Genomic DNA, 115,660 nt, shown 5'->3' on the forward strand with positions numbered 1-115,660 from the left:
CTGTGTTATTTTTCCCCTGCCCCTTCTGATTCTCCCCAAACTCTGAAGATTATTTGAATACCCTCATTCGGGCTTTAGATTGAAGAATCTAGATCCGACATAGACCAGCTGGGGCAGCAACAAACTATAGACATGAACATCAGGGCAAGCGGTTACTCGGGTTTCACTCCGGGTGCAGAAGACGGGACCTATAGGATGTGACACAAATCTAGGACATTACTTGGTAGACTCAGAGAGAAGGACTAAAGGCCAATGACTCGTCAGAATTGTAACACACAGTGTAAGGATTTAAAATTGGACACACCCCAGCATTTTCTATTCCCTTTCCCTGGCCTTGTCCAAAAGACCGATTATCTGACTTGTTCTATTTTTGTTCATCTCTTCCCCCTAGAATGTAAGTTCCAAACAGACAGGAATTGTCTGTTTTTGTTCACTACTACACCCCCAGTGCCTCAGCAGTGCCAGGCAGATAGTAAAAGCTCAAATATTTTTAAACGGATGAATAAAGAAGGAATAGGTTACAACTAATGCTGCTCACTCACTTTCTTGTTCCTCAAATATTAAATATCCACTTTTGCATTGGAACAAACACCCCATTCTATTTTAAGGACCACCATCAGATACCCGTGCAAAGCCATCCTGTCCGGACGTGACCACCGAATACTAATGTGACACCCATCCCAATATAACTTAATCAAGGAGAGTGTTAGCCAGTATCAGCCTTTCCCATACGTTGTGGAAGTTTGGGGCATTCGAAATAACACGGTACAAATTATAGGCAGCCTTGAACGAGGAACATGTTTCGTTATTGCCATTTCCTTCTCAACTTGCCAGGGCCATCAAAACAGTGGCCATTCCAAATGGTAAATACGGTAACACTGATTATAGCCTGCCTTCAGCTCTCTCCCCCTGAACTGAGTCACGGTGTGACCAGAGGCTGAGCTTCGCTTGTGGCTTTCCATAAGTAGGTGACATGTAGACATGTTTGGATGGCTAAGGCCAGTGGCTTTAAATTCTGACCCTGATGCTCAGCAGCTGCCCAAACTTGAGTGAGATACTTAACTTTTTTCAACTCATTTCATCATCTATCAAATGATTTTGACTACTCACAGAGTTGTCAATTAAGTGAGATATGTTTGGTAATTACGACTGATGCCTGGTTAGTGCTCAAAAATTGGTTATCCTCATTCATTCCGAGAAAGCCAAACAAAGCCATTAATATTTGGGATACTCAAGTATTATTATGAAGCACAAAAATAGCAAAATTGTTTTCTGCAATTATATCTGCTGTGACTCAGGTTACAAAGCTTTCAGAAATAGGGCATTTGTGATGTACCAAGCACAGTGCTAGACAGTAATGCTGCAGCAATGCATAAAACACATTCCTGTCCCGCAGAGACTCACGGTCTTGTGGGGTAAATAGCCAAGGTAGTCACCCTCTGTGACTGTGTCCTGGCACAGTTCCGCCTTCTCTCCTACCACTCCCTTGCAAAACCCATGTTTGAGCAATAGTACGGGCACTCAGAAGGGACAGACTGGACTACTGGCATCCCGAGGTGTTACCTAAATACAAATTCTTACTTCATCATGTGAAAAATGAGGTAATGTCTTGGTGTCCTAGTTTATAAAAAGAAAATAGTCAACCCCAACTCACAGAGTGTTACAAAGCTGAATGTCAGTCCCTCAACATGGTGACACAGTAAAAGCTCAAGACCTTTCCGCTGCTTCATTACTATTATTTCAGCCAACAGAAAAGCTGTCTAACATTTCAGAAAGAGGCCAGGAGAGATCCCTAGAATTTACTCTTAAAGAAGCAAGATTGACTAATGATGTGTATAGCACACTATCGTTTGTATTAAAAAGGGTGGATGAAAATGTAGATTTGCTTTACGCCCCTTGCATTTACCACAAAAAGCTCCAAACAGTTGTTACCATGTGTATATGGAGGGAGAGACTGGTGGGTGAGAGGAGTTAGTATAGAAGAAACTTTATAGTACACCGTATATGCTCCTGAAAAATATGTGTGTATGAATATCTATATATGATGTGAATATGCATATACCTATTTTGCAATATCTGTTTTTATTCAAATATCATTTTGACCACTTCAAGATTGGTCTTCAGACATTATAGCCAACGATGCCACACTTGCCTATGATCTCACCGACACAGAACCACATCCACACCTCAGTGGCCGCCAAACCATTCAGCAGAGCTTTCTTAACTGCAAGCTGTTTGAAGCTACCAGTTTGAGCACTACTGACTATTTTTTCAAGCTCTAAATAGCTGTTGGGATCTCAGCAGGGGCCGGAGGAATCAGCTCAAGCCTGGCACAGTGCCAGAATGTGGCCAATCAAGATTTCCAGTCAGTCACAGCAGCATTCGCCAGCACTGGGGCCTTCTCCGTGAGGTTACAGACAAACTGGGCCACAGGTGCTGGATGGAAATTCTGTGGCCCCATTGGCCAGCTGAATGTCAGACAGATGGGGTTTGGCTGTTCAAACAGCCTGAGGTTGGACCCACACTGGATGGCTGAGGTTTCTTTTGTCTTTTTAGATTTTACTTATTTATATTTAGAGAGGGGAAAGGAGGGAGAAAGAAAGGGAGAGAAACATTGATGTGTGACAGATACATGAATCGGTTGCCTCTCGAACCCCCCGAGCTGGGAGGCCTGGCCCACAACCCAGGCATGTGCCCTGACTGGGAATTGAACCTGAGACCTTTCGGTTCACAGGCCAACAATCAATCCACTGAGCCACACCAACCAGTGCTATATTTTAAAATGTTTAATTAAAGTACACGATATTTTGTAAAAGTCAAGAAAAATATGGGGTAATGAGATGGCCTAAAAGCTAAAATGAGGTGGGAAATTAGCTATGTAAATACCAATCCCATAAGGATAGGGCCAAGGAAGAAGAGGCCCCGCCCAGTACCTCAGCATTAAAAACGACTCAATATCCTTGGTGGGTTTGGCTCAGTGGATTGAGCCTTAGCCTGTGAACCAAAAGGTTGCTAGTTTGATTCCCGGTCAGGACAGGTACCTGGTTGGGGGCATGCAAGAAGAAGCAGTCCATGGTTTCTCTTACATATTGATGTTTCTCTCCTTCTCTTTTTCCTTCCTTCACTCTCTCTAAAAATAAATAAATAAATAAATACTTTTTTTAAAAATTGCTCACTAGAAGCCCTGAGCAGTGGCTACACTCCTGGGAGCGCTTTACAAATCCCATAGGGGCCCTTCCCTGCCTGAAAATTACCACTGAATCCTCATTAGCCTTAAGACAAAGCCTCAATACTTTGGTCCTATAATTCTGCTTCTCCAAACTCTGGCTCCAACACACTTCCTCATTTTATCTTCCCTTTGTCCCAGTTGAAGCCCTTGGCTCTAGCCAACCTCGGTTAACCACACCCAAGACACCTTATACACAGACACATTTCTGAGCCTCCAGCCACCACAGATGGCCTAGGTATTGCATACACTAAGGCAGCCTGTGGAGGGAAGGAGCAAAAAGTGATCAAACCTGGCCTCCTTCTGCTAGATAAGTCAGCACTGCAGTGCACCATAGTCTGGGCTGGGAGGAAGGGGTGCATTTTTACGATTGGTCTGCTCAGAAGGTCTTACTGTGTATCTGCTTCACTCCATTCTCCCCCTCCCTTTGATGACCTCTTTACCACTCCAAATTCCTATTTTTGGGCATCTTCATAAAACCTCCCAAAGGCACTACAACTTCACAGTGATACCCTACCCTCGTAAATTCATACAATTCATTTGCCATCTAATTATAGCATTAGAGGTTTGTGTTGTTTGGGATTGTTTTTGGTTGCTATTTAATTTGTGTTTTTTAACATCATGTGAATTATATGACCTAAGTCTCAACTAGCTTGTAAACTCATTGAAGACAGGATAAACATTTTTCGAATACCTCCAGATTTTCCAGGATAGTGTCACACACACACACACACACACACACAGCAGGTGATCAGTAAACATCTGGAGACTAAATCACATTTACAAATAACATCCCAAACAAGAGTCAGTTTCGCTCACTGGGAAGTTTCCCTGTAAAACAAGAGAGAGCAGGAAGGAAAGGGAGCTTCAAGTGTGGACCTAGCACAAAGGTCTCATATAAAAATCTGAAGGGCCTGAAAAGACCACCCAGACCACATCTGTGTCTTGACTTTTAGCTCCTTCTAGATGTCACGGAAATGGGTTTCCTTTCCAGCCAGGGTCTCCAGATCCCAGCAGTTGCTGTCAGGGTTAAGGACTAGCATCATTCACTTCCTTATCCAGCATCTACTAGCATAATTTTTTTAAATCTGTGCATGTACCAGAACGGGCTTAGTCATCCATTCGGCTTGCATTTCCCCTCACCATCTAAAGGACAGATTGCTGCATTACCAACTGATGCTGTAAGTGCCAGAGTAAGATATTTGCCACAAAGTTATTTCGGGCAATATCCTTCTGTGCCTCTTTTCAGAGTGTTGCGATAGCCAAGAGTTTTTGTCCTGCGTGGGCTTTACCTGACCTTAAAAACTGTCAAGGGCAGGTGTAGACCACTGTCTGTTCTAGAAGATTTCCACTGGTCAGATTGTTTTTCCTTACGCTGGCTGCCTGGCTGAGTACCTCATCCTTCATGATGCAGCATCTTTACAGGATCTGCTGATGCTGCAGTTGCTCTTTGGGTCATCGATTGTGGCTTTAGCAATAACAAAGCCTACAGCCTTGATTTTTATTATTTCCAGTCTGTGTTCCCCTTTGTAAAAGAATTATGCCCATTTCAAATATTTTGACCAAATGTAGAGAGAAGGCTTTGAATGTTGCAAACCAAATGAAGAGAAGCCAAAAAAAAAAAGAGCTAGATATCTGGTTTCAAATACATTTTCTGATAAGGACCCCTTTTAGGCTATGATAAAATTCAGTCATGAATTCTGTGCCTTACTCTCAATTTTTAGTACCTCATTTACCACCCCCCCCTAAGCGTAGCCAGGATGCTATCTCTAGGCTCTCCTTTTTTCAGTAGCTCAGGTTTTTATTCTTCGAAATTGGTCTTCTCTACTTGATCACCTATTCGTAGGAAACGTCGACCTTAAGACCCAAAGTGGACCAGTCACCTCTTTGGGAAGAGCAGTAACGAGATACGAATTTGAAGCAGGTTTTGCGGCTGCAATGCAATGTGATTGGAATGAGTAATCGTTTTTCAGTCTGCACAGCATCCTTTTCCACCTACCAAATGGGAGACCGTGCCACCTCTGCCTCATGGTTACAAGATATTATGACATATCCAGGAAAATTCATAAAGTACCTGGTGGAGTGGGCCTACTCCACACTGTGGTTTTCACTTTTCATTGGAGTCACAGGTGGGAACCCATCGAACAAAAGACAACCCCTCTGGAATTGATGGGAAAGGTATTCTCCCCTAACTGAAAACAAAAGAAAACGTCTATTGTTAAAACACGTAATCTACCCAACCTAAAAACATTCATAATTATGAAGGAACCCTAATCCACACGACCCCCTCCTACTTCGGTTGCAGTGGTGGGCGGGGCTTGATGTTTGGTCACGCCCCTTGCGTCGGCTTCTGGAGGGGCGCGGCGGGAAGCCGGGTCTGCCCCTCCTTCCCTGCGGAAACGCCGAGGGACCGTTCTTGCGCCTGCGTCCTGCGTCGCCGGTCGCCTGCACGCGGCCGCCGCCCGCCCCCGCCGCCCCCCCCCAGGGCCTTTTGTGCGCCTGCGCGCTCGCGCTCCCGCCCTCTCGCTGTCCTCGGCTGAGTCAGTCAGTCTGTCGGAGTCTGTCCTCGGAACAGGAGGAGCGAAGCGATTTCCAAGAGACCCCTGTCCTATTACTTTCTTTCCCCTCCCTCTCTCCCGCCCCACATCTCTCTTCACCCCTCTTTCGCCCTTGCGCAGCCATGGCGGAGCTGTCGGCGGCCACTCAGTCCCCGTCCGTCTCCTCTTCGTCCTCCGGAGCCGAGCCCTCCGCGCCCGGCAGCGGGAGCCCGGGATCCTGCCCCGCCCAGGGGGCGAAGAGCTGCGGCTCCTCCTGTGCGGGTGAGGCGCGCCGGGGGAGCCCGCCCTCTAGTAGGGGCGTGGGGTGGGGGTCGAGGGGACGGCAGATCACCCTCCCTCCTGGAGGCTGCGGCCCCGGGGACGGACGTCTGGCAACGGGCTAAAGGGGGAGGGGAGCATAAGGTCGTTCAGGCGGTGTGGAAATAACGGGGTGTGAAGAAAACAGGTTAGGGGCGGGGAGATATTCTAGAGAGTGGGCGTTAACGCCAGGACCAGTTGGGGAAAAACACCAGATCGGGGGAGCCGTCCACCGAACCGGGGTGATTTAGGAGAAGGATTAGAGAGATTGAGAGGATTGGGCAGGTTGGTCGTAGGAGAAATGATTAGTTAACCATTTTAAGGGGATGGTGGCGAAAGGGTTGCATTGCAGGTTTGCACACAGGTGTTGACATAATCAGACATTCCTGGTAATCGTCCAAAAATTTTGGGGGGTTGCCGGTGGGGAGGACGAAGACGTTTAGTGGAAACATTGGAGCCGTTCTCTATACCGTTTTTTATCTGCCTTTAGTTCTCTGTAGCTCGACTCCCGAAATGCCCAGTTTTCCTGAGGCTGCGAGGTGGAAGGAGGCGTGATGAGAATAGCTCAGGGAAGATTTGGGGGGTGTGGGGGGGAGCTGCTGATGGTCCAAGATGGATCCGTGGCTGCATCTGCAACACAGCCTGCTCTTCCCTGGCGCGGCGTGGGGGTGGGGACGTGCAATCAGTCGCATATATTCTAGAAGATAATAAACAAGAGTCAGGTCCAGCCATCACCATATTTTGATTTCATGCTCTCTGTGGGCTGCCATTGATCGCGGTATAACAAAAGGAGGTGTTTACCGCAGATAGCGGGGAGGGGGAGATATTCAGACAAAGCAGGGGCTGGGGGAACCCCCTTCTTCCCTCTCTGTGAAAGACGAGGAGGGGATCTGCAGGCCGTTTTTAGTTTCCATTGTATACGCGTCTGCCTGTTGGTGGGAGCTGGCTGGCAAGCTCCCCCGGGCCGAGATCTGCAGTGCAGATGCCTTCTCGAGGAAGGAAAAAAAAAAAAAAAAAAGGCACCCTGAGCAGGTGGTGGTTTTTAAAGGAACTCAGTCTTCGAAGGAAAAAAAAGGGAGGGGGGGATTTTTTGTCAAAGGAAGGGCCATAATCTTGGGAGAGTATAGATAATGTCGCTGTCTGTTCAGTTACCTTAAAAGATTTTGAGAGATTTTTAAATGTTTCGTTGTCTCCTTTGCCAGAATCTTGGGTTGGTTGTTATGAGGAACTTAAAATTTCTGATCTTAGCTTTAAATATATTCTCTGCGTGGTTTTTGAACGGTGGATTCCCACGTAAGAACTTTGGTTCTTACCCAGATGGATTTTCCAATGTGGTTATGGCCATTTCGGTAGAAACAAGCAGGGGAAGCTTCTGCAAGGTCAAGATTACCTGTCCAGATCAAGGCATGAGGCAGCAAATTAAGAACCCTTGTTCTCTTTAAACCACCAGTGTTTCTCTTTCCAATTTTTGTGCTCTGGGCAAAGGTCCAGGTGAACAGCAGCTTCCTTATAGCTCGGCACCTTGGTGTTTTGGCTTTAATCACTTGTCATTGCTTACTGTTCAGTTGTTGGCCCTTTTGTGCATATCTTTGGATTTTTCTCGATTTAAAATTTCTCATCCACCTGAAAAATAAACTAGATAGATTCCCTGCCTTAAACTCTTATCCACTGAAAGTATGTATTAATGTTGCATAAAAAATTATTAGTACATTTTGGTGGGCCCAACGTAAGATCCTCATTTGTGGGGTCACTACTTCAATGTAGCTTAAGTCATTGTCATGCAGAGTCGTCATTTCGCTGCAGAAGCTTTTATCCCTTGAAAAATGTTTTCTCAGTCCCTCAAAGGAAACGTCACAGGTTTCTTCTGCACCAGGAAAATGAGACGGGCTTTGTTATTCCAAAATTTAACACATTTCAAATGGATGCTAAGAAAACCCCCCCTTGTTTAAAAATCTCTCAGTGCATTGAGGTCAGCCTTCAGCTTCCCCTGTTTCTCCAAGCGGGTAACAATTTTAGAAATATTCTAGAAATATTCGGGGCAGCGCATGCCTGGGTTGCAGGCCAGGTCCCCAGTGGGGAGTGCGCAAGAGGCAACCACGCATTGGTGTTTCTCTCCCTCTCTTTCTCCCTCCCTTCCCCGCTCTCTAAAAATAAATAAATAAAGTCTTTTTTTTTTTTAATTGTTTCTACCAAAGGTAGCGAGAATGCGTGACAATACTCTTTGGTCCAGTGCCTCAGATAGCAGTGCAGCTGGTGTGCTTGGAGAAGGCGGGCAGGGGCCAGGGTTGGCTTCCCAGATTTCTGTCTCTAAAGGAAACGGAAGACTTCCAGGCAGAAATTTGAGGTTAAGGTAAAAGAGACTGAAATGTTTAGTGTTTGTTCTTTTTGGGGTGCAAGTTGCCTTTATCAGACCCTCAAGTATAGATAACATGTCTTTTGTCTAAATTTAAAAGTGTTGTAGTTCACTCTGTGTAACTTGCTGGAAACTTCTGTATCCTCGCTACTACGAATAAAGTTGCATTTCTTGTATCTGTCCTTGGAAATTAGCTCAAAGCAAAAGCAACTTGGACAATTTTTTTTAGGTTTATGTTTTAAATAGTTCTTGCATCAACTCATGAAGTTTAGTTGTTATGTATACTTTGTTTTTAATCCTCACCCAAGGACATGTTTATTGATTTTAGAGAGGGGAAGGGAGGGAGGAAGAGATGGAGAGAAACATGATGTGAGAGAGAAACATCGATTGGTTGCCTCTCATTCCTGCCCCAACCAGAACTGAACCTGCCACCCAGGTGTGTACCCTGACCGGGAATCAAACCCGCAACCTTTGGATGTACTGGGCGATGCTCCAACCAACTGAGCCACACCAGTCAGGGCATTGTTCTGGGTTCTTTTTATGGCATACTTTCACGCTTTGTTCTAACAAAATCAAATGTATGTAATTTTGAATTTTTAGTCTTAACTAAGAAGGAATCTGACCACCTGTTCCTCACTGACCTCATGTGTGTACCTATCCATGTCGGATCACCAGGGGCACTGGAACAGGGTGGTAAACACAGGCTTGAGCTGCGGACACATCTAGATTCGAGTTCTGACTCTTACTAATTGTACGACCTAGTGTGCACCCTGAGCCTCAGCAGTGGGACCTAGCCACATGCACCTTGCACCCTTAGCTCCTAGTCTTTATTGAGTTACAATACCTAATATTTGGTGCATCTGTTTGCAGATTATAAACTTCTGCACATAGGTACAAAATAAATTACAAGTGAGAAATCCTAACCATCTTCATAATAAAGGAAGATCTTAATACCTTTTTTCTTTCTTGAGTTCGTTGTTTCAGCTTTTGACCCTTCACGTTAATGTCTTAAAGCTGCTGCCTCTTTCACCCATCTGGTCTGTTAAAGAAGTGGTGGTTGAGGGCAGGGAAAGTCTTGGCATGACATTTATATGCTTATATGTCATCTGCAGCATTCCGACCATAGTAAGTGTAGTGAGGATACATTGTGAAACTCGCATCACTGAAGGCAAGAGCACAGGAGACAGCAGAAATGGTTACGTCAATGTAGTTTACAAATGCCTGTTGCTTTGGATGATTTTTATTCCCCAGGAATAAAGGGTTTCTTATAATGCTGCTTTCTCTTAGGGTCGAATTCACACGTAATTTAACCACTTTGACCAGACAAACCGGTCTGTGTATATTTGACAGGCATACCTTAACCAGAAATTGAAATCTCTAGGGGACTGTTTATTAAGTTGTGGTAAGAGTATCCATGTTTTTATTTTTCATTATTTCAGAGATGGTCTAAAAACAAAAGAAAACTAATGTAATTGCTTTTATTGTATTTTTTGGTGAGGAAATTATATATATTCTTCTTGTTGAATCCCGTGTGTTTCAAGCACTTGTAATTTAAGTTTGGTAGTGGAGGACCCGGTGGCACGCCCTTGAAGGGGAAAGGGAAGGTGAGGTTTCCAGTTCTGTGTGAGCCCGGGGGTGGTGTGTTCTGCAGAAAGGTACTTGTCTTCAGACTGCCCGTTGTCCTAGGGCTGACTGACTTTGCATATTCGTCATGTGTATTCAGCTTACATTTTGTGATCAAACGTAGCTTACAGTTTATTGTTAATGATGAATTTATAATTACTTAAACTGTACAGACTTGTGACCACTATATAAATTTCATAGTGTAACTTTTTAAATAAAAATTGCCAAGTTGATGTTATGTTTAGATAAGTAACTCATTCAGAAGTTCCCCGGGAAACAGATTTACCTGTTCTTCTGTTTGTATATAATAGCTATTCTAGAACTATTTTAATCATTGGGTATGTTATTAGATGTTTTAGAAAAAGTGTGCATACTAAATAACTTAGCCATCGTCAGTATTGCTTGCGATTGCATCATTGGAGTCTTTTACTACACATTTGTGACTTATGTGAGACAATGTTACTCTGTGTTACTGCAATTTCAGAGAGAATCCCTTTAAATACTGTGTGGGATTTGCATTTGTATTTTATATTATTGGGATGGGAGCTTGTCAGCAGGTAACCCACTCTGGCGGCCTTTGTAAATTTCAAAGAAATACCCTTTAAAAAATTTTTTTATGTATTTATTTTTAGAGAGAGGGGAAGGGAAGGAAAAAGAGAGGGAGAGAAACATCAATCTGTTGTCTGTCAAATGCCCCCAACTGGGGACCTGGCCTGCAACCCAGGCATGTGCCCTGGCTGGGAGTTGATCCAGTGACCTTTCGGTTCACAGGCCAGTGCTCAATCTACTGAACCACATCAGCCAGGGCCCAAAGAAATATTCTTAATCTGTTTTCTCCCTGTAAAAATTAACTCATTCTTTTTTTCTCTCTGTAAGCACGTTATCACGTTATCATAACCTAAGCAACAGAGGACATGTGAGCTTTTTGACATGTTTCTCATAGGCAGCTTGCTCTTGAGGGTATATTGAAGGGTAAACTAAAACAGAGCTTTTCTTGTCCTGTTACTTGAAAGCATTTCAACAGTGAGCATTGCCTTTATTTTACGTAGAAAGTAGAAACATTTAACTTTTATATCTTTAGATTTATGTATTGCTTATGGTTTAAGTTGTGACCATACATTAACTTAATTTAACAAATATTCAAGCATACATTAAATCTCTTTGTTAGGTGCTGTGGGAGAGAGGAAGGTAAATAAAACACAGATCATATCATCCCTCCAAAGGCAGTACTCAATAGCGGAAAGTCATGCGTTGTCCTCATCTGTGAGGTAGCCAGGTAGCGATACAGACCTCATTTACAGACAGGCAATCTGGTGCAGAGACTGAGCGACCCGCCCAGCGTTCTGTGGCTGTGATGCTGAGGGTAGGATGGACCTAAGGGGTCGAGGGCCCGGCTCAGTTGTCTTTTAGTTAGACACACTCTCTCTCTGTAAGGTTTGAAATGTGATTGAAATGGTTCACTTGCCCCTTAAGTTACCAGTTTTAACTTTGAGTTAACTTCTGGTTCCATGGTTTGTAAGCCAGGTGGCTTTTTGCTCCACTGCTCTGCAGCAGCTTCTCTTGTCAGGTTCCCCAGTTGTTCTCCTTGTTGTTAAACCCAGTGGTCACTTCTCAGTTCTCATCTTAAATGCTCTTTCAGCAGCTTTTGGTAACACTGATCAGTCCCTCCTCTTTGACACACCTTTGTCATCGAGTCGTAATTCACATAACATAAAAAGCACCATTTAAAAGTGGTTTTTAGTGTATGTGCAAGGTTGTGCAACCATCATCACTATCTAATTCCAGAAAACGTTATCACCCCCAAAAAAGCCCTGTACCTGTCACTCTCCATTCCTCCCCCCATCCCTGGGCACAAACACTAATCTACTTTCTGAGTCTATGGATTTTCTGTTATTGGGATTTTATATTGCTAATTTTTTATCTTCACCCAGTGCTCTAGTACTCACTTCTCAGAACTTTTCTCTGTCTGCTTTCATTGGTCTCATGACATCCGTCTCGTGGTTTGAAGTACCATTGATGACTTCTCGGTCTTCATCTTAGGCCTCCACATCTTAATAGCCATCTCAAGCTTACTGTGTCTGAGCTGAACCTTACTGTGTCTGATCTTTCTTATAAATCTCTTGCTCTCACAGTCTTGTCCATCTCCATAAAAGGCCATTCCATCCATCTTTTTGCCCAAATCAAAAAGTTTGGAGTCATCCTTAACTTACTTTCCTTCATACAACTAGCAGCAAACCCTACTGATTCTACCTTCAGAGTATATCTAGTGTCTGACCAATTTTCTCACCTCCATTGCTGCCACTCTAGACAGCCAGGCTGCTGCAGCTCCTCTGAAGGTTGCACTCGCCTCCTCACACCTCCGCACTTCCTCCCTTGCCTCTCTCCAGTCTGTTCTCCGCACAGCAGCTGGTGCAAATCTGTGAAAAATTTCAGTAGGATCATGTAGCTCCCGGGCACGTGCTCCAGCGGCTGTCCGTCACGGAGTGCATGCCAGGGTGCTTAGAGGGCGAATGAAACCCCGTGGTGTCTGGCCCCAGCCGCCTCCTTGGTCACCCAGCTTCAGTCACGCTGACCTCCTTGCTGTTCTTCACACCAAGAATTCCCCTCGCCCCGAGACTGACTTGCTGTTGCCTGGAAGGCTCTTCTCCCGCATCTTCTTTAGGTCTTTGCCTGGCCAGCTTATTTAAATTGTGTAAGGGGAAAAAACTCCTTATAGCCCTCTCTTGCATTATTTTTCTTAACCACTTGTCATTATCTTACTATATTTCACTTACTGTTGTCTTCTGTACCAGAATATAAGTCCCATCAGAGTGGAGATTGTTGCTGTTTTCCTCACTGTTTTATACCTAATGCCTGACCAGAACCTGGCACAAAGCAGGCCCTTGGATATTTTTGAATGAGAGCAGAAACCTTACCACTTTTGTTCTGCAACTAAAACTAGTTCTTGTTTCATAACAGGTGTTCAGTAAATGTTTATGGAATAAATGAATGGACACAGAAACTTCCTGGGATTGCATAAACTTCCACAGGTTCATGAACTAATATAAACTCCTGTCATTGAGACACCTCAGGTCCAGAGCAGTCGTACTATAAGCTTTACAAAAACTTACCCCTGTGGAAACTGATATCTCCATTAGGTGCTGAGAAGAGAGTTTTTATGTAAGTCCTTAAAACTATGCCTGTAATAAGTATAACTTATGTTTAAGTTTGGCTTCTTTCACTATTATCATTACTTGTGAACTCTTAAATAACCTATTTTCCACTAGTGGCATCACCCCAGTAAAGTACCTTTTCCTAACCACTTGAATGCCAAATTTTGGTCCATTAGAAAGACTCACTTCCAGGTACTTCCAGTCAAGATGGAGGTGGAGGTAGACACAGCTGGCCTCCTCGCACAACCACAGCAAAAATCACAACCGAACTACAAAACAGCTGTCACCAAGAACTGTCAGAAAATTGAGCTGTATGGAATTCCAGCAACCAAGGAATTAAAGAAGTCACACTCATTCAGATGGGTAGGAGGGGCAAAGACCTGGAACAGGAGTCCCACACCTACGTGTGGTGGATAAAAACTGGAAGTGAGGGATCCCAGCCCCACACCAGATCACCCAACCCAGGGTTCCAGTGCCAGGAAGATAAGTCCCCATAACTTCTGGCTGTAACAACCAGTGGGTATTGGAGCAGCAGAAGAACCCGCAGGATTCTCGGGCGTCTCCTCTCAAAGGATCAGCAGTAGGCTCAGGATTTATGCAGGCTCACTCCCTCTGGGCTCCAGTACCAGGGCAGCAGCTTGAAGGGCACTGTTGGCATACGGGGAGAAACTGAAGTGTCTGGCATCAGGACAAGTGCTGGGGGACAGCTCCCTCCAGACAAAACTCCAGGGGCCGAGCAGCAGCCATTGTCCTTTCTCTGAGCCCTCCCCCACACAGAGCCACAGAGCGTGACCGCCGTATCTGAGACTCCATCTGCCTGGCTCACAGGGGTTGCAGCACCCAGGCGCTATTACCTAAGGCTCTGCCCTGTCCAACTTACAGGTGCACTTTTCCACATTAGACCATGCTGGTAAGACAGAGTCAAAGCAGCTCTACCTGATATGTAGAAATAAACACAGGGAGGCTGCCAAAATGAGGAGACAAAAAAAAATGGTTCAAATGAAAGAATAGAACAAAACTCAAAAGAAAAAAAAACAATGGAGAGAAGCAGTCAGAGTTCAAAACACTGGTTATTAAGATGCTCAAGGAACTCATTGGGCACTTCAATGGCATAAAAAAGACCCAGGCAGAAAGAAAGGTTACACTAAGTGAAATAAAGGAAATTTTACAGGGAGTCAGTAATGTCGTGGATGAAGGTGAAAATCAAATCAATGATTTGGAACACAAGGATGAGTGGATAAAACAGCTATGGGGCATTTACGCAATGGATTATTACTCAACCACAAAAAAAAGAAAAATTTACCCTTTGCGACAGTATGGAGGGACCTGAAGAACATTATGCTAAGTGAAATAAGCCACTCAGAGAAAGACAAATACCATATGATTTCACTCACATGTGGAATCTAATGAACAAACCGAATTGACAAGGAAAATGGGGCCAGACTCATAGATGGAGAGCAGGATGACAGCTGGGCTGGGGGGAGGTTAGGGGTGGCGGGGTTGAGTAAAAAGGAAAAGGACTCATGGACATGGACACCAGTGTGGTGACTGCTGGGGGGAGTGGGGCATGAGGGGACTAAATGGTAATGCCATTAATTTCCCTCTTACACCTAACAAAATCTGAGATTTTGATTCAATACATTTTGTACAACTTTTGGAAATGGGTAAGACATTTCTAAAAGTAACCACAGTGCTCTCTGAAAGTGGGGATATTAAAATATTTATAATCAGTGTCCTATGTACACATTCCATTTTGTTTCTGTTAGACTTTCTCATTTTGTTTCTTTTGCAACAAGAATTCTGCTTGTCCTTCCTCTTAGATTGCACATACATTCACTCCGTAAACGTACAAAAGACAGCTCTCCAACTAGTGCTGCAGCAGACGCGTGAGCGTCTTCATAACGAGCACTGTTTTGGTTTGCACTAAAGGGAACTGCTAACTAAAAATCTCCTGCAGTTTGGTTTCAGCAGACATTCGTTAAGCCTCTGATGTTCGGCCCCCGTACTCTGGGCCTTCTGTTAGTGCTGTGCGCGCGCTGTAATACTCTGTGCCTTGTGTGAGATGGTCCTAACCCTAGGGTCAGCTTAGGTCAGCTTGGAGTTTATTTCTAGTGGCAAATAAATTGAATTTTTCAAAACTAGATCCTAGTGCAAACTCGATCACTAACTCTGCATGATGTTGCAGAAGTGAAGGGAACCAGGTTTGCTAAAGTAATTGTGGTGATAGAAATGTATTGGCCTCAGAAGCTACTGAGGTGGTCCATTCTATCCTAGGACAGTGTAAAAAGAAAAAAAAAAAAACAACTAGATACTAGATTTTATCTAGTTTATTGGTTCCAGAGGACCAAAACATTATTGCAATTGATTTGTTTTTAAGATGGATGGATGGATGGATGGATTTGCGAGAGAAGTATTAACTTGTTATTCCACTTATTTATGCATTCATTAGTTGATTCTTATATGGGCCCTGACTAGGGATTGAACCTGCAACCTTGGTATATCTGAAGAATGCTCTAACCAACCAAGCTACCCGACTAAGGCCATAACTGGTCTCTTTTTATAATAGTTATGTTAGCTCTAAATAAATAAATAAATGAAAAGTAACCTGCCAGTTTATGCAGTGTGGGGAAGTGCTTAGTGACTTGCTTCCAATGAGTACAGTATGGAAGGGCAGGAAGCAGTGGCACCATGGAGAAACGTGGCGGAATTTCTCAGCCAGGGGATCAAGGTTAACATCATCAGTGATGAGTCATATCGCTAGCATGTACTTTATTTATGTGTTTATTTGTTTATTTTTAAGACAGAAGGGAAGAGAGGGAGAAAAAAGGGAGAGAATATCCATGTGAGAGAGAAACATGGATTGACTGCCTTCTACACGCGCCCTGGCCAGGACCTACCCGCACCCCAGGCATGGGCCCCGTGGGTAATCCAACAGCGTCTGACAGTGCCCAGCCGGCTGAGCTGCAGGGGTCGGGCGATGGCATGTACTTGGATGTGATACAACAAGAATGGCCCTTTACCTAAGTAGTGTTCCTCCCCCGCAACCACCACCAGTCTAACTATGAGAGAAACTTAAGACAAACGCAAATTGAGGAACATTCTGTGAAATATCTTTAAAAGTATTTCTTAAAACTGCCAGGATCACCAAAAGCACAAGAAATCTGTCGTAGCCCAAAGAAGACTAAGGAAACAAGACTGCAAAATGGGATATGGGCCCTGGCCGGTGTGGCTCAGTCGGTTGGAGTGTGTCCTGTGACGGAAGGGTTGTGGGTGGGATCCTCAGTCCGGGCAGTACCTGAGTTGTGGGTTCGGTCCTGGCACCAGGTGATCCACGGTCGTGTGCATGCAGGAGGCGGCCAATGGATGCTTCTCTCTCGCATCATGTTTCTCTTGAGAGCGATGAAAAAATGTCCTCAGGTGAGGATTAAAAAAAAGTTCAGTGGTATCCTGGATGGAACTCAGGAACAGACAAGGGCACTAGGGAAAAAAAGAATGAAATCTGAATGAAGTATGGGGCCTAGTTATTAACGATGTATCAGTATTAGTTGTGACAAATGTACCAGCATACTAAGAAACACTGGGAGAAACTGAGTGCTGGGTATAAAGCAAGATTGTACTTTCTTTGGGCCTTTTCTGTAAATCTAAAAGTTTTTTTTAGAAAGAAAGAAAGCCTTAATCATGAAATAGATAAAATGTTGGGAGAGGCAAAGAGAGGTCTACTCTCACTGCTTCTGTTTACTAATACGGTGGAGGTCCTAGTGAGCACAGAAAGGTAAGAAATGGCATCAAGTTTGGGGGGGAATCAGTCTGCCTATCCCCGAGATCTGTTGGAGGAGGAGGCACTAACTGGCTCAGTGCGGCAGCTTCTGAGATGACGTAAGTTGCTGTCACCAAGAGCTGTGATCCTGAGAAAGACTGGAGAGACTGCCCGTTGTCATGGCCCAGCTATAAAGCAGAAAGGGAAACTGTAAATGGTAAAAATAGTTTGTTTAAATATTAGAATATTAATATTATGTCTAAAAGAGCTGTTGAATTTCTCATTATTCATGTTAATTTTAGGTAAAGTTTTAAACACTTTTCCTTATGTCTTGGAAGATGCTTCAATACTCTGTAGAAACTAAGACACACAAAAAAGCTTTAGGCTCAGGTGTACAAGTCATTCCACAGGGTTGTTCCTGAAAGTGTCTTGCTTCTCTGCCTAAAATATATAGCCTGTTGAAACCTACATAATTTTATTAACCAACATCACCCCAATAAATTCAGTATAAATTTTTAAAATGGCCACCAGGAGCAATGGGTGAAAATAGAATGGAAAAAAAAATACTAATGAGTTTGCTTCCATTAAAGCCAAGAAAGTAAAATTTTAAAAAATAATAATATCCCTGGCTGGTGTGGCTCTGTGAATTGAGTGCAAACCAAAGGGTCGCAGGTTCCGTTCCCAGTCAGGGCACACGCCTGGACTGCAGGCCAGGTCCCCAGTGGGGGGCACGTGAAAGGCAACCACACATCGATGTGTCTCTCCCTCTGTTCCTTCCCTTCCTCCCCTCTCTCTAAAAATAAATAAATTAAAAAAATCTTTTTAAAGATATGTTTAAGACATTTTCATTCCTAAAAATCTTCCCTTCCATTCTGCCACTCCTGCTAACTAACCACTGCCCTGTATTTAGTCCCTTCCTTTACCACCCATCCTGCTGTTGGGCTTTTAAAGGTTTTATTCACACCTCAGTCTTCAGTGGTTGGCCTGACCCCCTCCACCACCCTAACTACAGAGTTGTCGGTGCTAAATCATTTGATGACTTAATGTCATTGACCCATTTCAAAATCTTGACCATTGGTTTTTGACTTTTTTTAAAAGATTTTATTTATTTATTTTTAGAGAGGGGGGAAAGGAAAAGAGACAGAGAGGGAGAGAAACATCAGTGTGGGGTTGCATCTCGCACGCCCACCTACTGGGGACCTGGCCCAGAACCCAGGCATGTGTCCTGGCTGGGAACTGAACCTGCGACTCTTTAGTTTGCAGGCCGGCACTCAGTCCACTGAACCACACCAGCCAAGGCAGCTTTTGACTCTGTTAATCCTTCTCTAAAGTGTTCTCTCTCCAAGTTATACCATTTTCCCCTGAATTGACTGGTTCTTCTTTCTTGTGCTTCTTTAAATATTGGTATATCTCAAGATCCCATTGTAAAATCTCCTATTCTCCCTGGACACGTTCATTCACTCCAGTGGTGTCAATTTATGCTAAATGTTAACTCGCAGGAATTAATCTCTAGCCCTTTCCACTCTCCCGAGCCTGTCATAGTGGCACAGTTTCCACTTAGAAGTGCCTTAGACTTGTTTTTTAGTGAAAGCTAATCTGAGGAATTCCTTCTTTGTTCTGTGCCCCAATCGGTGGCACTTCATTTCATCCTTGAGTCCTTTGACTTTTACTTACCCAGTCTCCAGCATCCACACGACTCCAGGTTCTGTGTTCTGTCTCATCAGACCTGTCCCCTCACCCCCATCCACGCCGCCTTACCTCACGCCCTCGTGTCTTGCCAGGGTCATGCAGTAGCTTTTCCATTAGGTCTGCGCTCTACACTACTGCCCGAGTTCTTTTTAAAATACGTGTCCTGTTGTCACTCCCTTAAAACTTGCAGTGATTCCTCATTTCACATAGGCTCTACTCCAGATTTCATTACATGACTTGTGAAGCCATTTGGAATCTGGCTGGCGGTTCCTTCCCTCCAGAGTGCCTTCTGCCTCCTTGTTACCCTTTACCACCGGGTTTGCCATCTCTCCTGTTTTTTACCCCAGTGACTGTTGCTGGGCCTGGCTACTGGTAGATAATCTTTGGTTTGATTAATAGCATTTGAGAATTAAGGTCACTCTTCTTGGGTTTAGTTCCGTGTAGCATAAATGTGGAGTATGAGTACATTGGGGTTTTGTAAGTTAGAAGACGTCATGCAGTATTGTTGCAAATTATTAACTGGTTATCTGTGTTCTGTATCAGAACAGATGCTATGCATAAAAATGTGTGTGTTGAAATTTTCCATCAGGAGGAGGTGTTAGGTGGAGGCGAAAAGGCATGTTCATAGGATGTCTTTTTTTGGCATTGGGCTTAGCACTTGGTTTTTCAAGTTTATTCTGATTTAAACTCAGCAGTTCACAGATAATAATGTTGAAGGTGAAATGCATATAGGAACAAACCCATCTGGAGACGTTAAAGAAATAGATAGAAATGCTTGCTTAAAAAAGGAAAGAACAGTTTTTCATTTGTAGGAGGGAATGTAATATTACATTTTAAGATAGTTAAAAAGCATTTGTTTTCTAAATTCTGGTCTTGAGTTACTGAATTACTGCCTGTTGTCCACTGAATTCTGCCTTGGAGCTAATAGGCTCCGTATTTGTTCACTAAATAGTTTTCTTAAATTAGTACTTGCCAGTAGAGCTGTGGTCCATTTCTTTAAAGCAATCTCCTCATTTTAATATTTCTAATACTCTGAAAACATGTTTTAAGGTTTTATTTATTTTTAGGGAGAGGGGAACATCAGTGTGTGGTTGCCTCTCACATGGCCCCCACTGGGGGCCTGGCCCACGACCCAGGCATGCACCCTGACTGGGAATCAAACCGGCGTTCCTTTGGTTCACAGCCAGTGCTCAATCCCCTGAGCTACCCCAGGCAGAGCTGCCCCCCTCCCCTTCTTTTAAGGGCCAAACCTTGTAGTGAAAAACAAATCTCCTTCCCATGCCAGACCTCAAAGTCCCTTTTGCTAGTCCCTTCTTGTTGCCAGTTAACAGATGGGGGCACACTGTGTAGGCACTTCTGCCCTTTGCTTTTTAGTTTAATGTATCAGCATACATATTTCAGCATTTATACCTGAATCTCATTCTCTTTCATAACAGCAAGTATTAAGTTAGTCTTCTGTTGATGGTCATTTAGATTATTTCTAGTACTTATAACTATTGCTCTTATGAATTTCCTCATACACGTGGCTTTGTACATATATGCAAATATATCTGTAGGTTAAATTCCCAGAAGTGTAACTGCCGAGTTAAAGAATACGTGCACAGGGTTGAGGGGAAGGTATATGTCTTTAAAATTTTACTGTTTCCAAAGTTAGAGGAGTATAGTTTAGAAGACGAAGATTCTCATGTAAACCTGTTTTCCCTGTGAACTGTGTTATTTTTTAAGTATTCAGGGTCAACTTTGCCTATTTGTCAGCTTTATATGTTTAAATGCTTATATTTTAGTGACTAACTCCACTACATGCAGTTTAAAATGGTTAAAAGCAAATATCAATGAATAATCAGATACCTATTTTTCCTTTCCCACGAAGAGTTCGGGGAGCATCATCTTTCTTGATTGTTGAATGATGTTAGGAGTCCCTCTTTTCTTCCTTTGAAGGTGAGACTCTTTGGCTCCACCCCCCACCCCCAAAATGGATTAACTTTTAGAAATGCATCTCAAAATGAAATACAGTTTTGCTGTCAGGTGAGTGAAAACAGTAATTGGAAATAAAGGCTTGGGTTTCCCCCTCTTGCTCAAACCTGATGAAATGATGGTGCTTGGCCAAAATAAATAAAAGTTAAAGTTCCTTTGTGAGGTTGTCAAATTCTCACGCTGTGTATTTTCTTTCAGATTCCTTTGTTTCTTCCTCTTCCTCTCAGCCTGTATCTCTCTTTTCGACCTCACAAGGCAAGTCTGTCATTTTGTGTGTGTGTGCATTAATAAAAGAAAAATGTTGAGAAAGAGGCTGTAACTGGGGATACGAGGCACAAGTTCTCTATTGCCCCCAAATCCCTTTCAATAAAAACCAATGAAAGCCAATCCTTTGTATTATTCAGCAGTTTCCAGTGGATTTCCTGTAAAGGTTAATAAAGTAGAATGAGGCTAGGTGGGCTCTTTAACATAGCATAGGCTTGAATTGAGGTGTGGTTTTGAGTGTTTCTTAAACATAAAAAACTCTCCCACAGAATTTGGAGCAGATAGAATTGTGGCTCAGAAAACAACCCACACTCCCAGAATCCATTTAACTTAATGTAACTGCTTTGGGGGAGGTACTGGATTTGAAAAATTATAAAAGTGTGCTTCCACTGCACCAATACACTATGTTAGCGAGAGTTTTTTAGTGTGAGCTTCTCTGAGATTTGTCCCAAGAGCTAGGCTAGTTCTAAATTGCCAAGGAACATTGAACAAGGCAATGGATGTTTTGGCAATTGAAGCTTATTTGCCTACACATTATGTTGTGGCTTTGTTGTTTTGGGTTTTTTTTTTAAGATCTGCCAACTAGTGAGGGAGGGAATCTGTTACCTATAGGTTCGTGAAGCTAGTAGCACCGCCAAGAAGCTAGAAGAGAGAGTGCTGTGTGCTTCGTTGGTTTGCACTGATGATAAAGTGCTGTTTGCTTATGCTGTTGTAGTCAACATCAAATACAGGTCAGTGGAAAACCCTTATTGTAAAAAAGGTCATTAAACTCACTAGACAGGCCTAAGAAACCCTGTGCAAACAGTTCATTGTCCTCGCTAAACTCTCAAGATACAAAGTCTGGACGCTTGTTTGTTAGGAAGACTTTGACCTTTTAAGAATAAAAACATAATGGGATAAAATTAATTTAATAAATTTTTTTCTAGGTTTAATCTGCTTCTTAGGAAGCATGATAGATAATTTGTTGTTGCTTTTAATTCAGGTTGCTAACGTGAGAGCCCCCAAGCCCTGTATAATGTGCCTCACTGTGAGTTTGGCATCTTGTGGGTCAAATGGTGACCTTTGAAATTAATGTGTTTGCATTAAAAGATAATTATTTTGTGAATGTTAGCAAGTAACTCAAACCTACAAAGTGATTCTTGACATCTGGCACCCAACCAGAATGATATTTTTAATGGGTCTTTTTCCCTCATTAGAAATTTAAACAATTCAGGTAAATAGGTATTACATTGATTCCACTCTGGAAAATAAACTAGTGAAAACACAATGTAAGTAGAACAAATAATTAGTATACTTCTCTACTCTAAATATTTCAGACACTTTAAAATACGTCCTTCATGGTTAACAATTTTCAGTCACTTTATTATTATAGAAGGGTAATTGATACCCTAGCAAGTGTAACAGCGCAGCCTAGCACATCCCTTGTCGAGAAAATACCCACCATAGCTTTAAAAATTGTTTTAATCCTTGTTAGGAAAAATTGCACCTATACTCACATAGAATGGAAGTCAATAAAAATTTTTTTTTATTATTAAAAACTAATGTTTGAGTAGGCTTAAGTTTACAGTGAGTATGGGAGTTTGTAAAGGAAGACAAATTTGTCATTCTTTCTTTTAGCTCATGTGGAAAGAGTTATTTTGACCAGGATAGTGTTACTGCTAAAACAGTATGGTAAAAAGTTGGTTAAAGATGTCATGTATCTGAAGGTGTTTCAGTCTAGCCTCTATTATGGCATTTTCTTTTGTAAAACACACACACACACACACACACACACACACACACACACAGTGGAGAAGTAACCCAGTTGGTGCTCTGCTTCATGGGCAGGTTTAAAGAGCAGCCTGCTCAGTTGTTTGCCGTAACACCTTGGCAAGTGATTGGGTGTGTTCTAAGGTAGCCAAGACTGGTGCTTCTACTCGGCCTTAATAAAAATAAGAGAAGAGGAAGTTGTTGGTGTACTCCATCAACAGAATTAGAACTCCGGGGAGAACAGCTGAGACCAGCCTGCCCCACGCAGGCCTTTAAGAGTGGCTGCCGCCACCAACAGGCACCCTGAGTCAGTCCGTCACAGGCACCACCCCGACTGACCTGTCTCTGGCTTGCATATCCCTTAGCGTCATACCTTGGAGAATTGTGCCTCATTTTTATATATATCTAAACCATGTTAAACAATATGTAGCCATAATTAAACGGGACATTTTCATGTTTAAGAATGACATGTTTAATCCTGAAATATATACTTATCGTTATGGAGCTTCAGTGAGATGCGTGCACCAAAAACTGTTATTTAGACTGAGTCAACAAAGGCAGTTAAATACTTTAAAAATAAATTATATAATATTAAACTGTACTACTTTAAAGTATATGGCTACTTCAGCTAGCCATTTGAGCTTTTTGAAAGCTAATACACAGATTTGTGATGAGAATGTCAGTGGAATAATCAGTTTTACTCGGGAGTAGATCTTTTGCTTATTGATTCCTTTTTTCTCATTAAATAGGGTTAAATTTCAGCCTAATCCCTGAGCATTTCCAAATGGAGTAAATTTTAGTAATGTGGTCCTATACTGTAAAATAAAGGTATTAACAGATGTAGATGTAGTATGTGACTAACTTTATGGAGCTTATACGGTGTTCACTGCCTTATATGAACCATCTCATCTAATCTCTGTAGCCAGCTTTAGGGAGGAAAGCTTCTGGCTCTTTTAGCGATTGAGGAAACCAGGGTTTCAAAGGTGAAATAATTTGCTTAAGGTCACGCTGTATGTGACACATCTGGGACTTCAAAGCCCATGCCCATGACCCCTACCTACTGTAAAGATGATAAAGTATATTAGTTGCATCTTAGGGTTTACAGATCTTTTTTTTTTAAGATTTTATTTATTTTTTTTTTAAGATTTTATTTATTTTTAGAGAGGGAAGGGAGGGAGAGAGAGAGAGAGAGAGAGAGAGAGAGAGAGAGAGAGAAACATCAATGTGCGGTTGCTGGGGGCGGTGGCCTGCAACCCAGGAATGTACCCTGGCTGGGAATCGAACCTGGGACACTTTGGTTCCCAGCCCGCGCTCAATCCACTGAGCTATGCCAGCCAGGGCTACAGATCTTTTTAGAGATGTCATTTTGAGGTTAATGTTAACATCACATGTTAAAATCATGAGAGCTGAAAAGAGAAGTTACTACTTTAACCATATCTTCACTATGAGTTTTGCAATTTAGTATCATTTGAGGGATGTATTTCTTCCATCAAACACAAGATCAGACTGAAAATATTGGAAAGAAAAGTAGATAAAAATAAAACTGGAGAGGATCTATAAACCATGCAGAATTGGAAGCGCATTTTCAGTAATCAACACTTGCGTTAAATTTGAGCCATGCAGTAGGCATCTGGAATAGGAAGTTAAACACTGAACTTTGGGGCAAGCAATTGAGGAAAAAAATCTTGCCAGTTACAGCCTTTTTTTTTTTAAACCAAAAGCAAAACATTTTTCTTTGTACAAAAGAGACTTTTTGTTTAAGGTCTAGCTTGGCTGCAAAGTGTCTGCTGGCTAACTTCCTATTTTGATGCTGTGGCTGAAAGTTGCTGATGTTGTTCTGCACGAAAATTTGTCTTTATTGTTTGGTGAACATGAGAAAATTCAAGTGTAGGAAAACCTATACCTGAATGTTTCAAGCCTCCCTGGTATGAAGATGCATAGCATGTACGTGAAAAAGTAAGTCAGTGGCTGCTTTCAGGCTGGCAGTCTTCGTTCACCGATGTGTATGGTTTTTCCGTGTCACAGGTATCCTTTTAATTAAAAGTAATGAATGCCTGAGAGAGGTGGGGGCGGGGTGAGCAGCCAGCAACCAAATGGTAACAGATTTCCTAAGCTATCCACTCTTCTTAGGAAGAACTGAAGGACAGTTTGGGGAATAAGAAACAGTAAAGAGAAGATAATTTTGAAGCATAGGCGTGTATTTTTCTCTTCCGTTTGAATACATTTACTTGATGTGTACAGAGCACTCGCTTGGAAGTTGTTTTTTCATGTCGTCATTTTCAACTCCCCACCTTGTTCTGTGAGATAAAATACTAAGGGCGTGGAAGAGGAAAAATTCTTCTTCAATTCCACACGGTGTGATCTAGCCAAATGCAGCTTTCCCTTATTCCAATCAAAATGTCACGTTACTGTGCTTCAGAGTCAGCACACAGATGTATCTGAAGCAGGCTCAGAGGACCGCGCCTGCCCCGTCCCTGCTGACCCGCCGGGTGTGCTCCGGGACAGAGGGGTCTAGTGAAAAGTGAGAGCGCAGTGACACCTGAGGGGTGTGACAGTGCCGCCCGCTCACGCTGCTCTCCCAGAACTGATGAAATGAGTCAAGGTGTGGCTCCCGAACCAGGTTCATTGCCTGGGAAACTTGCCATGCGGAGTCTCCTGAGCTTTATCCCCTGGAAATTCTGAGTCAGTGAGTCAGAGATAAAGCCTGTGAAGTACCAGGCGTTGCTCCCGAGTTTGAGAGGGCTGTAAAAGATGGTGCTGAAGACTGGGTTTGTGCTAGGTTAGTAAATCGTTCAGCTAGTCAGACATTGAACTAAAATGCACTTGGGCCTTGATGGTGATAAAGATCATTTGCTGAAACATTTTGTTCAGGAAACTTTTATCTTTTCATCATTGGCTTACAGTTTTTTCATATGGGCTGCCTTCAATGTCTTTATCCGCCAGAACCTAGCACAGTTCTTGGGTTATCATAGGCATTTGGTTTGTACTGATTTAGAAGTTGTATCACCCAAAATTTTGAAATTGATGAAAACTCTTTAACTCCTTCCTTTTATTTGTGAATGATAGGGGGGCAATTGTCTAAAATTCTGAATGAAGATTTTCTCTGTTATATACCAGGTGAAAGTGGTTATGATTCGATAATGTCTTTTTTTCTCTCCCCTAATAAAAAGGCAAACAGTCTGGAGTCTCTATATTCGGAAATGTATATACACATGTGCATTTAAAGTGTGGTGTTGGGGGGCACTTACTGAGAATTTGCTGAGTGCCAGTTACTGCTCCAGCACTTTGCATGCACTGGCTCCCAGCAGTTGTCAGGCTAGGTGCTTCGGTGTCCCCATTTTTTAGATGAGACTGAGCAGCTTGCCAGGGCCACACGATTAGTAAGCGTTATGAAAAGATTTTGCGTCTTTTAATTAGAAATTGTGGTTTGGGAATTATCTAGAAACTTGGAATATGACCGACAACTTAATTTCCCAGTCTTATTTCAGAAAATAAACTGCAATGGAGACTTAAAAGAATTTAGAGTTTAAGACGATAAGGGTTGGCACTGGGTAAATTTGGGGACATTCTGTGATCATTGTAGGGTTGTGACAGTTTTCCTTCTTACCATGTATTGATTCCCTTCTAGTAGGTGTGCAACCCTTGTTTGTTAATAGAGGAATGCCATATTTTTAAGTGATTGGGATTCTTGAGAGTGAATGTGGACATGAAATCCAGTGTAGCAAACAACTAGCTGATGTTCATGATGGGGGAGTTTTCTGACAGACATTTGTTTTGAGTCGTATCGAAAGTCTCTTGTATTGTGTATGAAAGGCTGAGTCTTTTGAAAGAGAAAAGGGTAGTAGATGTTTTCTGAGATATAAGATAATCCATAATTGTTTCATTGGCCAATTTTACAGTATACAGTTTTTTCTTTTTTAAGATTTTATCTATTTATTTTTAGAGATAGGGGAAGGAGAAAGAGAGGGAGAGAAACATCAGTGTTGGTTGCCTCGCACGCCCCCTACTGGGAACCCAACCTGGTCTGCAACCCATGCATGTGCCCTGACTGGGAATCGAATCGGGGACCTTTGGTTCACAGGCCAGTGCTCAATCCAATGAGCTATACCAGCCAGGGCCAGTGTGAGGTATTTCAAAAACAGCAATCTTCAAACTTCTTGGAGTTTTCTGCTGTTTTACCAGGCCATTTGTACAACACCAATGACTTACTAAGTGCCATACTGACTGATTAGGAGAGTCCTTGCTCATGGGAACTGTTCTAAAAGATCTATTAGATTCCGATGTTTGTTCTGTTTAATGTTTTCATCCTTTTATAAACTGCTTCCAGCCCAATTTTTCCATTGTCTTGGTACAAGCCAGGTCTGTCCAAGTTTGTTAAAGAGTTTTAACCGGCCAAGGAAACATCTTTTCATTTGCTAAAATTCTAAACAAGATAATTAAAGTTAAAGCACAGATGACTTAATTTGCTTCATGTGGGAAAGTTTGACTGACAGTCACGAGAGCTAGCACCTGCAGCTCATGATCACCGAGAAGTTATTGCAGCCACGCACTCTATTTACCCCTAAGCTTGCCCCCCAGAAAACACTACCACCCCAGATATTAAGTCACAAAGTTGTTAGGAAACATGATAAAGTTATTTTGTATACGCATTTTTCAAACTATAAGACACACTTTTTTTCCTCCTTTTCTTCCCTCCCCCAATTTGGGAGAAATAATGGTTAATGCTGCTGTTGAGTTCTGTTTACATTTACATTGGTGAAATATTATGTTACTTATGTTATTGAATATTTTACCACGTTTTTTGCTTCCAAGTTTTTTTCCTATTTTCCTCTAAAACCTAGGCGCATCTTATGGTCCAAAAAATATGGTATATAATAATTATATCACATTACAGACCCTTTAGTAGTCTGCAAGGCAGTCATGGCATTCAGTATAAGTCTTATTGGTACTGTGAGAATAAGATTTCTGACCTAATCTTCTAGCTTCAGCTCAGATTATTGTACATTTCACTCAAAACATTTGGAGTATTGAGAGTTCAAAGACAGGACAGAAGCAAGACTGGGGAAACTGACAAAGCATAGACCGTTTCTACCATGTTTCCCATTACCCCCCCCCCCCCCCCCCCCCCCCCCCGCCACACACACACACGGTGGGTATTCTCTGATTAGCAGCAGTCAGTGTCGGTTGCTTTCTTTTTTCATTTCATCAAGCCCACCAACGAATCACCCCCATCGTACTTACTGGTTACTAATTCATTTTGCCCACTTTGGCCTGTAAGATGACAGATCTGAATCATCTGAAATCTCAGTCTCTGTAAAACACATAAGCGGGGCCTGCTCTGGAAAGTGGGGTCGGGTTTGCACACCTCAGAGTTCCATTCCTGTTGAAGGGAGGGGTCCCAAACAGTGTTACTTTCGTCCAGAGTTAGTCCACTGAGTGTGTCCTGGTAGAAATAGTGACTAGTAAATCAATAACAGCACATAGCTTAGATTGTGGAATATTTCTGATTTACCACGTAGCCTATACATTTCTTTACATTTCAGGTTTTTGAACTTCTAACCTACAATGCTGAGCTTCATTTATATCCTTAATCCAGTCCTGCTGAATAATCATACTATACAATGATAGATATGACAGTGTTTTCTTCTACATTGGAACTATATATGAATTACAGCTTGCTTCGAACATTTTCTGTCTCACTAGTCATGTTTATAAAATGACTTTGAATAAAGTCATAATTTTTCTTTTGCCTAATTATCACTTAGCTTCTCATGTAAGAACATAAACTGAATAAGGATAATCCCAGAAGTTTTTCTCTTTTGCATCTTCCCAATTACTCATTCCCAGTCAAGGCATTGTTGTCCAAAATCTACTTAGGTCTCACCTGGCGGACCTGAATCATTCATATGGAACGATTAAGACCTTCCTTGTTCCAACTGCAGAGGCACAGCAGCATGTAAGGAGGACAGTGCCAAGACAGCGCCTGCCCTTGGAACAGTTGTTCTGACCTTTTTCCCAGTAAAAACTTGCTTGATTGGGAAGTTAGAAAACATTGTGTAAATCAGTGGGTACTGTGGTATGAGTAACTGATAAGCCTTGATTAATATATACTTTTTAAAAGGATATTTTCTGGAGTTTATTATTTTCTTAATTTTATTTATTTTTAGAGAGGGGGAGGGAGGGAGAAAGAGGGAGAGAAGCATCAGTGTGTGGTTGCCTCTCACATGGCCCCCTTTGGGGACATGGCCTGAAACCCAAGCATGTGCCCTGACGGGTGACCCTTTGGTTTTCAGCCTGCTCTCAATCCACTCAGCTACACCAGCCAGGGCTATTTTCTGTTTTAAAAGAATTTCTGGAGTTAACCCTTCTTAATCTAAGAAACCAATTTGCATGGTTCAGTTTGGTTAAATTGGCAAGTTGGTACAAGGGAGTTTGGAGCGGGCTAGCTTTTTCGGTGCCATTAGTTTCACCCTTGACCATCTGTACCTAGGATCAGTCTTACTGGTAGTTAGAACAGGATAATGCTTGTCTGATTTTTAGGCTTAAGGGGATCTGCTGTATCTCCTGAAAATCAAAAGGAATTCTGGTCACTAGTTTTTCTTCTCAGGCTCTCAGACTGTAACAGCAGATTTGTAGAGGCGGTGTGTTCTGAGTTGTTCAGATGAGAGCTCATCGGTACTTCATAATATTGAGGTCCTTGTTTCGTATGGATCACGTTGTTTCTGTTAGGTACCTGCACCAAAACGAAGGGGAAACACTTCCCCAGATTTCCCAGTATCATCTCTCCTTTATGTTTTACCTTTACAATGGAAAAAGTCAACTGAAAAGTGCCATGAAAAAAATCTTTTTCGTTATTTGCAATTTGTAGCATGATGTGGCTTTTCTGTCCACCTTCGGCGGTTTTGTGCATGTCTGTAGGGTAACTGTTGGTGCTGAGTAGTTTCATGTTTGCGTGTGTGTATATATACATCCTGTGTGTATATATGTAATTCTAAACATAAAAAGCATGCTGCTTGGCCTGACCAGCTAATGTGCAATTGTACCTGGTAAACAATTTTTTTTTTTTCAAATTCTGACCATAGAGGGAATGAGCTCTCTTTGCTCTGGTGAGCCACCTTCAGAAATGTTGACTTCCTCCTTTCTTTCATCTTCTGAAATATGTAAAACTGACCTTGCAGTACTACCTGGAGAACAAAGCCGAGTGTTAGGCAGCCAGCCTGTTTTAGCCAAAGAAGGAGAAGACTGCTTGGCTCTCCCAGATGTGAAAACGATGGAACAGCCTCAGGGGACCAGTAAAGATGGAGCCAGCTCTGCAGTTCCTGTTGGGGAAGGAGGTTGCTGTCACCGCCCTTCCATTCCAGCCAGCTTCCCAGGCCATCCTGCTTTTCTCTCAGAGGAAGCTGTTCAAGTGGAGGAACAGAGAAATAAAGACCAAGGATCCAAGAACCCCAGTGAGATGCCAAGTAGGAAAGACAAAACAGTCTTGGATGCCAATGACCAGTTTACTTTGCCGACAGCCCAGAAACCATCCACTGAGCAGTCCAGGGCAGAAGGCATAGGTACACACTCCCTATCCCCACCCAAAGTGTCGGGAGGTGGTGGCATTGAGAAGGATTCCCCCGAATCACCATTCGAAGTAATTATCGACAGAGCAGCATTTGACAAGGAATATAAAGACGCCTACAAGGAGAGTGCCAATGATTTTGGTAGCTGGGCAATGCACGCTGATCGAGAATCATCTGCAGACCTTTCCGAGTCTAATGACAAGGTGTTTCCACTAAGAAATAAAGAGGCAGGGCGTTTCCCCACCTCTGCCTTGCTCACTAGGCAGTTTTCACACACAACTGCAGCACTGGAAGAGGTGTCTAGGTGTGTCAGTGATATGCACAACTTTACTAATGAAATACTGACTTGGGATTTCGTTCCCCACGTGAAGAAGCAGCAGGACGATGAAGCCGACTACATCACAAAAACTACAGGGCTTGACACGAGCAAATATAATTCAGAAATTCCCGTTGTAAATCTTAAAACTAGTACTCACCAGAAAATTCCAGTATGTCCTATCAATGGGAGCACGCCCATTGCTAAATTGACCGGTAACTGGGCAGAAGCATCTTTCCCGCAAGAAAAAGCTGCCGTTGAAAAACCCACACCGGGCTGTCCTGATTCCACAACAGACACTGGTGTCAAAGGTGTGCAAGGCAACGTGCAGAAACAAGGTGACACGCTTTCAGAGGTGCCTGGATCTCCCTTTGAGAAATGTGTCTCTCCAGGCTCTGGTGTGGCCACAGTAAAAGTGGTTTTACCTGATGGCCACCTGAAAGGTGAAGTGAACTGGCAGAGCTCTGTGTTGGGAGAAGTGACAGAGGCCGATAGCTCTGGGGAGTCTGATGACACAGTAATAGAGGACATCACAGCCAGTGTTTCATTTGAAAGTAACAGAATTCAGGCTAAAAAACCTGTTTCCATTCCAAGTGCTGCCACAAAAGCAGATGAAAAAGAAATCAAAGAGATTCTCAATTATAACAGGGAAACCAAAACATCTGAAAACTTGGAAGGGTCGGTCAGTGACTCTGAGCCACAAATTCAGCCCGCTATTCTTGCAAGGAGTCCAGCTGGTACGGCGGCAGGCTCCCAGGTATCTGATGCGAATGTCACGTCAGGAGATGTGAAGCAGTCAGGTGGAAGGGGTGGTATTATTCCTGAAAAGGCCGTTACAGCTGAGGACCCCACACTTCCTCCAGCAGCACCTTCAGATGTCGTTGAGACAGAATTCTCACCAAACGTGACAGCCTCTGCCCATTTGGAGTCGGTACATGAAAAAACTATTAAAGATACAGAGGATTCTTCCTCAGAGGACCTGGTAACAGCCTTTACAGAAACCAGAGAGAAAGGAATAACAGATAAAAGCGAAGGAAATGCATTGGAAGCGACATCAGAGAAGGCTGCAGACTCCAAAACAACTCTTCCTGTAGAAGTCTTGTATGAATGTGAGGCAGGTGGTTCTGAAATTAAAGACATGAAAAACAGATACTCTCAACAAAACAAAGAAATGAGTGGAAGCGAGTTTCTGGATGCTTTTCCCACCCGAGGTGCTTCGGCAGCGTCTCTCGACTTAGAGCAGGAGCAGCTCACAATCAGAGCCCTTAAAGAACTGAGCGCGAGGCAGGCTGAGAAGTCCGCTCCCGCACGGGGTGAGGTAGACTCGCCTTCTGAGGAAACACTCAGGCAGACTTCCACATCTGCTCCAGAATCTTCTCAGCCACAGAGGTCACAGGATGTCCAAGAACACACAGATGTCAAGGGATCTGATCTTGGGATTTGCAGAAAGCCCACTGTTATCACAGAAACCACTAGCATAGATGCTGCCTCCAGCTGTAGCAAGACTGAACTGGTAAACACGCATGTGCTAGCAAGACTTCTGGCGGACTCCACAGGTAACCGCTCACATGGCCTACTGGGGGGAGGTAGGTTTTTGCTAGTGGTTGCTTGGTTTAGTTTTCTTTCTTTTTTTTTTTTTAATCATTGTTCAAGTACAGTTTTCTCCCTTTTACTCCCATTCCAGCCCACCCACCCACCCTTCCCCACTTCCCTCCCATTACCACCCTCCCCCTAGCTTTTGTCCATGTGTCCTTTAAGTTTGTTCCTGTAAACCCTTCCCATTCTCCCCTGAAATTCCCTCTTCTCTCCCCTCTGGTCACTGTCAGTCTGTCCCCTATTTCAGTGTCTTTGGTTATATTTTGCTTGTTCTTTGTTTTGTTGTTTAGGTTCCTGTTAAAGGTGAGATCATATGGTATTTGTCTTTCACTGCCTGGCTTCTTTCGCTTAGCACAATGCTTTCCAGCTCCATCCACGCTGTTGCAAAGGGTAGGAGCTCCTTCTTTCTTTCTGCTGCATAGAATTCCATTGTGTAAATGTACCATAGTTTTTTGATCCATTCATTTACTGATGGGCATCTAGGTTGCTTCCAGCACTTGGCTATTGTACATTGTGCTGCTATGAACATCGGGGTGCAAAGGTTCTTTTGGATTGGTGTTTCAGGGTTCTTAGGACATAGTCCCACCAGGGGAATTGCTGGGTCAAAAGGCAGATCCATTTTTAGTTTTCTGAGGAAGTTCCACACTGCTTTCCATAGTGGTTGTACCAGTCTGCAGTCCCACCAACAGTGCACTAGGGACCCCTTTTCTCCACAACCTCTCCAACACTTGTTGTTTGTTGCTTTGTTTATCATGGCCATTCTGACTGGTGTGAAGAGGTTTAGTTTTCTTATACAGATATTTCCCAAAGCAGTAGGCCACTTGTTAAAATTAATATTCTCCTAAAAAAATTTATACTCCAGTTTTTTCTGTGTTGTTTCTTCCTTATAGGTTGACCCTAGGATGAATGCTACTTTTAACAGTATCATTAGGCTCTGATTTACAAAGCTTGTTTTTAAATCTCCAGAATAGTACGCTACTTACTTCACACTTGGGTTTTTTGCTGTGGGCCTTGTGAAATCTATTTGGCAATCAAAGATGAAGGAATTCCTGCTGGGATACACAGTAAATGAAACTTTTAATTAATTTGGTCTTATACCGTAGAGATACTGTGCTCTGAAAGGAGGTAACCTGTATTGCAACACTCTTTTGTGAGGAATACTTAGGAGACCTCGTGTGCTCTTCTTTAGACCTTATTTAATATTCTTCAGGCCAAACTCATTCTGCAGTACTGGAAGCCCTTTTCTTACCTTCTGTTTGTTTGAATGATTCCTTTTCTAGCAGTTGGAAGGGGTTGTCAGCCTCTGTTCTTGACGCCAGGTTCTGTACTGACGTCATGGTCATTGCAGGTGCTCTGGGGATCTGTGGCTTTCAAGACCTTTTTGACAATAGATCTCTTTCAAATGAAATTATTCGAAAAATACTTTCAAATATTATTTGAAACACGGGGAGTTAAATATTTAAAACACAAATGATATATTTGTTATTACAAACTTACAAGTGTGATTAGACCGAGTACCTCTTTTCCTGTAAGGTGTCGTTATGCACAGAGGGGGCTCAGTCCTCGGCAGCTGGCTCCCTCTCCTCGCTGCAGCCGGAGCACTGCTGCGCTCCTCTGGCGGGGCTGCCATTGAGACACCTCTTGGGCCTTGTCCCTCACTGAGGTGCGCCGACTTGGTGTGCTTGGTGAGACGCCTCTGTCCCCAGCTGTGTCTCAGCGTCCTGACACTCTTGATCACCTGTGGCCCTTGTTGAGGCCCGTGGCCATAGGGCACCACAGAGCCGTGGCTGCTCCTCTTCAGTGGCTGCCGTGGCAGAAGGGCACCATTTATCACTTATAAAGGCATTTCCTGACTACAGACCATGGGCAGATAAGTTGATCTTCCTAGATTTTAATCCTTAAAATAGATTTATAATAGTATTGTGAGCATTAAATATGAAAATTCAGGTAATGTAGTGCCTTGGACCTAGTAAATATTCATTTAGCACCAAGTATAGAACCTGACTGGATAATTGTTAATCGTTAACTAAGTAGATGAATTGTTAATAATTATCAGCGGCAACATCGAGGCTTTTTTTTTTTTTTTTATAAACTCGAAGATTTAAAATGGTAGTAAAGGATACTTGTTATTCCCTAGTAATTGAAGATTATTGAGCATGGATTTAGGAGTGCTAAATTCTCATTGTTGCCTTACTGTGTCTAGACGTGTGACATTGAACAGTTAAGTCACATCACCTTTTGAGGATTCGATTTCCTTATCTGGAAAGTGACGATGTTGAGTTAGATGATCTTTAATATCATTTCAATAATACGATTCTCTGACTCTGGTATATCTTCGGTTTCATCATCAGTTGCTATAGTTCTTACAAGCAGCTCTTTTGAGTGATGAGGCGGATGGGAATTAGGCTACAAGAACTCCAGTGTCTAATTCTGGCACGTCCCTGCTTTAGTGTGACCTCAGACAACTAGCCTGACTGGTTCAGCAGATTCCTTTGTTAATATGGTGATAATTGTTTTGCCCTGCTTTATAGTGTTGTAGTAAATAAAGCCCTATGTAAATACTAATTAGTAATTCTCAGCTGAGTTATTTAACCTAGGAGAGAGGTAGAAGGCGCTGTGGAAGTTTAGAATATTTGTCACTGACCAAATTCTATGATTAATACATACTTTTAGATGATAATTAAGGGAGACGAGCATAATTTGACCAAGAACCTGACAGGTCTGCCTTTGTGTTTTCCAAGTGTACAAGCTATATATTCACCAATACAGACAACGTGCCAGGCCATAAAACAAATTTAAATTTAAATCAGTAAATTTTAAAGGATTAAGATAATATAAAATGTGTTCTAAGATCACAATGAAATTAAATTTTAAAACAAGGAAAATAAGACACCTAGGAAAATTTCCAAATATTTGAATCTTAAGCAAAGATACTTTTACATAATCTACAGTTGAACGAAATCACAAGAAAAAAATTTTAATGTTTTAAACTGAATGACAGTGAAAATACAATACGTCAAACTTGAGGAACGCAGTGTTGAAAGGGAAACTTATAGCTCTAAATACGTAGGTTAGAAGAGAAAAGTAATCCGAACATCTTAAGGTTGCAACTTAAAAAGCTAAAAAAAGAAGAGCAAAATAAGTAGAAAGAAATTACAAAGGTCCAAGCACAAAAAAGGGGTTATCGCTTAAGATCCTACAGATATTAAAAGGATAATAGAATATGATGAACAGCTTTATGCTAACAAATTTATCCATTTAGATGAAATGGACAAGTTTCTTGAAAAGAATACAACTTACCAAAGCTAACACAATTGCTATTAAATTTGTTATAAAAAATCTTACTAAAAAAATGGCCTGGCCCAGAAGTTTTACTAGGAAAACCTTCCAAGCATTTAAGGAAAAAGGAGAGAAAATTTGCTAACTAATGACTAGTAGATAGTAACACCAAAACTGGACAAAGACAATACAAAAAAAAATTATAGACTAATATCCCTCATGAACATAATAAGATGAAAAATTCTTAACAAAATACTAGCAAATCAACAATATATCAAAAGGTTAATGTGTCATGGCTAAGTGGAGTTTGTTCCAGGAATACAAACTTATTTTGTGTGTATGTGTTTTAAAGATTTTATTTATTTATTCATTAGAAAGAAAAAAAACATCAGTGTATGTTGCCTCTCACGCGCCCCCTACTGGGGATCTGGCCCACAACCTCTGCATGTACCCTGACCAGGGATCGAACCAAGCTAACACTCAGTCCACTGAGCTATGCCAGCCGGAGTAAAACCATACAACTTTTAGAAGAAAGTATAGGAAAATACCTTCATGTTTAAGGGTAGGCAAAGATTTCTTAGGTCACAGAATGCACTAGGCATGAAATAAATCAATAAATTAGACTTAGTCAGAATTGAAACTTCCTCATTAAAAGACACCACTAATAGGCAAGCCATTGCCTGGGAAGAAGTACAATATTTACAAAACATTATCTGATAAAGGGTTAATGTCTAGAAAATAATAAAAACTACATCCTAACAGTAAAAGGACAAATAACACAATAAAAGAAAGTGGGCAGAAAAGATTCTGACACCTCAAAAGAAGACATACAAATGACCAAGAATCCAATGAAAATGTGTTCACCACCATGAATCTTCACATAATTAAAATCAAAACAATATGACACTACACATCCACCTGAGTGGCTAAAACTAAAGACTGATAACCACTAATACTGGCGAGGTTGTGGAACAGCTAAAATTTATTAGCTGTTGGTAAGAATATAAAATAAAACAGTACAAATACTTTGGGAAAAGGTTGATTTTTTTTTTTTAGGAGAATTGACACCATGACCGAGCAATTCTGTTGAGAAATAAAAACGTGTTCATACAAAGACATACCTATGTTCATAGCCGTTTTGTTCATCAGTAGCTCGAAGCTGGAAACTGCCAGTTGTTTACCATAAGGGAATAGATAACCTGTGGTGTAGCTAGTTATCTTGCAGAAATATGGGTGGCTCAGGAATTATGCCAAGGTAACGAAACAATACAAAAATAATTCATACTGCATGATTCCATTTAAGTGAAACTCTAGAACAAGCAAACTTTGGTGCAGAGAAAGGAATCAGAGCAGTGGTTACTTCTTGGGGTATTGACTGGGGAGGAATACGAAACTTTTGGTGGCAATGGTTATATGTTTTCTAGCTTGATAGGGTTACATAGGTACAAAGTCCGTCTGGAAAAATCCAGCTATTGTTAATATAACAAGAACAGTTTGCATGACATTGATGTAACCTGGCAGTCAAGGAGAGTGGCTGGGATGAGCATGCATGAACAATGACTTCATTCTACTAGTCAGTGGGAGTGGTAGATGCCATTGAGTGAGCATGCGTACTGTGTGGCCATTGCATTCGAAATGACTGAGCCAGTAGAGCAAATCTGCATCAGATTTGGTGTTGAGCTTCAACAGTCCTCTGTGAAAACTGGATGACTCAGAAGGCTGCAGTTGCTATGGACAACTGGTGGTTGTCACCTTCATCACAACTCATGCATCATGTCTTGGGCAGTTTTTTAGCAAAACATCAAATCACCCAGGTAACTCAGCCTCCCTATGGCCCAGATTTGGTGCCCTGCGATTTCTGGTTTTTCCCAAAACTAAAATCACCTTTGAAAGGGCAGAGATTTCAAACCACTGATGAGCTTCTATAGAGCAGCTGGTAGCAATTGGGAGAATTGTGTGAGGTCCCAAGGTGCCTACTCTGAAGGGGACTGAGGTGTCATTGTCAGATATACAATGTTTCTGGTACCTTCTTTAATAAATGTCTTTATTTTTCATGTTGCATATCTGGATACCTTCTAGACCAACTTCATATACTCACGTGTTCAAACTCAGTGAATGTATTGTGTGTTTCATTGTATGTAAATTTTACATCAAAGGAAAAACAGTAAGTATTGGATTTTAATGACATGCAGGCTCAAGTAGATTGGGTTTATACTTGGAAGAGTAGATTCAAGACAGTTGACCTTTGGCCCTGACTGGTGTGGCTCAGTTGGTTGGTCATTGATCCACAAAGTGAAAGGTCACTAGTTTGATACCGAGGTTACAGATTCGGTTCTGTTTGGGGCCTGTACAGAAGGCAGCTGATAAATGTTTCTCTCCCTCATTGTCCCTCCTTCCCCTTCTCTTAAAAAAGGGGGAGGGGAGAACAGTTGACCTTTGGGAATGGCTGAAGTTGGAGTCAAATTAAGAGCTTTCCCAAAATTCAGTAATAAAAATCAGTGGGTAGAAAGTTAGCAAAGTTTGCCCTGCTTGCTCTCTCTTGAAATGGCAGGGGCCAGTATCTTTTTTCCTTAACCTTGAGGTTACCATTGGAGGTGTTAGTGCCCTCTTTTGGTGTAAGAAGAGTACTACGGGGTACAGCTGGCATCTTTTATTATGGGCCAGAGGTAGACATCCTTTTAACTCTTTCAAATAAGATAACATCACATTGTAGAAGGTTTGAAAAATAAAAGGAAGAAATCACTTATAATTTTACCAGCAGTATAAATACTCTTGGTGACTACATTCCTTTGATGCTTTATCTGCCATTAGCGAAACACCATATTTTTCGGACCATAAGACGCACCTAGGTTTTAGAAGAGGAAAATAGGGGGGGAATTGTGAAGCAAAAAATTTGGTAAAATATTTCATAACATAAATAACATAATATTTCACCACTGTAAATGTAAACAGAACTCAACAGCAGCATTAACAACCATTATTCCTCCGGAATGGGGAATGTGTCTTATAGTCCGAAAAATACGGTAATTAAAGTTGTAAAAAGAGTCTGTGTTATGTATTGAAATGGATTCTAGGAAATAAAAGGCGTAATTAGTACAGCACAAGACTTTAAGCATGTATTGTTACACAACAGTAGGTCTTTTACATTTCAATAGGAGTTTTAGAATTAGTTTGTCCATTTCTACCAAAAATAAAAAACCTACAAAAATTCTAATTGGAATTACATAGAATTATAGATAAACTTGTTGGACAATTAACATCTTATCAATTTTTAGTCTTAACTCATGAAAATAATATAGCATTCTACTAATTTAGGACTTCATTAGTTTCTCAGCAGTATTTTACAGATTTCAGTGTGTGGGTCTTACACACCTTGGGCTGGATTTATGCCTAAACCTTTTTATATTTTCATGCTATATGACGTGGTATTTTAAACTCAGTTTCCGAGTGGTTAATACTAATACATGGAAATATAATTAATTTTGTGTATTCTGCAAACTTGCTAAACTAACTTATTGGTTCTAGTAGCTGTTTTGTAGATTCCATCAGGATTTCTGCGTAGGCAATCGTGCCATCATGAATAACGACGGTTTTGCTTCTTCCTTTCTAGTCTGAATGCCTTTTCTTTTTCTCGACTTAACTGTGCTGACTAGAATCTCTATCTAATAAAATAATGATTAACAGAAGTGCTGAGAGAGGACATCTTTGTCTTTTTATATTAAATATGGTAGCTCTAGGTTCCTCAAAGATCCCCTTTATCAAGTTGAGGGCATTTCTTGCTATAACCTAGCTTGCTGAGAGCATTTGTCTGAAGCAGTAGTGGGTTTTTCTTAAATGCCTTTTCCGTATCTTTTAAGATAATCACATGGTTATTCTTTTCTTGTTGATATAAATTTTATCAAATGATTTATGAATGTTAAACCAATCTTGCATTTTTATAAAAAAAACACTTAGTCATGTTATATTCTTTCTACATATTATTAGGTAATTTGCTAAATTTTTGTTAAGAATTTTTGTACCTTTTCATGAGCAGTATTAGTCTGTAGTTTTCTTTTCCTGTAATGTTTTTGCCTAGTTTTCGAATCAGGGTAATACTGGACTTATAAAATGTATTGGGAAATACTACTGTCTCTTTCTTTTTCTGCAAGAATTTATATAAAATAGTATCATTTCTTGTTTAATGTTTGGCAGAATTCCCCAATAAGACCGTCTGGGCCTGGAGTTTTCTGTATGGGAAGCATTTTATCTATAAGTTTTATTTCTGATAGGTATAGGACTATTCAGTTGCTTTCCTTTTATTTTTTTCTTTTTCTAATTTTTATGAAGAGTTTATTTGAGCCAAACTACTGATACATGCCAAGGAGCAAGATATCAGATGCTTCCAGTTTATCTGTTTCTTTTTTTTTTTTTAACATTTTTTAAAAGATTTTATTTATTTCTTTTTAGAGAGGGAAGGGAGGGAGAAAGAGAGAGAGAGAGAAATATCAATGTGCAGTTGCTGGGGGCCATGGCCTGCAACCGAGGCATGTGCCCTGACTGGGAATCAAACCTACGATGCTTTGGCAGTTTATCTGTTTCTTGAGTGAGCTTTGGTAGTTTGTACCTTTGGAGGAATTTGTTCACTTAATCTAAAGTGTCCAATATATTGGCGTAACAGTGTTGATAATATTCCCTTATCTTTGTAGCACCTATAAAATCTATACTGGTGTCATTTATTTCGTTCTTGAGATTGGCAATTTGTGTGTTTCACTTCTTGATCAGTCTCACTAGAGTTTTATCTATTTTATTGCTTCTCAACCAACTTTGGTTTTATTGGTATTTCTATGTTGTTTTTCAGTTATCTGTTTTGTTGATTTTTGCTGATTTTTATTATTTCCTTTCTTTTGTTTCCTTGGTTTAAGTTGTTCTTTTTCTAGCTTTTGAGGTTGAAATTCAGGTGCTGATTTGTCATCTTTCTTCTTTTCTAATATAAGCACTTTCATACTTTGTGCTGTTGTGGCTGGAGCCGCCCCGTTGTTTCTATTGCATTGTTTGTCCATTTCCCTTCAGTCCCCTTGTACCCCCTCCCTCCCCCAGTCACAAGTTCTGATTTCCACTCGGTTCAAAATACTTTCTCATTTTTCTGTTATTTTTCTCTTTTGATTCACGGGTTGTTTAGAAGTATGTTGTTTAGTTGACAAATATTGAGCATTTTCCCAAGATCTTTCTGTTACTGTTCCTAATGTAGTCAGAAAACATAAAAAGCAACTTGAATCCTTTCAAGTTTATTGGGACTACTTCATGGCCCAGGGTTTGTTTATCTTGGAAAATAAGTGTTCCACATGCACCTGAAAAGAACATATATTTTACTATTGTGCAGAGTGTTCTATACATGTCAGATTGGATAATAGTGTTCAAGTCTTCTGTGTCTGTATCGACAGTCGGTCTGCTTTTTTTTTTAATATTGTATTTATTTGTCTTTAGAGGGAAGGGAGGGAGATAGATCTAGAAAGGGAGAGAAATATCGATGTGCAGGAGTTACATCAATCAGTTGTCTCTCCTGGCGTGCAACCCAGGCATGTGCCTGGACCAGGAGTCAACCAGCGACCTTTTGGTTCACGGGCCGGCACTCAGTCCACGGAGCCGTACCAGCCAGGGCTGTCTGCCTGCTCTTTGTACCAAGTATTGGGAGAGGCATATTGAAATCCCTGGCTATAATTGTAGATCTGTTTAGGGTTTTTTAAACCTTAATTGAGACACAGTTCACATGCCTATGCGATTCATCCATTTAAGTATACAACTAAATTTGTTTTTGTCATTACCACTCTCCAATTTTGGAACATTTCAGTCTCCCCACCAAAAAGAAACCACATGCCTATCAGCAGCCCCTCCCCATTTTCCACCATCACCACAGCCCTAAAGAACTAAAGATCTACTTTCTTTTTTTTTATTCTTTTTAAGATTATTGCTTTGAGGAGAAAACTGTATTTGAATAATGATTAAAATATAATAAAAAAAAAGATTATTGCTTTATTTTTAGACAGAAGTGACGGGAAGAATAAAGAGAGTGAGAGAAGTATCAGTGTGTGGTTGCCTCTTGCACACCCCCTACTGGGGACCTGGCCTGCAACCCAGACATTTGCCCTGACTGGGAATCAAACTGGTCACCCCTTGGTTCTCAGGCCGGTGCTCAGTCCACTTAGCCACACCAACCAGAGCTAAAGATCTACTTTCTCTATGGATTTGCTTATTCTGGATGTTTAATATGAATGGAATCATATAATATGGTCTTTTGTAATTGGCTTCTTTTATTTAGCCTCATGTTTTCAAGCTTTACTCATGCTGTATCATGTAGCACCAGAAGTTCGTTCCTTTGTATTGCCAAACGGTAATTCCATCGTGTGGGTGGCGCTGCCTTTTATTATATGTTTGCGTTGATGGATGTTTGATGGATGTTTGGATTGTTTCCTCTTTGGGACTATCAGGAGTAATGCTTATGAACAGTGGTATACATTATTTTTTTGTGTTGCTGTATGTTCTGATTTTATTTGTGGGGCATTTGCCTAAGAGTAGAGTTGTTGGGTCATGCAATAGCTATGTTTAATCTTCGAGGAGCTGTCAGGTCGTTTTTCAGGGCGGCCGCACCATTTCTCATTCCCATGAGGAAGGCAGGTTCCAGTTTCCCCTCGTTCTTACATGTATTTGTTACTTTACTCTTTGTTTTAGCCACCCTAGTGGGTTCATTTTAGTTTTGATTTGCGTTTCCCTAATAACTAATGATGTTGAGCAGCTTTTATGTGCCCTTGGCCATTTGTGTATCTTTGGAGAAGTGTCTGTCCAGATCTTTTGTTCATTTTTCATTTGGGCTAATTTTTTTTATTGTTATAATTTTTTAAAAGATTTTATCTATTTATTTTTAGAGAGGGAAGGGAGGGAGAAAGAGAGAGAGAGAAACATCAATGTGCGGTTGCTGGGGGTCATGGCCTGCAACCCAGGCATGTGCTCTGACTGGGAATCAAACCTGCGACACTTTGGTTTGAAGCCCGAGCTCAGTCCACTGGCCTATGCCAGCCAGGGCCAGTTATAATTCTTTATATGTCTGGATGCAAATACTTTACTAGATATATAATTTGAAAATATATTGTTGTTCTCTGAGTTTTCTTGTCACTTTCTTGGTATGGCACAGAGGTTTTTAATTTTGATATAGTCCAGTTTATCTTTTTTTTTTTCCCTTTCGCTTGTGGTATCATCTGAGAAACCTCTGCTGGCTAAGATCACAAAAGTATATTGTGTTTTCTTCCAAGAACTTTAAGATACTTTCTCAGTTTTCTGAAATAACCATTTTATATCTTTTTCTCTCTGTAAACCTTCTTTGCCCTCCTGCCCCCACCCCAGCTAGTGACCTCAGCTCCTTTTGTTGAGAAAATGGGAGCTTTCAAAAAGAGGTCCCTCTTCTTCGATTCAGGCCTGTCTCTTCATCCTCGTCCCTGTGTTACGAGTGTCAGCCTTTTCACTGGGCTTCGGGGCTTTGTCCCTCTGGTCTGGACTTCACCGCTTCTGCCCCCGTTTTTCTCCCTCTTTGTTTCTGCGTGTAAGCTGGCCTTAGCGTTTCCCGGTTCTGGCACACCACGCCTTGCTCCCCGCGTCTCTCCACTCGCCTTGGCAGCCGGACTTCTCGGGCACTTTTGCTCACCTGGCCTCAGTGCGTCGTCACCGATTCCTCTCCACCGCCCTCAGCCGCTCGTGTCCCCTCCCCCCACCGAACAGCGCGATCAGGCCGTCACCTCTCTCTGTGTTGCCACACTCAGGGTCACCGTTTTCCCTGTGCAGCCACAGCGGGCTCAGCCGGTTTGCACACCCTCCTTCTCAGAGCACTCCGCTCTTGGCCTCTGCGGGGCCCGCTCTCCCAGGTAGCCCGCCTCCCTGGTTCTCTCCTGTTTCCTCTCACCACCAGCACTTCTTGCCTCAACGACTAAGCATTGGAGTGTCTCAGAATTAAGACCTGGGCCTTCTTCCCTATCAGTACTAGGCAGCCTCATCAGTTTCGATGCCCTTTAAATAGTATTGGTGTGCTGGTGGCTTCCAGGCGTGTATCTCCAGCTCAGACTTGCCCTGTGTGCTCCACGCTGGTGGATCCAGCCGCCCCTTTAATAATGGGTATCACTAGACATCCACCCCAAATTAGCATACTCAGTACTGCGCTCTTTTTCATCTCCATAAATGACACCACATTCAGCCATTTACTCAGGCCCCAAACCTAGGTGCCGTATTGTCACCTTCCATGTCTAATCCATCATCAAGTTCTGCCTATTCTACCTCAAAAACATAGCTTGGCTCTGTCCACTCATCCCCATCCCGACTGCCCTGTACTGGTTTAAATGACCATCATCTCTCACCTGGACCTCCAGGTCAGCCTCCCAGGGCGCCTCCTGGCCTGCACTGTGGTGCCCCATCCCGACCCATTCTCTCTGTAGAGCAGTGGAAGGGTTCCTCTTGTTAAAATAGATCACGTCCTTCCCCCGCCTGACATTTCCTTAGTGACTCCATGTCTCACCTGAGGTGAGGCCCAGGCCCCTTACCTTGCTCTGTGAAAGTGCTCCAGGACCCAGCTCCTCCCTCAGCCCCAGCGTCATCTCCTGCCACGCTCCCCTTCGCTCACTACCTGCACACCGTCCCTGTGATGACCTCTGGCCTGTCATGCAGGTCGTGTGCTGCATATCTCTAGGGGGCAGCATTCACACATGTGTCAACATTGAGATTTGAGTGTTCTCTTTTTCTTTAATATGTTTTTTGTTTTTCTTGAAATGGCTTTGTAGAAGCACACCCTTTAAAGATTCGTAGTTATTTTTTTAGAGAGAGAGTGGAAGGGAGGAAGAAACAGAGGGAGAGAGAAACAGCAATCAACTGCCTTTTGCATGACCCCCAACTGGGGACCTGGCCTGCATCCCAGGCATGTGCCCTGACCAGGAATCGAACCAGTGACTTTTTGGTTTACAGGTGGGTGCTCAATCCACTGAGCCACACCAGCCCGGGCTTGAGTATTCTTTATGACCAGTTTCCAGCAGATGGCAGTAAAAGTTCATGAGGACAGGGTGGTTTTTCTGATTTGCACGAAGATGGATTTGCATTTAATGTCTTCACCCCGTTTCCTTTCACTGACACGTGGTGGCCTTTCACTCTGGGCGCCAGCCTTATCCTCTAAGCATTTCTTTCTTGTTCTTTTTTTCCAACATTTCAAACTTAAAGAATAGCAAGCCTAGTACAAAAAAATTCCCATATAACCCTTGTTCGAGCATACCAGTTCTTAACGTTGTTACTTTTGCTTTATCACTCCATCCCTCTCTGTAGACGTGTGTGTGTGTGTGTGTGTGTGTGTGAAATCCTCATCCAAGGACATGCTTAGAGAGGGGCAGGGAGGGAGGAAAACGTCGGTGTGAGAGAGACATCGAGTGGTTGCCTCTCGTGTGTGCCCCACCAGGGACCAAACCCCACCACCAAGGCGTGTGCCCTGACCAGGAGTTGAACCCGAGACCTTTGGTTTGTGGGATGATGTTCCAACCAACTGAGCCACGCAGGCCAGGGCATGTATGATAGATACATGCTTTCTCCTGACCCATTTTAGAGCTGGTTGCAGGCTTCCTGCCCCTATACCCCTAAACACTTTGGAGTGTGTTTCTTTTGAACAGGAATTTTTTTTGTTTGCTAGTATGCTTAAATTTTTATCAAATTTAGGAAACAGTGCTGATAGTGCCCTTATCATTTATATAGCCCGCATTCAGATCCTCTCGGTCGCCCCTGTGGTGCTCTTTATGGCTGTGTTCACCCCCGCCGTCCAGTCTGTGGGCACGCTTGGGGTTTACGTGTTGTCGAGTTGCCTGTCGCTCACACCACTGACGTTTTCGAAGAATACAGGCCAGTCGCTTTGTAGACTGTTTCTCAGCCTGCATCTGTCTGGTATTCCCCATCGGATCCCGGCCGTTTTCCCTAGAATACCGCCGAAGCGATCTTGTGTGCTTCTCGGGGCCTCACATCAGAGGCACGTGGCGTCGGCCGTCCCACACTGAGCACTCTGTGTTGAAACCGTTCCTGTAGTTACGTGAACGACGGCGACGTGCGCGCACCTGGACTCTGAGAATCTGAGAACAGGGATCGCTCCCGAACGCAGACAGCGTCCTCTTCAGCTTTCTGTCCAGCCAGGTGCTCCTGAGTCACCTCCCACGTCTCTCCTTCCTTTGCAACACCACTGTCTGGGGCTCGCGACCTCCCTGCCGTGACCCTGATACCTCCGCTTTCTCCTAGTAGTTATATCCCCCGGCCGGACTCTTGGGACCCGCGATCATTTGTTCTATACAATGAGTGTGTCTTCAGTGTTTTCTTAGTTTCAAGTTAGGTGTCCTTGGCTCTGGCAAGGCCAGGCTTCAGAGCAGTGTTAGAGCTGAATATGGGGAGGAACTAGGTGCCAGGGGGTCCGTTGGAATCGGATTCAAGTTCATTTTACCCTCAATCACAGTCTTCCAAGCTAACCGTGTTTTTATTATAGTTCAAGTTTGAGTGGTTACTGTGTCATTTACCATGCTAAGTTTTCTGCATGCTTTTGCTTTATATACTATATATTCCTTAAAACAAATCTAGGAAATAGATGTCACTTTCTTCATTTTATATATGAGAAAACAAAGATTTAGAAAGGTTAATTAACATAATAAAATTACCAGGACTCACACTCATGTTTCTCCAACTCCAAAGCCCTTGCTCTTTTTTAATATAAGCAAAGAGTAGTACAGAAGAAACTTGCAATAGTAGAACTATTACCGTCGAAAGTAGCCTTCACAGATGAAAATTCAACCGTGGTGTCGCTGCTAGATTGGAGGTAATCGCTAGCAGTTGATACCCAGGGTTTTTGAGGTCTCTTCAGGTGGAAGAACTTAGATTTTTCCAGTGTGGATGTCCCCAGCCATAAGACCCACTTGCCTGGGACAGGCTCGGTTAGTTCCTGTTTCCTAACAGTTATTAATGGCACCTCCACTTATTTTCAGAAGTATCATGGTTTAGACAGTAATACGGTCCCTTACCCGTAATCCGTCCTGAGTACTCGTCCAAATAACATGGGGACCGGTGTTTCATTGTACGTCACACTGACAGCAAGGCCAGGCTTTGGAGCAGTGTTAGAGTTGAATATGGGGAGGAACTAGGTGCCAGGGGGTCGATTGGAATCAGATTCAAGTTCATTTTACCCTCAATCACAGTCTTCCAAGCTAACCATATTTGGGAGCTTGATTTATTTTTATTCACGACTCTCTCTGCCCCTCAGCCCAATTTATACATTTCAGTTTAGCTTTGGTTTTATGGCGTGTTGCCCTAACTGACCTATAGGCGTAGTTTGCTTACTTTAGTCAGCAGTTACCAAGATTTTACCACACTTGCTCTACCATCCTTCCTGCTGAAACATTCAAAGCAAATGATATGTTACCCCACTGTACTTAAGTAGGAGTCACCTCTGAAAAGTAAGTTCCCAAGTTTTTATAACCCTGTCCAGAAACCCGAGGAGCCTTCTGCGCTGGGCACCGCCATCCCTGACGGGTGGTTTCCCCGCCCCAGGTTCTGTGAAGGAGCGGCCCCTGCAACTGCGTGCTAGGCTGCTGTTTCTCAGGCGCGCGGGACACCGCCGTAGGGCAGTCCCGGCCTGCGGCGCCTGGGGGTCCGGTAACGTGTGTCCCCTTTTCTCCTGGCAGTGCACGACCTGATTTTCTGGCGAGACGTGAAGAAGACCGGGTTTGTCTTCGGCACCACGCTGGTCGTGCTGCTCTCCCTGGCAGCTTTCAGTGTCATCAGTGTGGTTTCTTACCTCATCCTGGCCCTGCTCGTGGTCACCATCAGCTTCAGGGTCTACAAGTCTGTCATCCAGGCTGTACAGAAGTCAGAAGAAGGCCATCCATTCAAGTGAGTTGAAGGATCACAAGTGACACTCCACAGTTTAGTGGAGGAGTTTGCTGAGACTGGGAAGGTGTAAAAATCAGACCTGACGAGAAATTAAGAATTATAGGGCCTAACAGGACTGAATGCTGGCATGAAACATCAACTGTATATACCATGGGACTGCCTTAAGAAGGGACCTTTTAGGAGCCAAGAACTTTGGACAAGCCAGAGTCTCACCCTGTAAGGCCCAAGAGGACTGGGTAAATTCCTGGGCAAGTTAGGGGACACGGCACCTAGGGCGGCCCTTGGTTAGATGGGGCCGAGCGCGGGTGTGGCCTCCACGTCGTGCGGTCTCAAAACGACTGCGAGGTCCTGGTGTCGAGGCTGTGCTCTTGGTGATAATCAGAACTCACTGTGTCTGCCTCCGTTTTATTGCTGATTTCCTTCTGACCTCTTCTTAATTTTTCTTAATACCAGGGGCACGTCTTGATGAATGTAGGTCATGCATTTCTGGGATCCAGTTGCTAGCTTTTCGGACAGTGCTAAAACTTAAAATAACTATGTTCCTCACACTTTTCCTGTTGAAAATTTTAGGCCATAAGAACTTTTTTTAACATTAGCAAGTGACTGTTTTTGTTTTTTAATATTTTAAGATTTTATTTATTAATTTTTAGAGAGGGGAAAGGAGGGAGAGAAGCATCAGTGTGTGAGAGAAACATCAGTCAGTTGCCTCCCACACACTCCCAACTGAGGGTCCAGCCCACAACCCAGGCAGGCGCCCTTACCAGGATTCGAACTGGCAGCCTTGCAGTCCTCGAGCTGTGCTCAATCCACTGAGGCACAGCAGCCAGGGTGAAGTGACAATTTTTTAAAAACCTTTTCCTCACAGAGAAACCCTGCTGTGGCCTCTGAGGACTGGCAGAATAGGCGTCTGGCCATGGCTCTGGTCCTCGTATTTTGTCTTGGTGAACATGGAAGGAATCATTTAAACTGTATGTGGCATTTGGAAAGTTACTGCAAATTAGCTTTAACAAATCCATAGTTGTTAAATAAATGAGTGAATAGGTTTTACTATTTTGCCACAGGTTCAGGTGTCTTAGGGTTTTTTCCCTCTTGCGTGACCCTGTTGTGAATTTGTAAAATGTGTTTTGCAAAGCTCTTTTCATTACAACTACTTTTCATAACTTTTGTTTGGTAGTAAATATTTTCTTGATCAATAGGGGCAAACATGCCTGTTGACTCTGTTTTTCCCACAAGACTGTGGGCTCTCTACGGCAAGGCAAGCTTCCCTTTGCTGAGAGCCCCCGCACCGCACCGCACCGCACCCCCCGGTGCTCCCGCGGCGCTCGCTCAGCTCCGAGCGAAGGAACAGGTTACGCGCAAGTGGCTCCATCTCGGTTCCGTGGCGCCTCTGGGAACAGAACCCGGGTCCGTCTTCTTCTGTGGGGCTTGGTTTGCCTAAACTCAGTAGCTCCCCTCCTTTTTGTCTTTGTTTTTGTTTTTTAAACAAATACTTTATATCTCCTTTTACCATTTTACAAAGAAATTTATAAATAATATATCTATAAACAAAATTTTTTAAAATAGGTCATAATTGTAATGTAAAGGAATGATAAAATAGCCATGTATAATAAAATAATCTTTATTCCAGTAAATATATAATTGCTTGGAAATGACTACACCAAAAGTAATAACAATAATAATGATGATGAAAATAAAAATATCAGATACTTATACCTACATGTCTAATTTCCAGTGCAGATGTGATTTTTCAAAATGGTGGGAAAAAATCTTAGTAAAGTTTAACATAAACAAAATACAGTTTTGGAAAATTCAGGATCTGTTAAAGGGGGAGGGCATCTTGTGAGTGTCCCACGCTTTGCAGACATCTGACGTCTTTGCCTCTGTCACTAAATGACACTGGTGCCTCCACCCCACCCATGACGACAAGAAGTGTCCCTGTCCCTAAATGCAACCGTGGGGGCCTTTCACACTCGGAAGAACTGCCGTGCTGGCAAAAGCTGTCTTGTCCTTCCGTGTCCCACGTGCGGCTGTTGCTGCTTCTCCCGGCAGGGCCTACCTGGATGTGGACATCACGCTGTCCTCCGAGGCGTTCCACAGCTACCTGAACGCCGCCCTGGCGCACATCAACAAGGCCCTGAAGCTCGTCGTCCGCCTCTTCCTGGTGGAGGACCTGGTCGACTCCTTGAAGGTCAGTGCCACTGCGGTTCTCGGCGGTGGGCTGAGGAAAACGGGGGCACGGTTGTAATTCAGGGGGAAGACAGTAAACAGGGTTTTATCCGACAAAAAAGATGTGTGTGCTCATCTCCATCAACCTGTAAAAACGGGGATGGGAGTCGTCGGAGAAGGTGTCTCGTGCCTGGAGAGCTGACGTCGGAAGGGGGACAGCGGAATTGACAGAAACGCAGTTACAGTCTGTCTTTGGGGCCAGGGGGGCTGCAGGCTCCTCTCGGGTACCCTCAAATGTACCACGAAAATGGGGTGACCTTATTTTGCAATTACGGCATACATCACTAAATTCATGTAGACTTAATTAGCTGGAGGAAAATGGCGTCCATTAACCTGAATTTTGTGTTAAAATTGTTCCTGCTTAACCCTGTGATGTTGGCCTTCACAGCTGGCTGTCTTCATGTGGCTGATGACCTATGTCGGCGCCGTTTTCAATGGAATCACCCTTCTGATCCTTGGTAAGGCGGCAGGGGAAGCGCCTGCATGCTCTGTGAAGTGATGGGTAAGAACGGAGCCAACCGATGCCCAGCATGGCCCCCCTCCTTCCGCGCGGCCCAGCCTTGAACGTGCTTAGAAACCTTGAACTAGATAGTGAAGGAACCTGTGTTTGTGGCTATGGGTTCATTAAATGGCCGTAATTTTAAAGAAATATGAAAACAGCTAGACGTAAAGGAGAGTCATCCAGATTTGATTTAAATATAGGGGTCTCACTTGTAGGAATCACCTTCATTATTTGGAAATTCTCTGTGGTAGCCTTTGTACCTGCCTCTGACTGTCCTCCATTGAGGGAGCTAGCCAGAATTTTTCGTAGTGAAGATCTGTGTTCTCCTGTATGTCATGGAGAAAAGTGTGTTCCTTGAGTCCTGACACCTTGCGACGGTCCCACATTTACACTCGCCGTGTCCCACGCTTCTGTCTTCCAGCCGAGCTGCTCGTCTTCAGCGTTCCCATCGTCTACGAGAAGTACAAGGTGAGCACCGGCTGTTGCGCCTCGGACGTGCCCCTTGACGTGTGACTGGTGTTTCAGTCCGTTTTTGGGCATGGGGAGTTCGGAGCAGTCTCTCCAGACTCCCCCGCAGTCTGAGTTTTCCCAGTCAGGTGCCTGCGAGACTGGGGGCGGGTTTCCTCTGAGCAGGACCGGGGCCGGGGGGGGGGGGGGGGGGGGGGGGACAGGAGGGTTGGGAGGCTGCCTGTTGCACTCCGTTGCGTGCCTTCTGTGCTCTCATCACGTGACTGCACTATTTGTTTAAAAAAAAAATAACTTGAAAAGGTTTAAGTAAAAGCTCACGTCTAAACAGAAGCTACGAAGGGACTGTTAAGGCTGCTCGGGTAGTCTGTCAGCACGGACAGGTGTCTGCACTGTGGAATGGCGTACGCGGGCTGTGTACTAGGTTCTGTGGGTTACTCTCTGCGTGGGTTAAGTCATCCATCCACAGACTTTGCAGTTTTTTGGTGTTAGATTAGTCTTGCCCAGGAGCCAAAACACATTTATGATCACAGCAAGCAGATCGGGACACACATTACCTAGTACTGGGGAAATGCCGCTGTAAGTCCAGGGCCTGCAAAGGAAACACCCAGCAGGTAAGTAAGACTTCACTCGGCAAAAGACATCCGTGGTTTCACTGCAGCTGAGTATGGGGTGTTCGGTGGCTTAATTTGAAGTCTGAAATCCTGGAGTTTAAAAATTACTTTTAAAAAAGCTGGGCATTATTTTCATTTCCCAGAATATTCAGTAGTGTTTTTAAAAAAATAGTTACTCCAGACAAAAGAACATCACCTCCAGGGAAGCTGTCGGCCTGTGTGGGGCCGCAGCTGAGTCGCTCTCCTCCCTTGCAGACCCAGATCGACCACTATGTGGGCATCGCCCGCGACCAGACCAAGTCGATCGTGGAGAAGTAAGTGTGCTCGGGTTCCCCGGCACTGCCGTGCTGTGCCTGCCCCCTCGGGGGTGGGGGCCCTTGGCTAACAGTTCAATTTTACAAGAAATTGTTTCATCTGCGTCTTTAAAAACACGTTCTTTGTATCTTAGGTTAAAAAGGGCCAATGGGAAAAATTGCTAGTAGATACGTAGAGAGTTGCTTGAAGTAAAATGCTTCTGTTGTGAGTTACAAAAGAACAGAGCGGAGCAGTGGGGTCAGGACCACCCTGCCCTGTGAACTGGCTCTGAGTGGTGGCGGCCGCCTCCCTCTCCTTCCCTTTAATCTGGGTCCACCGCGAGCCAGACGCCCCGTCTCTCCTCTCTCTAGAAGCAGGCGTTGCAGTAAGTAAGTGCCTTCAGGGCCAACGCTGCTCCTCTCCTGAGATGATCGGTTCCGTTTTCCTTTCTAAAACCAATTCAATTTAAATCAAATAATGAAACATTAGTAGACTTTTTAAATTTTGCATTATTTATAGCAAACACTATGAGCCCAACACTTCAAAACTGTGAGCAGTTTTCTATTTTTTCAGATATTCTTTTTTTTTTCTTTTAAGATTTTATTTATTTATTTTTAGGGAGGGAAGGGAGGGAACTAGAGAGAGAGAGAAACATCAATGTGTGGTTGCTGGGGGTCATGGCCCACAACCCAGGAATGTACCCTGGCTGGGAATCGAACCTGGGACACTTTGGTTCCCAGCCTGCGCTCAATCCACTGAGCTACGCCAGCCAGGGCTTCAGATATTCTTTACAAAGAAACAAAACATCAGAGTGAAATCCACCATTTGCGTCCGTCCCTTTCATACCCCAGATTTTAGCGCCCTTTCCGGCTTTGATAACAGGAGGCTGGTTGTGCCCACACAGCTCTGGCGTGATCCAGGGCCTTTCTTTACCTGTTCTTGCAGGTGCACATTGGAGCTGAAAGCAGGCAAGAGCAGTTGGCACAAAATGTGTACCTAGGTGCTGTTCACTCCTGATTTTGGAAGGTGGTTGGTCAAAGCCTAGCTTTAAACCTGCCGTCTTGACTAGCATCCCTCAGCCCCCTGCCGTGGGGTGTCACACTTGCAGGACTAGCTTCCACATTAGCTAAGGGGTGTGAATGACCTTGGTAATGATGACCCTTCATAAACAAAATAAAGGGCAGGGAACTGGGAACTATTGGCAGCTCCTGTAGTTTTTCAGATATGCCTCCTTGACCTTGACTCCTGGGACCCTTGACTTCTGATTCTTTTTTGGTGCCAGCGGGTGACCTGGCGTTTACAGAGCACTGGGCTCTTCTGCTGCCAGTGTGGAGAGCCCAGTCAGCAGATGTTACGCCCAGGGACCCTACTCTTCTCTGGAACCCCCCAGTGAAGGACCCATGAGGTTCTGGCAGCAAAAGGGGGCAGGCAGCAGGCTCAGTGGTAGGGAGGGGGAGTGGATCTCGGCGCAGCCCACGCCAGACCTGCGTCGTCCAGAGTGAGCGCCCCCCCCCCCCCCCCATGGGAGCCTGCCGCTCCCACCCCTTCCCCTGCGTGCCCGGGCGTGCCCTCCGGCATCACTGCTGGAGTAACCACCTAGAACTAATCGCTGCTTTCACCTTTTCTCTTCCTCCTTGATAGGATCCAAGCGAAACTACCTGGAATTGCAAAGAAGAAGGCAGAATAAGTACATGGAAACCAGAAATGCCACTGTTACTAAAACACCATTTAATAGTTATAACGTCGTTACTTGTACTTTGAAGGGAAGTGCTCGGTGTCAGCTTGAGCCTGCATTCCAAGCTCTCCCCTCCCCCCCCCCAATTTAGTGTTTCCTCCTCCTCTCCCTTTCCCCGCAGTATCAAGCACAAGAATTATTGGACTAAAAAGTGAACTGATATCTTAGAACCCAAAAGAGTAAAGACAGAACCAGTTGAATGGATAAATCAATACCTTAATGGTGGTGGTGGTGGAGCTTTTCCGTGTCGCTTGAAAGGGGAAAGATTGGTGGGTAGAAGAAAAAAAAAGACAAAACACATCTTTTGGGTTCTTCTATTTAATTTTCAAAGCTATGTAATTTTCTTACATAGCTTCCCATCATAATTCCGCCCTGTTTTTAAGTTAAGAAATAATGGTTAACCTCAGAAGAAATTATCTGGGGACAGAGCGGGGTCCTTCCCACAGGTCTGCGTCTTTTGCAGCCTCGCCCCCTTCTTCCTGCCCCACAACGGGAGCGGCTACCCCTCGTGACCCCCCTTCACTTACCGATGTGACTTCCAACTCTGTGAATAACGTACAGGTGGCAGTGACATCCTGGTTCCCAGAATGCCCCCTGGTAGCCAGGCGTGGGCACAGACAGTGGGCCTGGGGGGGAGTCGGCGGGGGGGGTGCCCCTCCCGCTCGCAGCCGGGGCGGAAAGGCTCCACCACTGGACCTGGCGTCGGGTCGCTCCGGGCGGCAGTTCTGAGCTTCAGTTTGAGAACACATTCCTGAACGTGCTTTCCTCCCTCGCCCCCGTCCGCCTCACCTCAACTTTAATAAATATGGTCGTACTTTTCTTATTATGAAATAAATGTCTGTAACTGCTGTACACTGCTGTAAACTTGTCAGAGAAAAACCTGCATGTGGGCTCCTCGGTCGTCGAGTCACCGTGATCCCGTCTCGGTCCGTGTGTGGTGAGGGGGGCGCTCTCAGGAGGTGAGCTACGGAAACACGGGCGTTCTCTCTTTTACCTTTCCCCTGCAGCTTCCTCCTTCGCAGCCTATGTCTTGTTTTAATCCTCACCCAAGGATGTTTTCTGATTTTAGAAAGAGGAGGGGGAGAGAGAGAGAAACATCAATGTGAGAGACATCCATCAGTTGCCTCCCATACTCGCCCCAGCCGGGGATTGAACCCGCAACCTTCTGGTGTACAGGAGGGTGCTCCAGCTGACTGAGCCACCCAGCCAGGGCCGCGGGCTACTTCTTTAACCTCCCTTCCTCCTCTAACCCTGAGGACCCCCGCTGAGCTGGCTTGCGAGGACATGATGTGTGTCTGTAGTTGAGACCACAGAGTGGTGTAGGGAAGTACATTTTGTGACTCACGTGGAGTTCTAACTTGGAGGCCAGCTTCTGGGCTGTGGGTTAGTTTTGAAGGTTCCTTTGCTTTCCAGGCACAGGGAATGTCGGAGAGCGCCTTTGCCGTGGCCCCGGGCGCTCCCTTGGAGGTTTTCCAGGAAGCACTAGGTGAGGGCGGCCAGGCAGGGTCAGGCGCTGCTGGGGGGCTCGGCGCACAGTTAGGACAACCGAACAGCTCACGTTGCCGCCAGACGGAGGGGATCGGGAATCCAAGGTTCCCGTGTGAGATCGAGACGTGTCTTCCTCCCCTCAGAGTGTGAACACTCGGTGAACTTGAAAGCCATCTGTGAGTTCCTCCTTCGGGCAGTAGCTCGTCCTGAGAACCCGGAGGGGATGTGCGCTGGGGACTTGCAAGTAAGGCCTGCACCCTCAACAGTCCCAGAGCACGCGACTCCGTAGGTGGCGGCAGGAGGAGTCTTTCTGCTTTGGGGGAATTACTTAGGAATTTAGATGGGTAAAGGTACCCTTGCCTTACTCCATTCTCATTTTCTCAGCCCGCTTTCCTTTTGAACTTGCTGACTGGTGGTGTGTCATAGGACAGAAATCACCTCCGCCCTCCCCGCCCTCCCCCTCCTGGAAGGCAGCGCGCAGGGATCACCATCGGGGCCTCCCCTCCGCCCGACCGTGCTCTGCCCTGGAAGCCTCCGCACCCAGCTCTCCGGTTTTGTTATGCCGTGTTTAGGTGATTGGACAGAACTTTGTGCCACACAGGAATTTTTTTTTTTTTTTTAAGAAAAACTTATAGATGAAAAATCACTAATGAAGCTGTGTGCGTGTATGTGCGTGCAACATAAAAATACAGTAGCACCTAAGGAGCTTGAATCTTGGTTCCTGTAAAACTGCAAATTGATGTGGTATTAATAAAAAATAAAAAAAGACAGCGGTGTCGTTCTGCTAACTTTATTCTCTATACACAGTTTGGGTAAAGGAAGAGCCAGACAAGGCTTCCACGGGCCCCCCATCCCCGCTCCACTTCTGAGGCGTTAAAAAGCAACTAACAGCTGATAACCGGCATTGATGCCCACGATTGCAGAATTTCCATAGTAGAGCAAAGATGTGCATTTGGTTTCTGAAAGAAAGTAAGAGCCCCTCCAAGAGGTGAGCTCAGGAGAAACGAGGAGTGGAAGGCGGCGGCAGGGCTTGCTCTCCCAGTTCAGCCTCACCCCAACCTGGGAGGGCTCCCCACCTGCAACATAGGAAGCAGCCTCTGACCACACATGGCTACAAAGCACTTAAAACTCTGCGAGTCAGTCGCCATGGAGAATGGAAACTAAACACGTCGGTCTTTGCTGAAACAACTGGTCACCTGGGACTTGCCCTTCTCCAACACTAAGGCTGCCGTGACCTTACACTGGAATTCAGAAATTTATTCAAACATACCTCTTAGGAAACTTAGGCTGAAATTAAAAAAATAGCTGATGCAAACTTCACGAATACGCACACAAATGTCCAAATAATGTCACTAACATGGTATATAAATATGTATTCAGAGTAACATTTACATATTGGCCATAATAGCAAGCATACCATTAACAAAAAAATTCATGAAGAGACTTCACCTGTTCATGTCCGACTCTGGGGACAAGGAGGGTCACCTAGAGAGGAGGACCCCCTGGCCCCTCAGCAGTGAGGCCATCGCTCCAGGGGCACGTCTGGGTCACCGGGGCTCAGCACTGCAGCGAGGCTGGTCACGGTCAAAGGGCTTCCCAGAGATGGCTGGGCCCCGCCCCAGATTCTGCGTCAGTCAGGCGGGGCCCAGTAATTCCCATTTCAATGAGTTTTCTGAAACAACCCTGCTGGCCTGGTGGCCACTCAGAACCACTGGAGTGTCAGGAAAGCCATCCCCTCCCGTGGTCCTAAGGCCTGCCCCTGCCTATTCAGAGGAAAGAAATGCTGCTCCTAACCAGCTCCCTGTCCTGGTTTACCTGACCTTCAGCAGTGGACGTGGGTGACTACGGCAGGTTGCCCCAGTATGCCTACTGTTTTTGAACAGAGTAGCAGAAGTGTTAGAATACTCATTCTGGATCTGAAAACAACGTGTAAAGGAAAATAAAAGAATAGCAGTGCCCAGCCTGGTGCCATCCATAATCCTTGGTCTCAAGCTTGTAATACTGTTTCAAAAGCCCTGGAGGTTCACACTGGTGATTCCCTTTCCCGTCGACCGAGGGCCTGTGCAGTTTCCCCACACTCCCTGGAGGAGGCAATGAGGGACACAATTCCTGAGCCCTCGCCCTACAGGGAGGACTGTGGAGGCCCTGGGCAGAGCGGCAAACCCTAGGTTCGCTGCAGAAGGCCGCTGCCCACAGCCCCAGCTGAAGCCTATGGCGGCAGCAAGACCTGCCAGGAAGAGGACTCGGTCAGGGAAGCGTGCGGTTTTCTGCCATCCCCAGATCACAACGGACTGCGCTGTGGTAGCCTGCAGCACCCGGCAGCGCGCGCCACCCTAGGGCAGGCCTGGCGGGAACTCTCGATAGTTGACCAGACATTGGGAGGCAGTGTCATGTAGTGCAAAGAAACTGAACTGGAAGTTGGTTTTTATTCTAGTTTCTGTACTGCTCCCAGCTGGCTGCGTGATCATTTCCGTTTCTGGGCTTTGTTTTACCAATCCGTGAAGGGTGTGGGGGCAGATGCTACTTGGTCTCCAAGGTCTTTCCAACTCTGACAATCTTGAATTATATAAAAATGCTATAAAATCTGTGATATAAAATCCAATTCCCAAATCAGGAAGAGTCCAGGGGGCTGGGGCCTGAGGCACTTGAACCTTGGGCTCTGGTCTGTGGGGGGCTGGGATGAGGAAAGGCTTCCTCATTGCTATCTGCTTTCTCACCCACAGAGGCGGCCCCAGGCGCCAGGGCCCCTCCGCCTCCGGGCCCAGCTGTCCAGTCCCACCGGCTGACCTCCCCGTTCTCAGGCCTTGAGACCCAAAGAACTGGCCTGGCTCTATGAAGAGCAGACACCGGGGTCTGGAGAGTCACGGCCTGGGATGTTTGGGACCCTCTCATCCCCTCGCTCCTTGCTCCTTGAAGTACTTCCTCCACCACCTCACAGCTTATCTCTGATACACGCATAATAAATAAGACATTTGCACATAAGGGTGACTGGGACAGCTCTCTCCCCGCCCCTCCCCTTTCATATAAAAGCATTAAATACAGTTTCAAAATAAAATACAAAGAGCAAAAAGGGCCTGATCTCGGGGCCACCTGTTCTCCACAGGAGAATGAATGTACACATCCCTCTCGGACCTGCCTGGGAGATCGCGGGGTCCCTTCCCGGCCCCACAGGGCCTGGCACTGCCGCGGGGAAGAGAAAGGAAGGCCGAGGCTCGGCCCCAGGCCCTGGGAACTGAGAACGGGTGGCGCGCCCACCGCGTACAAAGGGGGACAGGGAAGGAACGGGAATATACTGCCAACTGCCGGGACCTCCAGTGTCCCGGGTTCGGACCCATGGAGGCGCTTCAGTGAAGCAGCAGCGTCTGAGCGGAGGGGTGAACGGAGGCCTCCGTAGCAGGAGAGGAGCAAAGGACAAAGTACTAATCCCTTTACAAGATCTCGGTAAGGCGGGCGCAGGGAGGCGGCTGCGGCCGCGGCCGCCAGCGTGCCATCCCCGCGGAGCTTGCCCAGGGAGCAGGGCGCAGCCAGCGACCCCGGCCCAGCTCCGCCCCGCCCCGCGGTCCCACGGGCCTTCCAGCCCGGACAGGCTCCCGGCCCCGCCTCCCGTGCAGGCCTGCGTCTGCAGTACAGGCTTGGGGCGGCTGAGAACACCAAGGGCCAAGGCAGCCGGCCCGACCCGGGCACCTTGCCTGCCGGCGTGCAACACCGCCAAGCTGGGACCCGGGCCAGGGAAGGGGCCTTCCCGCCGGCCCCCCTTGGGGTCCTAATACTGACTGTAGGCGCCCCCATCCTGGTCCCGCACAAGACCGCCTGACCGAGGCTGCAAGCGCTCGGTGCAGACGCCTGGAGACCGCTGCGGCTCCTCGGGAAACGTGGGGCCCTGCGCGTGGAGGGCCAGGGCCGGAAGTCCGGCCAACTCGGGAGTTCCACGGCACCCCGCCGATCCTCTATCTCCGCCCGGCCCGGCCAGCGGGGGGCGGCGGCGGCGCTCTCCCAAGCCAAGGGCCGCCCCCGCCCGGCCCGCGCGAGTCGGCTACGCCGGTTACGCCCGACACACAGCGCCCGCCTTGAGGTCCGTGCCGCCGTCGCGCGGCGCCGGGGCCGGCGGCCCGAAGCCCTCGTGGCCGTAGCACCGCAGCGCCGCCTCCTCATAGGCCTCCAGGATGGTCTGGCGCTCCTCGGGCGTGAAGTCCATGGAAAAGGGGTGCACCTGCAGGATATGGCGCTTGATGGTGCTGACCTTGAGTGTGGCCAGCGCGCCGCCGCACACCATGCACACCAGGCCGCGCCGGCTGCCGTCGTAGTCCATCAGGTACTCGCCCCGCCAGCGCGGCTGGTAGTTTCGCCGCTGCTCTCGGCTGCGGGGCGGGGGCGGCGGGGGAGGCGGCGGCGGAGGAGGAGGCAGGGGCGGGAAGGCAAGTCCCCCGGGCTCTTGGCCATCCTCGTCGTCTTCCTCTTCCTCGGTAGGCCGCTCCGATGTCTCCCCAGGGGAAAGCGGGGCATCGCCTAGGAAGGGACAAAGGGCCGCACTGGAGCAGGTGGGCAGGAAGCACCCCCGGGTCCTGCGTCTCAACTCCACAACCCCCCACCTCTGCCCTCCGGCCCACCCTCCCCAGTCTCCTCTCCAGCCTTCCACATTCCCTGCCCGCTTCTCTACCCGAGCACTCCCCAGCCCGTTCTCCCTGCCTGGCTGGGCCCCTGCCCCTCTCCCTCTCCACCTGCTCTGGCTCTCCACCAGCTCACCCCACCACTCCTCCTCCTCTGGCTCCTCCTCCTCGTCCCCTCCCCCCTCCTCGGAGGCTGCGGCTGTGCTGGGGGCGGCAGGGTCCTTGGGGGACTCGGGGCAGGGCAGCCCCAGGGCCAGCAGGTGGGTGGCCTTCTCGCTCCACTCCTGGGCGATGAGGGCTTTGACAGGCCCGCTGAGGCGCGTGGAGCCCGGGTGGCGCTGGCGGATGTGCCGCTTGATGGTGCTCATCTTGAGCGAGGCCAGCGAGCCCCCGCACACCATGCACACCAGGCCGCGCCGGCCGCCGTCCAGCTCCATGAGGTACTCCAGTCGCCAGCGTTCCTGGTAGTGGCGGCGGTGGTCTCGGCCTCGTGGCCACCGGCCTGGGACCCCCACCCCCTCGCCCTCCTCCTCCTCGCCTGCCGGCGCGGGCCTCTTAGGGACCCGGCCAGCCTCTTCCTTTACGTCTGGGGGGCTGAGATCCTGAGAGGAGGGGGCTCCAGCAGCGGGGGCCGAGTCCCGGCTTTTTCTGGTCAGGTCCTGGGGGACGAGGTCATCGTCTGTTGGGGAAGGGGTGAGGGAGAAGGGCTCAGCCTGCTGGCTGGGTTGCCCTTACCCACGCAGAGGGAGGTCCCTTGTTCCTCACCCCAGCCCCAAGCCTGAGGCCCAAGCCAATGTGTGTGTGTGTGTTCGGGGGAGGGGGGATAGTGAGTCCCTCCCGGTTTTAGCCAGACCCCACTTTTCAGCCCTTATGAGGAGGTCTTGGCCCTGGGATAGGCCTCGCACCTGGTGGGGACTGAGAGAGCTCAGACAGTGTCCCAGCCTGGCCACCCCAGGCCTGTAGCAGGGCGCTGCGCTGCGGGCCGCTGAGCCCCAGGGAGCTGGGGTGCACCTCCAGCACGTGGGCACGGATGTCGTCCAGGTGCAGGCTGGGCAGTGCCCGGCCACAGGCCATGCACACCAGCCGGTTCCCCCGCGGGTCATAGTCCATGAGACACTCGGCCCGGAACCAGTTCTGCAGGGACTCCTTCAGCCTCCGTTCCAAGCGCCGAGCCCCCAGCCCCCTGCTGCCCCCGGCCCTCCGGGAGGCCGAGAGGCGTTGACGCCGAGCCCGGGGTGCCACTGGGCCCCCACGTCGCTGGCGCCTGCCACCCCTGCCAGCTGGGGCTTTGCCTGAAAGGGTTGGAGGGAGGGAAGGAACTGAGATGCTGGCCCTCTGGGGGAGCCCCCCCCACCACAGCCAGGTCCTCCACAAGCCTCTCCCTCACTGTGAGCCCTAGCCATTGTCCTCTTCCTCTCCACTCAAGTCTTAAACCCTCCATCCCCTAACCCTCCTGTACACAAACCCCAAGGCCCGCCCCCTCCTCCCGCAGACCCTTCTCTGGTCGGCGCTGCCGGCTGCATCTCTCCAGCACCCTCTGTGCCCAGCCCTGCCCCTACAGCCACCCCTCAATCCTTCTAAAACAACAGAACGTCAGAGCTGTCTGGGATACTAGAGACTCCTTTGTCCCACTGTCCCTCCCCCACTATTGTACAACAAGGGCAATAAGCAGACCCCACCCAAAGGAAGTCAGCTAGTTGGCTGAGAAGGCAGGGTTGGCCCCACTTGGCTCCACCTGCCACCCAGGCCCCTGCCTCTCCAAGTGCTAATTACCTGGGCCCTTGGGTGGGCAAGCTTGGAGGTTAGCCCCCTCCTCCTCCTCTTCCTCTTCCTCCTCCTCTTCCTCCTCTGCCCCCTGGGCCCCGAGGCCCTCAGCCTCTCCACAGGACCCCAGCCCCAAGTGGGCATCCCAACTGTTGCTGATGACTTCCTTCTCCCGGGGACTCCAATGCAGGGAGTAAGGGTGCTTTTGGCGGATGTGCCGCTTGATGGTGCTGAGCTTGAGCGTGGCCAGGGAGCTGCCGCACACCATGCACACCATGCCGTGCCGGGCAGGGTTGAAGTCCATCAAGTACTCCAGCCGCCAGTGGTCATGGTAGTATCGCCGGTGGTCACGGCCCGGGATGCGGCTCTTTCCAGGCCTCGAGGCCCAGGCCTCACAGTGGTCTGAGTATTTCCTGCCTGCAGATGCTGGTCCCCTGGCCCTGGAAGAAGGAGGCGGGGCACTCCCCCAGGACCCCAAGGCACCCCCTTCCAGATGAAGATCTTGCCCTGAAGAGGGGGAAAGGGAGACAGTTTCTCAATCTCCAATTTCCAAGGAAAGAACCCAGGGCTTCGATTTTTGCAGCCCAAGGAACGGGGGAGGGAGGGGTCGTTCAGGGGCAGGAAAGGGATGGCAACAGCAATAAAAGGGACATGGGAGAGCAGGGAGTCCAAACATTGGCCCTTTACGGACAGCGAGGGCCCTTTAAGAGAGAATCAAGAACAAAAGGATGCAGGACCCTGTGAGGGACTAGCTCTGACTTTTAAAAAAATAAGGTGAAGACCCAGGAGGCAGCCAGCTCTGTAGGTACCCTTTTTGGACAAGAGCTGTAGGGGTAAAGCCAGGAGATCAGCACGCCGGGGCGGTTACAGCTGGAGCAGAGCGGGCAGTGGGGCGAGAACAAAGGGGGCGCCTGTCTGCATCCAGGGCCGCACAGAGGACCCACCCACCCGAGGCCCTGGCCAGGAGGGCCCCACCCAAGGAGCTTCTCCCTCTCTCCAGTACAGGCTCCTGCGAGTCCCATTTTATGGGCACTAGGCTTGGTCAGTTTCCCATATGATAGGCAGCCACGGAGGGATCCCCATGACAAAGCTGTCAACACCTCAAGGGAAAGGCGTTTTTTAGGACCCTGACTTCCCTGGGGGACAGCAGAAGGGCCACCAGAGTGGCTACTGAAAATTCCGCAGCAGGGAGTGGCCCCCACCCCTGGGAGACCATTAAGTCTTTCTGGGGATTTGATTTTTGCTCTGGCAGGGAGCCAGCCACTGCCCAGCAATCAGAGGGCAGCAACCAGAGTGGTCGGGGCAGAACCCACGAACCCAGCGGTGGCCCCTTTTGCCAGAGAGACAGATCCTGAAAGTCCCCGCCCTCCCTACGGTTTGGACCCAATTTTATTTCAGCTGAATCGCCAGGTGTGCTCATTATCCAAGCCGAGAATCTCGGTCTGGGAAACAAAGACAGGAACAGAGACGGCTCCTGTCACCATTGTGATTTTTGTTCAAATAGCTCCAAAGAACAAACACAGTCTTCAGAGTCAGAGATCTGGATTCGAGTCCTGCCTTCACTGGGAACTTGCTCTGTGACCTTTGACACATCTTGTCGCTCTCTGGGCCTAAGCTCTTTGTCTGCCAAGGCACTGGACAGCTAGCTGGTCTCTAAGCATCCTTCCAGCGCTGGATCTGTGCTAGTCTAAGGTGGACTGGCCCTTTAAGAGCCGAAAAAAAGGGGAGGAGCTGAAATTCTTTAAAAACAAAAGGGGATGGGGAGAGTTTCTGGGAGGGGAGCTCCAAGGTTAGGGCAGTCTTCCTAGCCCTGACAGAACCTTCAAGGGTCTTAAGGCGCTTACTCGGCAGCAGGAGAATGAAGAAACTGCCTCCTTTGAGAGAGAATGGGGAGGACTGGATGATCCCACTATAGCTGGCTAATTGTGGCAAATTTTTCTGAAAATACGGGAGGAGATAACACGCGGACAGGAGGGGTTGTCAGCCTTTGTGGGCGAGCCCAACCCTTTAAACTGCCTGCAGTGGGGAAGGTAGGGGCAGGCCCCTGTCGGTGCGAGCTACGCTCTCTCCACGGGAGAACGCGGTGGGGGGCGGGGGGTGGAGAAAAAGAGTTCCAGTCTCTAAGCAAGAGGATCGGGCCAGCCAGACTTAACACAGCGGAGTTACCAGCTCCGCTCATCTGAGGGTGGCGGGGAGCCCCCGAAAGGGATCCACAGTCTGGGCAGACTTTTAAGAGACAGCCCGATAAGGGAGACCACCTGGGTGTCTGAAAGAGAAAGGGGAGGGAGGGGGGCGCCGTCCAACAGCCTAGAGCGCGCGCCCAGCGGCGCCAAGCCAGGCCCTTTGGGGCCCCTCCGCTGGGCCTCCAAGGCGGGGCCCGCGGGGCCCTTTAAGGGGGAGGGGATCCGCCCGAGCCCTGCAGGCCGACCCCGGGATCTGGGCGGGGGGCTCCCCCGCTGGCCCTGCAGCCGCGATCCGTGCCCGCCAGGTGGCGCCCCCGGCCGCCCTGCCCGCGTCCCCCCCTTTGTTCGGTGGCGGAGAGGGGCCCGGAGCCCGGAGCCGCAGCCCTCCCCTCCCCCATGCCGGGGCCCCCACCCGCGCTGTCGGCCCCAGTCCTTACCACCGTCGTCCTCCTCAGGCTCCGCGCTGCCGCTGGATCCGGAGGGCGGCAGCCGTCGGCCCCGTGCCGAGGCCGCTGCTGGCCCGGGGCCGCCCCTGCCGCTCCGGCTCCGGTGGTCCCCGCTGGGCTCCATGCGCTGTGCTGTGGAGCGGGGCCCCGGGGCGGCGGGGCACGGGGCCGCGGAGCCGGTGACGGCCCGCGCGGGGCGCTCGGTTCGCGGGGTCCCGGGGCGCGGGGCGCATGCACCAGGCAGCCGGCCGCACGGACGGCTGGCTGCTCGCTCGGCGGCGCGGGCTGGACCGGGGTGGGGATTCCTGTCTGGGGGCCCCTGGGGCTCCTTTAAGGGCTCCTGGGTAAATTTAAAGGGGCCGCGCGCTATTTCCTTCTGCCAGCTCGCTGGGGGCTGAGGGGGTGGGGGAGAGGCGGGAGACGACGAGCCGGGTCGAGGCTCCGCAGCCGGTGCCCGCCCGGGACGTTAGAAGAATGAACCTTGCCACCCGCGCGGGCCCCACTGTCGCCTCCGGGGCTCCGGTCCCAGCTCCTGAAGAGTCACCGAGTTGGCGAGGGGCGCCGCGTCCGCTGCGACGCGCCTCTACCCAAGCTCGGCTCGCAGCCGCTACACCCGCCGGGCATCTCAGCGCATCCGCGCCGGCAGGGGGTCGCCCGGTGAGACCGCCTCCTCCGGCGCGAGCTCCGCGCGGGCCCCGGGGCGGACGCGACTGGCAGGGGCCCCAGAAGGCTGCGGCCGGGCAGAGAGGGTGGAGCCGCGGGGGCGGCCGCGCCCCCTCCCGCGGGAGCCGCCCGGGAGCGCCGGGAGTCCTGGCTTCTCCACTGGAGGGGCTGACGGGCGAAGCTGCTACGGAGCCGGCAGGGGCTGCGGCCGCGGAGACTCGGGCGGGGACAGGGGCGTGCCGGAGACCCGGGAATGGCCGGCTGCGCCGGGGCCCTACTCTGCGGGGTGGAGGGGGCCCTAGGATGGAAGCCCGGAGAAGAGGGCGTGCGCCGCCCTGACTCGGGCTCCTGCCCCCGCAGGCCTGGGAGGGCCAGATGAGACCCTCGACGCAGTCTTAGACCCCTCGCCTGGCCGGAGGAGGCGACGAACGCTGACCCTGGGCGGGGTGTCGGGCACCTGGGGACGGCACGCCACCAAGGTTGGGAAGTACTGGGGCGAACTCTGGCTGCGAGCCCCGGGATGCCTCGAGCCCCCAGCTCCCGGGAAACAGAGAGAAGGGGTTTGGAGAGGCAGCCGGGGGCGCGGCTACCTCGGGTCCTTCCTCGAGGACCGGCTGACGGAGCAGGTGCTTGGTTTGCCTGTGGTTAGTCGCCCACAACAAAGGCGATTCCTAGAGGTCCAAATGACAGGGTTCGGGAGCCCACGCAGGGTCTTATTATCCAGAGGTGGGTTATTCTCTTCGCTGGGGAGGTCCCAGCAATCCGTTAAGTTCACCCTTGACAGGCTGGTTTGCTCACTCAACACCTACTGTGTGTCAGCCTGCTTTTAGGCACTGGGAATACAGTAGTGAGCAAGATGGACCAGTCCGACACCGTTTAAGATTTAGCAGCATGCATGGCTTATAAAAAGGCAGCTATCCCAGCCTTCCGGGAGCCATGGGAAATACTAAATGACGAGGAACACAGGAAGTCCCTCGCCCAAGTGTTTATAAAGAGAGGATGAGCTTAAAATTTCTTAAGTGCCTAAAGGTGTCTGTCACCATTGGAAATGTCCCCTCTCTTCCTCAACCCCGTGATGATTTACAAGAGACATCCCCTTGGGTAAACTGCTGTGCATGCTCTGCTGCTGGCCTTGCTCTCTCAGGGTGGAGCCGCACTTCCTCTCGGCCGCTTGGGAGCAGAGGCCGCGGGACTGATGGGGTGCCAGACCAGGCCCTGAGACAGGAGACTCCTTCCCTCATTATGCCCTTCCCTGTCCCTTCGTGTCAGGCCCAGGGACACAAAGTGAAAGTGAGACACAGACCTGGCTTTCAGGGGCTACTAAGTATTTTATTTCATATTATTTTTATCGATTTATTACTTTTTTTTTTTTTAGTTACAAAGGTAATACCCTCAAGGCTGGCCAGGGTGAACCCCTTTGGCCCATGTCCTTCCAGTTTCCGTGTGTATAAATAGGATAATTTTATTCGTTACCAAAAGAAAGCTATCAAAGCCACCTGGAGCCATTTTTCACAAACTCTGGCACTCCTCTCTGCCCACATCCTGCAGAGAGCTTCAGGACGGACTCCAGGCTCCACGTTCCAGAGCATTTTCCGCTCAGCCCCTTGTCCTTGCAGACACCCTCTGACGATGAAGCTGCGATGTGCAGATAAGGAAAGGGAGACTTAGAGAGTCAAGAGTCTCAGCCAAAGGCGTTCGTTTTTTCTCGTCCGCTTCTTCAGAAAGCATTAACTGAGCCAGCCCTGAGTGCTGAGCACCCGGCTGGAGACATAAAGGTTTAAAAAAAATCACACAGCCCTGAGGGAGCTCGTCGCCCCTCCTCATGGGAGCTCTCCATCTTCCCCGTCTACTGTGGGGAAAGGGGGGAAACTGGCGACCAGGGGCACGTCATAGTTTTCATGGACCCTGGGTACTTTTGCATCCATGGGCATCTTCCTCTGTAAAAAGAAATGTGCTCTGGCTGGTGTGGCTCAGTGGATTGAGCGTGGGCTGCAAACCAAAGGGCCACTGGTTCAATTCCTAGTCAGGGCACACGCCTGGGTTACAGGCCAAGTCTCCAGTAGGGGGTGTGGGAGAGGCAGCCACACAGTGATGTTTCTCTCCCTCTTACTTCCTCCCTTCCCCTCTGTCTAAAAATAAGTAAGTGAATAAAATCTTTTTTAAAAAGAGAGAAATGTGATTTAATAAGTTTTTGAGGACCCTACTCATTTCTTTATTTTTCCTTTTTCTTTTTAAATTGATTTTACTTATTTTTAGAAGGAGGGGAAGGGAAGGAGAAATGGAGGGAGGGAAACATCAATGTGTGGTTGCCACTCACATGCCCCTTACTGGGGACCTGGCCCACAACCCAGACATGTGCCCTGACTGGGAATCGAACCAAGGACCCTTTGGTTCACAGGCCAGTGCTCAATCCACTGAGCTACACCAGCCAGGGCTCTTTATTTTTTCTAATGTGAGAAAAATAACACATTTTCTTTGACCCTTAAAGTTCATTTTTGTCTTCTGATTTGAAAATAAATTAAAACATTTTTAGTTGATTTATTTATTTATTTTAGAGAGAGAGAAACATCAATTTGTTGTTCCACTTATTTATGCAGTCATTGGTTGATTCTTGTATGTGCCCTGACCAGGGATCGAACCTGCAACCTCAGCATAGCAGGACTGACACTATAAACAACTGAGCTATCCAACCGGAGTTAAAACATTTTCATGAGCCCCTAAAAGTACCCTGGCTTCTAGGCACTATGACCTGGGGGCCCAGCGGTTAGCTGGCCTTGATCACAATGCAGGGTGATAAGTGCTAAGGGAGAGGCCACCCAACTGGGAAGACTTCCTTAGGAAAGGTATTCGCTTGAGCCAAGTCTTGAAGGGCCAGGAGGTGTTGCCAGGAGGAGGAAGCAGCCAGCGCTTTTCAGGCGGAGGCTAGGGATCTGGGGCGAAGGGAGGTTTGAGGTGGGAGAGGCAGAGGAGGAAATAGAAGCGATCAGGGGCCAGACCTCGGGTGCAATGCTGAGAGTCTGTCTGTCCTGGAGGCGTGGGGAGTGCCTGGAGCCCGTGCGCCAGGACTCAGGAGGCAGCCCCGAGAACACCAGGGAGGAAGGGAGAGAAGGCTGGACACGGCCAGAGAAGACCGCACCGTCAAGAACTACTTCGAGGCAGCAGCGGCAGGGCCAGTGGAGAGGAAGCCAAAGATTTGAGCGCAGCCACCGCACGGCGTGGTGCAGCCTTCGCTGCCCACAAGGGGCGCTAGAGAGGCCAAGGGGGGTGAAACGCCGCTTGTGCCCCGAGGTGAGCCCCGCACTCGGGCGCGTGCCAGGAGGAAAGGACATCTCACGAAGGAGTTATTTGTTAGCCAAACATGTGCCTGAAAGCTGCTTCTGCCCAGAAGGAGCATCTTTTCATAATTCTCAAGCCCAGAAGGGACCTTTTTGACTAATTTCTAGCAAAGGCCCCTGGGAGCTTGCCGTGGTCCTAGACTGAGCCATGTTAAGAGGGGAGAATGGACAGGATGTGGTGCCTGATTGAAGACGGTGATCAGAGAAAGGCGAGGCTAGCTCCCACGTGTCTGAATTAGAGGGCCAGGGATATAAAAAGAAAACTACATTGGGGAGAGGGGGTGGAGACAGAATGAGGATAGTTGGGAGCCTGTTTCAAACCCACAACTTCTCATCTTTGCACTTGCCCCTTCCCCTCCATTCTCTGACTCAGATTCTTAGCCAGCCCCCTGGTGTCTCCAGGACCGCGGACCTTACTGAGGGTGGTGGGTCCCTCCCTGCGGGGGCGGAGGCTGGGGGGGGGGGGCTGAATCAGAGCGGTGGTCCACCACTTTGGTGGGTCCTCCTCAGTCCCACCCAAGGAAGGGCTGATGCCTAGGATGGAAGAAGTGCGAATAGTGTTTCTAAAGGAAGTTGTTAGGGAATTGTATACATAAACCTCACCAGACCCAAATATGCCACAAATTCTGGATTCTACTTTTCACTGTGTCTCAGAACTATAAAACTGGTTCTGAAAAGGAGCCTTTGGGCGTTCTCCAGAGGGCGGACCTAAACCCTTTCAAAGAACAGAAGTCAATGAGTCACAGACCCTGCTCCACCCTCCCCACAACCTCAAAGGGACTGCGTATGTAGATTACAAATCAAATCACCCCACTGTAACATTCCAAAGGAATTCCAAACCTAGATTAGTTATCTCCAGGCGTAAACCAGAACTCCAAACTTTGGATGGGTGTGTTGGGGGGGGAAAGGGCAGGAAGCAATTTCAACCTCAGCCACTTAAATTGGAAAGTCAAGCAGCCAGTATCATATTTGTCATTAGAAAAGGGAAAACGGGCAAGCCATTTCCCCGGGGTCAATGTCAACGAGTGTGCAGAGCGGGCGAAGAGGGTGCGGCATCCCAAGGGGTCCCACCGCAGGTGGGCAGGGTACTTTGTCCAGAAACACAGCTAGTTATTCGGGAAACAAAGCCTTAACCCCCAGCCTACCAGTCTCCAAATCCTTGACACTTAAAAACACTGTCAAATTGTGAAACAGCTCCAACATACAGAAAGAAGCCTATTATATATGTACACGTATATACTCCTATCTCTCCGCTTTAACACATCTAAACATTTTGACATATTTGCTACATAATGGTTTTTAATAAAAAAAATTCTCACAGAGACAGCGGAGGCTCCTACGCAAGGCTTTTCGCTCCATTCTCCTCCTTCACGCCCCCCCTCCCCCCCAAGGGAGTCTCTCCTGGGGCCTGTGCTCACCCATCCTACCAAGTTCTGGCGCTTGCACGGCTCACGAATCCACCAACAATAGAAACCGATGACTTTTAAAAAATAATTCAGTGACTTTCATGTGTTTCCATTTTAAATAACTGGTATTGCCTGTTAAATTAACTAGGGACTGAGCGGGCTGTAAGGCCCTGGCCCCTACCAAGCAAACCAAAGTCCCAGCTCGTGGACACCTCAAGCTGCAGCAGTGAAATGGAAGGACAGTCCATCACAATCAGCCAACGAGGGTTTCAGCTATGCCCAACCAATCCTTTTCTTTTTTTCTTTTTATTTATTTATTTATTTATTAGAGAGGGAAGGGAGGGAGAAAGAGAGAGAGAGAAACATCAATGTGCGGTTGCTGGGGGCCGTGGCCTGCAACCCAGGCATGTGCCCTGACTGGGAATCGAACCTGCGATGCTTTGGTTCGCAGTCCGAGTTCAGTCCACTGAGCTACACCAGCCAGGTCTCAATCCTTTTCTTGTAGTAGTCCCTCTCTCTTATCCACAGGGGAGGTGTTTTGGAGACGCCAAGTGGATGCCTGAAACTTCAGATAGTAACGCATCCAATAGATGCCGTGTTTTTCCTATACACACACACCTATGATAAAGTCTAACTTATAAATTAGGCACGTTAAGAGATGAACAACACTAACCAATAATAAAATAGAATGATAATAAGAATCTGTTGTAATAAAACCTACGGTAGTGCAGGCTCTCTCTGCCTCTCAAACTCTCTTATTGAACTGTACGTGCAGCACCAATACCCTGGGTAAAAAGGACGGTGCGAATCCCAGGCCGGATGGAGTTGGACAGTGCAAGACTTCATCACACGACTCAGAAAAATATGCAGTTTAAAACTCATAAATTAGCCCTGGCTGGCGTAGCTCAGTGGATTGAGTGCGGGCTGGGAACCAAAGTGTCGCAGGTTCGATTCCCAGGCAGGGCACATGCCTGGGTTGCAGGCCATGACCCCCAGCAACCGCACATTGATGTTTCTTTCTCTCTCTATCTCCCTCCATTCCCTCTCTAAAAATAAATCAATAAAATCTTTTAAAAATATATCATTAAAAAAAGAGCTCTCCAAATTTACTTGAGCATTTCTCTCTCTGGACTGGGTCTGGGGTCCGCTAGCGTACAAGAAACTGGGCTGGCGTGACACCTCAGGGGATACGGGAAGGGGAGAGAGGAGTGGGTTCCTCTCACTCTGAACAGTGTGGGACTCCCCCAGCTGGGACCCCAGGGGGCGACATGTACAAAAACTACGGACCCAGAGCCTGTATTTTTCTGAACCAGTGAGTTAACCTTACTGAATATCATTTTAGATTACAGCGGCACCCTGGCCGGGTGGGTCGGTTGGTTGGAGTGTCATCCCCATACACCAGAAGGTTTGCAGGTTCAGTTCCTGGGTCAGGGCACGGACCTAGGTTACAGGTCTGATGCCCAGTGAGGGCGCATGAGGAGGGCAACCAATGACTGATGCTTCTCTCTCACACCGATGTTTCTCTCTCTCTCCCCTCTTCCTCTCTCTAAAATCATCAAATATATCATCAGGTAAGGATTAAAAAAATTACAGTGGCCACAGTGAGGAAATTTTAACCTAGAGAAATCTACCCACTCACGAGAAAAAAAGGTCCTGAATTTCCCCCAGAACAACGGGGTGCATCTTTACTGATATGCAGAAGCTTCTGAAAAACTAAGTGAATCAAAACTTTGATTCTTTAAAAGATTCTTTGCAAAAGACTCATGAAAAGCTTCAGCAGCACGCGGAGGGCGAAGCTAGGAGGTGCCTGCGGACTAACTTGACCCTGACCGCTCCGGGGTCTGCTCCCCTTCCCCCTCCTCCCCTACACATTCTGGACCTGCCAGTCCCTTCCCTTGATTGCCTTTCTGCTCTGAAGATTAAACCAGAGGCTAAACAAATGCCTTTTAAAATGAGATCCTCCTGGAATACCACATGTAACCATCTTTTCTTCTTAGTCAAAGGCCGAGCTTAGGGCCATCCTCAAAGATTTTCCCAAAAAAAACTAAAGAGGATTCTCAAAAATTTGATGAGGAATTAGCCCCGGCTGGTGTGGCTCAGTGGACTGAGCGCCAGCCTGCAAACCAGTCAGGGCACACGGCTGGGTTGCGGGCCAGGTCCCCAGAAGGGGGTGTGTGAGAGGCAACCACACATTGATGTTTCTCTCCCTCTTTCTCCCTCCCTTCTCCTCTCTCTAAAAATAAATAAACAAAATCTTTATAAACAATTTATGAGGAATTTCGAATGCTAATTGGAATTTATGATTCAGGACACCTCATCTCTACCCACTTGTTTATGTGACATTGGGGCCGGCCTGGCCACTCCTGGAAACGGGTGGAGGGATGTCGGAGATGGGGGATCGAAGACCTGCGTCCTCACGGCTTTGCCAGGGACGGCCCAAGACGCACTAGGAAAATAACCCAAGACCTCCCTGAAGGCACTGATAAGGTATTTCCTCAAAAGATTAAACCGGTCTATCATTCAATCTTGCAAACAAAAAAGGAAGAGATAAACCAGTCTCAGGTTGTGAGACAAAATTGAAAACGCTTTTTGTGAAACAGTCTGGCTTTCTGGATTGAACACAAGCGTGGAAAACGCCATGACTTTTTAATTCTTGAGGACTCCAGCTGGAACCTGGTAGCCCAGCAAAGAGACACAAGCGGGGCAGGGAAGCTTCCCCTCTCGCTAAATGAACAGCCCTCGCTGAGCGTTCTGGAAAAATCTTGGATCAAGATAGAGTTCAATCAGCCAGTGAACTTATGAGCCCGCAGTTACAACACCTCCAAGGGCCAAGGGGACCTCCTCCTGCATGTTTCACAACAGAACCTGGGGGTCCTCCCCTCAGGGCTATTGTGCCCCAAATTCGGGCCTTCGCTGTGAACAACAGGGGCACCGGAAGAAGGATCGCCCCCTGGCGAGCCCACTCTCTCATAGACACCCCTATGCATCCAGACTGGGTTTGCATCCAGGGAGGTCTTAAAACAGCTGATTCCAGAGCCCTGGCTGGCATAGCTCAGTGGATTGAGTGCGGGCTGCGAACCAAAGTGTCGCAGGTTCGATTCCCAGTCAGGACACATGCCTGGGTTGCAGGCCATGGCCCCCAGCAACCGCACATTGATGTTTCTCCCTCTCTCCCTCTCTCTCTCTCTTTTTCTCTCTCTCCCTCCCTTTCCTCTCTAAAAATAAATAAATAAAATCTTTAAAAAAAACAACAGCTGATTCCCGAATAAATAATAAGGTTCAACAGGGCTCCAGGTAAATTCCCTCCAATGAGTTGCTCCCCACGATACCCCTCCCTGGGCAAGGGGAAAGGAAGATAAAAATTAGTGGAGGATCCTGTACAACACTGGTGGGTACCAGAGTCACTTTCTTGGCATAAAACCCCACTTTGGTAAAACAGCAAATCCCAGAGAGGAAAGAGAATATTTCCACAGTGGGGGTTTCTAGTCCAGAGGACACCGGGGCCATTTTCAGGGCACTGTGCTTTCCTTCCGTGTAACGTTGCCCCACGATGCTTTCTCAATTGCGAAGTTGTATGAAATTGAACTCAGAAGGAGAAATAAATGGTCTTAGAGTTTCCAGACCCTCCTGAAATTGAGCTGCTCTGCTCTCTGCACGCAGGAACTGATGAAATTGAACTCGAGAGTATGAAAGCTCCGACCTCCCAGAAGGGCCTGCATGCCTATGGGCTCCTTCCTCACCCAACAGATGCAAAATGAAGAGCACTGAACCCATAAAAACCCATACAGATTATTCCAAACCCCTGCCTACAGCGCCTCAGTATCCACCAGACCAGGAGCTGTTAAACCAGCACTTGTAATCCCGAGCACTAATCCCCATAGCATTCCAGTCTTAACCCATTAAAAAGCCAAGTGGACAAGGTTGGCGATTTTGTCCCGGACGTGTGATGCCGAGGCCCCCGTGGTTTCAAATCTCAGCACCTTGTTATCAAATGTACCAACAGGCTCAGCGCGTTTGGTCACAGTGGTGGGTCGTGGCTCCGCTTTCTTTAGTATCCCAGGTGACAAAGAGATCAACATTCATTCGCTGTCACCTGGAAAAACCAACAATATACTTGGACTGAAATGCCACAAGGGTGCACTGAAGCCATATCCTATTTTTCACAGCTTTTACATCCAGAGTTGGCAACTTCACAGATCCCTAAGAACGCTACACTCATCCAATGTGTAGCTGACTTACTGGTGTGTTCCCCTGCAAGGGAAGACTCAGAAACAGACTTCTGTATCCATGACAGCAATTAGTTTGCAAGGGCCACAAGGCCTCTGAGGAAAAAGTCAGCTCTCAGACTGGAAGGGCCCCTTCCTAGCACATGATGTGACTGTGGAAGGTGTTTCCTTCTCACCTGAAAGGGCAAAGACCATCCAAGCCCTGGCTGGCATTGGCTCAGTGGACGGAGTGCTGGCCTGTGAACCAAAAGGATCACCAGTTCAACTCCCAGTCAGGGCACATGCCTGGGTTGCAGGCCAGGTCCCCAGTAGGGGGCGCTCAAGAGGCAACCACACATTGATGTTTCTCTCCTTCTCTTTCTCCCTCCCTTCCCCTCTGTCTAAAATAAAACGTATGTATATATATATATTTTTTTAAGACCATCCAAAACTTTTCCAGATGTACAGCTAAACAACAAGTAAGAACTTTCCTTGGACTTGCAGGACATTGCAGATCTTGGATTCCAGATTTTTCTCTGATGGCAACTCCCACGCATGAGCTTACGGGGAATTGGATTCCAGAGGACTCACCCTGGGAAGATGATCATGAGGTGACCTTTAGCCAACTAAAATTAGCCCTGCAACAAACTCCAGCCCTAGGGCTCCCAAATTTTACTAAACTTTTCACCTTCATTATCCCCGAGATTGATAACCAGACTTCTAACACAAGCGCGTGGAGGAAAATGGAAACCTGTTGCTAGAGCTCACACGCAGACCCGGGAGCCAGAGCAAGTCCAGACTCTGAGAGGTGCGGCTGCAGCGGCCCAACTGGTGGACGCATCCGCTGAATTGTTACTAGGGTGTGACGTGTGCTTGCCAGCACCTCATGCTGCCGGGAGCCTATTACTAATTAGTATTTTTCAGCAAGCAGACTAACATCTTACAAGGTCCTTCTTTCCCTTTCTTTTTTAAAAGATTTATTTATTTATTTATTTATTTATTTATTTATTTTTGAGAGAGAGGAGAAGGTAAAGAGAAAGAGAGGGAGAGAAACATTCACTATGCAAAAGAAACATCAACTGGTTGCCTCTTGCACGCCCCCAGCTGGGGACCTGGCCCGCAACCCAGGCATGTGCCCTGACCAGGAATTGAACCGAGACCTTTTGTGACCTTTTGATCTGCAGGCCCGACGCTCAATCCACTGGGCCACACCAGCCAGGGCTCCCCTTACTGATAACCTCTGTCCTAAATGCTGTAATTGCTCGACCCCGCCGCCCTTGCCCTCGCCTGACCTTGGCATAGACCGCATGACTGTGTAGCCGCAGTGTCATGGCTGTTGACCCTGTCGCTGACATACAGGACTCGCCACTAGAAAACCAGACTTACTCATCTTCATCGATGGGTCCGATGCTAAGAACGCAGGAGGGAAATGTCAAAGCCAGGTGTGCGGTCACAACAACCCAATGCGAATGACAGAGGCGGAACCCTTCCCAGTTTGTCTGCTCAGCCAGCAGCACTCTGGGCCCTCGCCTGAGCTCATCCGTCAGCCAGAGGAGTCACCCTTCATGCCAATAGCGGCTATGTCTTTGAAAGGTCCGTGACTTTGGTGTGTTGTCGAAACTGAGAGCGTTCCTCCTTTCTAGGGGAACCCCAGTCAACACTGGGCCCTGAGTAGATGGACTGCTCTCTGCCATTCCACTGCCTCACCGAATTACTACTGTCAACACTGGAGCTCATGCTAGAAGAGCAGACCCTGAGTACCAAGGAAACGGCAGACGTCCAAGCAACCTCAGCCGGCGCTAAAATTGTTCCAATATGCAACGTGAAGGAATCCCGCAAGGTTGATTCTAACCCAATGATTTACGATAATTTACAGACGAGACAAAATCGGGCACCTGAGCAGGAGCAACCCTGTGGGGACCAACGAGGGCGCAAATTGCTGTTCAATGAGGACACACGGAGGGTCCGTACAGCCTCCTGGTTCTTCCCGAGTCCTTACAAATGCCACTACTGAAAGCTCTACATTCCGCAATTCGCCCTGGCACGGATAAAAAGATCCAAATTATGAAAAAGTATTGGGCGGGGGGAGTGACAATTCCAAGGTCACAAAATTAGTTCACCACCGATGTCCGGTTTGTCAAACCCGTAACCCTGGAAAGACCATGAGGAATAGAGGGAGCCTCCCCATCGCCTGCCTGCTGGGCCCCGGGAACGTTCAGATGGACTCCATCCCTTTGCCCCCTGCGATGGGCTTTCGGCGTGTTCTTGTCATTGTATGTTCTCAGGATGGGCTGAAGTCCTCCCATGTAGAGAGGCCGATGCCACAGCCGTGGCTAAGAAAATTTCAGAAAATGTATTTCTTGCCCTGGCTGGTGTGGCTCAGTGGATTGAGCACCAGACTGGTGCTGGTTGGTGGTTGGATTCCCAGTCTGGGCACGTGCCTGGGGTGTGAGCCAAGTAGTGCCCCCAGTAGGGGGCGCGCGAGAGGCAACCACACATTGGTGCTTCTCTCTCTCTTTCTCCCTCCCTTACCGTCTCTAAAAAGAAATAAATGAAATATTTTTTTTAAAGATTTTCTTTATTTTTAGAGAGGGGGGAGGGTGGGAGGATAAGAGGGAGAGAAACATCAATGTGTGGTTGCCTCTCACATGGCCCCCACTGGGGACCCAGCCAGCAACCCAGGCATGTGCCCTGACTGGGAATCGAACCTGTGACACTTTGGTTCACAGCCCGTGCTCAATCCACTGAGCTATGCCAGCCAGGGCAATCAATAAAATCTTTAAAAAATAAAATAGGTTGATACCTCATGCAGTACATACTTTGATTTATTTGACGCCAGCTGGGCTGGTTCATGGGGGCCCTGGCGAAGCAGTAGGCGTCCGTCTCCTGGAGTGATGCTCCCAACGGCATCACCGTAGCCTCCCTGGTGCGCCGCGTTCCCCTGAAGACCATCAACGCCCGCGCGCAGCCGCCGGCGGCAGCACAACAGATGGTCTCGGTGCACTTGGAGAAACGGAAACAAGATGAACCACAGGATAAACACGGAAAGCAAGTCTCCCACAGATCTGAAACCTCGGCGTTTCACGATGGGACCAGAGACGTTTAACTCCGACGGTGTCTGCGAGGGGCGCTCAGGCCAGATTTTCAGCTGCTCTCTCATGTACGTGAGGATCACCCAAAGGGAGGCGGGGATTGTTTGATTCATTAATTAAGGAAGTCATTCCACAGAGGTGGTTCTAATGCCACAGCACCTATGTGAGCAAACCAGGACCTAAGCCTGCAGATACGTGAAGGCAGGCGTGTCAAACTCATTTTTTCCGGGGGCCACATTAGCCTCCCAGTTGCCTTCAAAGGGCCGAATGTAATTTCAGGACTGTATACATATAACTACTCCCTGACAGTTAAGCAAGAGCTCAGCACTGCCACCGGGTAGAAACAAGGTGCCAGGCTGGATAAAGCAAGGCGGGGGCCTGGATGCGGCCCGCTGGCCTTGTGTTTGCCACCCGTGCCGTAAGGTTACCAAGGCGAAACCGAAGGGCCACCAGTCACAAACAGCCAACCAGGATTTAAGCTACAGCCAATGAAACATGTCGACTGTTTTTCATCTTGAGGGGTGTTTGCTGGTTGCTGTTGTGAAGAGCTGCCTTGGATACCAGCTCAGACTCACCAGGATCCCGGCTTCTCCAGCTGGTAGGCAGAGGACCTGGTTCCAGCGAACCATGTGAGAAGCGTGGTCGCGCGGACTCTGCACGTGCCTCTGCGTTGCCTGTGCCGCAGCAACACTGTCCCTCGGCGCTGTGGCTGTGACCTTGCTCTCTGATGGCGCACCTTTCTTCCCGGCGGAGACAGCGACTGTTACCAGCGCTGCGTTTTCTCCTTCCCTGGACTGATGACCCTGTATGACGTGAACAGACGTCAGCTGTCACAGACTGGACATCAGATGTCAGTTGCCGAGGCACGGAACTGCCCGGGTCCTTCTGCGGCTTGGGCAGTAGGAGAACCAGCGGTCCTCACCTGACTGTCATACCGTCCTGAACTCAGATATCCCTGGGGCTTTGGACATTTTCAAAACCCTTGAGCAGTGTTGGCCCTGTGCTGGCGTGGCTCAGTGGACTGAGTGCCGGCCTGTGAACTGAGAGGTCACCAGTGAGACTCCCAGGCAGGGCACACGCCTGGGCTGCAGGCCAGGTCCCCAGCTGGGAGCACGGAGAGGCAACCGATCCACGTACCTCTCACACACTGATGTTTCCCTCCCTCCTTTCCCCCCTCTCTAAAAGTAAATAAATAAAATCTTTCAAGAAAAAGACTCTTGAGCAGTTTAAAATAGAAATAAACTCAGATGATGAGGATGGTGACCATGTCCTTACTTTGTCTTGCCTTCTCTCTACATGCAAGTTTTCCCCAGCTCCCTTCAGCGGGGCACTGCCTGAGTCTGGTTAACTTTGCTCAGGTGAATTTCTGAAGTGTTAATAGCAGCCAACCGGATATAATTGACATGTATAGAGACCACTTCATCCTGGAGCAGAGTTCACATTCTTCTCACGCTCCGTGAGACATTCACCAAGATAGACCACACCCCCGTTCGTAAAACACACCTCAACAAAATGTTTTAAAGAGTTTATTTATTCATTTTTAGAGAGAGGGGAAGAGAAGGAGAAAGAGAGGGAGAGAAACATCAATGTGTGGTTGCCTCTCACATGCCCCCTACTGGGGACCCGGCCTGCAACCCAGGCATGTGCCCTGACTGGGAGTCGAACTGGTGACCCTTTGGTTCACAGCCCGTGCTCAATCCACTGAGCCACACCAGCCAGAGCTCAACACATTTAGAAGAATAGAAATCATACAACATCTACTCTCAGACCACAATGAAATTAAACTGGAAATCAATAACAGAAAGTAACTGAAAAAAAAAATCACAAAGTACAAGGAGGTTAAATAACGCACGTCCAAATAACACACACCTCACAGAAGAAACCTCAAGAGAAATTTAAAAATACTTCGAACTAAATGAGAAATAAAGCACGACTGATCAAAAGTTGCAGGATGCAGGAAGAGGACTGCTCGGAGGGAAATCTGGAGCTTTGAATACCCGCATTAGAAAAGAAGAACATCTACAATCAGTAATCTAAGCTTCCGCCTTTGGAAACAAGAAAGAGAAGAACAAATTAAATCCAAAGTAAGTAGAAGAAAAGAAATATCGAGAATTAAAACAGAAATCAACGAAGCTGAAAGCAGGAAATCAATGGAGAAAACCGACGAAACCAAAAGTTGATTCTTCGTAAAGGTCAGTAAAATGGATGAGCCTCTTGCCAGGCTGACTAACAGGAAACGAGGATACTGCTGTCAGAAGCGCAAGAAAACCTCACTCCAGACCCCACAGGCATTAGAAGGACGATCAAGGAACACGAGCACCACTTCTGGGCACACACGTTTGATGACCTAGATAAAACGGACCAATTCCCTTAAAGACACAATCTGCTGAAACTCACCCAAGAAGAAGCAGACAGCGTGAATAAGCCTTATCCATTAAAGAAACTGAATAGTTAACGACCTTCCGGGACAGAAAGCACCAGGCTCAGATGAGTTCACTGGTGAATTCTAAAAAAAAACCTTTAAGAAAGAAATGATACCAATTCCGCACAATCTCTTTCAATGACAAGAAACAGAGAGAACATTTCACCCATTCTGTGAGGCCAGCATTGCCATAACACAAAACCAGGCAAAGGCATCGCAAGCAAAGCAAACTGCAGATACATAGCTCCCATAAACACACATACAAACCTCCTAAAAAATATTAGCGAATCAAGCCCTGGCTGGTGTAGCTCAGTGGATTGAGAGTGGGCCTGTGAACCACAGGGTCACCGGTTCAATTCCTGGTCCAGGGCACATGCCTGAGTTGCAGGCCAGGTCAGGTCCCAAGAGGGAGCGTGCATGAGGCAACTACGCATTGATGTTTCTCTCCCTATTTCCTTCCCTTCCCTTTGAAAAATAAATAAATAAAATAAATCTTTGAAAAATAGTAGTTCAAATGGGGTGACCCCCACACCCCACCGCAGGGGCCACAGTGATGTCTCAAGAACAGACACCTCACCTGGCCTCACTAATAAGAGGCATCCTCTGAAGCTGTCTGGAGTTCACTGGGCGAGTTGCGGTCACTCTCTGTCGAACTTGCTGAACTACCAAATGACAAACCCGAGGATGCTGTGGTGTTCATCTTCGCCACCATTCTATGGATTGTGCCTGAAAAGGAAGCCCAGGAGGGAGCCAGAGCCTGCAGACGGGAAGAAATGGCATTCCTGGAAATACCACGTGTGCTCCTGGATGCAGCTGTGCCTGAAGCCAGGACTTTTCAGACACATGGGTCAACAATTGCTATATTTTTTTTTTGCTTGACTTACTTCGCATTTGGTTTCTGTCGTCTGCTATTGAAGAGTCCCAAATAATACAAGAAACAAGCAGGGGCCCAGTCACGAAAGGCTTCCGTGTGAGACTAACAAGTTTGGACTTCATTCTGGGATAACTGGGTGACTTGAAGGGGTTTTAAGCAAGGGAAAGACATGCCCAGATACATGAGACGTGGCCCCCCTTGTAGAAACTGGGAGTCCACCCCTGTTACACCCCAGACCCACCACATGTTACACTGCTTAAAGCAAGAAGAATTACCAAACCCCTCAACCCTGCTACTACCAGCTTGGTCAGAGGGAGACGCTAAATCCAAGGAATAATAAAAACTAGTACTGCATCCTGAGTGATCAACGAAGCGGCTGTTAAAAGTAGGCGTGCATCTGTGATGCCCCCCAGACCCAGGCAGCGCGGGAAGGAGTGGTACTGTCTGAAAAGATGAGTGGAAAGCCACGCCAAGGGGGTGGGGAAATGTCTTTTTATCTTTTTAACAATTTTGTTTATTTATGAAGGGGAAGGGAGGGAGAAAGAGAGGGACATAAACACTGATCTGTTGCCTCTCGTACGCACCCCAGCGGGGGGACCGAGTCGGCAACCCAGGCGTGTGCCCTGACCGCAAATCGAACCAGCGGCCTTTTGGTTTGCAGGACGACGCCCAAGGAACTGAGAACCACACAGACCAGGGAGGGAAACGTCTCTTCAGACATACATTATACTTATTGCTTCCAGAAAACTTTTTGTGGTTTCTGAAAGATAGGCTCACTTCAGAAGAAACCTAATAAGGGGACCAGCAGGTCCCACCGCTTTCACCCTGCCGACGGAGTTAGGACTGGTGGGCCCACCACACTCCTCCCCGAGGCCGTTCATCACCGGAGCCGGCCCGGCTGGCAGGAAGGGGCTTCCGGCCGGAGCCCAGGGCCCAGCTTCCCAGAACAGGATGCAGGAAGGAACCCAGAAACAAAACCTCTTCTGGTGGACAGGGTGGACTCTTCATTAAGAGAGAAGTTGTCTCACTTAGAGACGAAGAAGGAAGTCCGTGTGCACAGGCAGGGTGGACCTGAGGGCCAGAGAACCATCAGAAGAGGAAGAGCATGTACGAGGACGGAGGGAAGGTGCGAGTCATGCCGTGTTTCTCTGTGGTTGAGGAGGGAGCCAGCACGGTAATCTCGGCTCCTCTTTCAATGGAAATTCCTTCTGAAAATGCCCTAGTCCAGCACTTTGTAAACTTTTACGTGTGCATAGAAATAGCCTATAGGATATGTAACCTATAGGAATCTAGACTCTTGGAATCCTTGTATAGGTCCTGATTGAGTGAAAAAAAAAAGTGTGAAACCGAAAATGTCAGCACTCGTGCTGCCTGTCACTACCAGAACCAATGAGTAGAGACAAGGACCGAATCTTTATGGGCGCTTCATTCAGGTGGTCGGCCATCCGAGAGGACGGCAGGTTATACACCCTAAAAACTGTCTTCTCAAACATCTCCTCTCCAGCAGACCTTTTCTATAAGGGCAAGAACAGGATAGGTAAGGGGTTTGCATTTCAGGAGAAAAGTAGGTAAAGGGTTTGGAATGAGGCGGAAAGGTTAACTCAGGTAAAAGCTGCTGTCCAGGGATTGTCCTAGCCTCCCTTCATCTGCTGACCGCCGATTCCTTACCTGCATCTGGACATTTTCTCCCGGGAGCACGGTGGCCCAGATAGCATCTCGGTCACTCGCAGGCTCCAGGAGTCAGGGTAGGTCCAGTCATGCATTCCAGTTCCTGGAACAACAGCTTTCTACCTGCGTTAATCACTAAGCCCATTAACCATAAACTAGAGCTAAAAATGTTTAACTCTTGTGTTCCCCCATCCAGTGGACAGCCGTTGTTTGTACCTGTTCGGCATCTTTCAGCCCTTCCTTTGGGGTCCTTCAGGGAAACAAAGTGGGGGACATAAGTCTGTAAGTGTTTCTTCATTAGCTCCTGTCCCCATCGCCCAGCGGTGGCCCCATAGGCACCAGTCCCACCCACTTCTAGGAGGCACCTGCGTTAATGCCGAGCAGGTTCCCACAGCTGTCCCATGCTGAGGTGTCGGAGAAGCCCCAAAGCAAGAAGCAAGAGGTACAAGGTGTGGGTACAGGGCCGCCCAGTTGTACCTCTGCAGAGTTGACAGAGCCTGCACAGAACTGGTTGTGGCAGCAGCGGCCTGAAAGGCGGCCTGGCTGAGAGGGTTTGAAGTCATGCCTGAGAGATTTCCGTCTCCTCTTGAACTCTCAGATCTGCTCAGGCCCTCCATGAAGTCCAGTGCATTCCAAGATGATTCATGGAATAGGCTACATTCATTATCTTCCTCCTCTGTCCCCATTCACGATTTCTCTCACCTACACCCAACTTTTTGCTCATCTGCTAAGTGACCTTGAGGTAAAGAAAACACCACCGCCCCTGGCTGGTGTAGCTCAGTGGATTGAGTGCAGGCTGCGAACCAAAGCATCGCAGGTTCGATTCCCAGCCAGGGTACATGCCTGGGTTGCAGGCCACGGCCCCCAGCAACCGCACATTGATGTTTCTCTCTCTCTCTCCATCTCCCTCCCTTCCCTCTCTAAAAATAAATAAATAAAATCTTAAAAAAAAGAAAGAAAGAAAACACCACCATGAAGTGCTAGCACTAGTGGGGATTTGGACCCCTACAGTTTGTCGCCAGAGCTTGGGTTTTTAACAACTACTGCGTCTAAAGCACAGTGCCAAGGAAAATTTCAACACAGGTGGCATCCAGATTCAGTGAGAAAGAACGCCACAACCACCTAGAGATGTCTGCCGTGAACAGGGAGGTGGATGGAGTCACCACCCACCCAATGCACAAGCATCCAAAGAAAAATAGACAACTTGGACTCTATTCAAAATATATGACTTTTGTGCTGCAAATGACACCATTAAGAGAGTAAAGAGACAACCCACAGAATAGGAGAAAATACTTGCAACTTATGTATGGGATAAGAGTCTAGTATCTAAAACATATAATGAATTCTTACAATTCAACAGTATGAAGACTGATAAGCTAATTTAAAAATTACATTATAAGCACCTGGCCAGATAGCTCAGTTGGTTAGAACATTGTCCCGATACACCAAGGCTGTGGGTTCGATCCCCAGAGAGACACTTCCAAGAATCAACCAATGAATGCACAAATAGGTTGAATAACAACATATTTATGCCCCCCCACTCTTTCTCTCTCTGTGTCTCTCTCTTTCTCTCTCTCTGTAAAAATCAATAAATAAAAATAAAAAGAAATAAAAATGAGTAAACATTGAATAGATGTTTTTCCAAAAAAGACCTACAAATGGTGGAATAGCACATGAAAAGATGTTCAATGTCGTTAGCCGTTAGGAAAATACAAATCAAAACCACTTTGAGATAGCACTGTGCACCCAGTGGGTGGACGGTACACACCGTCCACCATTAGGACGGTACACACCGTCCATCCTTCCATTAGGAAGGATGAAAATGTTCACCATTAGATTATGGTGATAGTGGTACAACTCTATGAATACACTTTAAATGAGTGAACTGTATTGAATGCAAATTATCTCAAGAAACCTATTTTTTTAAAGGTTTTATTTATTTACTTCCAGAGAGGGAAGGGAGGGAGAAAGAGAGAGAGAAAAACATCAATGTGCGGTTGCTGGGGGCCGTGGCCTGCAACCCAGGCATGTGCCCTGACTGGGAATCGAACCTGCAATGCTTTGGTTCGCAGCCGAGCTCAATCCACTGAGCTACGCCAGCCAGGGCAAGAAACCTATTTTTGAACAGCTGAAAGTCCCATGTCCCAGGAGACCCCTCAATCACCCAGGAAACAAGCAGGGTTGGTCCGCCTAATGTCATCCTCACCCATATAAATTTTTTTTCAAAAAAGAAACAGTGGGGTTCGGGGAAGAATTCAGGATCTGGAGTGTTAGTCAGCTTTTTGCTGTTCCAATGGTGTGTAACACACAACCCTTAACTCGATCACTTATAAAAGCCAACATTTATTTCTTGCTCGAACATCTGTGGGTCCACTGTGCCTGCACTGGGCCAGCTGGGGTCAGCTGGACTTGGGTGTCTCCGATTCCAGGACCGGGGCTGGAGCAGCAGCATTTCCCTGGGGCATGCTCTCCTCACCCGGATGCACCAGCAGAAGAAGCCAAGGCACCCCACGCAAATATGCATAAAGCCTCAGCTAGGATGAAGCTTGCCTCATAGCTGCTCACACTCCATTGGCCCACAGGACACATGCCGAGTCCAAAGTCAGGGAGATGGGAAATAGTCACTGCCTAATGAGAGGCACTGAAAGGCCTAAAGGTAATGGAGCCAGGAGTGTAATGTTATTAGAGGAGAAAGTGAAATACAGCTTTCCCCGGCTTATGATGGTGTGAAAACGATACACATTCAGTAGAAACCTTACTTTGAATTTCAATCTTTTTTTAAACATTTTTTTAAAGATTTTATTTATTTATTTTTAGAGAGGGAAGGGAGGGAAAGAGAAACATCAATGTGTGGTTGCTGGGGGCCGTGGCCTGCAACCCATGCATGTGCCCTGACTGGGAATCAAACCTGTGACACTTTGGTTCGCAGGCCGAGCTCAATCCACTGAGCTATGCCAGCCAGGGCTGAATTTCTATCTTTTTCCAGGCTCAAGATATGCAGTACGATGCTCTCTCATGACGCCGGACAGTGGCAGTGAGTCACGAGTCCCAGTCAGCCACGCAATCACCCTCTCGAGGGGTAAAGAGCCCGCACCCTTCCCCAGTGTGTGGTGTTGCTGGCGTCTTCTGGATGTTGTGTTTTGGGTTTTCACGTCCCATGATGTCTATAAAATGCCCATCTGTGCCTCCAGCTTCTGCGAAGAGGAAGGCAATGACTCTTGAAATGAAACGCAAGCTAACTGCCCAGCTGTGGGCCACTGTGTGTTCCGAGCACGTTTGAGGTAGCCTAGGCTACATTCTGACATTCCGTCAGTTAGGAGTGGTAAATGCATTTTCACGTATGACGGGTTTATGGGGAAGTAACCCCACTGTAGGTGGAGGAGCATCTGGAGTTGGAAACATGCCCATCTACCCCAGCTACCAGGCCACACACTTGCCATTCCTGCTCTACGAGACTTTTGTCTAATGTCTGCTTCATTAGCATCTTTTTTTCTTTAATAGAAATTACTATATTTTAAATCTAAGAGTAAAAATATCAGACAGTACAGAAAACTTTAAAATGTAAAAGTTAGCCATGGCTAGTGTGGCTTAGTGGATTGAATGCCGGCCTGCAAACAGAAAGGTCACTGGTTCGATTCCCAGTCACAGCACACACCTGGGCTGCAGGCCAAGTCCCCAGTTGGGGCGTGCAAGAGGCAACTGATGGATCTATCTCCCGCACATCGATGTATCTCTCCCTCTTTCTCCCTCTCTCCCCCTCTTCCTAAAAATAAATAAATAAAATCTTTTTTTAAAATGTAAAAGTTAAGCCCTGGCTGGCATAGCTCAGTGGATTGAGTGCAGGCTGCGAACCAAAGCATCGCAGATTCAATTCCCAGTCACAGCACATGCCTGGGTTGCAGGCCATAACCCCCAGCAACCGCACATTGATGTTTTCCTCTCTCTCTCTTTCTCCCTCCCTTCCCTCTCTAAAAATAAATAAATAAAATCTTTAAAAACAAATGTAAAAGTTAGCTGTAAATAGGGGTTAGCTGATGTTAACAGCTTGGTATTCCTTTTTTCACAATTTCTTGTCTATACAACCACATTAATAGTATTCTTAACGTGACCAGGATTTTATGTACTGTCTTGTAATGTCTATTGTCAGTGAAAATTTCATGAATTCCTTTCTATATAGAAATATAGATCATTGTTATTTTTAATATTCGAGTAAATTTTATGGTACCCTCATTTTGAATGTGTTTATAAATATTTTTCACCAATATTTCTGCCATCATAACAGATTTACTTCCATTTTTTCAGGTTTACCTCTGACCTGTGCCATTATTTTTCACTTCAGTATAATCATAATGTGTGTTTGTGGGCTTGCACACATTATTTCACAAGTGCTTTTCAATATTGTTACAATCCAAATATCTATTCTTCTTTTTTAAAATTTTTCTCTATTTGGTCTTTTATTTGGGGGGCATTTTTTAAAAAAGATTTTATTTATTTATTTTTAAACAGGGAAGGGAGGGTGAAAGAGAGAGAGAGAGAAACATCAATGTGTGGTTTCTGGGAGTCATGGCATGCAACCCAGGCATGTGCCCTGACTGGGAATCGAACCTGCGATGCTTTGGTTCGCAGCCTGCGCTCAATCCACTGAGCTACGCCAGCCAGGGTTTTTGGGGCATTTTAAAAAATACATTTTATTGATTATGCTATTACAGTTGTCCCATTTTCCCCCCTTTATTCCCCTCCACCCTGCACACCCCCTCCCACCCACACTCTCTTCCTCATTAGTTCATGTCCCTGGGTCGTTCATATAAGTTCTTTGGCTTCTTCATTTCCTGTACTATTCTTAACCTCCCCTTGTCTATTTTGTACCCACCATTTATGCTACTTTTCCCCTCTACCTTTTCCCCCATTCCCCACTCCCCCTCCCTACTGATAACCCTCCTAGTGATCTCCATTTCTATGATTCTGTTCCTGTTCTACTTGTTTGCTTGGTTTGTTTTTGTTTTAGGTTCAGTTGTTGATAGTTGTGAGTTTGTTGTCGTTTTACTATTGGTATTTTTTATCTTCTTTTTCTTAGATAAGTCCCTTTAACATTTCATATCATAAGGGCTTGGTAATGAGGAACTCCTTTAACCTGACCTTATCTGTGAAACACTTTATCTGCCTTTCCATTCTGAAAGATAACTTTGCTAGATAGAGTAATCTTGGATGTATGACCTTGCTTTTCATGACCTCAAATACTTTTCTCCAGAAACCCTTCTTGCCTGAAAGGTTTCTTCTGAGAAATCAGCTGATGGTTTTATGGGAACTCATTTGTAGGCAACTGTATCCTTTTCTCTTGCTACTTTTAACATTCTCTCCTTATCTTTAATCTTGGGCAATGTAATTATGCTGTGCTTTGGTGTGTACCTTCTTGGGCCCAACTTGTTTGGGACTCTCTGAGCTTCCTGAACTTCCTGGAAATCTATTTCCTTTGCCAGATTAAGGAAGTTCTCCTTCATTATTTTTTCAAGTAACTTTTCAATTTCTTGCTCTTCCTCTCCTTCTGGTACCCCTATGATTCAGATGTTGGAATGTTTAAAGTTGTCCTGGAGGTTCCTCAGCCTCTCCTCATTTAAAAAAAAATATATTTATTTATTTTTAGAGAGAGGGGAAGGGAGAGAAAGAGAGGGAGAGAAACATCAGTGTGTGGTTGCCTCTCACATGGCTGCCACTGGGGACCTAGACTACAACTCAGGCATGTGCCCTGACTGGGAATCGAACCAGTGACCATTTGGTTCATGGCCCACACTCAATCCTCCGATCTACACCAGCCAGGGCCTCCTCATTTTTTTTTTTTTTAATTCTTGTTTCTTTGTTCTGTTCTGGTTGAATGTTTATTTCCTCCTCCTGCTCCAAATTATTTATTAGATTCCCGGTTTCTTTCCCTTCACTGTTGGTTCTCTTTATTTCACTTTTTATAGCCTTCACTTGAGCCTGTGTGTGTGTGTGTGTGTGTGTGTGTGTCTGAGCACTTGTTACTAGTAAGGACCTGAGCCATAGGTATTCACCCAGGCGGGGCAACCTACCTTGCTGTGTTGTGGCACTATATGAGGGGGAGGGGTCCGAGAGGGAACAATAAGGCCGGCTCAGCCCTCTGCCGGCTTCCAGTCCCCTCAGCTGCTACCCACAAGCAAATTGGGCCCTTCTGGTGTTGATTTCCAGGTGGGTAGCTTTGTGTATGTTCTAGAACCCTGTGGGTCTCTCCAACAAAGTCACCTGCGAAGCTGAAAGTTTCTCCCACCACCTCAACCCCCACAGGTTTTTTCAGTCAGAGGCTTTGAGGCTCTATTTCCCCACACGGGAACCCTGGGTTGTGTGGTCTGTCTCGCTCCCCAGTTGTTCCTCCTGGTTTATCCGCACACAAATGTGGGCCACCCGCTCCACCAGCCTCCGCCTCACCTGCCTCCATCCTCCAACCGTCACCTTGCTGTGAGTCCTCTCTCCAGGCTACCCATCCCTGCCCTTCCTACTAGTCAGGATGAACGCTTCTTCTTTAACTCCTTGGTTGTCGGACTTCCATATAGTTCAATTGTTTTTGTTGTTTTACAGTTCTGGTTGTTTTTTGTTTTTAAATTTGTTATCCTTCTTTTGGTTGCTTGAGGAGGCATAGTGTATGCATCTACACCTCCACCTTGCCTGGAAATCTCCAGATAGCTATTCTTTTTGGTGCTAACACACCATCATTTAATTAGCCAGCTCCTGTTGTTGGGGCATTGTGACTATTTCTAATAATTTACTATGACATTAATTCATTCCAAAGATTCTTATTGCACTCTATGGGCTGAGCTTTTTCTGCCTTCGTTTCCACTGTTCTTCCCCTCCTGTCAGGCAGAAGTGGGGCGGCCAATGTCACTTTCCAACTGTTGAGTTCAGTGATGGTTTAGCAATTGTAGTAGTTTACGGGTATAGAGTTATATAGCTTGTAGCCACTTCCCTATACAATTATCGATAGCTGGCCTGAGTGGGAATGGCTTCAGGAACTCCTATTGCCCACTAAGTTGAATCAGCTCATTGTTGTGACGCCACAGTGCAGCGCCAGCAGTCATTTGATGATAGGAGGATGTCCTACAGTGCCCGGCGGCAGAGACACATGGGCAGGGGAGGAGAGACAAGGTCTGAAACTCACAGAGCTTCTCATCTATGGGAAATAGTGGTCGCATCTCCTGCTGCCGGGGAAAAGCCCACCTACAAGGAGAGCATAAAGCTGTTGCACAGAAGGAGGCAAAGAGAGGGATGGGCCACGGCTAGTGTGACTCTGGATTGAGCTCCAGCCTGTGAACCAAAATGTTGCTGGTTCAATTCCCAGTCAGGGCACATGCCTGGGTTGCTGGCCGGGTCCCCAGTTGGGGGCATGCAAGAGGCAACCAATAGATGTATCTCTCACATATTGATGTTTCTCTCTTTCCCTTAAAAAAAAAAAAAAAAAAAAAAGACCAGGATGGACAGACTGCCCTGGTGGCATTAGCATCCTGGGCTAGCTGTCCCTAAAGCCTGCCTGTATCCCTGCCCTTCTCATGACTGGGCAACCAGCCCTTTCTTAAAGTCCACGAGCCAGTAAATCCCTGTTTAGTTTGAACGAGAGCCCTGGAGGGCAGGTGTTGAGCTGGGACTAACACCACAGCTTCTGGGCCAGCACTGGAGCCAGGAAAGTGGACAAGAAATGGAGGAGCCCACGGACGACGAGAGACTGGGATATGCAAAAAATCATCAGTATGTGCTGCGCCGAGTTTCCTGGGAGAGCTGTTCCAGCTCATTCAAGAGGAGGAGACCCCTGACTACATGCAAATGAATAAAAACTCCCCTGGGAGTGGAAATCAACTAAGTTCAAGCAATGGAAACTACGATAGCATCTTTGTTAGGTCATTTTTCTTCTTTGGGATGATTTTAAGGGATCTCTTGGTAATAGGATTACTGAGCTAAAAAGCATAGACATCTGTTTGTTAGGGCTTTGGTAGACTGCAGCTGAATGCCCGCACAAGTAAAGCCACACCCACCCCTCATACTCAGTCTTCCAGCAGCCCTCTCCCCACCAAAAGCTCTGTCTAGACTTGAGTCTTGTAGCAGCCTATTCCCTGTCCTGTCTCATCACCGAGACCCTCCCGTGCCACCAATAGGACAAGCTGTGCAGAAAGGAGAAGCCTCATCCCAGCAGGGGGCTCCAGCCCAGGGGACAGTAGGGAGAGTGGCCTTGAGCCACTGAATGCTGAAACAAAGGCAATTCATCCCCACCTCTCCCATCTCCAGCCCACAGGCTGGAAGGCCAGTTGTAGGATCTCACTCATATCCCCAGGCCAATCTGTACACACTTTCTTCCACACGGGGCTGTCTCAACCATTTCGATTCCGATTCCTCCCACAAGTGCTCACTTAGCACCGGCTGTGTCCCCAGTGGATGGGAACTCATAATATAAGTCCATCTAAGACAGTCTGTGGTCCTCTTCAGGCGCCTGGCACAGACAGGGCTGGCTCAGCAGCAGGTGTGACAGAAAAGAGCCCGCCTCACAGCAGGACAGAACCGCTCTGCGACTTGCACGTCCTTTGATCTCAGATGACTTACTTCTCTCGGATCCGGTTTCTTCGTGTATGTATTGGAGCTAGTATCTACCCTTCCTTCCATGAGCTGAATGACCGCTCGAGGCTCACGGCGGGGCCGCGTGGTGAGCACAGCAGCGGAGAGAGCAAGGACAGGGGCCAGACAGTACCGGAGAGGAGCCCTGCTTTGGCCACTCGCTGCATCTCATTCAACCTAGGACACCGCGGACTGCAAGATAAACCATTCTTTTCTGTACCCCTCAGGAGAAAACGCTGTCACATTCCAACTCAGCAAGTTCTTATCTCTTGGAATCATATTGTATAGTTATTAAAAGAGCTCCATTAGATTTGCTGGTATATTGGCATCGATTTTTTATTGCACACCCCTCTTCATAGATATAAACATGAAAATGTAAGCAAAAGAAATTGGTTAAGGTCGTCAAATCTCCCTGGCTACCCAGAACACACCTGTAGTCAAAAACAGTGAGATTTTTAGCCTGCTGCAGTGAAGGAGGGCAAACCCGAGGGCAAGCCTCACGGGCTGGCCTTTGTTCCACGGTCCTGGGGAGGGATTGGGGACGTGGGGACCAGCTCCGGACTGAATGCTGTGGAGAAGCAGGAGCGATTCAGAGACTGGGTATCTTTGCGACGTTTTGTCCAGGGGCAGGAGGGTTCAAGCAGGGCTAGACGGACCTTTGGGGAAGGAGCAGCGACCACTCAGAAAAAGGCCGAGTCACTTTTGTGGGTCACATCACTGTCTGCCTGGGACCCTCCCCAGACCCGACTCCAGTGCATGCGCACGTGTGTGTGTGTGTGTGTGTGTGTGTGTGTGTTGGCTTCCTCACACCAAGCGATTCCCCTCCACCCTGCAGGGTGTCCAAGAATTCAACTCAGTCGTGACCCTATCTGCCCAGAGATGGAATCAGAATCCACGGGTAAAAGCCCCCGTCCCAGAAGACCACCCTGCGCTTCCTCTGCCAGCGGAGCTACAGCTTGGTGGTTCCAGCGACCCGCCCCTCAACTGAAGCTGCTAACTGCACTTCTGACCAGCTGGCGGCTGCAAATCAGAGCTTTCCATGACCCTCCTCGGGTTCAATGACTTTGCTAGAATGCCTCGCTGAACTCAGGGGAACCCATTTACTCTCTATAGTACCAATTTACTACAAAGAATATTAAAGGACACGCACCGTAGCCAGGTGAAGATATACATAGTGTGAGGGCCTAAATGGAGGAGCTGCTGTCCCCCCGGAGCTGGGGACCCTGCGCGGTGGCGGGTGGAAGCTCTCTGAAAAAGGGCTGACAAGATGTCCTTCTTTATATATACATATACAATTCTTTTTTGTTTTTCTTTCTCTTTTTTATTGTCGTTCAAGTACAATTGTCTCCATTTCCCCCCCACCACTCCCACACACCCCAGCCATCCCCACCTCCCACCCTCGATCCTTCCCCGCTCTGGTTTTGTCCGTGTGTCCTTCATACATGTTCCTTGATGACCCTTCCCCCTCCCCCCCTTCCCCATTATCCCCTCTCCCCTCCCCTCTGGTTACTGTCAGTTTATTCTTTATTTCAACATCTCTGGTTACATTTTGCGTGCTTGTTTGTCTTATTGATTAGCTTCCACTTATAGGTGAGATCATATGGTACTTGTCTTTCACAACCTGGCTTATTTCTCTTTGTGGGGTTCTTACTTAGGGTTGACTAAGTCACTGACCCTTGGCAACTGATTCAACCTCAAGCCCCTCCCTGCTCCCTGGAAATCAAGGCCTGGGGACAGAAAGTTCCAATTGTCTAACCACCTGTTGAATCCTATTGGCAACCAGCCCCACCCTTGGATGAGGTCTGAAACTCATCTGATTTACACAACAAAAAACACGTTTATCACCCTCTATTCTTAGGAAATTCCTAGGATTTTTGGGAGCCTGGAACCACCTGTACAGGGTGGGGCAAAGGTAGATTACAGTTGTGAGTACACAAAATACAGAGTTTATTTTTGGATGATTATTCATTAATTCTTGTGTTATTTCCATGCAAACAGCTGTAAACCTACTTTTGCCCATGCTGTATATGAGGAATATATTTTGACCTAATAATATATTTTTTATAAGTCACCATATCGGACTATCAGAAGGACCATCCTATACTTTCTTGATATTCCTAAAACTTCACACTGATGTCCATTATAGGAACCATCCTCATTTCAAAGCTGTTAAAATGTGTGTGTGTTGGGGGGAATGTTCATCTCAGATTTGATGAAATAGGACTCTTGCTGTATTATCTTGGGCAAATAATTTAACACGTTAAGCTTCAACTTCCTGTTCTATGAAATGGGAGCAATACGATCCACCACACAAGACTTGTGAGGACTGAGCAATAATGTGTGTCCAGCGCCCGGTATAACACTGGGTGTATCCCTCAGTGTTCAACCAGGGAAGCAGGAGCCACTCTAAGAGTGTAAAATGGATCATTTCATGCCGGCTGTTGGTGACACCAGCAGTGACCAGGGTGACAGAAGGGCCGAGAAGCCCAACAGGGAGCAGTGAGGCGACCCAGAGAGTGTCAAAAACGAGAAGCTGCCCCCTCTCCCACACGGGAGGAGACGGGATTAAGGGAGCCCGCGTGTGTTGGAGCCACAGCTGCCCATCCAGCAGGAGCTGGAACCGCAGAGGAGTCTGGCCTGCTGCTGGAGACCCTCCAGGGCCCGAACAAGAGACAAAAAGAAAAGAAATAGCTTGAATTTTTCTCTTTTTTTTAAAGATTTTATTTATTTATTTTTAGAGAGGGGAAGGGAGGGAGAGAGGGAGAGAGAAACATCAACATGTGGTGTGGTTGCCTCTCACGTGGCCCCCACTGGGGACCTGGCCCACAACCCAGGCATGTGCCCTGACTGGGAATCAAACCTGCAATGCTTTGGTTCACAGCCCGTGCTCAATCCACTGAGCTACACCAGCCAGGGCCAAATTTTTCTCTTCTTACCTTCCTGTGTCCTGCCACTGTCTCCCATTGGCAAAACCCAGGCATGAGCCCAGCTGTCCTAGAAGCCTGAGAAACTGCACCTTGGAGGGCAATACGGGAAAAGAGCCGAAGGACTGGGAAGGGATCGGCCACAAAGGGTAGAGGGTGACCATTAGGTACAAATGACTTAAACCTTTGAAAGTAACAAAATCCCCTGGCTGGTGTGGCTCTGGATTGAGTGCTGGCCTGCGGACCAAAAGGTCGCCAGTATTGACTCCCAGTCAGGGCATCAGGCCTAGGTTGCCGACCAGGTCCCCAGTTGCGGGGCCGGGGGCCAAGTGGGTAGGGGGCAGTGTGAGAGGTGGCTGATCCATGTTTCTCTTCCTTTCTCTCTCCCTCCTTTCCCCTCTCTCTCAAATAAAACCTTTAAAAGAAAACAATTTGTTTTACTTTTTTAACTTTTTGGTTCAACACTAGGACACAAACACACATATTAGCACTATCTTCTGCCTATTTTCTCACTAAGGCAGCACATCAAAGAGCTGCCACCTCCTATGATGACCGTGATTCCTCCGGAACACCTCCTGAAGGGCCTGTCTGAGGCTCTTCTTGAGGAGGTGTCACTCTTTTCAGAAAGTGCTCCCACCATGAAGTCCATAGGCCATAGGGACTGTTCAGACCCATGGTCATCTTATGGGACCACTGCCACAGGCAAGCAAGTCTGTACGATATTCTGAATCATGGCTGTGCTTGGTCTGTGACAGAAGCATTTTAAGATGGCGTTTCAGTGAGGGCCATTATCTCCACTGAAATCTCAGGAAGCTTCCAGGGCAAAGGGAGATGCCCCTGTATGTCACAGGTACAAACCCAGCCCCAGGAATGTGATGCTACAATGTCATGGCAACCCGACTCTGGTCCTGGGGTTCCGAAGGATTTCTGTGTGACCTTGGAAGGGTCACAATTTCTGATCTCACTTCAAAACCTGGAAATCAGCACTGACCGGGGTGATGCAGTTGGGTTGGCTATAGTCCAGGGAAGGGAAAGGTCGCAGGTTCCATTTCCTGTCAGGTCACACGCCTGGGTTGCAGGTTTGGTCATTGGTGGGGAAGGGTACAAGAGACAACCGATCGTGTTTCCTGTTTCTCTCTCACATGGATGTTTCTCTCCCTCTTGTTTCCCTCCCTCCCCCTCTCTCTATAAATACATAAACTCTTGAAACAAAAAACTGGAAATCAGAGGAAGCATTTATCTCAGTCTCTTGAGATCTTGCTTCCAGGTGTATCCTCTGGATCAAATAAGTTATTTTAAAAAATTAAAAAATAGTAAGTAAACTTGAAATCATAATCACTAGGGAAGGTTTGCACACACCCACACTCCACTTGGCTCATCATCTTTGCATGCCCTTGTCCAGAGGCTCCCCTATGTTTTTCGGAAGCACGTGTAAAGTGCCTAAGAGATAGTATGTCGAAGATCACATAGCTGACAGATCGGAAGTAATTCCGTTTCCACTCTTCCCACGCTAAGAGCCTTTCCACTCCCCCACCGGTTCCGTTCCCACCGCGGGAATCTTCTATCGGAGGAAGGTTCGGTCAGGGAAAGGCAAAAGGGACCCCAATCAAAAACTTCCTTCATGCCAGCAAACTGCCCGATCAGCATCTCAATGTAGGGCGGCAACCCAGCGGACTCGGCCAACCGGCTCAGGAAGACCCCTCCAGGGTGAGCCCGAGGCCCTCCCTCCCCACCCCGACATCGGAATGTGCCGAAAGTCGGCGGGCCCTTCGCGCCGCCCGGCGGGTCCTGAGATTCTAACGGAGCCGCGTGCGCGGGGCGGAGCCGCGCCGGATTGGCTGCGCCGGGTTCGGGGGCGGGCCCTCGGCGGGCCGGCTCGGCGGGCGCCGACAATGAGGCTCCATAAAAGGGAACGGCGGGGGGCTGGGGCCCCGGATTGAACTCTCCCGGTCCGGGGTCCCGACGCTGCAGGTCTCGGGGAGGCCCGGACGTGCCCGTCGCAGGTCCGGCGGGCGGCGAGGAGTAGGCGAGGGGCGAGCGGCGGGGAGGGGGCGGTGCGGGCGAGAGGTGGCCGAGCGCCCAGGCCTGCGCGCGGGTCCTCCAGCGTCCAGCCGCCGCGATATCCCCAGCCGCACCATGGCCCTGAAGGCCGAAGGCGCCGCAGTCGACTGCTTCGAGGTGACACTCAAATGCGAGGAAGGGGAGGACGAGGAGGAGGCCGTGGTGGTGGCCGTAATTCCGCGGCCCGAGCCGATGCTCAGAGGTGAGGATGGGAGGGGACCCCCACTTCCGCTTCACGATCCGGGGCTCGTTCTTGCCCCCCACCCAGTAGGGGCCCGGGCACCTCCTGCCTTTCTTGGGTATGGGGTTCACCTCCCGCCCCGGTTCTGCTTGGGCCCGGTGCGCTCTTGCCCCGCCCCCACCCGGGTTTGGAATCTCAGGCCTCCCTGAATTCCCCCCTCCCCCGCCCAGGGTCTGGAGCCTTCGATCCACACCCGCAGCGCTCGGGATCCTCGGGATCCTTTCCCCCGAGCACCCCCTCTCCCGGGCCCGGCACCCGTGGCCGGATCCCCATGGACACTGGCTGTCTGCGGCCGCGGTCTCCCGCCCCGCGGAGCGGAGGCAGGCCCGGTGGCCAGGCTGTGCTGCAGGCCGAGGGGCGGCAAGGCCTCCAGGCCCGAGACTGGGTGCGGCAACCTGGTGTCCAGAGCAGTTAGGGGGATCGAGGCAGGCGCCGCTGCCTCCCGCCAAGAGGGTTTTAAGGGCCCTCGGTGTATACAGGTTTCCAGTTTCCCCTTCTCTCTGTAGGCCTTCCACTTGGAAAGCCACAGGTGTCAGATTCTGGAGCTTCAGGGGTGCTTGGGATTGCTCGCAGCACCCGGTTTGGGGAAAGAAGTGCCTGCTGAGGAGGGAGATCGGCGGCGGGAGGGGATTTGAGGAAAGGCTAGGAACCTCTGCTCCCCCCCACCGCACCCCCCTTCCACCAATTTCTTCAGCCCCCCCCCCCCCCCACCACCTTGCAGACCTTGAGGAAACAAAGGGCCACCGTACTGGAAGAAGCGCTGGTCATGGAAATGCAAATACCTTTTCATTCCCAGACACCTCTCGTCTTTGGAGGGAAAGCACCCTATAGGGGCCCAGAGCGAGTCCATTCATTTTTACCTCAGGGGAAAGTGATGCCCGCCGGCCTCTTAGAATCCCTGAGGGTTAGGAAGTGAGGGAGGGAATGAATTGCGCTGTCCTGCGAGCTCTCAAAGTGACAGACCCCTTCCCCACGTCTGCTGTTGTGTAGTAGGGCTCCACGGGCGGTGGTCTCAAGCCTCGCAACAACCCACAAGAGTGGCTTTCTGCTCCACTCGGGTGGAGGAACTCAAAGTCCAGAGCAGTTGAACCCAGGATGCCTGCTCTGTGCCAGGCACTGGGTTAGGCCAGGCATGCTAACGGCTCTCCACGAGAGTGGAGCTCTGCCGATCTAGAAAACACACACACACACACAGGACCAAAGGCAGACAAATGTAAGTCAACGCGTAGGATGTTAGGTGGCAATAAGGGGCTCAGAGAACACTAAAGCAGCTAAGGGGGAAAGAGCGGGGTGAGGGTCTGATTTGGAATGGCAAGTGGTCGGGAAAGGCTTCTGTAATGAGGAGGAGTTTGAGCCCAGATCCAAAGGACGTGCAGGAGTGAACCTTGTAGAGAAATGGAGGGAAAGCGTTTTAGAGAGAAACGCAAGTACAGAGGTCCTGAAGCGAGACGCTTCTTGAAAGGTTTGGGGTGGGGCGAGAAGAAGAGGATGAGGTCAGGGCTTTGGGCCTGAGCAACTGGAAGGGTGGGCCCCCCCCCCCCCCCTTGCAGAGGTGGGCAGCCCGCAATGCAGTCGTGGGGAGTTCAGGGTGGGTCAAGGTCGATGTGAGGTGCCTGTGACACAACCAAGGGCAGAGGGCAGGCGGGAAGCTGGACAGACGGGTCTAGATTTCACGGGAGAGGCTGGCTGATGACAGAACGAGGGGATCATGCGCAGGGAGGCAGCAGGACGAGGCCATGTGAGGAAGGGGTCTGAGGACAGAGTCCTCGCATGCCCCAGTGACGCCAGGCTGGAGGTGAAGTCAGCCCCTCGTCAGACATGTCTGAGCACCGCTGCATGCAGGCAGTGTGCGTAGCGCTGGAGACACAGGTATGAGACATTCTGGTGTGTGCTGTGGAGAGAATGGAGTGTGCGGGGCGGCGGAGAAGGCCTTGGCGAGAATGCGGTTCTATAGCGGTGACCTGGAAGAGGGGAGGTTGCTGTCCCTGAGAAGAGGTGACGAGGGAGGGAATGAAGTGAGGAATGGGCACAGGAGCCCCAGTGACGTGAGAAGGTGGTAGCCCGGAAGCTGAGTGACAAAGGCAGTAGAAGCGATCAGTCAGAAGGTGAGGTTTAAGAACTGGCTGCCGGGTTTGACATGGGTGGCCTGGGCGAGAGCTGTGGTGGACGAGCAGTGGGAAAGAAAAGTCTGACTGCCCCTTGGGGTCAAGGTCCGGGTCCATGGCCGCCTGAGAGATAGGTACCACCCAGCTTCGGGCCCGGAGCCCCTGAGTCCAAGCCAGTTCTCAGCCATTTCAAAGGCCACGTCTTCCATACAGCACCCAGGTATGAGGGCCTCCCAGAGTCCATCCCATCCTCTCCCATGGGAACAGATGCACCCATGAGGAATCGTAGGCGCTCCGCACAGCCCTGGGCTGCCTGCCTTTGCCAAGCGACAAAGAGCTCCTACCTTCGCAGCTGTTGGTCCATGGGCACAAAGGGCGGGTGCCAGGCCGACCAGTGGACGGGAGGTTACAGCTGCCAGAGCTCTGGGAGCTCTGTGCAAGGAGCGGCTACTTTTGGTGGGCTGACCTGCCTTCTGACGGGGCCCCCTCGGGGAGAGAGTAGGCACGTGGCCAAAGGCTCACTGCCCATCTCTCCCATGTGCCAGGCCCTGTGGAAACAAGAAGATGATAAAATTTACTATCTTTGTCCCCGAGAAAGTGTGCACTGGGGCCTGGAAGTGACGCGTGGGTATAACCAGCTGCCAGGGGTGGGGTCAAGCAGGTCCATCACAGAAGAACAGGAGTTTGCCAGAGTGACTGGGGATTCCGGGCAGATGTGCCGAGGCTGGAGGCGTGCAGGAAGTCACGGCCTCCTGGGAAAACACGCGTGCGCCTGTGATCTGAGGCCAGCTTGAAGAGGGGTGAGGAGACGCCCCGACGGGAAGGCCAAGGCACGCAGGCCGTGTTTAGCGTTACCAGCCCCTCACGGGCTCCAGGGAGAGGGAGACAGAGATGGGGTGGCGGTAGGCTAAAAATAAGAGGCCTAAGGGAGAGGTAAGAAGCCTTTTTTTGAGATCAAAAAGAAGAGCTGTTGTGGAATTTCTGATTTCAGGCAGAAACCCCGGATACAGGGGCGGGCAAAAGTGGGTCTACAGCTGGTGTGAGTCTGCAAAACACACAGTTGATTCTTGTGTGGTTGTTGGCTTATCAATTGTCGTCTTACTTATTATTAACCCAGGGGTATTTATGAGGAAGGGAGGGGAACCATCACGTCAGTGGGTGGAAGGCATTCCTGTTGACGCAGGTGAGCTAAGTGGTGACGCAAATTCTAAAGAATGTCTTTAGATAACTTGAAACATTTAAAGAATGTTTTAACCCTCAGTCCGTCAGCCGCCAGTCAGGTGGTCGTCGTATCTGCTTCCCTATCATCCTCGCAGACAGGCCTCTAGGCCACAGCATGGCGTAGGCCCTGTCCAGAGGTGACTGTGCCCTTGGTAGCGTTCGGGGGTGGGGCGGGGGCTGAGACAAAGCTGGCCAAGGCTGTTCCTCTGAGGTGGCAGCTAGGGCTCCATTTATTCGGCTTTTCCGCAGGGGAGGTGCTTCTCCCCCTCCCTCACACCACCGAGTTTGCGGGTTTGTGTTCTGAGTAATGTTGGCCACGGGCACCTTTTGCTCATAGCCCCGCCCCCTCCCCTCCCTCCACAGTGGCCCACCAGGAGAAGACCCCGCCGCGGAGGCCCAGCTTGCTGGAGGCGGGCGGCAGCAGCTGCGAGGAGCCCCGGCAACAGGTGTCCTGGGAGCAGGAGTTCCTAGTGGGCAGCAGCCCAGGAGGCAGCGGGCGGACGCTGTGCATGGTGTGCGGGGCGGAGATCCTGTTCCCCTCCGCCGACACGGCGCGTGCGCACATCCTGGAGCAGCATCCGCACACCCTGGACCTGAGCCCTTCTGAGAAGAGCAACATCCTGGAGGCCTGGAGTGAGGGGGTGGCCCTTCTGCAAGATGTCAGAGCTGAGCAGGCATCCCCACCCAACTCAGGTAGTTGTGTGCAGGGTGGGGGCGGGAGAAAGGCAGACCCGTGGGAGCACCCGTGGAGTTCACGGGGCATTTGCACCCTTCAGACTCGGCCCAGGATGCCGGTGCAGACCCTGACGCTGCCCCAGACGCTGACACGACGCCAGCAGAGATTGTGGTTCTCCTTGACTCTGAGGACAACACCTCCCGCCCGAGAAGGACCCGGCCCAGGGGCCTCCGCCCCCTTGAGCTTCCTGGTTAGTCATGGGGAGCAGTGAGGCTGGGCTGGGGCAGATGGGGGTGGGCACAGGCTTGTGTTCTGGCGGGAGAAAGGCCACTGGGCAAGGTAGCTTCGGCAGCCCTGAGGTTGCAGGGTTCAGGCATGTTCCCTTAAAAGGGTCTGTGACCTTTTCTTCGTTCGCAGCTTCCCCTCCCACCGAGCCAGTAAATAAGAAGCCCCGTGGTCAGAGATGGAGGGAGACCCCTGAGGACGAGCCAGTCAGAAAGAAAAGAAGCAGATCCATGACCAAAAACCTGGACCTGGACCCAGACCCGGACCCGGACCCTGACCCAGGTGGAGGGGGAGCCCCGGGTGGGGCCCTGGCTGCGGCGCTCCGAAAGGAAAGCCGAGAGCACCTGCGCCTCCTCGGAGTGGTACCCGGGCCTTTAGAGCCTGGTCTCACAGTTCCGTCTGTCCCACCTTCCAGACTCCCCGTCACCTGAGTCGCCCACGGAGGCGTTCGCCGCTCCCCCCGAGGTCCGACACTTCACCGACGGCACCTTCCCTCCTGGCTTCGTCCTCCAGCTGTTTTCCCACACCCAGCCGAGGACCGTAGACGGCGCTGGCGCGCCCAAAGAGGGGACAGCGGCCGAGGGCGGCCTTCCGCAGCCGAAAAGCCCCTCTCCAGGTGAGCCCCCGAAAGGGGATGACCTCTGGGGGACAGGCAGGCTGCATCCCTAGGCTCTGGCCTGCTTGAGGTGGTTGGTGCTTGCATCCCCTGAAAGATGGGGCTGGGGCTGGCAGGTTTGGAGGATATGGGCTGGGCTTTGCTGGCAGGTCCTGAGGCGTGTCCTGGAGTTGGTCATCAGGTTGGGCTAGGTCGTTGCTCCCCGGAGTTTGAGTCCAGCTGGAGCCTGAGTGGTGCCCACCTGGGACCCTTCACCGGGGAGGGGCGGGTGAGTGCCAGGCGGACACCTCTGTGGGCAGAGCAGCGCAGGGAGCTGCAGAGGAGAGCGGTGAGCAAGTATTTTTGCAGCACGCCTTGCCGATCTTAAGGATCATCTACACGCAGTTCCCTTGGTCTTTACAAAAGTGTCTTCCAGAGAAGAACCCCCATGGTGCTTGTATTCGTTTCCTGTGGCTGCTCTGACAAGTTGCCACAGACTGGGTGGCTCAGGGCAGCACAGACGCATTGCCTTTCAGTCCTGGGGGTCGCCAGTCTCACTGGGCGGAAACGTCCCGGTGTCACAGGGCCGAGTTTCTTCTGCAGCCTCCGGTGGGGCCCTTTCTCTTGCCTTTTCCAGCTTCCAGAGGCCTCCCAAATTCCTTGCTCTGTGCTCTCCTGTTTTCAAAACCCACAGTGGCCCACAGGGCCTTTCTCAGGGGGCTGTCTTTGGCCTGCATCTCCTGCCTCCCTCTTGCCCACCCGGGACCCTCGTGGCTGCAGAGCCCACCCAGGTGGCACAGTGAGCGTCCGTGTCCAAGGCGGCTGACGGCGCCATTAACTCCATCCGTGGTCCCCATCCTCCCCTGCCGCGCAACATTCTCGATTCACTGGTCCTGGGGATTAGGACACCGACATCTTTCGGGGATGGGTCCTCTGCCCACCTTAGTCTGGTAGCCAAGTGGTGGCGGGGCTCAGCTGAGACGAGAACGTGCTCCAGGAGGCCAGTGGCTGGGCCTGGTTCCTCTCTTCATCTCCCCACGCCAGGCACCGCTCTCAGCGTCTGGGGCTCAGGAGGTCGCTCTTGGAGCGAGCGACCCAGGGAGTGAGTGCCCTGTCCCTGCCTGTCTGAAATGAGCATTTGGAGTCAGAGCCCAAGAAAGAGGGCACGCAAGAGGAAAGGGCAGGCATGCCACTGCTTCAGCCCGCGTCTCTCTGAATCTCTTGCTCCGTGCCCGCCAGGCCCCGCACGGGCCTCTGAGTGTGCGCGTACATGTCCATACACACGCCGCTCCGTCTTGTGCCAAAACAGGCTCCGCTTTTTCTCATCTCGAGGCAGGCCTCACCCCTTCCGTAGGTCGAGGTTTGAACTGTCTCAGGGTTCGGCCTGTCTCAGGGTTCGGCTTGAGTCCCCTTCCAGGCCGGCCTCTCTGAGACCGTGCTCTGCTTGGATTCAAGCGTTCCGAGTCCCCTCGTTGTCTTCGGGGGGCCACCGCTCCAGACAGCTGAGCCCTTCCTCTGCTCAGCGGGTCGTCTGCTTGTGTCCTCAAAAGAGAGCCTTCATCGTGACCCTGGGGTAGCTGGTGCCCACACTCCCCCGTCTGGAGCGGTGCATAGCTGAGCCGGGAATCCCTGAGATCTGGGGTCCCTGTGCGGGCAGTGGGGAAAGCCTGAGGCTTCGGGGTCCAGCACACTGGTCGAGGGGCGCGAGAGGGATGGAGGGGACTGACGGGCGTTCTTGGCAGCGGCAGAACCTGAGGAGGTCGCGCGAGGCCAGGACGCCACCGACGACACCAAACAATACGACAGCAAGTGTTCCGAAGTCCAGCCCCCGGGTGAAGCCCTCCGGAAGATGCCCCAAGTGAGGCAGCCCTTGTCCCCAAGAAGCTCATAGTCCGCCTGGGGCTGCCAGTCAGAGGCCACGAAGCCGACGGTAGTTGGTCCCATGCAGAGTGAAGGCTCCCGGCCAGCGGCCCCGGGCCATTGCAGGATCTCGAGGCTTGGATGGGTCTCTCAGAAAGCTGTGTGGCTCGTACCGGAACGCCTCCACTTTGAGTTGTCTCCTATATTCAAGTTCTCTGAAGATGTTATTTGAATAAAGATACTACCACTCTTGAAAGTTTCAAAACCAAGGATTTAGAAGTTGGAAAAGCTCGCTGTGGTCAGGTCGCCCGAGCTGATGGATGTGCGTGTGAAGCAGTTGGGAAAGACTTTCCAGGACTTCCCAAGGGTCTTGTAGGATGACAGTGAGGAGGGTGCCCAGGCCAGAGGAGAAGGTGGTCCTGAGGGCCCACTCACAGATGGTGGGGGAAAGAGCCTCTTAGTCTTGCTGGTGATTAATTTGAGTCGGACCCAAAGACCTGGCTTAGGATTCCTTGGTCCAACCCAGCGTGTTCCCAGATTGACCCAAGGAGAAAGAAGAGGGGTGCCTGCATGTGTGTGTGAGAGTGTGAGTGTGAGCAAGCGCGCGCATAGGAGCTTCATGAGGGTCAGGGTCTTTGTTCGCTGCTTGTTCTCGGCCCCTGAGACAGTGCCTGGCGCAAAGAAAGCCCTCAGTAAAGATTCACTGAAAGATGAGTGGGTGGCAGCCCTTCCAAGAGCCACTACTCAGCGCAAAGCCTTGATGAGAAACAATGGACGCAGCCCTGCCCCCTCCCCTGGAGAAGGTGTGCGCATGTACGCACTGCGCACAAAAGTGGAAGGTGGGGGATGGGCCGGGCCTGGCGAGGACGGAAGGGGGTGTAGCTCTGGGGCGCTGAAGGGGCTCAGCTTGGCTGGTGAGCCCCCCTGGCCTGCCCTTTTCTGGCCCTGGGGGCTTTCATCACTCTGCTTCTGAAAGGGCATCACTACCGCGTCTCAGGCCTCACCCTCCTGATGTTCCCCTTCCCTCCCTGCCCCTCACCCCCACCACTCTGACCTCCCGACTACCTAGAAGTGGCACCTAGTTCCGCTGTTTCGAGAAGTCTCTAACTTGGCAAGTCCTTACTCTTTGTGTCCACACAGCTGTCATGTGGGAGCGTGGTTTGCAGAGACCTTCAGGGAACCCCCTGGAAGCGGGGTGTCGGGGGCCCCCGTGGGCGTGTCTGTCTGCCAGCCAATCCGCTTTTCCCAGCCCTCTTTCTAAGGAAACTGGCCACCTCGTTCTCCAGTTTGCTCAGGTCAAATCCTGAGTCATCCTCTTGTCCCCCTCAAACCCACATCAGTCAGTCGACCAGCAGGGCTGGTAGCCCCACCGCCAACTGTGCCCAGAATCCGCCTTCCCGTCACCACCTCCACCGCGGCTGCCCTCGTCCGTGCTGTCTCGCCGGTTCCGTTTCAGCCTTCTAACCAGTCTGGCTTCCCATCCTTGCCCCTGTGGTTGGGTCTCGCACAGCAGCCGGCGTCCCTGTGGAAACCCTCAGTCTCACCCTTTCCTGCTCTGCGCAAAGTCCTTTTGTGCCGCGCCGTCACTCTCCAGATAAAAGTGCTAGTCCTCGTGGCGCGTGATACTCAGCCCGGGAGCCTTCCCTGTGTCCACCACCCTCTCCAGCTGCAGGTGCTGGCCCGGCAGTGCCTGTGGCCACGGGAAGGCCCCGCCCCCACCCCCTCCGCACTGCTGACTGCTCACGTCCCGTCCATCTCGCTCATGTGTCAGCTTCATGAGACCTACCCCCCGCCCCCGCATCCCCTTCCTTGGCGTATCTTTTTCCTTCTGTCCATATATATCGTTTTGCATCTTCTGTTTATTCTCGGTGATTGGCTCTCACCCCTGGAACGTAAATTCCCAGAAAGCCGCTCGCGCGGCTCCGTGCGCTGCCGCACCCCCGGCAGCTGGAACCGTGTTGGGCACAGCGCAGTAGCTCAGTGCGTTGCTGCCGAGTTGAGCAGCAAATGAGTGGGATCCCGCCCGTCCTCACGGAGCTTCTAGTTTATCGGGGGGACAAACCAGTTTCTGTGAGTACAAAGCAGAATTTTCTCAGCTGGGCTTCCGCCCTCACCCGGCGCAGGGCTCTGGAAATGAGGGTGTGGTTTGCAGAAGCCTCCGGGAGCACATTCAAGGCGGGTTACCCGGAGGGCCCTGACTCTGCTCTCTGCACAGGTCCGCCTCCGGGGCTTCGCGGGACGCTGGACCTGCAGGTCATCCGCGTGGATGGAGGAGCCCCCGGCAGTCAGCCCGCTGCAGGACTGGTCCAGGCGTCCCCCGGGGACCAAGGGTGCGGGAGCAGGTGACACCCCGGCCCGGCCCGCGGCCTGTCGGAACCCAGCACCACTGTTCCGCGGCCACAAGAAGCGGGGGCGGTGCGTAGGTTCCTCATTCCAGGGGGAGAGGGGCGGAGCCAGCGGTGTCCCCTCGTGGCTTCTCAGAGCTGCCCGCTGTGCCACCTGATGAGGAGTAGAACCGGGTGCCAAGGCAGGATGGAGGCGAGGAAGGGGGCACAGAAACACGTCTGCCCGGCGAGCTGGGCGAGGGTGGCTGAGGCCGGGGTGTGGTAGGGCACTGGGCCTGGGGAGAACACCCGCCCCACCCTTCGCTGACTCGGACCGCCCTGTCCCCCGACCTTTTCCCACCCCACCCCCCAGCCCTCCACCATTCTCCCGTGGCACAGTGCCTTACACGAGAAGGAGGTGGTCGCCATGGGGTTTGAGCTGAGTCCCACTACCTCGGGGGACACCTCTCCTCCCCCACCTGTTCAGGCTCCCGGACCAGGAGGCCTCCATTACCTCCTCCCGCCCCACCCCTGCAGGAGGCCCGACAGACCACCTGGGGGCTTCACCCCCCTCACACACACACTCCTTCCTCCCTGTTTCCCTGTTGTATATATCTCCTTTGTTGACAATAAATTATTTTTTTTTATTAAGACAGTTCCATCTGGGCCGTCATTGGGGGAAGGGGCTTGCTGACAGGATCTGTGGCCTCCTGGGCCAGCCTTGAGGGGCAGGAGGGCTGAAAGGTTGTCCTGTGTGGGAGCCAGAAAGCCGCCCACCCAGAGGGTGGGGCAGGGCCGCAGGCTGTGTTGGGCTGGCGGGCAGCCAGCTGTCAGTCACAGCAGCCTTTCCCCGCCCCCTGCCCTGGACCTGGGGCAGAAACGCCCATCCTTTGCTGTACTGTACTTCCCACCTCACCTGACGGGCCACTGTTCAAAAGAGGCCACAGGGGTGGGTGCCCAGGGGTGCTCGCACCCTCGGGGCTGAGACTGGACCTCTCTAAAGTGAAATGGTTGTGGCCAGCCTGCACTGGGAGAGACGCCGAGCTGCCCTGCCCTACGAGGGGCCGGTGGGCCTCAGTGCAGACCTGCCTTCAACGGCTCAGCTCAGGGTGCTCACTGAACACTCGGTCCCACCCTCTCCTTGGTTTCATTGAACCTGAGCCTCTGCCTGGTTCCCCGTTTCCCAGATCAGGAGCCGGCCCACTTTGGGTCTCGTCACCAGATTCCTTACTGTCCACAAGATGACCGTCCTAGGCCAGGTCATCGTGAGGGTTTGTTTTCCCTTTGGTGATGGGGAGCTCCCTCCCATACCCCACACAGCACGGGTTTAGAATCCAGAATCCAGAGGCAAGTGGGATGGGTAGGGAAGTTGCCCCGTCTGCTCCTGAAAAATACTGTGCGGGGGGGGGGGGGGGGCGGGGTACAGCTAGGCCTCCAGGGCAGCGGGTCCTGAAGGACACCAACTAGGCCAGGCTTTGAGGCCCTCCAGAAAGCCAGTCTATGGGCCGCCGGGGTGAGATTGCTGTGCTTGTGCGGCTGCCATCGCCTGGGGCCAGCATGAGCCACACAGGGTGGGAGTGACCTCACGGCAGGTGGACTCAGGACACAGCCCTTTCTCCCCATCCGACTCACAGGGAGCCCAGGGGTATGGGGGACCCCGGGCCAGGGAGACTGGAAGGCTAGGCTGTGCAGTGGAGGGAGGCAGTAGGCGAAGGTTCGAGACGCCCTGTGTGCAATGTCAGGGGGGGACAGACATGTCCGTCCCGTGTGTGCAGGGTGGCAAAACTTGTATCCTCCCTAATGGGGACAAATGGTGCTGGAAATCTGGCTCTGAAACAGGAATGGGAATTATCACTGTCGGCTCCTATTCATCCTTTCGGTCGTTTGACTGTTTACACTGACGCCGACGTGCTTTCAAACAGCGAGGCTGTGTTGCCGGATGTTCACAATTGAGAAAACGTATATACGGGCTCGTCGTGAAATCGTGAAGCGCAACGCACCTTCGCCGCTGTTAATATAACTGACGGCTTGGCCCCCTGGACTGGGAGCCCCTCCCGGGCAGGGACCGGGTTTCAGTGGCTTCATTCTCCCAGGCCCTTGCACAGCGCCTGGCCCATGGCAGTAGGTGCTTAGTAAACGTTTGTCACGTTCCCTCCGGCTGTGCATTCCTGTGTGACGTCCTCTGTGACGTCTCCCAACGTGAGTCAGTCCCTGGAGCACAGTTTTCTGCACGGGGCGGCTGCCATAGTGACTACCGGCAGGCGTTCCGGGACTTCAGCCCCACACCCCGCCGGCAGGGGTCTGCCCAGCCTCGGCCAGGACTGCAGGGACTGTATGAGCGTGTGTGGCTCGGAGTAGCCACTGGGCACCTCTGGGCTTCCAGGGAGAGGTGGGCATGACTTCACCCGGAGTGCAGAGGGAAGTTTCTGAACATAGGTGACCGACGGCCTGTGGTCCCCCACCTGGCTGGAGCCTCCATCCCGGAGCACCTGGCATGCCACCCACGCAAACATCAGTGCCCCCCCAGGGCAGGTGTGATGAGAACCAACCCGGACTGGAGTGAAAAGGCGGGGCAGGAGGGTGCCACTGCCCCTGACCCCTGACACACACTCCCCTAGCCCCCGGTGCTCCCAGGTGCTCTGAAACTGGCCGTCTGCTGCCCTTCCTGCGTACCCTCCTTGGGGTCTAGTTTCAAGGAGATCTTTTGGGATGCCAGTAATAGCTGTGGGCAGAGTCAGTCTGAGACAAGGGATGCGGCAGCTCCTTCCCTCCGTGAGGGGAAACGAGTGTAAGGGTGTGGCTGGGGAGGGGGGACACCGCTGGGCCCCTGGGCAGCACCCCGGTCGCCTCGCTGGTCAGGCCCAGGCTCTGAGACCTCCCTCTCCTGCATGAAATGCAGTAGCTGTGCCCCCCCACCCCACCCCACCCCACACAGCTGGGCTGCTGCATGGCTCCAAAGATGGTGCCCTGGGCCCTTGCAAGCTGCCCCACCCACTGTGGGGCAGGGCAGGGGTGGACTCAGGAGGGAGACAGGAAGGTCAATCACAGTGGTGAACACCCAGCAGCAGCACCCCCACCCCAACCCCCGCTCCAGCACTCTGCTGGTGGGGCCCAGTGTCCTCCACACCCCAATTTCCAGAATCGCCCCAGGTCCTGGCACCTGCTGGGATTGTGCCCCATGCCTGACAGTGCCCACTAGGAAAGCTCACTGTAGATGCAGAAGGGTGCTCATGTCACCTGTCCCAGGTGACAGTGACTGTGGGCCAAGCTGAGGGCTCTCAGGGTATAGGCAGACCTGCTGCTTAGCGGCCCCTTTTCTCCAGAAGTTGGCTCCTGGGCCCCAAAGTGGGCCCTGCCTGCTGACCCTGGCATCACTCAGCAACCTGTGATGCTGGCTCAGGCTGGATTCAGCATTTGGAGGCTACAAAAACAGTGACTGGTACCCTGGCTGGCATAGCTCAGTGGATGGAGCGTGGGCTGCAAACCAAAGCATCACAGGTTCGATTCCCAGTCAGGGCACATGCCTGGGTTGCAGGCCACAGCCCCCAGCAACCGCACATTGATGTTTCTCTCTTCTCTCTCTCTCTTTCTCCCCCCAACCCATCTTTAACAAATACAGCCACTCCAGTTCATCTTTATCTCCCCACATGTCCCTTCCTTCTGAATTGTCTTAAAGCAAATCCCACGGATTAGACCATTTTATTTGTGAACAGGTCCGTTTGTATCTCTAAGAGATCAAGACTCTGTTCATGTGATTATCACACTTTAAAAAAAAATCAAGCCCTGGCTGGCGCAGCTCAGTGGATTGAGCGCGGGCTGGGAACCACAGTGTCCCAGGTTCGATTCCCAGCCAGGGTACATTCCTGGGTTGCAGGCCATAACCCCCAGCAACCGCACATTGATATCTCTCCCTCTCTCTCTCTCTCTCTCTCTCTCTCTCTCCCCGCCAACCCCCACTCCCTTCCTTCCCTCCCTAAAAATAAATAAATAAAATATTTTAAAAAAAAATCAGCTCTGGCTGGCGTAGCTCAGTGGATTGAGCGCCAACTGGGAACCAAAGTGTCTCAGGTTCGATTCCCAGCCAGGGTACATGCCTGGGTTTCAGGCCATGACCCCCAGCAACCTCATATTGATGTTTCTCTGTCTGTCTATCTCCCTCCCTTTACCTCTAAAAATAAACAAATAAAATCTTTAAAAAAATCAATAATCCCTTCATGTCGTCTCCCATGTAGTCAGTGTTCACATTCCCTAGATGGTCCATGAATATCTTTAAAAAGTTTTTTAAACTGTGATGACATACACTACGTAACAACAAATGTACCATCCTCCCCCCCCTTGCGTGCACGGCTGAGCAATGAGACGTCCACGCTGTGCCGCCGGCCTCCGGGGCTCTGCACGCACATCTGTGTACAGCTGGTCTGCTCGCATCCGATCTCAGTGAGGCCCCCACGCTGCACTGGGTCGGTACGCGTCAACCTGCAACGGCCTCGCCGTCCTCTGCTTTCCCTTCTGCTCTTTTTCCCCCTTTAAGGCCACAGGGACGTGTTCCATAGACAGAATTTCCGCCGCTCTGGGTTTGGCGGATTGCACACCCCCGGTAGGTTCAGCACATTCGTCCACGCAGGGGTGCCGTGTTGAGATGGGGGTGGCAGCAGGACACCCAGAGCACCCAGGGAACCATGCAGTTAAACAGGGAAAGGGAGTTTCGGGTGGAGGGGGCTAGGAGGGCCAAAACCCTGAGACTTGCGTTCCCCAGGGATTCACAGACAGCCTGCTACGATGAGCATCAGGCACTGTTTGGGGCACCGAGGACACCGCTGGGAACCAGAAAATGTGTCTGCTCTCCTTGGGGCTGGAGACATCGGGCACTGTGCTCCAGGGGAGGGGGGCGGTGAGGAAACAGGAAGTGTCCCCCCCTCACCCCGCAGACACCCTGCCTGCTGGCTCCGGGAGCTACTGCACAGCGATGGGTACTTGGGGAAATCATCTTGGCACACTGGTGAGTCACTCATTGCCTGGCCTGCCCCACCTCCTCCAGGAAGCCAGTTAGAGCCCCAGGCACCAGCTGGGACTGACTCTCCCCAGCCAGCTCTGAGTCTGAGGCTGCTGTTGGCCTGTCTGCCTCCTCTCTACCCCCTGCCATCCTCCCAGATGGGACTCCTGAGGGCCAGCTCTGCCGTGCTTCCACGGACTGCTTTCATTCCTGCCAGCCCTCGCTTTCAGCCCTTGGCTTACCCTCGAGATCACATCCAGGGGCACCTCCTCTAAGGAGACTTCCTTGCCGTTCCACCCAGTTCCCATGTCCCCACAGGCCCCAGGTCATCTGCTTTGGGCATCCCGCTCTGAGCACCATTAAACACTGCCCACTTCCGCTTTCTGCTTTGCTTCCCACAGGGTCTTTGCCGACATCAGCCCGTCTCCCCGTCAGGGATGTTTTGTCTTCTCAGCCATGGAAGCAGCAGAGCCCTGCCCGCGGACAGTGACCCGGTGTGGGAGCGTGGGCGAGACCAAAGGGCCCACCTCCCGGGATAACAGGCCATGAAGGTGCCCTCCCTCCCTGTGCTTCCTTCCCTCCCCACCCCTCCCCTTAGGCTGGAGTTCAGTGACCTCTGTGACCTTTCTACTGTAGCTTTCTACTGCAGAAAACATACGAGCAGGACCGTCAGGGACATTGTCCCCTCCATTCGGGGCGTGGGTCCGGGCCATGGGTGAGGAAGGGCGAGATGAGTGTTGTTGCTACAGGGTTAGGGTTTCGGCGAGTATCTCAGCCCATGCAGCCTGTGGCCGTCACAGAATACCACAGGCTCACGGCTTATAAACAACAGGACTTTCTCATAGTTCTGCAGGCTGGGAAGCTGGAGATCAAAGCGCTGGCGGGCTCAGGGTCTTGCGTGGGCCCTCTCCCTGGCACACGGACGGCAGTCTCCTCGCTGCGTCCTCACACGGTGGAAGGCACGAGGGAGCTCCCATTACGCCCATTCGGTCCTACGGAGCCCTTATAACCTCATCACCTCCTGACGGCCTCTGACACCATCACCGTGGGGGTTAGGATTTCAATGTACGAATCTCGGGGTTCACATATTCTATCTGTGGCTTTCTAGAAGACACATGGAGAGCGAATAGTTGAGCTCCCCTGGGTTGTACAGACAGGGATCCTGAGAGCCTGAGCGGGGAGGGAGTTACCTAATGACTCACGTGATCCATTAGTGACAGAGCTGGGACCAGAAGGAGCTCTCTCGCTCCTGATCCACGGCTGTTCTTTGGGGAAGTGGCCAGGATGCAGCAGAGACTTAAGACTCCAGGAGGCTGGCTAGACTACTACTAATAATACGCTAATAATACTCATAATAACAGCAGCCCACACAAAGTGCCGGCTGTCCACCCGTCTCTGTTTAAGCATGGTTTTTTTTTTAGATTTTATTTATTTATTTTTAGAGAAGGAAGAGAGGGGGGAGAGAGAGAGAGAGAGAGGAACATCAATGTGCGGTTGCTGGGGGCCTTGGCCTGCAGCCCAGGCATGTGCCCTGACTGGGAATCGAACCTACGATGCTTTGGATCGTAGCCCGCACTCAATCCACTGAGCCACGCCAGCCAGGGCTGTTTAAGCATGCTTTATACATTAACTCATGATAACTCACAAATCGACCCCAAGCAGCAGGTACTTTGGTTATCCCCATTTAACAGGTGGGAAAATTAAGGGAGACAGAGATGAAGAGGCTTGCCTAAGATCACGTAGCTACTAACAGGCAGGCTAGCTGTAATGCCCATGTGTTTGCCCTTACCCTACATCATACCTCTCCTGGGCCAGTTCCCCATCCCCACTCCCCTAGCCCGGGACTGCTCTCCACTTCAATTCCCTTATTAGATGGAGTGATAACACTACCCCCTGCTCCTTGTAGCTGTGATAATGTCCACATGATACGCAGGCTCTCACGGCGTATGAGCAAAACCAGGAAAGGGGCTGAGACAAGCTTCTGTCCTGGTGGCGGTGGGACAAGGGGCACTGATTATAAATATTCTAGCCCATCCATTCTAAGATGCACACTTTTTTTCACACTCTAACATCTCCCAACTGTTCTACATTCAGTACAATACTCGGCAATAGTGACGAAGAAGCTCATGGTGGAAATTCAGAGACACCAAGAACAATGGGGCAAAGCTGTGTGAGATGGGAAGGCCTCTGAGGAGCAAGAGGGCAGGAGTGGCTCTGGCGGGCCCAGATCAGAGCCCGGCCCAGCCCCCGTCCCTCCGAGGGGCCTGCCCAGCATGAGCATGCCCTCTGGCTCCACTGGTTGGTAGGACTGAGAAGAACTGCAGTGTTTCAGAGGGGTAAGAACAAGGATGCCTTGTGCCCTGATTGGTGTGGCTCACTGAGATGGGCATCGTTCTGCAAAGCAAGAGGTTGCCAGTTCCATTCCTAGTCAGGGCATGTGCCTGGGTTGAGGGTTGGGCCGCCAGTTGGGGTGAGCATGAGAGGCAATGGATCGATGTTTCTCTCACATTGATGTTTCTCTCACATTGATGTTTCTCTCCCTCTCTCCCTCCCTCCCTCCCTTTCTGCCTCTCTAAAAGTAAATAACAAAATCTTTTTCTTTTTTTAAAGAGTAAGGATGTTGCCCTGGCTGGCGTAGCTCAGTGGATTGAGTGCGGGCTACGGATCAAAGCATCACAGGTTCGATTCCCAGTCAGGGCACATACCTGGGTTGCAGGCCATGACCCCCAGCAACCGCACATTGATGTTTCTCTCTCTCTCTCTTTTTCTCCCTCCCTTCCTTCTCTAAAAATAAATAAATAAAATATTTTTAAAAATAAAGTAATTGCTTTGTTAAAAAAAAAGAATAAGGATGTCTCCCACTCCAGCAGGCTTGCCTCCCCTTACTTCTTCCCCCCCTGCCCACCCGTGGAGGGATTGCCACTCGAAGTCCTCCCGTGCCTGCTGGAGCCGGGAGTCCCATACCCTCGCCTCCTCCCCTTCCAGCGGGCATCGCAGCTGCCCTGGAGCACTGGCCCTGTGTTGTTTGTATGGAAAATAATACAACAATTAATAAGTAACAATATGAGAATAAACTGTGTTTCACACACTCACAACCATAAGCCTACTTTTGCCTCACCCTGTAAATCTCAAATCCGACCACGTCCCCTGTTGTTGCCGCTCTCTCTAAGCCACAGTCATCTCTTACTCGAGTTATCTCAACAGCCTCCTTCCTGGCCAATGGCCCCTTTACTCTCTCCTCAGCCCCGAAGCCAGTCAGGTCATGTCCCAGCAGCAATTCCCCGTCCCACTCCCAAAGTAGCACCCCCCAAGCCTGGCCCCATTGCCTTCCCGCCCTCTTCTCCTGCTGCTCACCCCCCTCCCCCTGCTCACTCTGCTCCAGCCTCATTGGCCTCATTCTTTTTTTTTTTTTTTAAGATTTTATTTATTTATTTATTTTTAGAGAGGGAAGGGAGGGAGAAAGAGAGAGAGAAACATCAACGTGCGGTTGCTGGGGGTCATGGCCTGCAACCCAGGCATGTACCCTGACTGGGAATCGAACCTGCAACACTTTGATTCGCAGCCCGCGCTCAATCCACTGAGCTACGCCAGCCAAGGTGGCCTCCTCATTCTTTAAAGAGCCAGACCTGCTCCTGCCTCAGGTCCTATGCACTGGCTGTGCCCTCCTTCTGGAACGCGCTTCCCCAATGTCTGCAGAGCTCCCTCCTGCACCTCTTTCAAGCCTTTGCTCAAATGTCACCTTCTCTGGGAGGTCTCCCCTGACCACCTTGGTGCTGCAGCTCATTGTCCAACCCCTCAGCCCTGCACTTCAGATACCTCTTACGGCCAGCTCTTATTTTCCCCCCTGGCATTTAACTCTTACTATTATGTTTGTGGTCTTTCTTCCCCCAATGGAGATGTGAAGTTCTCTGACAGCAGAGATCTTTATTTTGTTCACTGATGTATCTGAAGAGCCTAGAACGCTGTCTTGCACACAGTAGGCGCTCAACAGAGATTTGTGGCTGAATGAATATGCAAAGTAGAGAGGGGTAAATGTGTGGTCATAGATGACTAATCTCTGAGGGGTCTGAGAAGGTAATATTTGAACTGGATCTTGCAGTCCATGCACCTGGGAGCTGAGATAGGGGATTGGCAATTGATCGGCTTGAACAAAAGCTTGGGAGTGGGAGAGTGTGGTGGCAGGGCAGGAGCTGGGGGAGGTACCGACCAGTGGTACTTGGTTGGAGAGGAGATTAGTAAGGTAAATTGAGGCCAGACTGTGCAAAGCTTTGGATGCAGGTTAGGGGCTTTTCCTACTGCCAGGACCGGCTACAAAATTTGTGGGGCACAGTACACAGTTAAAATGCAGGACCCTCTCTGTAAAAGGTTTTTTTAGAAGATTTTATTTATTTTTTAGAGAGGGAAGGGAGGGAGAAAGAGAGAGAGAAACATCGATGTGTGGTTGCTGGGGGTCATGACCTGCAACCCAGGCTTGTACCCTGGCTGGGAATCAAACCTGCAACACTTTGGTTCGCAGCCTGAGCTCAATCCACTGAGCTACGCCAGCCAGGGCTTTCGGTAAAAGTTTTAAGAGAATGACAGCAGCACATTAAATCAAGCTCAAGGCCCTTCTCCGAGTAGGGCTTTGTGCGACGGCACAGGTTCTAGGCCCCTGGAGCCAGCCCCGCCTGTCCCATGAAAGAGCTGGTGAGGGCTGGTAGCAGCACGGAGATGTAATTAGAGCTGGACTTCAGAAAGACCATTCTGGCTTGTCTTGTGGGGTAGGTTGGACGGAGTCTAGGCAGGGAGACCAGTTAGGCTGCCTGTGTGGAGAGTGAGGATGGAGAGGGATCAGGTGGTGTGGGGCAAGGTGGGGCTAAGGGGCTGCGGGCAGGGCCGAGAACCTGAGTGAATGGAGGCACGGAGGAAGTGGAGTTTACTTAGACAAGAGTATGGGCCCAGGAAGACTCCTAAGTGCACCTGCCAGCGCTCCTCCAGGCCCTTCCTCTTTTCCCTTCTTTCCAGAGCCCAGCCTTCGAAGTGAGATCTCCCTCGGAAATGCGCAGTGCTTTTCCCTTTGGCCACCAGAGGGCAGATAGTTCTCATGAATTTTCAGGGTGAATTTGGGGTCGGGGGAGTGGAACAGTCTCTGTCCTCACCTCTTCTTTTCTCTCTCACCACCTTCGACATTTCTTCACCCACTTCTTCCGCAATGGCTGGGTGTCTGAACCGAGCTGGGGTGAGGCGTGGGGAGGTGTCCAGGAGTCTGGTGCATGTACTGGGACTGTAGATGGTAGCTGCTGCCTTAGGAAGCACTTTCACACCACCCTCTCATGGAACCTGTCTGGCTGCCTATTTCTCTGGCTGACTTAGCCAAGGGCTCTGCTCAAGATCCCGTAGCTGGGAGTTGGAAGTCAGGTGTCAGAGGTCCAACCAGCGCTTCTCCTCACAATCCCTGGGGCCTCTCTGTTCCTGTACCTTCAGGGACTTTTTGGTTGAACCTGGTCTCTGGCTCCTGTGGGGATTCTGGCTTCTGCCCACCTTAAGCTGCCTTTGAGGGGTTTGGGGAGGTACAGCAAGTTCTAACCTATCTGGAGTAGTGCAGGTGGGGGCAGCTTGGAACCGGAGGAATCAGACTAGCCTACCGCCTCTCCCTAGTGAGACAGTCTAGGAAGAAGTGACGAGTGGACAGACCCAGGTTGTCACACAGGTTTCCTGGTAGAGCCAGGGGCTCTCCAGAGGGGAGGGACCTCAGAGTTCATGAATCCAATGACCTCACTTTATTGATGGGGAAACTGAGGCCCAGGGAAAGAAAGGAACTTCTCGGGGTGCCCATTCTTTGTTGCATCCTGTGGAATTCTCATTTTCAACCAGTTCCTCTTTTCTTTTTCATGAGTTTCTTTGTCTTAGAAGGGATCATTGAAATGTAAATTAAGGTGAGAATGTCTCTCCTGCCTTACTGCGCAGGAGTATTTGAAAAGGTAACCAGTATGACAATATTACTATAGTGTGATGTTGTTTTGTGCTATTTGGAACAATTAAAAGACTTTTGCGGGGGGAATAAAGCTAACTGTAATTCAAAATTGTTATTTAGAATGTTACCACTGAAACAAATACACGAATTCTTTCAATACAGGAACGTCAAGGAAGATAAATTCAGATGTGTTATGTGAATTTTCCAAGATCACACAGCATTTTCACTCCACAGAGCTGGGGCTGGAATGCGGGGCTGCGGACCCCTGCAGCCTTCCACAGCTGGGAGCCCGCAGACCCGGTGCCTGTCTGGGACCTTGACGAGAAGCCAAGACAGACGGTGACAAATGACAAGTGGTAGGTAGACAGGTAATCGACTAATGCTGCATTTGACAGGTGGTAGACATGTTGATAGGCTGGATGATAGACGAGAAGGATTTTCTGAACTGACCGACAAGGAGCGGACATGCAGATGGAAAGTTGCTGCAGAAGCAAAGGATGCCAATCGCAGGG

The 115,660-nt window shown here is 49.1% G+C and overlaps 3 protein-coding genes, 1 non-coding gene and 1 pseudogene across 7 annotated transcripts; 3 read left to right on the forward strand and 2 right to left on the reverse strand.

Annotated features, from left to right (window-relative positions):
• Positions 1-2,060: 2,060 nt before the first annotated feature.
• Positions 2,061-2,582, reverse strand: LOC114499148 (annotated as a pseudogene).
• A 3,070-nt stretch (positions 2,583-5,652) lies between these two features.
• On the forward strand, positions 5,653-55,396 carry RTN3 (reticulon 3). 3 transcript variants are annotated; one of them, XM_028515697.2, is made up of 9 exons: positions 5,723-6,045; positions 20,828-20,884; positions 29,725-32,079; positions 47,107-47,314; positions 49,364-49,502; positions 49,929-49,998; positions 50,464-50,510; positions 51,377-51,435; positions 53,057-55,396. In XM_028515697.2, the coding sequence occupies exons 1-9, from the start codon at positions 5,907-5,909 to the stop codon at positions 53,100-53,102; spliced, it is 3,120 nt and encodes a 1,039-aa protein (XP_028371498.1). In that variant the 5' UTR covers positions 5,723-5,906; the 3' UTR covers positions 53,103-55,396. The 3 variants fall into 3 exon arrangements, with proteins under 3 accessions (XP_028371503.1, XP_028371498.1, XP_028371502.1); XM_028515701.2 differs by lacking the exon at positions 29,725-32,079 and having other exon boundaries at positions 5,748-6,045; XM_028515702.2 differs by lacking the exons at positions 20,828-20,884; positions 29,725-32,079 and having other exon boundaries at positions 5,653-6,045.
• Positions 15,358-15,490, forward strand: LOC114501140. Its single transcript, XR_003684904.1, has one exon. It is a non-coding gene; the product is annotated as a small nucleolar RNA SNORA66 (small nucleolar RNA).
• Positions 55,244-64,467, reverse strand: C6H11orf95 (chromosome 6 C11orf95 homolog). Of its 2 annotated transcripts, none has more exons than XM_036029625.1 (5): positions 63,633-64,467; positions 61,019-61,516; positions 60,151-60,537; positions 59,382-59,924; positions 55,244-59,144 (listed from the first exon to the last, which is right to left on the reverse strand). In XM_036029625.1, the coding sequence occupies exons 1-5, from the start codon at positions 63,760-63,762 to the stop codon at positions 58,681-58,683; spliced, it is 2,022 nt and encodes a 673-aa protein (XP_035885518.1). In that variant the 5' UTR covers positions 63,763-64,467; the 3' UTR covers positions 55,244-58,680. The 2 variants fall into 2 exon arrangements, with proteins under 2 accessions (XP_035885518.1, XP_028372796.1); XM_028516995.2 differs by having other exon boundaries at positions 63,630-64,466.
• A 30,405-nt stretch (positions 64,468-94,872) lies between these two features.
• SPINDOC (spindlin interactor and repressor of chromatin binding) lies at positions 94,873-104,857 on the forward strand. Its single transcript, XM_036029626.1, is given in 7 exon segments — positions 94,873-95,097; positions 98,826-99,155; positions 99,239-99,388; positions 99,556-99,705; positions 99,839-100,039; positions 104,094-104,142; positions 104,144-104,857. Coding segments are annotated over 7 exon segments (1,245 nt in total). The 5' UTR covers positions 94,873-94,970; the 3' UTR covers positions 104,382-104,857.
• The last annotated feature ends 10,803 nt before the right edge of the window (positions 104,858-115,660 follow it).

This window comes from Phyllostomus discolor, chromosome 6, assembly GCF_004126475.2.
Source record: "Phyllostomus discolor isolate MPI-MPIP mPhyDis1 chromosome 6, mPhyDis1.pri.v3, whole genome shotgun sequence".
In the NCBI taxonomy this organism is placed as follows: Eukaryota; Metazoa; Chordata; class Mammalia; order Chiroptera; family Phyllostomidae; genus Phyllostomus; species Phyllostomus discolor.

Excerpts from the sequence above, each read along its gene's own strand:
- RTN3 (XM_028515697.2), top strand. The coding sequence starts at position 5,907 with ATGGCGGAGCTGTCGGCGGCCACTCAGTCCCCGTCCGTCTCCTCTTCG. Across the intron at positions 20,885-29,724 it reads TCTCTTTTCGACCTCACAAG|AGGGAATGAGCTCTCTTTGC; the intron begins GCAAGTCTGTCA and ends TTCTGACCATAG. Across the intron at positions 32,080-47,106 it reads ACTTCTGGCGGACTCCACAG|TGCACGACCTGATTTTCTGG; the intron begins GTAACCGCTCAC and ends TTCTCCTGGCAG.
- C6H11orf95 (XM_028516995.2), bottom strand. The coding sequence starts at position 63,762 with ATGGAGCCCAGCGGGGACCACCGGAGCCGGAGCGGCAGGGGCGGCCCC. Across the intron at positions 60,538-61,018 it reads TTGCCCACCCAAGGGCCCAG|GCAAAGCCCCAGCTGGCAGG; the intron begins GTAATTAGCACT and ends CAACCCTTTCAG. Across the intron at positions 59,145-59,381 it reads AGAGGAGGAGGAGTGGTGGG|GCGATGCCCCGCTTTCCCCT; the intron begins GTGAGCTGGTGG and ends GTCCCTTCCTAG.